Source organism: Spermophilus citellus (assembly GCF_964194105.1).
Source record: "Spermophilus citellus genome assembly, chromosome: 6".
Taxonomy (NCBI): Eukaryota; Metazoa; Chordata; class Mammalia; order Rodentia; family Sciuridae; genus Spermophilus; species Spermophilus citellus.
The window spans coordinates 22,322,482-22,450,248 of record NC_138187.1 but is presented as its reverse complement, the minus strand read 5'-3'; the positions used below and the strand labels follow the sequence as shown (position 1 = coordinate 22,450,248).

The window sequence follows — 127,767 nt, the reverse complement described above, 5'->3', positions numbered from 1 at the left end:
AGGCTGACTTGAGGCGAATTCTAACCAGAGAAAAACCAAAGTAAGATAGCTCACTTTTGCCAAGGACAACTTCGGATCATTCAAGTGCAGAACACAAAGTGTTCTTAATATAACCCATCCATTTTACAGATGAGAGCAGTGAGGCTCCTGCCAGGACCTTAGGGTATTGCAACTTACAGCCTTATTTCAGTGCATCATGACTGTGACATTTCCTTTCCAAAGGGCAGGAACTGAGGGGATGGCATAAGCAGAAAGGGGCAGAGGTGCTCACGCCCATCTCCTCAGCCCAGTGAGACTATGAGTCAGCCAAAGCCAGCTCTCTCCGTCTGGCACCCCTGTGTGCGCAGAGCCCAGGCCAAACCTGTGGCAAGAGATCAAAGCCACACAGAGGGTACGGGGAGAGTTTGGCATTCCCTACTCAATAATTTTCTGCTACATCCTTGAGCTCAGAGGTGCTGAAGAAGGTTCCAGCAGGGTGAAAGGCAGGAAGGGCTTCATCTGATCTGGCATATATGTGGCATAGTGTAAAGGGTGGAGAAACCACATCAGAAGCAGAAGCTTCTTATTTGGTAAGTCTCCCGGGGAGATTCTTTGGGGTGGGGAGATAGAGTATTTTGATGTGCCAAGTTTTGGGGTAGGGACTGTAGGCTTTCTCCAAAGTAGGTTCTGTGTCCAAATTAATTCATGTCTCTGTTTTATCTGCTGCCTACTGGGTGGGAAAAAGAGAACAGAAACCTTATGGGAAGAAGCCCTAGGGTTGGATTTCTCAGTCCGTTTCCATCTTATGCTGACCACGCAGCCTGACTGGACCCACCCTACAATTGCTATCCTTCCTCTTGCCACATGCAATCTGTCTTTGAAGGAAAAAACGCTGTCTAGCCCAGGATTTTCTTTAAAAAGAATTTATTTTAATTCTATCTATAGAGTAGAAACATACACATACATAGGAACTCACAAAGAGGATCCTTTCCAAAAGCACCTGGTTCTTCCTGCACTCCTGGGCATAGAATTCTGGAGGGATGCTTTAGGAGTGCTAGAGGACTTTAGCCAATGGTTAGAAAGCTTGGACCATGAAAGGGAGAAGCAAGCATAGGGTAATAACATCTCAATGGCAGAACAAAGGAGCTGTCATAATACTTAACATTTATATCACTCTCCACTTTCTATATTACTCTATCTCCCCACCCCCAAGAATCTCCCCGGGGAGACTTACCAAATAAGAATTCTCACAGTAGTCCTATGAGAATTTTTTTAATTTTTTTTAAATTTTTTTTAAATTTTTTTTATTTTTTTAAATATTTATTTTTTAGTTCTCGGCGGACACAACATCTTTGTTTGTATGTGGTGCTGAGGATCGAACCCGGGCCACACGCATGGCAGGCAAGCGCACTACCGCTTGAGCCACATACCCAGCACCCTATGAGAATTTTTAAAAATGTTTTAAATTGGCACAATTTCACTTCTCCTATGAAAGAGTCTACCATCCCCATACCACAGATGCAGAACGGAAGCCCAGAGAAGTTGAGTCCTTTTCCTTGGGTCACCTGGCTAGTACAAGCCAAGGACTTGAGTCCTTTTCCTTGGGTCACCTGGCTAGTACAAGCCAAGGACAGAATTTAAGGTGCTGAAGTCTTAACCACAGACTGCTAATGATTTTACTTTCTGCTCTCTACACAACTTCACTCATTCATCCATCACACACACACACACACAAACACACACACACACACACACACACTGATCACAAGACCCAAGCTCTCGGCCATCTAGTATGGGAAACAAGGCAAACATAAAAGGGATTGCACCCTAGAAGATGACATCTTGGAAGTTTTATTAAGTAGCAGAATGACCCAAAAGAGGAAGTAGTTATCTCTTATTTGGTAAGTCTCCCGGGGAGATTCTTGGGGGGTGGAGAGATGGAATATTTTGATGTGCCAAGTGTTGGGGTAGGGACTATAGGCTTTCTCCATTGTTCTGTGTCGTAAACCTTCTATCTACCCCCAGCTCTCAGCACAGTGTTTGACACATAAGAGGCACACAGTTAAACCTTGGTGCATGAATGAATTTCATGAATGACAGAATGTTACTCAGGAAAAGGAATAGGACACACACACACACACAGGGGATTTAATAATTCCTGTCTCTTCACTTTTGCAGCTCAGTTATGTGTATTTGCTACTATTTGTTGTGGCGATTGATATAACCCAATCTTATTTTTTAAAATTTTTTAATTTTTAAAAATGTTTTAAATTGGCACAAAAGTTTGTTTATGGGCAACCATGTGATATTTTTCCATGTGTACATTGTGTCATGTTCAAGTTAGGGAAAATATATCTATCTCAAATATTTATCATTTTTGTAGAGTGAAAACATTCAAAATCCTTTCTTCTAGCTTTTAAAAAATATACCATCATCATTATCTATGGTCACCCTGTTGCAGGATAGAACACCAGAACCTATTCCGCCTGTCTAAGGAGAAGGTAGTACCTGTTGTTCAACCTTCCCCATTCCTCCCTATCCCCTTCCCTCTCCAGCCTCTGCGAACCACCGTATCTCAACTTCTATGAGATAATGTTCTTTGGATTCCATGAACCATGAGACCATGAGACCATGCAGTACACATCTTTCTGTGTCTGTCTTATTTCACCTAAAATAATAATCTCCAATTTTATCCAAACTGTCACAAATGACAGGACTTCATCCTTTTATGGCTGTCCATTATGCACACATAACACATTTTCTTCATCCATTCTTCAGTTGATGAACACTCAGGTGGCTTCATTTCTTGGCTACTGTGAATAGTGCTATAATTAACATGAGAGAGCAGATGTCTCTTCAACATACCAATTTCATTTCCTTTGGATATATTCCCAGTAATGGAATTGCTGGATCATATGGTAATTCTAATTTCTTTTTGCTTTAAGAGAGAGAGAGAATTTTAATATTTATGTTTTAGTTTTCGGCAGACACAACATCTTTGTATGTGGTGCTGAGGATGGAACCCCGGCCCCGCGCGCATGCCAGGCGAGCGCGCTACCGCTTGAGCCACATCCCCAGCCCTCATATGGTAATTCTATTTTTAATTTTTTAGGAACAATAATACTATTTTGAATTGTTGTCCTGATTTTTATCCACACCAACTGTGTTTCCTTTTCTCCATATTCTCACCAACAATTGTTATCTTTTGTCTTTGACAACAACCATTTTAACTGGAGTGAGGGTGATATTTCATTGTGGTTTTTATTAGCATTTCCCTGATAATAATGATGATGATCATTTTTATATACCTCTTGGCCATTTTTATATCTTCTTTTAAGAAATATCAATTTGGCTCTGTTGTCCAAATAGATTTACTTATTAATCAGATTGAGTTCTTTGTCCATTCTGGCAATTAACTCTTTGTCAGGATGGACATTTCATAGATTGTATCTTCACTCTGTTCACTATTTCCTTTGTTGTACAGAATTTTTTAGTTTGAAGTAATCCCTTTAGTTTATTTTTTATTTTATTTTATATGCTTCTGAGGTCTTATCAAAAAAAAAATCCTTGCCTATCTCAATGTCCTGAAGGTTTTCACATATGTTTTCTTCTAGTAGTTGTATAGTTTCAGGGCTTATATTAATGTTTTATATATAGAGAGAGAGAGTTGATATGTGTGTGTGGTAAGAGAGGGAGATCTAGTTTAATTCTTCTGCATATGCATATCCACTTTTTCCAACTGCACTTATTGAAGATACTGTCCTCCATTGCATGTTCTTAGCGCCTCTATTGAAGATCAGTTGGCTACAGATGTGTGGGTTCATTTCTAATCTCTCTAGATCATATAATGCCTCCTGCTTTGTTCTTGTTCAAGATTGCTTTGGTTTTCATGAGTTTTGTGGTTTCTTATTAACCATATCACATCTCTAATTTCTTTGAGTAGTATGGACATTTTAAGAATATTAATTCTTCCAAACTTTTTATGTCATTTTCAATTCATCAATGCCTTATATACTTTTCCTTGTAGAAATCTTTTTGTCTTTGGTTAAATTTATTCCTAAGTTTTTGTTTTGTTTTGTAGCTATGGTAAATGGGATTGCCTTCTTGATTTCTTTTCCAGATAATCTTGTATGTCTTTTAATTGGAGAATTTAGTGGATTTACATTTAGGTAATTATCAAGTGGTAAGGTCTCAGTACTGCCATTCTGTTGCTTGTTTTCTACCTTTATTGTAGTTCCTTTCTTTTTCTTCTTCTCTTACAGTATTCCTTTGTGATTAAGTGATTTTTCCTAGTAACATGTTTTGATTCCTTGTTTACTTTTTTGCTTATTATTTGAAGATTTTTGCTTCATGATTCCCATGAGGCTTACAAAATAAGTCTTTTGATTATAACAAGCTTTTTTGAAATAATAGCACCTTAACATTGCTAATAAAGATAGAAAAATAAAAAACATTTAGCCTTTGGTTTTATAGGATTGGCTTATTTCGCTTAGCATGATATTCTCCATCTCTATCCATTTACCTGAAAATTCCATGATTTCATTCTTCTTTAAGGCTGAATAATATTCTACTGTGTGTATGTACCACAGTTTCTTTATCCATTCATCCATTGAAGGGCATCCAGGTTGATTTCATAGTTTAGCTACTGTGAATTGAGCTGCTATAAACATGGATGTGGCTGTGTCACTATCATATGCTGATTTTAAGTCCTTTTGGTGTAAACCAAGGAGTGGGATAGCTGGGTGAAATGATGGATCCATTCCAAGCTTTCTGAGGTATCTCAATACTGCATTCTATAGTGGTTGCACCAATTTGTAGTCCCACCAACAATGTAGGAGTGTTCCTTTTCCCCCATATCCTTGCCAACTATTATTATTGCTTGTATTCTTGATAATTGCCATTCTAACTGGAGTGAGATGAAATCTTAGAGTACTTTTGATTTGCATTTCTCTAATTGCTAGAGATGATGAACATTTTTGTCATTTTTTAAATTTTATTTTATTTATTTATATGTGGTACTGAGAATTGAACCCAGTGCCTCATACATGATAGGCAAGCACTCTGCCACTGAGCCACAATCCCAGCCCCCTTTTTTTCATATGTTTGTTGATCAATTATATTTCTTCTTCTGTGAAGTCTCTGTTCAGTTCCTTAGCTCATTTATTGATCCGGGTTATTTGGGTTTTTTTGGTGTTAAGTTTTTGAGCTCTTTATATATCCTGGAGATTAGTGCTTTATCTGAGGTATATATATGGTAAAGATTTTTTCCCATTCTGTAGGCTCTCTCATCACATTACTGATTGATTCCTTTGCTGAGAAGAAGCTTTAAATTTAAACTAAAATCCATCCCATTTGTTGATTTTTTATTTTACTTCTTGTGCTTTAGCAGTCTTGCTAAGGAAGTCAGGTTCTAAGCCAACATGATAAATATTTGGGCCTACTTTTTCTTCTGTTAGGTGCAGGGTCTCTATTCTACTGTCTAAGTATTTGATCCACTTTGAGTTGATTTGGTGCAGGGTGAGAAATAGAGGTTTAATTTCAATTTGCTATATATGGATTTCCAGTCTTCTCGACACTATTTGTTGAATAGACCATCTTTTCTACAATATATGTTTTTGGCACCTTTTTCTAGTATAAGATAATTGTATTTATGTGGGTTTGTCTCTGTTTCTTCTATTTTGTACCATTGGTCTACGTGTCTATTTTAGTATCCATACCATTACCATTTTTGTTACTATTGCTCTGTGATATAATTTAAGGTTTGGTATTCTGATGCCTCCTGCTTTACTCTTCTTACGAGGATTGCTTTGGCTATTCTGGGTTTCTTATTTTTACAAATGAATTTCATGATTGCTTTTTCTAGTTCTGTGAAGAATGTCATTGGGATTTTAATAGGAATTGCATTAAATCTGTATAACATTTTGGTAGTATGACCTTTTGTCTATATTAATTCTGCCTATCCAAGAGCATGGGAGATCTTTCCATCTTCTTCAATTTCTTTCTTTAGTTTTCTGTAGTTTTCATTTAGAGGTCTTTCACCTATTTTGCTAGATTGATTCCCAAGTATTTTTTTTGAGGATATTGTGAATGGGGTAGTTTTCCTAATTTCTCTTTCAGTGGATTTATTGCTTATGTACAGAAATGCATTTGATTTATGGGTGTTGATTTTATATCCTGCTACTTTGATGAATTAATTTATTCTAGAATTTTTCTGGAGGAATTTTTTGGATCTTCTAAATATAGAATCATGTCATTGCAAATAGTGATAGTCTGAATTCTTCTTTTCCTATGTGTATTCCTTTAATTTCCTTTGTCTGTCTGATTGCTCTGGCTAGTTTCAAGGACTATGTTGAATAGAAGTGGTTAAAGAGGACATTGCCATCTTGGTCCAGTTTTAGAGGGAATGCTTTCAATTTTTCTCTATTTAGAATGATGCTGGCCTTGGGTTTAGCATAGATAGCTTTTACAATGTTGAGGTATATTCCTACTATCCCTAGTTTTTCTAGTGTTTTGAACAAGAAGAGGTGCTGTATTTTGTCAAATACATTTTTCTGCGTTGATAGAGATAATCATATGAATCTTGTCTTTAACTCTATGGATGTGATGACTTATGTTTATTGATTTCCATATGGTGAACCAACCTTGCATCCCTGGAACGAGCCCCATTTGATTGTGGTGCACTATATTTTTAATATGCTTTAGTATGCAATTTGCCAGAATTTTATTGCAAATTTTTGCATCTATGTTTATCAGAGATATTGGTCTGAAATTTTCTTTCTTTGATGTGTCTTTGTCTGGTTTTGGAATCTAGGTGATACTAGCCTCATAGAATGAGTTTGGTAGGGTTTGCTCCTTTTCTATTTCATAGAATAATTTGAGGAGTAATTGGTATTAGTTCTTCTCTGAATATCTTGTAGAACTCCAATGAGAATTCATTGGCTGGGCTTTTCTTGGTTGATTTGCTTTTGATGGCACCTTCTGTTTCCTTGCTTGAAATTGATCTGTTTAAATTGTGTATATCCTCCTGATTCTATTTGGGTAGATCATATGTCTCTAGAAATTTGTCAGTGTCTTTGAGATTTTCTATTTTATTGAAGCATAAATTTTCCAAGTAGTTTCTAATTATCTTCTATATTTCAATAGTGTCTGTGATGATATTTCCTTTTTCATCACAAATTTTTAGTAATTTGAGTTTTCTCTCTCCTTCTCTTTGTTAGCATGGCTAAGGGTTTATCAATTTTATTTATTTTTTCAAAGAACCAACTTTTCGTTTTTGTCAATTTTTTCAATTGTTTCTTTTGTTTCAATTTCATTGATTTCAGTCCTGATTTTAATTATTTCCTGTCTTCTACTACTTTTGGTGTTGGTTTGTTCTTCTTTTTCTAGGGCTTTGAGATGTAATGTTAGGTTATTTATTTGTTGACCTTTTTATTCTCTCAATGAATGAGCTTAATGCAATGAACTTTCCTCTTTGCACTGCCTTCATAATGTTCCAGAGATTTTGATATGTTGTGTTGATGTTCTTATTTACCTTTAAGAATTTTTTATCTCCTTCCTGATATCTTCTGCCATTCATTGTTCATTCAATAGCATATTATTTAGTGTCCAGTGTTGGAGTAACTTCTATTTTTTATTTTATCATTGATTTCTAATTTCGTTCCATGATGCTCTGATAGAATGCAGGGTAGTATCTTCTATCTTTTTATATTTTCTGAGAGTTACTTTGTGGTATAACATATGGTCTATGATAGAGAAGGATCCATGTGCTGCTGAGAAGAAGGTATATTTGCTCGATGATGGATGAAATACTTTATATATGTCCATTAAGTCTAAATCATCGATTGTATTATTTAGCTCTATAGTTTCTTTGTTTAGTTTTTGTTTGGAAGATCTATTCAGTGGTGAGAGAGGTATGTTAAAGTCACCCAGTCTTACAGAAAATAAATAAATAAATAAAATTATATATATTTATTATATATACATACATATGTATATATTTATTGTTTTTTTAAAAAGTAAAAATATAAGGATACACAACAAAACTGTAATATACTATTCAGGCACCTCATTCCTCAATAAATTGATGTATGAAAAGTATTTGGATTCACAGATGGTAGAGATGTGAGAGAGAGGGCAATGGATAAAGAAAAAAAAGGGAAAGTCTCAATGAAAAGTTGAATGATAGCTTTAGTTGGCTTTCAAAAATTTTCTCAGCTGGGGCTATAGTTCAGTGATAGAGCACTTGCCTCACATGTGTGAGGCACTGGGTTTGATTCTCAGTGATTGATATAGATATATTTTTTTTCTTCAGCTTACCTTCTCCACCAGTAGGTAGGGTTGTCTAAAGATTGATGGTAGCTCCAGGTGGATAAGCCAATAGCAAAAACTCTCATACCTTCTTCCAGTCTTCCTACTCATTGTAGCCAGCCTCTTCAATCCCCATGCATTTCAGGACTCACTGAGCTGGAGAGAGCCATATTTTCTCCAGTTTCTTCAACCTGAGCTCCCCCTAAGGAATTGTCCTAGTCTCTGGGGGTTCCACAGGCTTTCTAGACCCAGCGTGGCACACACAAGCCCAACAGCAATCTGACAGACAAGTGATCTGTGCTCAAATGGTGGACGATATGCTGGTAGATTACAGGGATCACCTTCAATGGATTAAAGGGTAAACAGCAGAGAGTCAGTGGGCAGCAACTGCTGCCTTGCAAAGAAACAGTATTCCCTCTGCTTGAATCCCAAGTCACAGAGTATTGAGGAATGTAGCCTCCCTCCAGTCTGCCATCTTGGATCTCCCTGCACTAGAGTGAGATGAAATTGTAGTTTTGATTGGCATTTCTCTAGTTGCTAGAGATGTTGAACATTTTTTCATATATTTGTTGCTCAGTGGTATATCTTCTTCTGTGGAGTGTCTCTTCAGTTCCTTATCCCATTTATTGATTGGGTTATTTGGTTTTTTGCTGCTAAGTTTGAGTTCTTTATATAATTTGGAGATTAGTTCATCTGATGTGCATGTGGTCTCCCATTCTGTAGACGCTCTCTTCACATTATTGTTTCTTTTGCTGAGAAGAAGCTTTTTAGTTTGAATCCATCCAATTTATTGATTCTTGATTTTATTTCTTGTGCTGTTGGAGTCATATTAAGGAAGTCAGGTTCTAAGCCAACATGATGAAAATTTGGGCCTACTTTTTCTTCTATTAGGGTTTCTGGTCTAATTCCTAGGACCTTGATCCACTTTGAGTTGAGTTTTATTCATGATGAGAGATAGAGGTTTAATTTCATTTTGCTACATATGGATCTCCTGTTCTCTCAGTTCCATTTGTTGAATAGGTTATCTTTTCTCCAATGTATGTTTTTGGTGACTTTGTCTAGTATGCAATAACTGTATTTATCTGGGTTTGTCTTTGTGTCTTATATTTTGTACCATTGGTCTTCATGTCTATTTTGATACCAATACCATGCTGGTTTTGTTGCTATAGCTCTGTAGTACAGCCCTGGTATTGTGATGCCTCCTGCTTCACTCTTCTTGCTGAAGATTGCTTTGGCTATTCTAGGTCTCTTATTTTTTCAAATTAATTTCATGATTGCATTTTCTATTTCTATGAAAAATGTCATTGGGATTTTAATAGGAATTGCATTAAATCTGTATAAGGCTTTTGGTAGTATGGCCATTTTGACAATAGAATATCATGCTAAGCAAAATAAGCCAATCCCCAAATGTTTTCTCTGATATATGGATACTGATCCATAATTGGTGAGATCCAGGGAAGAATGCAGGAACTTTGGAGTGGGCAGAGGGGAGTGAGGGGAGGGGAGGAGGTATGAAGGTGGGAAAGATGGTGAAATGTGCATGTATATACCCTATGTACATGTATGATTGCACAAATGGTGTGACTCTGCATCATATACAGCCAGAGAAATGAGAAGTTGTGTTCCATTTGTGTACAATGAGTTGAAATGCATTCTGCTTCATGTATAACTAATTAGAACAAATCGAAAAACAAAATTAGATGGTCAAAGTAAGTTTAATAGTATCAATAAATAACAATAATTGCAAGAGGTTTATATTTGCTTTTAAAATACAGAGCTTAACTGACTAAAAAAAATCCATTCTGCTTTTAAGAGAGACACCTATTTTTAAAACTCAGAGGTTTGCTAATGTATTACAAAAGAAACTCTATGCAAAATGTAAAGCTAGCTCTTTAAAATATGTCTGTTTGGCATTCTAGTATGGAAATGTGCCACAAGACATTTAATCATCCCTCTATTTATGGTTGTTTTTCATTTTTTACTCTTACAAAGAATACTTATAATGATAAAGAAATTAAAGCAAGTTTCAACAAGATATATAATGTCTAACATAATTTATATTATTTAAAATATGAAGAAATTGTATATATTTTATGGATGCAAATGTAATAATCCCATGCATATATGCACAGGAATAATAAATACCAAATTCTGAATGATGGGGGTTTTTTGGAGGGGGGTTTGCAGAGAGTAAAGTATCATAGAGGAGGTATACTAGGTAACTCAATTCTACCTGCATTATCTAATCTTTTTAAAAACATTTTTAGCAAATATGGAAAGCATTAGTATCTGATTAAACTGTATTGAGAATACAGGTATTTCTTTTGTGAACATTTCTACATTTTCTGTACACTTAAAATATTTTATATTAAAGAATTTTATGTGAAAAAAGAAAAGAATACTAATTTATAAAACTTTACACTTGTATTACATTTCTCCCCACATTTTGATATTTTTTTCTTTTGCAGTACTGGGAATTGAACCCAGGGGTGCTCTGCCACTGACCTACATCATCAGCCCTTTTTATTTCTATTTTGAGACAAAGCCTCACTAACTTTCCTAGTCTGGCTTCAAACTTGTGATTTCTCTGCCTCTACCTTCCAAGTAGCTGGGAATACTGGTTGTGTACCACCACGCCCAGTAATATCTTGAATTTTTGATATCCCAAACATTTCCATTTTTCTACACTGCCTCTTTTTAAATATTTTTTAGTTGTTGTTGGACTTTTATTTTATTCAGTTATTTATATGTGGTGCTGGGAATCAAACCCAGTGCCTCACAAATGTGAGGCAAGCACTGTACCACTGAGCCACAACCCCAGCCCTATGGAAATTGCTTTACTCATTTATTTTTCACAGTTGTTGGACCAAAGGACTGTGCAAACAAAGACCAACCAAATGAGAACAGGCAAAGGCAATTCTGACACCATCACTTCCTTCTTAAAAAGAAGGAAGAGGAGTAGGAAAGATTAATAGTAGGAAAAAAAGAAAGGTTTATATGTGCTCTGATCAGAAGCTGTAAGCAGGCAGCTAAAAGCAGACATCCTATGAGATTAGATAAGTGTACATATTTGATTTTCTCTGATTGGTCATGAATTGGAAGCAAGGACAAAAATTAAGTAAGTTTTCAATTATTAATCAAGACTTGGACATGAGGCCAATTGTTAAAACCATTAGATTTCATGGTCTGGTAGTTAGAGATAGTGATCGGACTTCCTGTGAGGCTGACTTCCTGGGCTGGTTTTTGTAGCTAATGTGTTGATTGCTGCAGATGGGGGTCAGAGGCCTAATTTTACATATAGTCTGGCCATTCATTTTCCTTAGTATATTCAGTCTCTTAGGATATAGAGAACATGAAGCAGCTCAGTTGGATACTATATCATTGTGAAGAAATTTGTTGGGATGAGGGAAATAGATTTTTGAGAGCATTTTCTGTTAGTAGAAAGCACAAAAGAACAGGGATCTGGGGAAACACAAGTCTTTTCATTCACAGATTCATTTACTCAACACATATACTCAGCAATTATTTATTACATGTTCCAGATATTGTTCTAGAGTCTGGGGATGCAATAGGGGTCCTGTCCTTGAGGAATGTATACTTTTCAGAGGAATAAACTCAGGTTATTATGGCAGCATGTGAGAAGTAGGGCTTCTCTCAACTAGAAAGTCAAGAGGATCTGGAGGAAGTAACATTTAAACTAAGACAAGTGTCAGGTGATAGAGAAAGGAACTGAGTTCTGGGAAAAAAAAAAAAAAAGTAGAACATAGGCAATAGTTGAAAAGGGGTATGGGTAGGGGAACAAAACACATTCTGATCTGTCCCAGACAGGCCTAGCATCTGAGTGCAATGACTAATCACAGTACCTTTCACTTTCAGAAGGATTCTGGATGGTCACCCAAGTATGGTAAATTTGAGAACTGGGAGCTTGAGAGGGAGGAGCAGGATCAGAAGGGGACTGCAGAGGTACTCAGGGCCTCAAATAACTGATCCTGGCCTCAGAGACCAGAGTGCGATGCAGAGAGGGAGGACTGGATATCCACACCACGACTAACATCACATTTCTAGTACCTTCTCCCACTTCTACAGTGCACACAAGTCAGTTAATTTCTCTATCAGGTCATTCTGTCACCAGGTAGGAAAGGATAAAGGGGTAGGACCTTTCCCATGGTGCTCTCAGAGATTGAGGATAAACCTTTGGAGTCAAAACCAAGAAGTCCTACCCAGCAGGGCATGGTGGGAGGCTAAGGCAGGAGAATCACAAGTTCAAAGCCAGTACCAGCAACTTAGTAAGCCCTAAACAACTTAGCAAAACCCTGTCTCTAAATATTTTTTAAAAGTCTGGGGACATGGCTTAGTGGTTAAGCACTCCTGGGTTCAATCCCCAGTACAAAAAAAATTCTACCCAAGAAGAAAATGAGACTATAGCCCATGACCATCCCAGAATGGACATGGGTATTGTCCATATCATGATAAGTGATAGAGGAAGGGGACTGAAATGCTAGGAGATAGGGCATCAGTAAAGAGCCTTCAAATTTTGTCACAAGTTCAGTTTCTTGGAACAAAGAGGAAAATGATCTTTGGGAAAGTAGTGATATTAGTTACCATAAAGGAGCAGCTGCAATATCAGAGGCTCAAAATAACAATGTCTTCAAAAGACAAATTAAAACAAATTTAAATATCTTAACTGGTTTTCATTTACAATTTTAGAACCAGGCAACCCTCAGAACCAGAACTGTTTCAAGAATTCTGGCCTGCAACATGGCCAGGCAATGTGCATGGATAGCAAACTGAAGTGCGCTTAAGTAGCCTTGAAGAAATCATCTGGATGCCTGTCATTGACTGCAGCTCAGCCTGTATTCAGCCAGATTCAGCTGTGTGTTACAAAAGTGGACTCCTGAGTTAGACTTTTCATTCAGTCATGTACTAAGTCAGGCTACGATTCATTATATAATGAGTCAAATGTGGAAACATCTTCAGACCAAATTTGGTGTGTCTACCTTCAACAGTGTCAATGTTCCTTCTCTCTTATATATATCAGTATAAAAATATGGAGTACAAGGCTAACATGGTAGTTCTTCAGAGTCAATATTCAGGTTCCTTCTGTCTCTGGCATTCTCTGGTGTTGCCCTCATCTGCAAGGTCCAAAAGTGGCACACCATGATGTTTACTCTTCATCCCTTGGAAAGATGGTAATGCCACAGAGAGCTGGGATTAAATGCCAGCTTCATTCCATTCTTATCAGTGTGACCTCAGGCCATTGGTATGCTCTAAGCCAGGGGAATGGTTACTGCAGTCACAGAAGTGTAGGAGATGGCAGGTGGGCTTCTGACAGAGAAGGGAGGCCCCCTGAAAATAGCTATCAAAACTTTACCTGCACTTGATAGCCAGTGCTGCTGGTACCCCCACTCATATCCCCATGGGATTGCAAGGAGATGTATTCTTCTCTCAGATTCAACTGGCAGCACTTACATCTCTTTCTCTGGCCATCAGAGTCTACTCTTCCCACATTCAGGGCAAACCAGAAGTGCTACAGGATTGACACCCTGTCCCCACCAAGAGTGACCCTCAGCCAATAACTATTGGTGTTCTCTACCCACTGCTCCCCTTGGCTGGGATAATACTAATGCACAAGTTCTTCATTGTCTCACAGTGGAATTGTCTTTCCAGTGGAATTAAGCTCCAGGGGTTCATATCTTTGTTGGCAATAACACCAGCTAATGCCTTCCCTTTCCCAGCTTACTTCCCCACCGAAGGCTATTTCATGGAAACACTTCTTAAATAAACTCTGTCACTCAAATTTTTGTCTTGGATTTGTTTGGGGGGAACTCAAACTTCTAGGAATATATTCTATAAATTATCCTTACACATATGTGAAAATGGCACATCCAATTTATTAATTCAGCATTGCTTATAATAGTGAGAAGTTAGAAATAAAATATCCAAAGGAGACTGGTTCACTACATTATTACACAATCACACAATAGAATACTCTGCAGCTGTATAAAAGAATGAAAAAGTAATTTATCTTGGCATGAAACAATCTGAGCTATTAATGGAAAAGTAAGATACAGAACAGTACAAAGTATGCTACCATTTGTGTAAAAGAAAAAAAAGGCTTGTATGTATGTGTATTTGTGTGTGCGTTTGCACATGCCTAGAATTTTGAAGATATATAACCCTGACTGCCCCCCAAGGAGGGAAGAGAGACTTTTCACCATTCACTCTTGAATGTCTTTCAATTTTTGTATGATGGACAGGCTTATCAATTCAAAAAGAAAAGTAACTTTGAAATAATAAACGAATAAATAAAGGGAGGGTTATCATTCCTCGTTGAACATCTTTATTGGGCCCACTGACTCTAGTATGAAATGGATTTGGACAGAATCCTGCCAGCTCACAAGCTCCTGGTTCCTTCCACGGCTTCTCTGTGTACTTTAAGTTCTGGCTTCACAGGCTCCAGGGGTCTGCTCATTTGCCCACGCAGGAAAGTCTCACTTCCTTTGTCAAAGAGTGGAGCTCCTGCTTCATTTCCCTTTATTTTCGCCCACAAGGGCTGCTGCCATCACCTTTCTCAGAAGAAGGCGCAACAGCTTCTTTACCCACACACAAGGAAGCCCAGCCAATTACATTATTATTTTATTATTATTATTATTAAATAATAATAATAATAAGGATATTGTCTGGGCTTATAAATATTATTTAGTTGTAGTTGGACACATACCTTTATTTCATTTATTTTTACGTGGTGCTGAGGATTGAATCCAGGGCCTCACATGTGCTAGGAAAGTGTTCTACCATTGAGCCATAACCCCAGGTCCCCCGGCCAATTACCTTCTGACCAAGAGGTGCTGAAAACACCTGAATCATATACACAATTTATGCATACACACAAATGGAAGCCCAAGCAAGTCTTCATGAGACATAAATATACCAGTTTCCTAAAGGTCATGTCTGTCCAGCACCCTAGGGACTTGCATGTTAGTCTGACTCAAGTCCTGCTTGCTGTCAAAGAGGCCATGCATTGGAGAAGGAGCTGTTATTGGGGTGGTGCCTCTTGGGGACCAGTTTCATTCATCATGTCCTTGTACTGTCGCTTGAAGAAGCCAAGCTGTTGGGGCAGAGACAGAGGAGTAAGGACCACAGAAGCCAGTGGGAAGGCAAGGGTCATGCAAAACAAGAGTGGGTACAAAAGAATAAAGAGCAGTACAAAATAATGGGGCAGAGAGTAGAAGGGAACTGGGGAAAATGAGGCAGGAAAGGAAATCCCATCAATGTTGGAACCAGGAAAGAAATATAAAATAAAACAAGGAGAATTACTCCCTCTATGACAGTCCTTCAGTACCAGGGGTCATTCTAGTTGCTCTACATATATTAACCCAATTTCCTTCACAAAAAGGGTATTGATAACTGTTTTACAGCTGAAGAAACTGAGGCACAGAGAGGCCCTAATCTGCCCAAGATCGCCCAGCTAGCAGCAATGCTAGGAGTCAAACCTCTGCACACAAAGGGATGGGAGGAGGGTTAGGAAGAGGGCCAACCAGGGGATACCTTGTACAGTCCAGCAGTGATGAGGGCCAGGAGCACCAGGCCCCCAATGGAGCTACCCACAATGAGTGGCACAGGGTTGTGAATTTCATATGGTTCCACTTTGGTCTCTGTCTGGGGAAGGAAGAGGAGAAAAGAGGTGCATCAGAGTAGACAGATGCCAAATTTCTGGAGGTTTCCCCAATCAGGCCTGTACTCCCCCTAAACCCAATGGCTGTTCCCTTCCCATCTCTCCCAGTATCCCAGCCCTCACTCTTGAGTCCCCACCTGTTTCTTTTTCTCCCTCCCTGACCAGAAATGATCTTGATAAACCCGGTTTCCCCTCCTCCCTCCAACAGTCCTCTGTGTCTGAGCCAGTTACCTGGGACCTCACAAACATCCCCTGTCCAGGGAGTAGAGCAAACATGGCATCGTTAAACAATATCTCTGCTGTGCTCACAAGCAGGAGGTGGTTATGTGAAGTCTGTGGAAAACAGCAGAGCAATAGCCAGGTCTGGGGTCCTGAAGTATCACATTTGTGCCCCACAAAGTCTCAGGATCCCACATACCTTGATATACCAGTCAAATGAGAGGTTGCCTTTGAGGACAACATTGAAGTCTTCCTGGATGCCAAAGAATGGAATTTCACACTGGATTATCTGACAGACAGCAATGGAGCAGTTCTAGGGGGGGAAAGGAGAAGAGAGAAATGGATAAGGATGCTGATGCAGGATCATCACTTGGTGCTCAGCCCTCTCAGTCAAGAGACCATATTGAGCTCCAATGAGGGGACCACCAAGGGTCTACATGTATTCCTGAGGCTACTCACCACCACTGGGGTCTTCTTAAGTACAGCCTGGAAGTCAGAGTGGGTAGGGAGTCTCTTATCAGTATGGCAAGCACTTGAGACATTCTAAGGAAAGAAAGACACCATGAGAAGAGAAAGGAATGGGAGGATGAGACAGCCTGGATCCAGGAGAGGGTCAGAAAGCCTCCAAAGTCCAGTGCAGGAAACAAATTTTAGGAAAGATCAAGACTATGGAGAGAGGAACCAGACCCACTTCTCAGGCCCAGCCAGACTCACCTGGGAGAAGATGACCTCAAGGTGGTCCCAGACTGTCACATGGTTCAGCTGGACAGGGACCCAGAAGGTCACATTGATGGGGAGGCTCCTCTGGCCCAGATTGTTGAACTACACCAGGGGAAGAATGAGAGATCAGGCATCTGGACTTGTACTCCACCAACTCTTGGACTCAGCCTCCCTGTTTCCTAGAGCCCAGTACACCTAAATAAGGCCCAAGTGTCCTTTCCCTTTCTGGGAGGGAGAGAGTAGCCATTAAACATACACTTGAGAGCCAGACAGGCATGTCCTAAATCCTGGCTAGTCTACTTATTAGTTGAGAGGCATTGGACAGGGTTTTTTTGTTATTGTTGTTTTGTATTGTTATTTTGGTATCAGGGATTGAACTCAGGGGCACTCAATCACTGAGCCACATCCCTAGCCCTATTTTGTATTTTTCATTTAGAGACAGGGTCTCACTAAGATGCTTAATGCCTTGCTTTTGCTGAGGCTGGCTTTGAACTCATGATCCTCCTGCCTCAGCCTCCTGAGCCACTGGGATTATAGACATGTACCACTGTGCCTGGCACTTGGACAGGTTTTGTTAACCTCTCTGAGCCCCAGTTTCTTCATCTGTAAACTGAGGGTAGCAATAGTGCCTCAGAGAGTCTTTATGAAGACAAAATGAGTTCATCATGTAGGTATGTGTGCACATACCGATATGCATGCTTGTGTGTGTGTGCAGAGTGAGATCTTCCTTGGACCTGTGTCTGGCACACACATTTCCCATCTCCATCATTGTTTATATATTTTCTTCACATAAATTTCCCTCTTAGGACCCAGACATTCCCTGTGCTCACCTGATATTGATGCTGTATAACATGACTAGTCTTCTCTGAGGCCGTGAAGTTGAGATATTTGGTAGAAACCTCAGTACTAAAGGAAGAAAGAAAGAATAGGAAGTGACAGAAATGAGGGGTGCCCTTGAAGGGACTCACAGGCTAAGTGTGTAAGGAGTAAGCAGGCACATAGATAATGCAGCCCTGAGAAGGCAAGAGCAGGGCGATGCATGTCAGAGACACAGTGGGTGCCAGTTAGGCCACTCACACAGAAGCAACACGTGCACACATACACACCATACATGCACACACACACACACACACACACAAGCACAGATTCATGAACACAACTGACTGTGTCCAGCCAATGGAGAAGGCTCAGCTAGGTCGCTGGGGGCCTGCACCTGGTGACTACCGTGATGACAGCATATTTCACAGGCAGCTGCAGTTGGAACTCAGTTTTGTTGGTCCTGGGCATATTGTTCTCACTGAAGGGAAAGAGAGAGCTTAGTCAGCACTTAAGAACTGAGAATCAGCCTTTTCTTCTCCTTCTCCTTCATCTCCTAACTCCAGTCAGTCACCAAGTCCTATTATCTCTGCATCCTAAAACTGACTATTTTCTAACTCCCTTCTGCCCCTACATAGCCCAGGCCCGTGGCTAAAACAGACTTCTAACTAGACCTCTGAATTTAAAACTGTTTCCAATCCAATTCCCAGCCCTGTTGAAAAGTGACCTTTCTAACATGCAAATATAATCATGTCACTCTGATAAGTTAAACTGCAAATTCCCTTAAACCACTTATGGAACATTTTGTGACATGGCCATAACCAGTGCCTTAAGTCCTATATCATGTGCTCATGCCATTCTTAAACACATCTTGATCTTTCCAGGCTTTAGGCTTTGCCTGGTAGGTGCTTCTTTCTGTCTGTCTTTCTGCCCACCTTCAGTTCCTGCCTTTAAGTGATTGACTCACAGACTAAATATATTTTCTTCAGGAATCTTCTCTGAACACCAAGCTCCCAAGAACACTGGACATCCCCCATCTAGTCATTCATTTCATACTGTATTATGACTGCCAGTTTTCTTGTCTATCTGTGCCACATAACCTCTGTGTCATAACCTCTGTGAGGATAGGAACCACAGTTGTCCTATCTGCCACTGTCCCACAAGCCTTCAACACAACTGTGAGTGCTCAGTAAGTATTTGTTGAATGAACAAATGATCTGAATGGAGAATCAGGAAAGGGGAAAGGTTCACTATGGACAAGGGACTGGGGCCTCAAAGGAGAGGGTGCGTAGGAGAGGCAGGGACAGTGCACCTGGTCACATTAGCCTTGAGGAGTAGCTGGTTTCCAAGGAAAGCATCAGGCTCCACATTAAATGTGACATTAAAGGTGACCTGGAAGTAGAGAAAGGAGACACAGTGATAAGAATGGGAGAGAAGAAACAACACAAATGTCTATCAACTGTTGAATGAATAAATAAAATGTGATCCACCCATACAATGGAAATACTATTCAGCAATAAAAGGAAATGAAGTACTGATAGGTGAATGATTCTTGAACATACAATGTTAATTCAAATAAATTGATTCCAAAGAACCACATGCTGTATGTTTCCATTTCGATGAAATATCCAGGATAAGCAAATCTACAGAGATAAGTAAATCAGTGGTTATCAGTGGCTGGGAGAGGTGGAAAGCTGATAACAAGGTCTCTAAATCTGATCATGACAATGGATGCACAACTCTGAGTATACTGAAAGCCACTGAACTTTCTACTTTAAATGGATGAGTTTATAGTATGTGAATTATATCTCAGCAAAGCCGTATGATGCCAGGCGCAATGGCACATGCCTGCAATTCCAAGCAGTTCAGGAGGATGAGGTAGGGGGATGGCGAGTTCAAAGCCAGCCTCAGCAACAGCACGGCACTAAGCAATTCAGTGAGACCCTGTCTTTAAATAAAATTCCAAAAAAGGGCTGGGGATGTGGCTCAGTCATTGAGTGCCCCTGAGTTCAATCACCAATAGCAAAACAATTTTTAAGATGAGAAGGAGGAGGAGGAAAAAGGAGAGGGGATAAGGAAGAGAAGGAGGAAGAAGAGGAGGAGGAGGAGAATTCCAGATGAAGACAATGGATAAAAGGAGAGGAAGAGCTGGTAGCTCAGACCTCTGAGTTGCCTGGGAAAATGGGGTGGTTTATGATGCAGCTGGTGCTCTTCAAAGCCACAGGCCCCTCAGTGGAAGAACCAGAGTCACAGGACAGACGCCAGTATCGCTGTGAGCGCTGGTTCTGGAAGGCAAAGGAGGCAGAAAGGGGTATTAATAACCAGCAGCCATGAAGATGGGGAAAGCAAAGGTCAGATTGGGCCCAAGAAGGACCTGGCTACCTGGGCCGCTGACACCTTCCGAAAGAACAAGCCAGATGGGTGGTAGAAGGTAACCTGAGTCCCATAGGAATCCTCACCCTCATTTCTCACAGTCAAAGTCACAATGAAGTCCTGGGGATCACCCACCACCAAGGTGTCCAGGCTGTAGGGACAACAAAACATGCCAGGAGGTTCTTGAGGGCTTCCCTGTGGGAAGGCTGTTTGAGTGGAAAGGGAGTGAGTGCAGCACTTAGAGACGTTTCAGACAGAGTAGCCACTAGGGACCTTGCAGCACACAGACACCTCCAATAGAGCTATCTGTTCTCCGAAGGCTCCCTTAGGAGCCAGGAGAAGAAAAGGGTTCTACATCATGCACAGGTTCAAAGGAGGCAATGAGGAAAAGAAACTCACTTCATGAAATTGAATGTGAGGCTTAGGTCATCCTGGCAAATGTTGTCATCACCACAATTCTTCTCAAAGGGAAACTGTAAAAAAAAAAAAAATAGAATAGAATAAAACGAAAGGAAAGAAAATAATGAAGTGAAACAATTAAACAAAATATTGAAATAAAATTATGTAAAATAAGTTTCAACATAAGACCCCATAATAAATGTGACATTAAAGGTGACCTGGAGGTAGAAGAAGGAGACACAGTGATAAGAATAGGAGAGAAGAAACATCACCAAGTCCATCAAGTGATGAATGAATAAATAAAATGTGATCCACCCATATAACAGAAATATTAGTCAGAAATAAAATGAAATGAAATACTGATGTTTTCCATGACCCTGTAGAGCCCCAACTTAATGACTCACCAAGGCTGTGAACAGTCTCTGAGCATCCACAGCCAGAACTGGCCGAAGGTTTCCAAAAGAGGATGAGGGCATCCCCACCAGAGTGTAGTTGAGGCGCAGGGCAATGGGGCTCACTGAGTCCTCCACACAAACCTGAGAGATAGTGGGAATTTGGGAATCTGTCCTCCTCAGCTTCCCAAGACCACCCATTCTCAGCCCAGGGATCTGGCCACTCTCCTGCTCACCGGTAATGATAGCTTCAGGGTCTCACATTTCTGCCTCAGGCCAAAGGTCTGAGTCTGTCTGCGTGTGCTGTTCTTTGTCTCAACAAAAATGGCACGGGAGCGTGGGCGGCCAGGGTCCAGAGCCAGGTCATAAGTTATAGTGCTCTGGATTTCTCCTGAAGGAACAGGACAGCATCGTGGTGAGGAGCCTGGGCTGTAGATCAGGCAGAGAGGAGTCTGAGGCCCAGCTCCTCTGCTCCCCAGCTGTGTGACTTGGGCCATGTTATCTGACCTCTTTTGAGTCTCAGATCTTTATTTTCAAAATCAGGATAATAATCATACCTTTCCAATGGTAAAAAATGAAATAAAATTGTGACCATAAAGTAATTGCTCAAAAAAAGTAGCTATTCTATTATATATTAGAAAATTGATTGTATTTTTCTGGCTTCATTCAAGATTTTTTGTTCTCTTTGTCTTTTGTAATCAGCAATATGACTATAATGTACTTTGGTATGGCTTCCTTTATATTTATCCTGCTTTGGTTTTTTTTTAAATAATCTTGATCTTTCAAGATTCTTAACACTGTTTATTGCTTCTTCTGATTATCCCCCATACTCTTTTTCTCTCTCTATCTCCATTCCTTCCTCCCTCCCTCTCTCCTTCCCTCTGTCTCTAATTACATTGTTAGATTTTTCACCATATCCTATATGTCTCTTACAATTTTGTCTGTATTTATCATCCTTTTCTCTTTGTGTGTTAATCTGAATACTTTGAATTAACTTATCTCTAGTTCAATAATTCTGTGTTCTGCTTCTAAGCTGCTATTAAATCTTTTGAATTCTTAATTTCAGTCATTGAATAATTCGGTGTCAAAATTTCAATTTGACTCTATCTTATGAATTCCAGGTCTTCCCTGAAGTTTCCCATCCTTTCCTTTTTTTCTTGAATATATTACTTGTAGGGGGATTTTATTTTTTGTTTCTGTCTGATCACTCTGATTTCTAAATCACCCATGGGTCTATTTCTATTACCTATTATTTCCCTTGGTTACTGTTCATTGTCTTAATGGAAAGACCAAGGCATTTACCAAGGCCCCTCTTAAATCTGACTCCTCAGCACTGGGAAGGTGTTTAATTCTCTGCTCAGCTCTTTAGGTTTTCAGCTGCTATTTTCTACTAGATTGCCTGGAGTATTGACCTGGGCATTTGTGGCTTATGAGTCAGCCAATGACTTAAGAGAAATTTCTATGTAGATTTTGGGGTGCCTTTTACATAACTCCTTACTCTCCAAAACTTTTCTTTCAATTTCAATCCATGTTGGCTGCCCCAATCTCTGTTTATTATCTCCTCAAGCCAGTAAGACTGCTGCTAGAAGGATGATTTTTTTTTCTCCTCCTCTCACTTCTTTCAAGTACTGTCATTACTCTTCCCCAACCAGAGGCACAATTCTATTCTTTCAGAATAGGGACAAGGGGAGATTTCAGGTTGCTAATGAGTTGCTACATCAATTCTACCTCACCAAATGAGTTCTCTCACAATTTAAGAAAAATGAACCTAATCTGTTCACAGGAATGGGGCCCTTAGTTCTCTGGAGAATGAAGAGTGTAAGGGGGTGATACATGTTCGCTTCTCTGGTGAGTTTTGCTGGGCTTCTCACCAGGCTTGGAAAAGTCTATCAGAGCCCATCATAAGTTTTCTCTGGATTACCAGAGGCTGGGCAGACTGAAATGAGCCACCTATCTATGCCCTTAGCCATTTAACCTTTTGAGACCTACCCACCAAGCCTCACCGTCATTTAGCCGATCCCGTGTGCTCTTTCGGACAAGGAGGCAGACTCTGACCTCCCCAGCAGCCTTGCTTGTCACCACCTGTTCATGACACTCAAATACATCCCTTGCCACTTCCTTGGGTGTGAACTCCATGGTCACCACAACTCTTAGCACTGGCTGGGATCTACAGGGACACCAAAGGACCATCAGAAAACCTCATACAGCAAGGAAACTTCTTCAAGGGTAGAGTGCACCAAATTCTCACCTGAGCAGCAGTATATGTCCGTGGGCCCCTACAGCCAGGTCTGCCAATCCATCCATTGTGAGGTCCTGACCGCCACTCAGTGACTGACCAAAATACTGGAGCTGGGGGGAAAGCTGGGAGCCTGTAATCCGCTGCGGGTAAAAAAATAGATGAGAAAGGGAAAAGGAAGGTCCAAGTAGAGATTCTCCAGGCTGTACTCAACTCTCATCCCCCACAAATTTTCAGGGAATTAGGGCAATTCAAACTTTTCAAGGAATTATTTACCTTTAAACCACAACCTCAAGATGATACCCAAAATTCCCATTAATTACTTAGGCTTTCTAGAGAAAACAAGAAGTTTTATAGGAAAGAAGCAAAAGCATATTTTGCGCCCCTTTGAATCTCACTTACATGGGCAGAATAATGCAAACACTGAATATTAATCTAATCAAAATTATCATATAATTGCAAGGAGGGAAGAGGGTAGAGAATGTGTTCAGGAGTGGCAAGAGGGAAACCAAAAGAGAACACAATCTTCACTTTTCATACTAGGAAATCTATGTTAAAACAAAAATCAAGAAATAGGAAACATTTTTGGAGTGGAGGGTATGATAATTGAACTCAGGGACACTCAACCACTGAGCAACATCCATCCCCAGCCCCTATTTTGTATTTTATTCAGAGACAGGGTCTCACTAAGTTGCTTAGCGCCTCACTAAATCACTGAGGCTGGCTTTGAACTTGCAATATTCCTGCCTCAGCCTCCTGAGCTACTGGGATACAGGAGTGTGCCACCACGCCCAGCTAGGAAACTTTTCTTTATGCATTCATGCATAGATGACTCCATATCTTAGCTATTGTAAATAGTATTGCAATTAACGTGAGAATGCAGGTATCTTGTCAATAAAATGATTTCGTTTCCTTTGGATATATATACAGTAGTGAGATCACTGGATTATATGGTAATTCTATGTCTAACTTTTTGAGGAAACTCTATACCATTTTCCAGAGTGAATATACTAATTTACATTCCCATAAACAGTAGATGAGAGTTGCCTTTTATTGACATCCTTACCAGTATTTGTTTTTATTTTTTTATAGTAGCCATTCTAACTGGGGGTGAATGCTATCTCATTATGGTTTTAATTTGCATTTCCCTTATGATTAGTGATATTTAATACTTTTCATATATCAATCATTTGTAGGTCTTCTTTTGAAAAATATCTCTTTAAGCTCATTTGTTCATTTTTAATGTGCAATGGAATATTAGTAATCCATAAAAAGAATGAAATCCTATTGTTTGTGGCAATGTGGATCAAACAAGGAGGATCCTGTGTTAAGTAAAACAATCCAGGCCCAGAAAGACAAATACTTCATGCTCTCATTCATTTGAGGAAGGTAAAAAAAAATGATTGCATAGAAAAGAGTGGAATAGTGGTCACTAGAAACTGAGAAAGAATGGGGAAAGGAGAGGAGAGAAGAGAGGAGAGGAGAGGAGAGGGGAGGGGATGGGAGGGGAGGGGAGGGGAGGGGAGAGGAGAGGAGAGGAGAGGAGAGGTGAGGTAGTGGCTACCAAAATACAGTTACATAGAAGAAATTAGTTTTGGTATTCTATAGCATAGTGGAGTAATTATAGTCTACAATAATTTATGATAAACTTCAAAATAACAAGAAGAGTCTGAAGGTTCCCGACACATAGAATTGATCAAGTTGGAGGAAACAGAAATGCTAATTGCTCTGATTTGATTATTACACATTGTATATAGAAATGCTAATTGCTCGATTTGATTATTACACATTGTATATAGAAATGCTAATTGCTCTGATTTGATTATTACACATTGTATATAGAAATGCTAATTGCTCTGATTTGATTATTACACATTGTATACATGTATCAAATTATTGTACCATACCTCATAAATATGTGCAAATATTTTGAGTCTATTAATTTAAACATGTTTAAAAAGAAGTAGGAAAAATTATGTTATTTAGACATATAGAAAATAATTGGAGGGGCTGGGGATGTGGCTCAAGCGGTAGCGCGCTCGCCTGGCATGCGTGCGGCCCGGGTTCGATCCTCAGCACCACATACCAACAAAGATGTTGTGTCCGCCGAGAACTAAAAAATAAATATTAAAAAAAAAAATTCTCTCTCTCTCTCTCTCTCTCTCTCTCTCTCTCTCTCTCTCTCTCTCTCTCTTTAAAAAAAAAAAAAAGAAAAAAAAAGAAAATAATTGGAAAGGGGCTGGGGTTGTAGCTCAGTGGTAGAGTGCACACCTGGCAAGTGTGAGGCACTGGGTTTGATCCTCAGCACCACATAAAATAAATTAAAGTAAGGGTATTGTGTCCATCTACAACTAAAAAAAAATTTCTTTAAAGAAAATACTTGGAGGAACTGAAATAGGTGTCTTCAGAGGGGAATAAAGCAGAAATCATAGTGTGTATGGAAACTGGTTTTTGTGATAAGCCTATTTTTACTTTTCAATCTGTTTACAAGAATAATATTTTAAAAACTAAATAATAAACTTTTAAAATTTTTTAAATGATTTTATTATGTACTTAATGCCAGTGAACTGTGCACTTAAAATGATTAAGATAATAAATATTATGTCGTATTTTACCACATTTTTAAGTGATTTTTGTCAGGGCTGGGAGTGTATGTAGCTCATTGGTAAAGCATGGGCTTACCAAGTGCAAAGGCCTAGGTTGATTCCCAGCACCACAAAAGAAAAAAACTGATTTTTTTCAGCTGCAAAGAAGGATGAGGAAACATAAGATGCTAGAAATTTTTGACATATTAATCTAGGTGGTGGTTACTTGGGCTTACTAATATACAAAAAGTCATCTTCAAGATTTGTGTGTTTAGTGTATAGTTTATACCTCACATTTGTTTGAGAACTATATATACTATTCTCTTGGGAGGATGCTTTGTTTTGAACTGATGTATAACAAGGCAGTTTGGAGATCCATAGCATGTTTGCTTGTCTGAACACTGACCATTTCCAGTTTCAATCACTAGGGAAAAAGAAGTTAAAAAATTTAAATAGAAAAATAACAAAATAGTATAACTCTTTTTGGTTTTGCTCTTAATCCAAAAGTGTGTATATGTGTGTGTGTGTGTGTGTGTGTGTGTGTGTGTGTGTGTGTATGTGCATGGGGGCGTGCACGCGCACACACGCACAGGCATTTAAAGTACCCTCCTCTCAACAAATGTTTTCTCTGATATAAGGAGGCTGACTCAGTGGGTTAGGGAGGGGGAACTTGGAAGGAATAGATGAATTCTAGATAGGGCAGAGGGGTGGGAGGGAAAGGAAGAGGGCAGGGGATTAGCAAGGATGGTGGAATGTGATAGACATTATCATCCAAAGTACATATAAGAAGACACAAATTGGTGTCAACATACTTTATATACAACCATAGATATGAAAAAATGTGCTGTATACATGTAATAAGAATTGTAATGCATTCCACTGTCATTTTTAAAAATCAATTTAAAAAATAAAGTACCCTCCTCTAAGCCTCATTTTCTTTGGAAGGGTGTTATGGAGAGTACAGTGAGGGAACTAGCACTTTCATTGTTTATTTTAGAATTATATATTTGCATGACAGCATATAAATCTTTTATACTAAAAATTTTTAAAAACCAAAACCTTCAAATCCTATTTATGTAGAGAAACAACAGGCACCAATGAAAAGAAGCATTATTGCCAGATTCAGTGGCACAGACCTGTGATCCCAGCTACCCAGGAAGCTGAGGCAGGAGGATCACAAGTTTGAGGCCACCCTGGGCAACTTAGCAAGACACTGTCTCAAAATAAAATAAAAAAGGGCTGTGTGGGGAGGAAGAGCAGGAAGAAAAGATTAACATTAAACAGAGACATGAGGTGGGAGGGAAAGGGAGAAAAAAAGGGAAATTGCATGGAAATGGAGGGAGACCCTCATTGTTATACAAAATTACATATAAGAGGTTATGAGGGGAATGGGATAACAAACATGGAGGGAAATGAATTACAGTAGATGGGGTAGAGAGAGAATATGGGAGGGGAGGGGAGGGGGGATAGTAGAGGATAGGAAAGGTAGCAGAATACAACAGTCACTAATATGGCAGTATGTAAAAATGTGATGTGTAACCGATGTGATTCTGCAATCTGTATTTGGGGTAAAAATGGGAGTTCATAACCCACTTGATTCTAATGTATGAAATATGATATGTCAAGAGCTTTGTAATGTTGTGAACAACCAATAAAAAAAATAATAATTTTAAAAAAAAGGGCTGTGTGTATAGCTCAGAGACAGAATGTCTGCCTAGCATGTGCAAGGTCCTGGGTTCAATCTCCAGTACTATAACAAAGTAAAAACAAAGAAAGAAGGAAGAAGGAAGGAAAAAAAATGTTTAAATATTGTACAATTGTGGAAAGAGGCTTCTCCATGCAGTGAGAAGTTAGTAAGGCAATGGTTCTCATCCCTGGCTGCACCTAACAAGCTTATAAAATATACTTGGGCCTATGTAGTGTATTATTCCATAGTGTATTAATCCATTCATATGAAGTTATAAAATTGGTAAAACTAATCTATGTTAGAAAATAATCAGAACCTTGGTTGTTCCTGGGAAAAGAGGGGAGGGGTTCTGTTAATAGATGGTAGAAGGGAGGGTGATCATGATCAAAGAAAAATATATGCATGAATGGAAATATCACAATGAAACCCATAAACTTGTACAATTAATATGTGTTAATAATTATAATTTTAAATTTTCCATGAAGAGAGAAAAAGAACTTTTCCATAAACAGAGAAATAGAACTTTCTCTTTTGGGTTAGTAATAATATTTTGTATCATGATAAGAGTTTGTCAAAATTCACTGAATAAAGATTTGTTCATTTCCTGTCTGAAAGTTTCATTTTTAAAATAACTGTGAACAAATATTTAATTTTAATTAATAATATACATGCTGAAGCACTTGGAGTCAAAGTGGACTGAGTTCCAATGCAACAAAAAATAAGGTCAGTGACACCAACAACATGGTGGAATAGGAGTTCTTCAACTTCACTGTTCCCACCACAGAAATCCAATCAGCAACTCTTCGCAGGCAAGAATACTGTCATGAATACTCCAGAACTCAGGAATGAGGCTGAGACACCCCCACTGAACCAGAGAACTCTGTCTGAAAAGTCACAACTGAAAGATAATAGGAATGATTCTCTTTGAACACCCCAAGCCACACAGAGAATTCCCAGAGGCCCAAAGTTTCTACAGTGGTAAAAGTGTTGAAGATAGGTATTCAGATTTCCCACCATTCTGGGACCCTTCTGTAGAAGGCTCATCCTAAGGGAAACAGAAACAAAGAATGTGGGTGGGCTCATAGCAGCCAGTATGCAGATCTCTACTTTCTGGCCAACTGAGAGGCCACACTAGAAAAACTAGCCAGCAGCCTTGTACTGCAAAACACACAGTCCACAGGTCTTCTAGACTTCAACCCCTGGCCAGCTTCCTCACACAGCCTGAGGGCTCTCATCAAGTCTTCCCTAGAAAGTAACTGCAGGTTGGTGATTACCAGCAGAGGGAGCATCTGGCCTTGCCAACCCCAGGCTGGGCAATATTTATTCTACTAAACCTCATTCTCTGCTTTAAGCCTACCCTAGGCCAGGAGGCAAGCCCAAGTCCACATATATCTGTGGAGCAAGACTATGGCTCTGCCCATCTCATACAGATGAACAGCAATTCCAGAGACTTCACCTAATCCTAGAGACATCATGGGGCCCTGCCTGACTACAAATACTTCCATAGTATATCAATCCATTTATATTAATCCAAACAATCCAATTGCCCAGTCTAGGAAGTCAATCTTAACTCTGCCTGATCATAAATTATCACAGAGCACAGGCAGCAACCCCATCTGCTGCAGAGACTAGTCAGTGGTCTCTCCAGATCCCAGAGCATAGACATCTAATCTCAGAGCACAGGAAGTTAACTGAACACAATTAGAGAATCCAAAAAATGACAAAGAACCTAGAAATTAATACACATATTTACAATCAATTGGTTTTGGCAAACAATGCAAAAGAATGAAATTAGAACCTTATCTGACACACATGAAAAAAATCAACTCAATGGATTAAAGATTTAAACATAAGATATGAAACTATAGAACTACTAGAAGAAAACATGGGGGAAAGCACCACATTAGTCTGGGCCATGATTTTTTTAAATATGCTCCCAAAAGCACAGGCAACAAAAGCACTAATAGACAGATGGGATTTTAAACCAAAAGCATTCTGCCTAGCACAGGACACAATCAACAGAGTGAAAAGACAACCTGCAGGATGGGAGAAATTATTTTCAAACCAACGTCTGGTAAGGGGTCAATATCCAAAATATATAAGGAATTCAAACAACTTGATAGCAAGAAAACAAATAACTCAATTTTTTAAATAAAAAAGAAGGTATATGAAAAATGCCTACAGGTATATGGAGGGAACTGCTCAATGTAAATAATCATCAGGGGGAGGAAATTTTAAAAACACAAAGAAATATAATTTCACTCCAGATAGAATGGCTATTATCAAAAAAACAAAAAATAATAATGGTAAGGATGCAAAAAAAGGAAACCCTTACACACTATTAGTGGGAATTTAAATTCATGCAATTATTATGGTAAAATAGAATGAAAGTTCCTTAAAAAAATAAAAATAGAATCACCATATGATCCGGCAACCCCCTGTCTACATATCTAGAGGAAATGAAGTCAGAATGACAAAAAACTATCTATGTTCTCATGTTCTTTGCAACACCATTTAAAAATTGGCAAAAGGACCTTCCTCATCTCTTTTATGTTGCTATAACAAAATACCCAAGGCTGAGAAATTATACAAAAAAATAGGTTTGTTTGGTTTACAGATTTGGAGATTTAAGAGCATGATGCCAGCATCTACCTGGCTCTGGTGAGGGCCTTCTGGCTACATCATAACATGGCAAGTTGGCCTCATGAGAGAAGCCAATGGGAGAGGGAGAGATCGCATGATGAGTCAGGAAGCAAAAGAAAAAGCCAAGGAAACCAATCGCACTTTATAACACTCCATTATTATAAGAACTAATCCACTTCTCCAGACAAGCATTAGTCCTTCCTAAGGATGGGGTGATGCCCCCATGAACTAATTATCTTCCACTAGGCCCCACTTCTTAAAGTTTCTACCACCTCAACAGTGGAGATCAACTTTCCAGCACATAACCCACAGTGGAACACAGTCAGATGGTCTCCAAACCATAGCAGACCTAAATAGACATTCTTCAAAGAAGGTATATGAGGGGCTGGGACTGTAGCTCAGTGACAGAACACTTGCCTAGCATGTATGAGGCACTGGATTCAATTCTCTGCACCACATATAAATAAATAAATAAATAAATATCCATCAACAACTAAAAAAAGAACAATTAGAGGATAGAAAAAAAAATTTTAAACAGGAATATGAAAAAATGCCAACAGGTATATGGGGGAAATGCTCAATGTAAATAATCCTCAGGGGAAAAAATTTTTAAAAAAACACAAAGAAATATCATTTCACTCCTGATAGAATGGCTATTATCAAAAAGACAAAAAATAATAATGGTAAGGATGCAAAAAAAAAAAAGGAAACCCTTACACACTATTAGTGGGAATTTAAATTAATGCAACTATTATGGGAAAATAGTTTGAAAGTTCCTCAGGACACTAAAAATAGAATCACCATATGATCCGGCGACACCATGTACATATCTAGAGGAAATGAAGTCAGTATGACAAAGAACTATCTATGTTCTTGTGTTCTTTGCAACACCATTCACAATATGCAAGATATAGAATCAAGCAACCACGAGTACATCAACTGATGAATGACAAAGAAAATGTGAAGTAATTACACACTATTCCGCTATTAAAAAGAAGAAAATCCTTCATTTGTGACTAAAAAAATTTTAAAACAAAGTGAAAAAACAACCTCTGTACTGAGAGAAAGTATTTGCAAACCATACCTCTAATAAAGTATTAATATCCAAAGCATGAAAGGAAAGCAAACAACTCAATAGCAAGAACACAACCCAATTAAAAATTGAGCAAAGGACTTGAACAGATATTTCCCAAAAGATAACATACAAATGCCCAGAAGTACATGAAAAAAAAATCAATATCATTAATCATCAAGGAAATGAAAATCAAAACACAGATTATTATTACCTCACTTCTGTTGGAATGACTATTATTGAAATGACAGAAAGTAGCAAGCGTTCACAAGGATGTGGAGAAAGTAGAACCCTTGCAGAACTCTTGGTGGCCACATGAATTACTGTAGCCATTATGGAGAACAGTATGAAGTTTCCTCAAAAAATTAAAAATACAACTATTAGATAATCCAGCAATCCCACTTATGGTGTGTATCGAGAGGAAACCAGTCTGGTAAAGAGACATATGTACTCCCTTGGGCACTACAGCATCACACAGAATAGCCACCATATGGAATCAATCTAAGTGTCTATAAACAGATGAACAAATAATGAAAATGTTGATTATGTAGACACATATACTATTCAGCCTTTAGAATGAAGGAAATACTATCATTTGCAACAACATGGATAGACCTGGAGGACAATATTTTAAGTGAAATAGGCCAGGCACAGAAAAACAAACACTGTACAATCTCACTTAATGTTAAATCTACAAAAAAGCTGAACTTATGTGAATGAAGCATAGAATAGGGATTGCCTGAAGCTTGGGGAGACCTGGGGAATGGGGAGACGCTATTTACAGGGTACAATAATAAATAGTATACTGTATATTTCAAACTGCAAAAATAATGGGTTTTAAATGTTCTTATGCTTAAAAAATAAGTATGTGTGGTGATAAGGATGTTAATTCATTTGACATAATCATTTTATGTATAGATACTGATATCAAGTTGTGTGTGTGTGTGTGTGTGTGTATATATAACAATTAAAAATAAAATTTTTAAAATCCACTGTGCTTCTACGCACTAATAATGTGATATCTAAAAAGGAAATATGTAAAATAATCCCTTTTATTTTTTCTTATTTATATTACATGGAGGGTAACTGGGAATGAAACCCAGGAGTGCTATACCCCCGTGCTACATTTCCAGCACCCCCACCTTTTTTTTTTTAAACAGAATCTCACTAGGTTGCTTAGGGCCTTGCTAAGTTGCCCAGGCTGCCCTCAAACTTGTGATCCTCCTGCCTCAGCTTCCCAAATCACTGGGATTACAGGTGTACACCACCATACCTGGTTAACAATTCCTTTTATAATAGCGTGGAAAAATAATTTAGGAATAAAGCTAAATATAATTAAGGAATTGAAGGTCTCATACACCGAAAACTACAAAACATTGCTAACAAAATTATAAAAGACAAAATCGGAATGGAAAGACATTCTATTTTAGATGGGAAGACTTAATACTGTTAAAATATCAATACAATCAAAGTAATCCTCAGAGTCAGTGCAATCCCTATCAAAATCCCAATGGTGTTTTTTACAAAATAAAAGAAAAAATACTAAAACCTATGGTCTTTGGACCACATATAACCTAATCAGTTTTGAGAAAAAAGAACAAAACTAGAGGTTTTACACTTCTTAATTTAAAACTATTTTACAGATCTGGGCATAGGGGCACACACCAATAATAGAAACTCAGTAAGCTGAGAAAGTTACCAAGACCCTGTCTCAAAAAGTAAAAAAGGCTGAAGATGTCCTCAGTGGTAGGGCACCCTTGGGTTCCATCTCTAGCACTTCAAGAGGTAAAAACTATATTACAAAGCTATAGTAATTAAAATAGCATGGTACAAGTATAAAGACTGAAATAGAGACAAATGGAACACAATATAAATAAACCCAGAAATAAACCCTTGCATATAGGGTAAACTGATCTTCCAAAAGAACACCAAAAATACAGAATGGGGAAAAGATAGCCTCGCTAACAAATGGTGTTGGAAAAACTGCATATCTACTTGCAAAAGAATGCCAATTAGAGCCAGAAGCTGTGGTGCACACCTTTAATCCCGTGGCTCAGGAGACTGCAGCAGGAGGATCACAAGTTCAAAAGCCAGGCTCAGCAACAGCAAGGCACTGAGCAACTCAGTGAGATCCTGTCTCTAAATAAAATACAGAATAGGGCTGGGGATGTGGTTCAGTGGTCAGGTACCCCTGAGTTCACTCCCTAGTACCAAAAAAAAAAAAAAAAAAAAAAGAATGCAATTGGACCCTCATCTTATACCATGCACACACACACACACACAAAAAAAAAAAAAAAAAAAACTTAAATTGGATTAAAGACAAACATAAGACCTGAAAATGTAAAATTCCTACAAGAAAACAGGGAAAGATTCTTGACATCTGTATAGGTAGTAATTTCATTGGATATAACAAGAAAAAGCACAAGCAATAAAAATAAAAATAATTAAATGAGACTACATCAAACTAAAAATTTCTACATTGCAAAGAAAACAATGGAATGAAAAAGTGGAGAAAATATGTGCAAACTATTTGTCTGATCATGAGTTAATCCCTAAAATATATAGAGATTTCCTACAATTCAATAGTAAAAAAGATGACTAATAATATAAATTTTAAAAATAGAATTATCATATGATTTAGCAATCTCATTTCTGGATATTTATCCAAAAGTATTGAAATAAGGACCTTCAAGAGATACTGGTAACTACATCCACATTCATTGCATTACTATTCACAAGAGCCAAGAAATAGGAACAATCTAAACGCCCACTGAAAGATGATGAATTACCAAAAAAAAAAAAAAAAATATGTGGTAATACATACACAAATATAATTCAGCCTTTAAAAAGAAGGACATTCTGTCATTTGTGACAATAGCAGTGAAACTAGTAGACATTATTCTAAGTGAAATAAGCTACACACAAGAGGACAAATAATTCCATTTATATAAGTTATCTAAAATACACAAAATCATAAAAGCAAAGACTAGAATAGTGGTTTCCATAGACAGTGGGTGGGAGGGGAAACAAAGAACTGCTAATCAAAGAGTACAAAATTCTAGTTATACCAGATGAATAAGCTCTAGAGATCTGGGGTACAACATTGTGCCAATGGATCACAATACTACACTGTAGATTTAAAATCTGTAAAGAGGGTATATCCTATGTTAAGCCTTCTAGCCACAACAATTTTCTAAAGAAAGAAAAATGTGAAGTTGGGAAAGAGTTAAAGAGCAGACACCAGAAGATCAGATGGCCTTAGCTAGCTACAATGGCATTTATAAGGTGGAGCAAGACTGTGAGGGTCCCTCCAGACAGTAAGCCCCATGTGACAGAAAACAAAAAAACTATCCTAGAGGGAACAATAGTTGTAGGGGCCCAGATTTAGGGTGAACAATCATCAGGATGGGTTACTTAATTTCAAGATCCAGTGTAAATAAAAATACAGTGTTCAGAAATTATTAATAATTCCAGTGTATATTAATAGCAGAGTATTAAACCAAACACACGGCCCTTTGAAAAGAAGCCCACCAAACAGTGCTAAAAAATGGGATAGATTCAGGAAACCCAGGACTCTTGGTCACCCTGCCAGGACCAAGATTCAGAAGGCATGAATCCCCACATCCCAATACTTCCAGATTGCTATTTACTATCTCTGGGCCTGGATGTCCTTATCTGTAAACTTGGAGTGAGGACATACCCAATCACCTCCTATCATTACAGAAATAATTAATCTAGCATTGAGATCCTTTATGGTTTCTGTGAAGTGTGTGTTATTATTTTTGAAGGTTCTAAAAGGAGTACAGGGAGACTCTTGAATTAGAAGGGAATAGATCCAGCAAAGAGGTTACTGATACAATAAGGACAGTAAGTGACCTGGACTTACCTGGCTGTGGGAGGAGCTGATGCCAAATACTGATATTCCATGAAAAATGTAAACAGCACCCCGATTCTCCTGTTCTCCTGGGGCTCCAATAGCCACGTCTGTCAGCTTGTCCCCATTCACATCTCCCAGCACTGTCAGAGCTGCCCCAAAGCGGCCCCAGGGATGGCCCTGCTCACCGTGGAGAACAGCCTCACACCGCCACCGAGCCCTCTGCTAAACAATAACAGTTCAGGCCTTAATCAGATAACCTCTCCATCCCACACACAGACCCCATCCAGCCCAGGTCCATCAGCCACTCAACTCACCCCCTTAGGCAAGGGACACACGGACACCTGGCCCCCTCGGGTCTGCTCATAGAAATGGGGTGCCCCAATGAGGACCAGGTTGGTGTTTCCATCACCATCCATGTCCACCGAGCAGAGGGAAGCCCCAAAGTAGGAGCCAATCTGAAAGAGATGGATCCAGTATTACATATCTCTTCCCACCTAAAGCAGAGTGAAGAAAAATCTTTTTAAAACAAAAAGAAAGAAAAATCATGCCTGCTGGTGAAAGCCCTTTGGAGAGGATGTGATTTTTCTATATGATTCATGATAAATTCTTATTTGAATGTGCTGCCAGTTATAGAAGTACATTGTAAAGTGAATCAGCAGAGGTTTGGATTTGGGGTATCAAATGGTATTCTAGAGAGATTATTAAGGCAACAAAGAAGAAGTTAGATTGGAAAATCCAGATAGAAAAGCCTAAAAGAATAGACAGGATACCCTTTCAATATATTGGGAGTCTTTGAGTGGGGTGATGAAAAATCGAAGTAGGCAGTCTAACTAATTAAGAATCAATCTGGGAGCTGGGGATGAGGCTCAGGTGGTAGTGCACTTGCCTGGCATGCATGAGGCACTGGGTTCAATCCTCAGCACCACATAAAAATAAAATAAAGATATTGTGTCCACCTAAAACTAAAAAATAAATTTAAAAAAAAAGAATCAATCTGTTTGGATTAAAATTAACAATTGCTACCCAAAATTTTTTTGCAATAGTGAAAAATAATGTCAACCTACCAGCATAAAAGATTTTTAAATATGTTCAATGTCAATATAGAGAATTCATCTCTAGAATTTTCCATTTAATTATTCATTCATTCACTTATTCTCTCTCTCTCTCTCTCTCTCTCTCTCTCTCTCTCTCTCTCTCACACACACACACACACACACACACACATCAATTTAAAACTGGGATACATTCTAGATCTAGAAAGAAAAAATGACCTCTGCCCCACACCATTGAGGAAGACCTCACTGATAACGCAATAAAGGCATTTAAGCTTCATCCTGAAGTCAATAGGAGTACAAATTTTTTAGGTCAGGTTTATTGGTGTATAATGCACATGCAACAAACCCAGTCTTTTTATTATATAATTTTCGAATTTTGACAAACATTTAAAGTCATGTAATCATCACTACGGTCAACATATAGAATTTTGACAAACATTTTAAAGTCATGTAATCATCACTACAGTCAACTTATAGAAGAATTTCATCATCCCCAAAACATACCCTCATGCACCATCATAATCAACCTCTCCCTACAATCACCCTAGCAACCACTGATTTGTTTCCTGTCCCTATAGTTTTGTCTTTTCCAGAATGTTATTTGAATAGAATTAAATATTTTACAGTCTGTGGGGACTGGCAACTGTTTCTAGGTTGGGACAATTCATACTATAGCCACTGCAGACTTGCACACAGGTCTTCACATAGACATCTGCTTTTATTTCTCGTGAGTAATAAAAGTAATACAATTTCTTGAGTAAATGCTTAGGACTGGGATTGCTCATTAAACTTCTCTGCTAATGAAGCGAAGGAAAGAGAAAACTCAAATTACTAAAATTCGTGATGAAAAAGGATATATCCCAACAGACACTATTAAAATACAGAAGATAATTAGAAACTATTTTGAAAATTTATACTCCAATAAAATAGAAATCTCGAAGACACTGACAAATTTCTAGAGGTAAATGATCTACCCAAACAGAATCAAGAGTATATACACAATTTAAACAGATCAATTTCAAGCAGGAAAATAGAAGACACCATCAAAAGCATACCAACCAAGAAAAACCCAGCCAGATGAATTCTCAGTAGAGTTCTACAAGACCTTCAGAGAAGAACTAATACCAATACTCCTCAATTTGTTCCATGAAATAGAAAAGGAGGGAACCCTACAAACTCATTCTATAAGGCTAGTATAACCTAGACTCCAAAACCAGACAAAGATACACCAAAGAAAGAAAGATTCAGACCAATATCCCTGATGAACATAGATGCAAAAACTCTCAATAAAATTCTGGCAAATCACATATAAAAACATATTAAAAAGATAGTGCACCACAATCAAGTGGGGTTCATCCCAGGGATGAAAGGTTGGTTCACCACACAGAAATCAATATACATAAGTCATCACATCCATAGACTTAAAGACAAGATTCATATGATTATCAAAATAAATGCAGAAAAATGTATTTGACAAAATACAGCACCTCTTCATGATCAAAACTCTAGAAAAACTAGGGATAGTAGGAATATACCTCAACATTGTAAAAGCTATCTATGCTAAACCCAAGGCCAGCATCATTCTAAATAGAGAAAAATTGAAAGCATTCTCTCTAAAACTAGACCAAGATGGCAATGTCCTCTTTCACCACTTCTATTCAACATAGTCCTTGAAACTCTAACTAGAGCAATCAGACAGACGAAAGAAATTAAAGGAATATTCATAGGGAAAGAAGAATTCAAACTATCATTATTTGCAATGACATGATTCTATATTTAGAAGATCCAAAAAATTCCACCAGAAAACCTCTAGAACTAATAAATGAATTCAGCGAAGTAGCAGGATATGAAATCAATACCCATAAATCAAATGCATTTCTGTACATAAGGGATGAATCCACTGCAAGAGAAATTAGGAAAACTACCCCATTCACAATAGCCTAAAAAAATAAAATACTTGGGAATAAATCTAGCAAAAGAAGTGAAAGCCCTTTAAAATGAAAACTACAGAGCACTAAAGAAAGAAATTGAAAAAGACCTTAGAAGATGGAAAGATCTCACATGTTCTTGGATAGGCAGAATTAATATACTTAAAATGGCCATACTACCAAAAACGTTATACAGATTTAATGCAATTCCTATGAAAAGCCCAATGACATTCTTCATGGAACTAGAAAAAGCATTGGAATTCATTTGGAAAAATAAGAAACCCAGAATAGCCAAAGCAATCCTCAGCAAGAAGAGTGAAGCAGGAGGCATCACAATACCAGACCTTAAACTATACTACAGAGCAATAGTAACAAAAATGGCATGGTATTGGTACCAAAATAGATATGTAGACCAGTGGTACAAAATAGAAGACACAGAGACAAACCCTCATAAATATGGTTATCTCATACTAGACAGAGGTGTCAAAAACATACATTGGAGAAAAGATAGTCTAGTCAACAAATGGTGCTGGGAAAACTGGAAATCCATATGTAGTAAAATGAAATTGAATATCTATCTCTCACCCTGCACAAAAATTAACTCAAAGTGGATCAAAGACTTAGACACTAGAATAGAGACACTGCAACTAATAAAAGAAAAAGTAGCCCAAATTTTCATCATGTCAGCTTAGAACCTGACTTCCTACTAAATACTGAATAAAGAAAAGCTTCTGATCCCAAGTTTGCTTCCCATTTCCTGCCTTCATCATGTGTTATTTGTCCTAACAGTTCCCTGAACAGGAGTAAGGTAAAATTAACCCTTTGCTGTCCCCCCTGAACACTTCCTCTTTCCCTATAGTTAAGTCAAACAATTGATGGGATCAGGGGAAGTGACTGTTGAGTGTCCAGCATCCCCAAGGATCTCTGAGGTTAGGGAAACAAACCCCCAGCCACAGCTCATGCAGCTAGGGCCAAGTCCCTAAACTGATTGCATTTCCTGACCCCACAGAACATAGGCCTTCCACACCCTCTACTGTCTACTTTCTGCAAAAAATTAAAAATTTTTAAAAAATCATGCATAAAATGGGAGAACTCAAAGCAACTCCCTAGTGTTACACCAAGGCTTTAAATCTAAAATCTGACTCCTCAACAGCCAACAGGGATACCAGATATCAACCACCTGCTAAACTTGTGTGGCTTTATACCCCATGGACAGTAAAGGGATTTGTACCAAACCCTTTGTTAATGTTAAAGGAGGCTTACTTCTACTTCCCACCCCCAAACCTTCCCTTCCCTTGCACAATCAACAAACCTCTGGACCAGGGACCTTGCCATTTTGCTTCTATACCCAGCACCAGCCTTCTTGTCTTCTCATCTCTTTGGAGAGATAAGACCCCATTCATTATTCATTTAATCTCTGCTGAACAGCAATTCCACCCTTAGGATAACTGGGACCACGTCCCTTACCACTTGGATTGAGGGAAAGATGTTTTCCCAACTCCTAGTGGGGAAAGTCCAGTCCAGGACTGGCAGATTGATGGCATAAAGAGTGTAAGGTATACCTTGCCCTCTGTTGTCACCTTCTGTAGTCAAGCTTCTCCAAGGCTGAAAACTACACAATCAGCTTCCAGAGATACCCCCTAGGTTGTCTCTGAACCCATTTTAAGACCCTCTACTCCCAAGCTGACCACAAAATTAATGCTTCATTAGCCTTAGCACTCAAACTGGCCATAATACAAATTAGATTATCTGCACCAATGGTGCAAATATGAAACCTTTGATCAAAAAATTCTCCAAAATTAAAAAATTATCTACTATAGATTGGAAAAATTGTCTCAAATTACAGAATGGCAAGTTTGTCTGAGGTTTTCTGCCTCCAAGCTTTCTTTTACCTTCACTCAATTACCAAATATATCACCCTAGACCTTCATACTCCTGCTGGTACTCTCTTTCCCCCATCCAATTTTTCATCAGTTCTACACTTGATACCCATAAAAACTTAAAAGAGAGAAGGGCACCAAAGCTTCCCAGAAACAACTTATATATGCTGCTTTCAAGAACTTTAATAACAGGGAAGACAAGGCCAAACAGGAGAAAGAAAAGCATCAGCTCCTAGCCTCAGCCATCCATAGGCCTAAAAAAGGCCATTGCTGCTCATGGCCCCACCAGGCCTTCTAATAAATCTCCTGGGCCCTGTTTCAATGTGGAAACCTTTAGCAAAAGCCTGCCTAACCAGAAGCCCACCCACCAATCCCTGCACCAAGTGTAAACAAAAGTGACACTGGACTAGAGAATTGTCCCCAAGGCAAAACACCCCTCCCCTCCATGCAGCCATCTTCCCAAGTCCCATACACTAAGCTTCTGGAGGGAGAGGACCCAAATCCCACAGCCCTGGTCAATCCTCAGCACCATATAAAATAAACAAACAAAATAAAGATATTGTGTCCATGTATAACTAAAAAATATTTTTAAAAAAGAAAAGATAATACATCTTAGGAACCCCAAGTTATAAGGATGATGAATGACCAAGCAGCAGGCAAATATTCTACTTCTGAAGAGATTTTAAGGGCACAATTAGCTAGTAAATGTCTCCCCTTAACTTAAAATAATTATCAAAAGATTAAATAGTATCCTCATTTTTGAGTGAGATCCCAACCCAAAGTCATATGAACAGGAGACTTATTCCAAGCCCCTACCCTACCCTCAATTTACCTATGGAGCACCAATTTAATCTGTTTGTCACTGAGAGGAAAAATACTTAACACCCTCAGTCTCAAAAGTAATGGGAAAGGATTGGGGTTGGCCCAGTGGTAGAGTGCTTGCTAGCATGTGTGAGGCACTGTGTTCAATTTTCAGCACCGCATATAAATAAATTAAATAAAGGACAACTAAAAAATATTTTTAAAAAGTTATGGGAGGGGCTGGGGATGTGGCTCAAGCGGTAGCGTGCTCGCCTGGCATGCTTGCAGCCCGGGTTCGATCCTCAGCAGCACATACAAACAAAGATGTTGTGTCCGCCAAAAACTAAAAAATAAATATTAAAAAATTCTCTCTCTCGATCTCTCTCTCTCCTCTCTCTCTCTTTAAAAAAAAAAGTTATGGGAAATAGGGATGGGATTGTGGCTCAGTGGTAGAGCACTTGCCTAGCACAGGCGGGACCCAGGTTCCATCCTCAGCACCACATAAAAATAAAGGCATTGTGTTGTGTCCATCTACACCTAAAAAATAAATATTAAAAAAAAGTTATGGGAAATAATGTTTCATAATTTTATACATCCAAACCTGACCTGATTATTACCAACCAGGGAAAAAAGGGTTAAAAAACTCTAGGCAAGAGATTTCCCTAGTCTGGCTACACTGAAGCTTACACTGGAATGCAAACAACAGACTCAATAGAGGCTCTAAGACTAAACAGAAGGAGGAGGAGGAGGAGAAAAGTGTGTGTATATATTTTGCAGTTTACATGATTGCATTATACATACTACACACAGACATACACACACACACACACACACACACACACACACACACATATGTATAATGAATATACTATCTAGCCTTTAAAAAGAAGGAAATTCCAGCCAGACATTGTGGCACATACCCATAATCCTAGCAACTTGGGAGGCTGACGCAGGAGGATCGTGTGTTCAAAACCAGCCTCAGCAATTTAGGCTGTAGGTAACTTAGCAAGACCCTGTCTCAAAATATACAATAAAAAGGGTTGGAGATGTAGCTCAATGGTTAAGTACCCCTAGGTTCAATTCCCAGAGAAGAAGAAGGAGAAGGGAGGAGAAGGAGGAGAAGAGAAGAAGATTCTGTCATTGAAACAGCATGAAACCAGGGGATATCATGCTAAGTGAAATAAGCCAGGAACAGAAAGACAAATACTGCATGATTTCACTTATATGTAGAATCTTAAAAGTCAGATGCATCACAGCAGAGATTAGAATGGTGGTTGCCAAGGGACAGGGCTTGGGAAGGAACAGCAGAGATGTTGGTCAAAGGGCACTACTACATTTCAGTTAGAATGAATAAGTTCTGTTGATCTCTGTTGTAGCATATAGAGACCATAACTAATAATAATACATCATGTACTTAAAAATTACTAAAGGAGTAGATTTTAAATGTTCTCACACTCCAAAACAAGATAAACATCTAAGGCAATAGATATATTAATTTAGATTGGTTTAATAATTTCACAATGTATACATATATTAAAACATCACATTTTACATGGGAAATACATACTACTTTCATTTGTAAATTATACCTCAGTAAAGAGGGAACAAAACTTTATAAAAAGAAAATCAGTTGACTATGTATGTGTCTATTTCAGGGCTATTCTGTTCCATTGATCTTCATGTCCTTCTTTGGCAATACCAAAATGTCCTGATTACTATAACTTAAATTGTTAAGTCCTGAAATTCAGTGATATGTGAGTTCTCCAGTAAATACTAATGATATTTATCTAAATTCTTTGCAAATTTTTTTCAGATATTCTATTTTCTTTTATTTCCCATATAAATTTTAGAATTATCTTCATCAATTCCACAAAACATACTTCTAGAATTTTTATTACATTGAGTGTAACAATCAACTTGGGGAAAATCAACATCTTAACTATACTGAGTCTTCTATCTGAGGATAGAACATCTGGCCATTTATTTATGTCTTTGATGTCTCTCATTAATATTTTATAGTTTTCAGCATATAAATATTGCACAGATTCTATGAGATGTATTCCTAAGCATTTCTTGGTCTTGGTTTGCTATTGTAAATGGTACTTTTTTCGTATTCATTTCCAATTGTTAAATTATACTACAGAAAAAGAATTAATTTTTATAAATTGATCTTGTATCCTGAGAACTTACTAAAATAACTTATTAGTTACAGGAGCTTTTTTGTAGATTCTTTGAGATTTTCCATGCAAATATGTTATGTGCAAACACAGACAGTTTTATATCTTCCTTGCAGCTCCATGTACTGACAACAGGGTATCACTAAGTTTCCCCCTTGCTTTGTTGAACCAGCTAGGTCTTCCAATATGATGTTGAATAGAAATAGTAAGAATGAATATTCTTGCTTTGTTTCCAATTATAGCAGAAAAGCATTCTCTTGCACTTTTGACGTCAATTGCAGATTTTTTGTAATTTTTTTCCAAGTTGAGGAAGTTCTCTTTAGTTCCTATTTCACTGAGGTTTTTAATCATGAAAGAATTCTATTTTTTGTCAATTACTGTTTCTGTGTCTACTAAAATAATTACTTTTTTATTCTCTAATTTCTTATTATGGTGGATTACATTGTTTTCAAAATAGCTATTTTTTATTAAGATAAAATTTATATAACATAAATTCACCATTTTATTTTTTTTAAAGAGAGAGTGAGAGAGGGGAGAGAGAGAGAGAGAGAGAGAGAGAGAGAGAGAATTTTTAATATTTATTTTTTAGTTCTTGGCGGACACAACATCTTTGTTTGTACGTGGTGCTGAGGATGGAACCCGGGCCGCACGCATGCCAGGCGAGCACGCTACCGCTGGAGCCACATCCCCAGCCCATAAATTCACCATTTTAAAGTATAAAATTCAGTGGTTTTTAGTATAGACATAATGTTATGTAACCATCATCACTAATTCAAGATTGTTGTCTCCCCAGAAATAAACTTAGGGTCTCCTAGTCATCATTCCCAATCCCTTAGCCACCCCCATTCCTTGACAACCACTAATCTACTTTCTGGCTCTATTGATTTGTAAAGTTTAAGTGTGAGGCTTCCAACTTTGTTCTACTTTTTCAAGCTTGTTTTGGCTATTCTGGGTCCCTTGCATTTCCATATGAACTTTTTAAAATATTTTTAGTTGTAGATGGACACAATACCTCACATGTGCTAGGCAAGCACTCTACCACTAAGCTACAACCCCAGCCCTCTATATAAACTTTAAGAACAGTTTGTCCTCTTGGGGAATCTCAAAGACACAGCCATTTGTCAACTGATATGGAATTATTAAATTATGTGGCTATATTGGTTATGTTACTAGTTAAATATCAGCTCTGGATGCAGTTAAACTCATAAAGAGCTCTGCACAGGTCAAAAATTATTATTTATTATTGTTAGAAAACTAAGAACACAGCATTCTCAAATGCAGAACTGATCCTGTGACTCCCCAACTTAAAGCCCTCTGAAGGCTCCTTTTCAAGTCTCTACCATACATGGCATCTGGCAATGCCCACCCTGGAATCTCTCAGTCCCCAGGGTGCCTCTGCACATTCACGCTTTATACTCTGCTCTTACCTGGTTGCCCTTTATAATAGTGTTGGTCTCCCAGGCACCAGCATTCTGTCTGAACATCACCACCAGGCCAATGTGTTGATATCGAGGTGCACCCAGAACCAGGCTTTGCACCCGGTTCCTCAAGATGACTGCAGATGCATAACCTGAAGATGGTAGTCTAATAGGCAAAGTGCTTTCCCTCACAGGCCCTGCCCTCCTTTTCACTTTGCAAGTCATACTTGAGTGGGGGCAATGGGGCAGCCCCATGCTTGGCAGATTGGGGTAACAGCACTATACTATATTCCTCTTTGTGAACATAATTAAAATTAAATTTTGAAATTTATGTCTTTGCACATATCCCAAGAGCCTGTGAAAGATCCAATGGCAGTTACACTAACTGAGTTACATGAAATCCTGATCCTCTCTTAGGGGACCCCTGCTATCCCCACTTACCCAAGTAAGCATCATTCATATCTGAGTCCACCCTGGTTGTGTTGATGAAGGTGATTTCATTCTTTGACCTATGCAAAAAGGCTCCACCAGCCCAGTCAAAGCTCCCCACAGAGCCCAACAAAGGACCATTCTGGAAAAAGAGGTCGAACAGGATCGATGAGGGAAGAAGAGACCATTTCTGCCAATTAAAGAGTTACCTCACTACAAGAGTCCATCACAGGAAGAGCCCCCAGACCCTTGGACTTCTTCTCTCTTTTCTTCTTGCCCTACCTCCACCCCCAATTTAATGAAGGGCCACTTACAGAGGTGATGGCAGCACTGAAGCCTTCCTGAGACATCTCATGCTCAAAGGAGCTGGTACTTCCTGTCTGAGTGCCTGTGAGGAGGAGAACTTTCTATATCAAAGAAAGCAGAAGAGCATAGAATAGTGCTGGAAACTCAAATGCTATTGTAGCCAGACAAAGGGAGGCTCCAATGGGATCTGTGTTGAACTCTAAAGTGTGTGCCCTTCTTTTGGCAGCTAATCACAATAGCTACTTTCTGTCAGATGAGAATGTGGTCCTCAAGAAGTCTAATTCCTTTATTCAATATGCATTTATTGACCATCTTCTATGTACCAGGTAATATTACAGGTGAAGAGTAACAGAATATTGAATACATGTCAGCAACACATCTGAATTTTAGGGAAAATGCTGTATGGAATTTGACTTCTCCACACTTGGATTTATCAACCTATAGCCAAGACTGGCAAAATTAGAGATGAAAATAAAGATTCTTCGATTTCAAAGGAATTGACCTGGTGAGGCCCAAGTGGTAGGGAAGAGTTGAGGTCAAGATACCAGGAATTAGGAAGGTCTAGTCTGCATCTTGAGCTCTTCTGGGAACACAGATGCCCAGCTCACCTTCAATTGCAAAGATCTTTTCCTGAAGCTGGTTTTGAATGGTCTTTAGAGCTTCAAAGTTATTCACCCGGAACACATGATCACGAGCTGGCTTAGAGGCAATGGTATTAAGCTCTTCACGGGATCTGTCATTGTTGAAGGCACCTCCCACCTGGTTGCCAAGAAACAAAGGTCAAAGCAGACAGTGTCTGTAGGTAGCAGTATCATCTAGCAAAAATTTCTTAGGAAAAGTATCAGGAACATTGTCAAATAAGAGAATGCAGCAGAAGGCCTCTGAGACACTGCCAAGTGTAGTTGGGCAGAGTGTACATTGTACAGGCAGCAGCTGGGGGATTTTTTTTTTTTTTTTTTTTTTTTTTTTTTGGCACTGGGGATTGAACTCAAGGCCACTTTACCAGTGAGCTATATTCCCAGCACTTTTTATTTTTTACTTTGAGACAGGGTATCACTAAGTTGCTAAGGCTGACCTTGAACCTGCAGTCTTCCTGCCTTAGCCTCTGGAGTTGCTGGAATTATAAGCATCTGCCACCACATCCAGATTCAAACACAATTTTTAATGTATTTTCTCTGCCATGCTTCATGGCTTCCCTCCTCTCAGAGAAAAGGGAGAGATTTTTTCTTTATATGAAGGTCTTACATGGTAATCCATGCACTCAGAATGATACTTTTTCTATGTCACACAAGTACTGTGGTAGTTTGATTATACTGATGATCCTCTTCCTTGTATCCAAGCCCTTTCCCCATAAACTTTCCTGTGCCCTTTACTCTTAGGGGAGTAATCTGCACCACTCATTGTCTCTGGGCTCAGCCATGTACCTTGGTTTAGCCCATGGATGTTATCAAACTTGATGCAAACAAAGATCTGAAAAAAATGTCTGCAATATTTCCACTTTCTCGCTTGTTCCTCTGCCTTCACCAAAAGGACATGTCAAGGCCAGCCCACTGTAGAATGAGACCCAGGGAGCAGAAGGGCCAAATCACCCAGTTGTTCCAACCAAGGTCATCTGTCCAGCAGACAAACTAGCTTGCAATCCTCAGAAATGGAGAAAGCTGAACAGGATGTAAGCAGGAGAATTAAAAGTTCAAGGCCACACTGGGCAACTTAGTGAGACTCTGTCTCAAAATAAAAAATAAACAGGACTAGAGATGTATCTCAGTGGTAGAGTACCCCTGAGTTAAATCCCCAGTGCTAGAAGGAAGAAAAGAAGGAAGGGGGAGGGGGAGAGGAGGGGAGATGGCCTGACAACGTGTAGCTGATTACAAATGTGTGAGTGAGCCCATCTGAGACCAGAAAAACTATGCAGCTGATCTACAGGCTTACTTATTATTTTTAGCCATTGAATTTGTAGATCATTTGTTACACAGCATTATTGTGACAATAGATAACTGATGCACAGGTCTGTCTGGGTTAGCAGGAACCCTTGCCTCACTGATTTCACCAGTATTTGCAAGTTGAAGGGAGGGTATGTCCAAGTAGAAATCCACAACAAAAGCATCAGGCCCAAAGACACATTTCCTACCCCAATGACATAGCGAATGACCCCCTTTCTGTCGGCCTCAGGGATGACATCCTCATAATTCAGGGGATCTTGATATTTTTCTCCATCTGTGATGACAACTAGGATCTTAACAGCATTTTCCCGGGCTCCATTGGCACTCTGAAACAGTTCTCTTCTGTTCACAGAAGAGGAAGGACAAAGTCAAATGCAAATAAAGAGGCTATTAATGTGTTGGGAGGAAATGTCAGCAGAGTCACAGACACAGAAGCAGCTGGGCTCTGTCTAGGAAGGGGCTCTCTCTCTCTCCTGAGATAGAAAGGCAGCGGGGGAAGGGAGAAGAGGGAGAAGAATGGGGAAAAAGTAAGCCTTTACCCTTATATATGCTTTTGTATGTTTTGACATTTTAAACTGAATATTATTCTTTTAAGTTTAGAAAATTTAAAAAAAAAAAAAAAGAAATAGACAATTTGGCCTTCATCACATCTCTCCTAGAGTACTACTACAGCTCTCCAGCTCATCTTCCTGCACTTCTGTCCCAACCCCACCCTTGCTGTTACACACACACACAATCAGAATATTTCCAAAACATAATAGGATATCTTCCTACTGCTTAAGATCATCAATGGATCCTCAGTGGCTACAAATTTGCCTTTGGTTACCGAAATTAATCAATTTTTCTGGCCTCCCTCCAGCCACCTTTCCCTCACTCACTTTTTTTTTTTGTTTGTTTTTGGTGGCGATGGTAGGTACCATGGATTGAACTCAGGGACATTCAAAATGGCACCACATCCCCGGTCCTTTTTTTTTTTTTTTTTTTTTTTGTATTTTTAGAGAGAGGGTCTCACTGAGTTGATTAGTGCCTCATTTTTTCGAAGGCTGGCTTTGAACTCGACATCCTCCTGCCTCAGCCTCCCAAACCACTGGGATTACTGGTATGCATCACCCCACCCAGCTTTCACTTCCTCTCTTTACTTCCACATTTATGCATAATTTTTTCATTAACATATTAGAGAAAGGAGACCCAGGAGAAGAAGGAGGGCAAGAGAAGGTGAGGTACTAGAGAATGAGATTGATCAAATTATATTATGTGCTTATACGAAAATATCTCAATGAATCTCACTATTAAGCATAATTATAATGCACCAATAGAAAAAAAAATACTACATACAGACCTCCTTCAAACCTTTGCCCCATTCTTGTCTGAACAATTCCCACATCCTTCAAATCCCAGTTAAAATCATCTCCTCCTTCCATCCTAAGCAAAGAAGGAAGAACTTACACTACTTTGCGGATTCCTGTAGCAGTGTATGTTGTCCCATGCAGTTGTCTTATTTGGTTTACCAGCAATCTTGGGTTAGGATTTGTCTTGAAATAATTGAAGGTAAAATGAGTCTGGAATTCATTTGAGTACTGCATCAAAGAGAACTGGAAACAGGGCAGTGGCATTAGACTGAAGAAGGTGCTCCTCATCTCCAGCAAGCCTTACATAAACCTTGCAACACTCCAATTTCCAAATTTCTTCTCCACAGCTCCCACCCACTTTCAATACTAGAATTCTACAAGAAGTGACATGTGGGTTTCATCTCCCATGCCACCCCTATTTGTCGAGCTGCCTACTTGAAAGAATGCTTATGGTGCATCCAAGCAGATCAAAAAATAGAATCATAAAACAACATAACCATCAGATGTCCATTTTGCCATGTCTGCTATTGCAGTAGTGGGGAACAGTGGCAATCTGGCTGCCATGTATTTGCCACCCTGGTATGAGCCCTTACCAAGGTTTTAGACTTTTTGAATTGGTCCATCACTGTTGACACAAAGTCCTTCATCTTCCTAAAGTCGTTTTCATTGATGCTGCCAGAGCCATCAATCAAAAAGGCAATGTCGCTCTCCTGCTGAGGACATGCTAGGGAAGAGGAAAAAGAGTACGAATTGATTAAGTAATTAGAGACTTGTTATCAGGTAAACAAGATTCCACCTATGTTCTGGGCTGAATTTTAAAAATGGAAGACTCCTTGGACATCAGCAAAATGACTGCTAGAAGTCATTAGTGCTCAATAATCCACAAAGACAGCCAGAACAAGAAACAACCAAATAACTTTTGATGAAAATAAAATAACTAAAGGAGAGTACCAGAGTATATCAACCCCAGGATGGCCTCAGGGAATGGAAGGAAATTCCTGGCCTCCATCCCCCATCTCCCAGCAGATGTCAGCTTGGAACCAGGAGGGATTTCCTCCCAAGGTGGTAAAAGTAAGCAAGAGAACTCAGCAGCTATCACCAACATGTTGGGCACTTACATTCCTCACCACTGGGGTCTACAGTTGTCCTACAGAGTTTCAGCTGTGTGACCGGCCTAGAGTACACACAGCTGTACTCCCTCAAGAGAAGGAGGCAACACTGAGCCCCAGCCCCTGTGGCCTATGCAGCTGAGGCCATCTTGGAACCAGAGCCACTGCTGGAGTGTGTCCTGTTCCAGGGATAAGAGGTCATGGCACCTTTCCACCCCTGAAGTGTAGCCAGCTGGTGGCTGTGCCCTTCTCCTTGGGGGCAAGCTGCCATAAAGCCACTTCATCTACCCTTCCCAGTCACTGCGACCTATCCAGTCCTTCCTGAGCTGAACCAGTGCACTAGCTCTACAGAAAATAGTACTTGAGCCAGGCGCAGTGGTGCATGCCTATAATCCCGGCAGCTCAGGAGGCTGAGGCAAGAGGATCGCAAGTTCAAAGCCAGCCTCAGCAACAGTGAGGCATTAAGCAACTCGGTGAGACCCTGTCTCTAAATAAAATACAAAATAGGGCTGAAGTTATGGCTCAGTGGTTGAGTACTCCTGAGTTCAATCCCTGGTACCAAAAAAAAATAGTACTCAGGGTCATTGCAGTTCCCTTTTGCCTAAGTTGAAGCGACACTCTGCATACCAGGCTTTCCAGAAAAGTGGCTTGCTGCTCAGAGAAGTCATGCTCCCTGAGGCTGAGCTGAAGTAGTGCATCATCTCCTGGGAAATTAGTGTCTTGGCTGACCAAGCAGCCATGCATCCCAGGACTGAGGTGAAGCAGTACCCCCATTTGCATTATGGAAAGTAAGAGACAAACATGGGGACAGAGAGCTTATTTAATGAAAAAAAAAAAGTTAAAAGCATTCCAATTCTTAGAAGAGGTATGGATATCCAGATATATGAAACTGAAAATTCCAAAAGCAGATTCAATCCCAAGTGGTCTTCACTGCAAAGCACAATAAATTAACTGTCAAAAGTCAGACAAGGAATTTAAAAGCAGCAAAAGAAAAGCAGCCAGTCACTATAAGAGAGTCCTTGTTAGACAACTGAGTTCTCAGCAGAAACTCGTAGGACAACATAAAAGGGAATGATATATTTGATGTGTTGAAAGAAAAAACAGTCAACCAAGAATACTATATCCAAGAATACAATCTCTTTCAGAAAAATGCAGGAAAAATAAAACCTTTCTTAGACAAGCAAAATTGAGGGAATTCATCACCAAAAGACTTGTCTTACAAGAAATGATTAAGGGAATTCTTCAAGTAGAAATGAAAGGACACTAATTACTAATACAAAAATATATTAGAGTATAAAATTCACAGGTAAAGGTAGATATATAATCAAATCCAGAATACCACACTATTGATATTGTGCTCTGTAAATCACATATATCTCTAGTATGAAGGTTAAAACTCAAAATGATAATAAATAAATAAATAACAATAGGGGCTGGGGTTGTGGCTCAGTGGTACAGCACTTGCTTAGCATGTGTGAGGCACTGGGTTCAATTCTCAGCATCATATATAAATAAATAAAGTTCATTGACAACTAAGAAAATATTTTTCAAAAAATAACAATAGCTTCAATAAGCTTTTAAGAAATATATAATATAAAAATGTCAAATGTGACATCAAAAATAGAAATTGGGGGCTGGGGGTGCAGCTCAAGTAGTAGAGTGTTTGTCTAATATGCACCAAGTCCTGGTTTCAATTCTCAGCACTGCAAAAACAAGTGAAAAAAAGATAAAAGGGAGAAATACACACACACACACACACACACACACACACACACACACACACACGCATGCCTTCTGGGGAGAGATTTAAAGTCTATAGAGTTCTGGGCTGGGAATGTTTCCCAGTGGTAGAGCACCTGCCTAGCATGTGTGGGACCTGAAGTTCAAACCCCAGCACTGCAAAAAATGACTAGAAGTTAACTGAAGTTAAGGTGTCATCAGTGCAAAATAGACTACCGTAACTATAAAATATTGCACATAAGCCTATGGTAGCAAGGAAAAAAAAAAAAAACTAGAGAAGACACACAGATGATAAAGAGAAAGGAAATAAAATAGAGCACTAAAGAAAATCACCAAATCACAGAGAGAACAACAACAGAGAAAGATAGGAACAAAGGTCTACAAACAATGAGAAAATAGCAACAAAATGGTATAATAACTGTTTACCTATCAATAATTGCTTTGAATGTGAATGTATTAAGATCTCCAATCAAAAATCACAGTGGTTGAAAGAATTGAAAAACAAGATCCAACTATATCCAGCCTGGTAGATTAGTCTTAAGGAGAAACATAGGCTAAAAGTGAAGAGAGAAAATAAGGTATCTCATGCAAATATTATCCTAAAGAGAGCAAGTGCAGCTATTCTTATATCAGATAAAATAGGCTTCAAGTTTAAAACTGTTACAAGAAGAATTGGGGGGCTTAGCTCAATGGTAGAGTACCGGCTGGGTTCAATCCTCAGCACAGAAAAAAATCTGCTACAAGATACAAAGAAAGTCATTATTTAATGATACAGGGCTCAATTTATCAAAAAGATGGCTAGCCAATATCAGAGCACCTAAGTATATAAAGAAAATATTAATGGACATAAAAGGACAACTAGATAGAGATGAGAGTGAGACAATAAAATTAGGAGACTTCACTATCCCGTTTTCAACAAATTAATCAGACAGAAAAATTAACATGGAAATACTGAAATTTAACTGCACTTTAGACAAACTAGATCTAAGAACATTATACATAACCTTCCAGCTTACAGTTGTAGAATACATATTCTTCTCAATTGCACACAGAACGTTCTCCAAGAATGACCATTTAGTAGGCCACAAAACAAGCTTTATCAAATATTTTAAAAATTTGAAATATATCAAGAATTGTTTCCAACAACAATGATACAAAATTAGAAATCAATTATAGGAGGAACTTTAGAAACCATAAAAATGCATATCCTGTCATTTGAGACATCATAAATGAACCTAGAGAAATTATACTGAATGACATATGTGAAGCATAGAAAGATAATTACAGTATGTTCTCATTTGTGGACTCTAAAAAAATACTAGAATTCATGGAGAGTAGAGTGGTGATCACCAGAGGAATGGGGTGGGGCTGGGGGATTTGTAAAATGTTGGTGAATGGATACAGAATTTCAGTTAAGGAGGAATAAGTTCCAAGACTGTAAAACATGGAGTCTCTAGTTAATAAAAAATACTGTATTCTTGAGAAATGCTATTAATTTCAAATGTTTTAACTATGAAAAAATGTGAGGAATTCCATAATGCATATAATATATCAAAATAGCATGATGTACTCCATAAATATATACATTTTTGTTAATTACACAGTAAGTGAAGAAAAGAAAAATATAGGTTTTTATTTCAGACTATTACAATATACTTTCCCTCAACTTGTTGTGTCACTGTTAATTAAATCAGTGGTCAAAATGTAATTTTAAATATTTCCCAATGTTATAGACATTGAAATAATAACTTTGTAGAGTTCCAAAAATGTTTACAGTGATTATTGTTATTCTACTTCAGTTGAGTTTATATAACTTATGGGTGATAAGAAATTTATCTTCATTGTATTCATGGTAATGGTAGCCCCTGACATTTGAACTTTTTAGTTTCTAAAATGCTAACGTAAGCTTAATCAAAAATTCTTTCATACTATTTAATAAATCTGATTTTTCTTGTGCCTTTTTTAAAAAAAACGACCCTAACGTTTAAACATTAAAGTCATCTCTAATGAAAAAAAAAAAAAAATATATATATATATATATGGAAACTAAACAACATTCCAGAGCTAGGGCTGCAGCTCAGTGGCAGAGCATTGCCTAGCATGTGTGAAGCTCTGACTTTGATCACAAGCCCTGAAAAAAAGAAGGGGGAAAAAATTCTCCTAAACAACCAATGAGCCACTGGAGAAATTAAAAGGAATATTTTAAAAATCTCCACAGACAAATGAAAATGTAAACACAACATACCAAAAATTATGAAAGCAAATGCAGCATTCAGAGGGAAATTTATAGCAATAAATGCCTACATCAAAACATAGGAAAGTTCTCAGACTAGGGTTGTGGCTCAGTGGTAGAGTGCTTGCCTAGCATGCGTAAGGCCCTGGGTTCGATCCTCAGCACTACATAAAAATACATAAAATAAAGGTATTGTGCCCAACTATAACTAAAAAATAAATATTAAAAAAAAAAACATGGGCTGGGATGTGGCTCAATCGGTAGCATGCTCGCCTTGCATGCCTGCAGCCCGGGTTCGATACTCAGCACCACATACAAACAAAGATGTTGTGTCCGCCGAAAAACTAAAATAAATAAATAAATACTTTAAAAAAAAAAAAAAAACATAAGAGGAGCTGGGGTTGTGGCTCAGTGATAGAGTGTTTGCCTAGCATGCACGAGACACTGGGTTCGATCTTCAACACCACATAAATGTAAAATAAAGATATTAAAAAAAAAAACAGGAAAGTTCTCAAAAAAAAATCTAATACTTTACCTCATAAAAAATAACAAAATAACAAACCAAACTCTGAGAAGAATAAATAATAAAGATCAGAGCAGAAATAAACAACAGAGAGATTTAAAATACAATGTAAAAGATAAATGAAATAAACAGTTGGTTTTTTCAAAGGATAAACAACATCCACAGGCTTTTAATCAGGTTAATAAAGAAATAACTGAGAAGAATCAAACATAGAAATGATAAAGCACACATTAAACTGATGTGACGGAAATACAAAAGACAAAAATACAAAAGAGTATTATGAACAACTATATACCAACAAATTTGAAAACTACAAGAAATGGATAAATTCCTAGATACATGCAACCTATAGAGATTGTGCCACCATGAAATGGAAAATCTGAATAGAATAATGAGTAAGGAGAGTGAATCAGCAATAAAAAGACTTCTTGCAAAGAAAAGCCAGGAACTAGATAACTTCACTGCTGAATTCAACCAAACATTTAAAGAATTAATACCAATTCTTCTCAAACTATTTCATAAAATTGAGAAAGAGGAAAATCTTCCAGATTCATTCCGTGAAGTCAGCATTACCCTGATATCAAGGTCAGACAAAGACAAACAAAGAAAAATAAAATTACTAATATACCTAGTAAAGATACATGTAAAAATCCTCAACAAAATTCAAGGGAATTGAATTCAACAGCAGATCAAAAGTATCACTCACTATGATCAAGTAGGATTCATCCCAGGAATACAAGGATAGTTTGACATACACAAAATTTGATTCGTCACATTTACAAAGTGAAGAATCAAAACCATATGATTATTTCAGTAGGTACAAAAATACATTGGACAAAACTTAACATCCCTTCATGAAAAAAACTCTCTAGCCAGGCATGGTGGCACACGCCTATAATCCCAGCAGCTTGGGAGGCTGAGACAGGAGGATCGGAGTTCAAAGCCAGCCTCAGCAATAGTGAGGCATTAAGCAACTCATTGAGACCCTATCTCTAAATAAAATACAAAAAAGGGAAGTACCCCCCCCAAAAAAATAAAAACTCTCAACAGATTAGGCATAAAATGTACCTATTTCAGCACAGTGAGGCCATACATGACAAACTCACAGTCTACGTCATACTGAATGGAAAAAAGCTGAAATCATTTCCTCTAGAATCAGGAACAAGACAAGGAAGGCCCTCTTAATCACTCTTATTTAACAAAGTACAAGAAGTCCTAGTCAGAGCAATTAGGCAAGAGTAAAAAATAAAGGACATCCAAGTTGGAAAGAAGTCAAATTGTCTCTATTTGCAGATGATATAATATTATATTTAGAAAAACCTAAAGACTCCAAAAAAAAAAAAAAAACTATTAGAACTAACAAATGAGTTCAGTAAAGTGTCAGGAAACAAACATGTGAAAATCTCCAGTGTTTCTATATGATAATAGTAAGCTACCAAAAAATGAAGAAAACAATCCCACTTAAGAAATAAGAGGGCTGGGGCTGTAGCTCAGTGGTAGAGCACTTGCCTAGCACATGTGAGGCACTGGGTTTGATCCTTCACACCACATAAAAATAAATAAATAAAATAAAGGTCCATAAACAACTAAAAAATAAAAAATAAATAATATACCTAGGAAAAATTCAGGAAGTTTAAATATCTCTAAACTGAAAATCATAAGACTGTTGAAAGAAACTAAAGAGGTCATAATTAAGTGAAAACACATCTAGTATTCATGTATTGAGAGAATTAATATTGTTAAAAGTTTCACATTACGTAAGTGATCTACAGATTCACTGCAATCTCTATAAAAATACCAATGACATTCTTCAAAGAAATAGAAAAAACAATTCTAAAATTCATATAAAACCATCAAAGACCCCATAGATTCAAGGTAATCTTGAGCATAAAGAACAAAGCTGGTAACATCCAAGAAGAAGTGGGGGTAGAATAGAAGTGCTGTGAATTAGACAAAGAGGAATGAAGGGAAGAAAGGGAGATAGGAATAGGAAAGACAGTGGAATAAATCTGACATAACTTTCCTATATACACGTATGAATACACCACAGCAAATCTCAATATCCTGTACATCCACAAGACTGGGATCCTAGTTAGAACAAGATACACTCCATGCTTGTATAAATATGTCAAAACAGACTCTACTTGGGACTGGGGTTGTGGCTCAGTGGCAGAGTGCTTGCCTAGCATGTGTGAGGCACTGGGTTTGATTTTCAGCACCACATATAAATGAATAAAACAAAGGTCCATCAACAACTAAAAAAAATAAATAATTTTTTTAAAAAATAGACTCTACTGTTATGTATAACTAAAAAGAACAAATAAAAAAGTAAACTACCTTCACTAATACTACTGAAAACTCAGAGTTTCAATATATCATTTTATGTAGCAATAACAATTTCAAAATGACCTATAAAGTGATTTATTGTGTAAGGGAAATATCTGAATATATTTGTGTATTTGTTTTTTTTTTGTTTTTTTTTTTTTTAAGAGAGAGAGAGGAGAGAGGAGAGAGAGAGAGAGAATTTTTAATGTTTATTTTTTAGTTCTCAGCGGACACAACATCTTTGTTGGTATGTGGTGCTGAGGATCGAACCCGGGCCGCACGCATGCCAGGCGAGCGCGCTACCGCTTGAGCCACATCCCCAGCCCTATTTGTGTATTTGTGTTTGTATTTCTTTTATTAAATTGTCATTAAAAAGGGGCTGGGGTTGTGGCTCAGAGGTAGAGCGTTTGCCTAGCAAGAATGAGGCACTGTGTTCGATCCTCAGCACCATATAAAAATAAAGATATTGTGTATACCTATAAGAAAATAAATATTTTTTTTTAAATTGACATAAAAAAGAGTCATCAAAATGTTAGTGCTTTGGGGCTGGGCTGTAGCTCAGTGATAGAGCACTTGGCGTCGCACGTGTGAGGTGTTAGGTTCAGTTCTCAGCCCCACAAAATAAATAAAGATATTGTGTCCATATACAACTAAAGAAAACGTTTTTAAAATAGTGTCAGTGCTAGGAGGGGCAGTGACAGGACCACTGTGGCACCCAGAGCAGCGACCTGGAGGGATGATGCTGGCTATGGAACCCGGTGACAGCGTGAGAGGTACTTAGTTTTGACAAATTTCCATCATGCTAGTCGTTCTTGGCTCAGGAGGGGTTGGAAAGTCTGCTCTGACTGTACAGTTTGTTCAAGGAATTTTTGTTGACCAATCTAATGTTACAACTACTTTGAGGTGGCCAAATGTAAACTAAAAACCTTAATTAAGTGGTACAATTTTTCACCGGCAGCCAAAGTTGGTAAAAAGGAGCTCAACTCCAACCACGACAGGGCCTCAGAAAAAGAACAACAAGAAGCAATTGAACATATCGATGAAGTACAAGATGAAATAGAAAGACTTAATGAACAAGCCAATGAGGAGATATTGAAAGTAAAACAGAAATATAACAAACTCCGCCAACCATTTTTTCAAAAGAGGTCAGAATTGATCTCCAAAATCCCAAATTTTGGGGTAACAACATTTGTCAGCTATCCACAAGTGTCTGCACTGCTGGGGGAGAAAGATGAAGAGGCCAGAGTTGAAGTGACAGAATTTGAAGATATCAAATCAGGTTACAGAATAAAGATTTTTATTTTGATGAAAATCCTTACTTTGAAAATAAAGTTCTCTCCAAAGAATTTCATCTGAATGAGAGTGGTTATCCATCTTCAAAGTCCACTGAAATCAAATAGAAATCTGGAAAGGATTTGATGAAACGTTCAAGTCAAACGCAGAATAAAGCCAGCAGGAAGAGGCTGCATGAAGAACCAGAGAGCTTCTCTACCTGGTTTACTGACCATTCTGCTGCAGGTGCAGATGAGTTAGGAGAGGTCATCAAAGATGATATTTGGCCAAATCCATTGCAGTACTACTTGGTTTCTGATATGGATGATGAAGAAGGGGAAGGAGGAGAAGAAGACAATGATGATGATGATGATGATGAAGGATTGGAAGATATTGATGAAGAAGGGGATGAGGATGAAGGTGAAGAAGATGAACATGATGATGAAGGGGAGGAAGGAGAGGAGGATAAAGGAGAAGATGAGTAATTAAACACTGATGGATTCCAAACTTTTTTCTTTCTTTTGTTTTTTGTTTTTTTCTTTTGTTTTTTGATTTTTTCTTTTGTTTTTTGTTTTTTTCTTTTGTTTTTTGTTTTTTTAGTTCAGTCTCTGGGAGCAAGTTGCAGTCTTTCTCCCCCTCTCCCCCCCCCACCCCCTTATGCTCAGTCACCCTGTTCTTGAGGTCTCTTTTCTCAAACCATGTTTCTCAACTTCTTTTGGGGGGAAATACCTTGAGAAGAGTACAATGGGAAAAGAATATCTACACCCTTCTGTTCTAAATTCATTTTTAATCCCTTCCTGTCTCAAAACAAAAAAACTGTAAGGAATCAACATATCGTTCTCTGTGGGGAAAAAAGGGACCTTCTGCTCCCTTCACTCTGCTAGAAGCTGGAGGGTGCTAGGCCCCTGTGTAGTAGTGCATAGAATTCTAGCTTTTTTCCTCCTTTCTCTGTATATTGGGCTCAGAGATTATACTATATCTCTATGTTAATATGGACAGTTAGCATTTACCAACATGTATCTGTCTACTTTTTCTTGTTTAAAAAAAGAAAAAAAAACTTTAAAAAATAAGGTTATAGAAGGTCAGCAAAGGATGGGTTTGAGATGTTTGGGTGGGTTAAGTGGGCATTTTGACAAATGGCTTTTCCTTTGGCATGTTTAATTGTGATGTTTAACAGACATCCTTACAGTTTAAGATGACACTTTTAAAATAAAATTATCTCCTAATGAAAAAAAAAGTGAGACAAAATGAGAGGAAATATTGGCAAATGATGCATCTGACGAAGGATTAAAATTCAGAATATATAAGAAATTCAAACAACTCAAAAACAACAAAAAGTAATTTGATTTAAAAATGAACAAAAGATCTGAATTGAGCACTAATATCTAGGGAATATAAAGAACTCAAAAAGGTAAGCATCGAAAAAACAAATAACCCAATCGACAAATGGGCCAAGGACCTGAACAGACACTTCTCAGAAGAGAATATACAATCAATCAACAAATATATGAAAAAATGTTCATCATCTCTAGCAATTAGAGAAATGCAAATCAAAACTACTCTAAGATATCATCTCACTCCAGTCAAATGGCAGCTATTATGAAGACAAACAACAATAAGTGTTGGCAAGGATGTGGGGAAAAAAGACACACTCGCACATTGCTGGAGGGACTGCAAATTGGTGTGAAAATATGTATAACCAGTGACTTGAAAAATTGTGCTCTATATGTGTAATATGAAATTAATTGCATTCTGCCATCATGTATACCAAATTAGAATAAATAAATAATTTAATTTTTAAAAAAAGGAAAGATTAGCATGGAGTTTATAAAACTCTATTCATGATCGCCAAACATTTTACAACTCAAACATCCTTTGGTGTTAACAAATGGACTGATGAATGGGGCTATGGTAAATCCATGCAAAGGAATATCACTCATTGGTATAAAAAGAATGATACATACAACAAAATGGATACACATGGAAATAAGAGATCTGGAGAAGAGCATGCCTAGCTAAAGGAATAGCAAGCGCAAAGGCTCTGAGGCAAGGACAGGTTGATGTGATTCCTGAAGAAGAAAGTCAGCTAGAGTGGCTGAAGCAGTGACATAGGTAGAAGGCATGGGGGGGGAGTAGGAGAGGTAAGCAGGGGCTGTACCATCTAGAACATCAAAGGCAGGAGAACAGGCACTTACTCTAAGGACAATGATTGGGACCTCTATGAAGTCAGGTGGCCTGATCCCCTTGCAGAGGTAAGTAACTATATCAGGACTTTCCTTAAAGTGAGTCTCTCCTACCCCGTCCCCACCACCAATTCTTTTTAGTGGAATGGCTTCCCCATCCTTCTACACCTAGACCTCTAAGTTATCCCCTAGACCACAAGCTCAGTCCTACCCTCTATCCTCCAGTCTCTACCAAAAGGCACATACCTCTGAGGGCCTCTGGAAACCTCTGGGGCTGCTGCAGTAGGTTGGATCCAAATAGGAAGCAGAAGCCATTCACATATGTGTTCTCTTTGCACGTTTGGTGCACGGTGGGGCCACAGGCCTGAGGGACAGGGTACCAATGGAAGGAGCTGCTCTGCTCCCTGTCCTTTCATAGCAGCACCTCCACCTCCCACAAGACCCCAGCCCCAATAGCCTCAGGTCCCCATTCCTCCCCTCAAGACCCTCCTGTGACCCAGAGTAACTCACCAGCAGCTGTGAGGGGTTGATGGCAGTCGCCAGGGAGAGGCCCAAGGACATATTCACAGCCTCCATGGGGACTGCAGAGATAGAATGCACATGGTCACTCTCAAGGGGATGAAAGGAGCTGTGAAACAGCTAGGCAGGGATCACTTCAAATTGGAGACACAGATGTGTGCCAGGTCAAGGGAACACCTAGATCATGGGAAAGTAACAGAGAGAGGCCACCTGAGAGTATCTGAGGTAGAGTTTTCAGATTGAGCAGAAACTGGAGAGCCAGACTCCCTCTGTCCCCCAGTGTAGATCCCCCAGAACATGGGGATTCCTGGAAAGTACAGGGGAGTCACAGATGGAATCCAGCATTACCAGGGACCCAAATGGGGGCCAGTGACTCACCCTGAAAGTAGATGGGCTCACACTTGCGGGTGTTGATTTCACATTGATAGAGGCCTCCTGTTTGGTTGTCAGCTTTTATCTCCTGGGGGGCTCCAACCACAATCCTGGGGAGAATAGAGAAAACTCTGATGTGCAGGAAAAGAAGGAGATCATGGAAGAGTTCTACCACCCAAGGGAAAAGTAGGGACTCTCATGTGGATTCTTGAATTTCCATAAATAGGAAGAATAATTTGCCTAGGAAGAAATGGAAAAATATTAAGTCTCAATGAGAAGGGCCTGAGAATGACATGCAACTCAGAGGGCATTTTCAAAATGGATAAGTTCATCCACAGAGTAATTTTAAATAAATTTCTGCATATGAAAACTAGTTCATGCAAAGACAAAAGATAAATAATAAATTGTAAGAAAGGATATTAGCAACTTATAACTCAGACTACCTTCAATATAGTCAGTTCCTACAAACCAGTAAGAGAAATAAAAGAATAGAAAATGGTGCAAAAGATTTTTTAAAAGAATTTGCAAAAAAAAAAAATTTAAAAAGAACTACATGTCTGGTAAAAAAAAAACAAGAAAGAAAGAAAGCAATTTAAAACTAAATTTACTCATCTACTCACTTTTACAAAGATCAATAAGTTTGATAACAAATTGAATTGGCAAGTGGATGGGGAAATAAATGTTCCCACAAATTTCTGGTGCAAGTGTAATTTGCTGCCATGCTTTACAGAGGGCTTTACATGCTTTACAGAGGGCAATCTGGAAAATTTTATTGCAATCACATATGCACACACAGAAGTGCACCCCTGTAATTCCAGCAGCTGGGGAGGCTGAGACAGGATTGCAAGTTCGGGGTCAGCCTAAGCAACTTAGGGAGACCCTATCTCAAAGTAAGTAAGTAAATATAAGGCTAGGTGTGCAGTTTTATAGTAGAGCTTGCCTAACCGCCCTGCATTCAATTCCCAGTACCACAAAAATTTAAAATTGTATACGCATTTTTGATCCAGCACTACCAGTTCTGGGAATTTACTTCCAAATATACTTGCACATGTGCAAAAGGACAGTATAGTCCATATAAAAGTTTGGAAATGATCTAAATGTGCCTTAAGAGATTTAAACCCCTGCCCATGCAAAGAGTACAGATGCATCTCTTGCAAGGGGGGGGGGGAGGAGGAGGAGGAGGAGGAGGAGGGGAGATGAGGAGGAAGAGGAGGGGAGAGGAGGGGAGGAGGAGGGGAGATGAGGAGGAAGAGGAGGGGAGAGGAGGGGGAGGAGGAGGGGAGATGAGGAGGAAGAGGAGGGGAGAGGAGGGGGAGGAGGAGGGGAGATGAGGAGGAAGAGGAGGGGAGAGGAGGGGGAGGAGAAGGGAAGGGGAGGGGGAGGGGGAGGAGGAGGGGAGGGGAGGGGAGGGGGAGGGGGAGGGGGAGGGGATGAGGAGGGCAAAGCAAAGCAGAGCTGCTGCTCCTATGCCAAGTGTACCCAGGGTTGTGTCTACAAAGGGGCAGAGGACAAGTGCAGCTGCTGCACCTGATGTGGGAAGAGCCCTGCCCCCAACTGTACACCGAGCAGACTTGCATTTCTTGTCCTAGTCCCCAAACCCATTTGAAGCCTTCCTTTTCCTTTGAACTATGTGAATAATAATACAACTGTTGACAACTTTCTTGGGGGAAAAAAAGAAGAGATTTAATGAAATATAAAAGTAAATTCTAGTATCTCCTAATAACAGAATATGATGCAAACAGAAGACAGAATGAGTATGCTTTTTATGTACTTAATCTGGTAAAATCAGATTAATGTACAAAATCAGCAAAATGTAGCAGAAAGTAGAGGTAAACACATTTTTCTGAAAAAGTTATAATAGTTCCACAAATATTTCTGGTAAATATTTTAGTCTTTATGAACAATACAGTCTCTGTCACAGATATTTTATTTTACCAGCATAACTCAAAAGAAGTCATAAACAATAAGTGGCAAATGGGCAGAGTTGTGTTCAATAAAATTTATTTACAAAAATAATTGGCAAGCCAGATGCAGTGGTGCACACCTATAATCCCAGCGACTCTGGAGTCTGAGGCAGGAGGATCACAAGCTCAAGGCCAGCCTCAGCAACTTCACCAGCTCCTAAGCAACTTTACAAGGGCTAGGGATGTGGCTCAGTGGTTAAGTGCCCTCGGGTTCAATCTCTGGTACCAAAAAAAGTACAGGCAACAGCCATAGATTAAGTATAATGTGTGGTATAAATTGAGTATGGAGTAGAAACTAGGGAGGTAGATATAAACATAAAGATATAAATATATAGATAAAAATCTCTGAAAGAACTCACAAAGAAATTATTTGTCAATGTGCCTCTTGGAAAGGGAAGTGGGGGAAGGGTTGCGGAAGAGCTTTTTATTCTCACACACTTTTGCATCTTTTGAATTTGGAAACTTGTCCTGGTTCCAAATTTGCTACCTACTCAAAAATCAATCAAGGAAACAGCTTACTGTTTTCCAACAATTTAGGGAAGCACATGAGACAGAGGATGCCCCACTGGTGCTCTTACCGGGATCCCTCAAACTGGACCACACTCTGCCCAAACCCCCTTGCGTTCTCTTGGAAGGTCATTGGATTTTCAGTGTCCAGGTTGAATGCATGACACAAGGCGAAGGCTGGAAGGAGAATAAGGTGTTTAGGGTCAGGAGAGGAACCTCTACAGTTAAGGAAGGAGCACACCTTCCTGCACCACATACCGTCCTGTCCAGATTCACCCTAACCCATCATCAGGATGTCTGCCTCCAGGGTCTAGTTCTGACTGCCTAGGGCAGGGGTCAGCACATTTTTTCTATAGAGAGGCTGATATTTCAAGCTTTGCAGGCCAAGAGTCTAATAGAATACATATGTACAAATATAACAGGAAAAAAATTCACTTCCACAAATTTTTCATCAAGGAAATTCAAAATATAATTATTAATTACAATTTTTGTAATATAAGTTTAATAATGAGGCAAATGAAGTTCTCTGTAGGGAGATGACATTTCACCTCACTGGATTCCAAATTTCTATTCCCTGTCATCAAATTGGTTATAAATGTTATCTTCAACCTCTGGATTGCAGATTATAGCCAACAATAGGTGGTGAGCCACATTTGACACATTTACTACCATCAGAGGATGCAGTCAGTCCATCTCTGAGCTCCACCCTCCCTTCTGAGCACAAAAATGTCCTCTTCATCAAATGATTTGCCCAACAATCCTATAGACAATGCTATTTGCCCAAGTTCCTATAGACTCAGTTAGATAATTTCCTTCCCATGCAAGCTTCCTTCTCAAGCATTTCCTTCCCTTCTTGGCTCATTCTCCACAAAATATAGGCATAAAAGGAAACACACTCAAAAACATTTTAATTCATCAGTCATTCAACAAACACTTACACCTGATCCTTGTTAAATAGAACTGCAGGCAAAGTGGAGGCCATAAGGTAGAATCCAAGAGGAAGCCCTCTCTGACAAGAGTCTAACACCTGCTGTGCATCCTCAGGCATATCACTTCATCTCTCTGGGCCTCAGTTTTCTCATTTGTGAAGTGACTGGATGCCAAAGAGCCTTGCACAGTCTATGAATTTAGTCATTCATCCACGCTTTGTGGCCATCTCATCTTTTTTTTTCTTTTTTTTTTTTATTGGTTGTTCACAAAATTACAAAGCTCTTGACATATTTCATACATTAGATTGAAGTGGGTTATGAACCCCCAATTTTACCCCAAGCCATCTCATCTTTGATCTTACTCTACTCTCTGCTTCTTCTTTGAATCTTTCATCCTTTCCCCCAAACCCCTCTACCTCTCCCCAGCCTAACTCCTACATATTCTGTGTCCTTTCTCTCCATTCACAGACCCAAAAGTTCCCCCTCCTCCCTACCCTGAGGGCCCCCCCAAGTCCCTGGTGTACCTGTTAACAGAAGAACTCTACAAGTCATGGCTGAAAGGAGCAGGAACCTGGAAGAAGCATGAACTGTGGGGTTGCAAGCCTCACTGAGCCACTTCAAGTAAGCCACCAAAGCCAGGAAGGGAGAAAAAGAGAAGTAGGAGGGCTAAAACTATTAAGGAAGAGGAGGGAGGCTCACTGAGCACCCAGCCCTGCTTGACCTTCCTGGGACTGCACACAGCCTGATCTCCTGCCCTGCCCAATTTCCTGACCCAAACCATAAAAGTCACTCTCCAAAAGATGTCATTTGTCACCTAGGTTTGGCCAAAGCATTATGGAAAGCAAGCAAAATAGCTTTTGAGCCTGCCTTCTGCAATGTGTGTTCTGAACATTAATACAGATCAAATGAGTATAGGAGCTTCAACCCTGCTTCTCCCTAAAAACCCTTTGCCAAAAAATGGCCCTCCTCTAACCCCTAGAAACAGGAGCACCCTTCACCAGAGCTGTTTGTTATAGCCATCAACAAGGACAACCCGATACAGAGAAAGATGATGTTTTATAATATTTTGCTTTTAAAAAAGCCTCAGGGAACTGGGGTTGTGACTCAGTGGTAGAGCACTTGCCTAGCATGTGGGAGGCGCTGGGTTTGATCCTCAGCACCACATAAAAATAAATAAATAAAATAAGGGTATTGTGTCCAACTACAACTAAAAATATATATATACATGTTGAAAAAAAAAAGCTTCAGACCCATTATCCAAAATTTTCACCTCCAAGAATTTGTCTTAGGAAATAGCTAAAAGCTGGACCTAATGGCTCCTGTTTGTAGTCCCAGTTACATGGGAGGCTACAGCAGGAAGTTCAGGGCCAGCATAGTGAGATCCTGTCTCTTTAAAAAAAAATGAAGAAGAAGAAAAGTATAAAAATGTCACTAAGAAGTACAAAGAGATACATACAAGATCATTCATTGCAGCATTGTTTTTTTGTTGTTTTTATTGTTGCTTGTGGTGCTGGGGATTGAACCCAGGGCCTGTACATGTGAGGCAAGCACTCTACCAACTGAGCTATATCCCCAGCCTACAGCATTGTTTTTAATAATGAAAAACTAGAACAATCTGATATCCAACAGAAAAATGTTTAAATGATATCTTACTCTGTAATCTATCCTTATATTTCCTTGTGTATGGTAATCTCTAATTCAAAAATGCAGGAAAATACTTTCATCAAATACATAGACCATCAAACTATATCTTATATGTGACTGCTAATGTGATTTCCAATCCAATGATTTTCTTCACTTTCTCAACACATTTTCCTTTGTTCCTAGTGCCACTTTCCTAATAATCAAATGAAAATAATGTTTACCAGCCGAAAAAAATTCTGCACATTTTGTTTAAAATTATGTTTAAATATATACGTGTGGTTGAGCAACATGGGGCACACCTGTAATCCCAGCAGCCCAAAGGCTAAGGCGGAGAATGCAAGTTAAGGCCAGCCTGGGCAACTTAGAAAGGTCCTATGTCAAAATTTAAAACATTTTTAAAGGACTAGGAGAGCTGAGCACAGTGGCACATGCCTGTAATCCCAGCAACTCAGGAGCCTGAGGCAGGAGAATCACAAATTCAAGGCCAACCTCAGCAGCTTATCAAGATCCTGTCTCAATAAATAAATTATATGCTACAGTCAAGTATAGTTAATTAGAACAAATAAAATACTTTTAATTAATTAATTAATTAATAGAAGGGCTGGGGAGGTCAGTCAGTGGTAGGGCACCTCTGGGTTCAATTCCCAGTGCCAGAAAGGAAGGAAGGAAGGAAGGAAGGAAGGAAGGAAGGAAGGAAGGAAGGAAGGAAGACCAAGGGTGTAGCTCAGTGGTAGAGTGCTCATTCAAGTGGTAGAGTGCATGTTCAAGGTATCCTCAGTACCAAAACATATGTGTGTGTATGTGTGTGTGTGTATATATATATATATATATATATATATATATATATTCAGGAAAACAAAAATGTTAATAGTGGTTAGCTCCAATATGCTAGGGTTACAGATATATCCCAGTTATCTATTACTTCATTGCAATCCACTTCAAAATTTAGTGACTTAAAACAGCAACACATTATTATCTGTCATGGTTCTATGAAAAGCCTGGCCTCAGCAGTTCCCACTGAAGTATCTCACATGATCACAGTCATATCATCCTCATGGGCTGGACTTCTAAAATGGGTCATTCACATTAGTGCTGGCTGTAGACAAGGAGCTCAATTAGGGTTGTCAACTGCAACACCTACATGTACCCTCTCCATATGACTTGGGATTCTTCCAGCATGGTGGCTAGTTTTCAAGGGAAAGTGTTCCAAGAGACAAGAAGTAGAGGTTTGTTGGAAACCTCTTTAAGGACTAGAAACTGGCATAGATTTACTTCCACCATTTTCTGTTCATTAAGCAGACACAAAAACCCATTCATATTCCAGGAGAAAAGACACAGATCTCACTTCTCATAGTCCTGTCCAAAGAACAGTGGCTACCTTTAATCTGCCACAGAGTGATTTCAATTTTTTTGTATTTAAAACTTTATGCAAAAAAGAATGAGTTTTTAAATCAGAAAAATTATACCAGTAGATAATTTAAAACAAAATGCCTATATCATTTAAAAGGCTGAGGAAAGGAGGAACCATGGGCCCAAGATGAGAAGATCTTTACCAGGATGTGGGGGAGTGCTTTCATAGATAAGATGAGTTTGTTTTGGCCAGGCCTGGTGGCAACGGGCCTATAATCCCAGCAATTTTTAGGCTGAAACTTGTATTGCAAGTTTGAGGTCAGTTTGGGCAACTTAGTGAGACTCTGTCTCAAAATATAAGTTGTTTTAAAAAGGGCTAAGAGTGTGGCTCAGTGATAAAGCACCCCTGGTTCAATTCCCAGTACCAAAAAAAAGATAAGGTTGTTTTAGTAAAAGCTTTCACATTCTAACCTCCACAAGGGGCTACTCTAACTCAGATGTTGAAGCCCTCCTTGTCTAAACAGTGACCAAAGTTCCACTGTCTGTAAAGATAAAGCAAAGTCTCAGAATGACTGTCCAATATGCAGAGCTTTTCTCAATGGCCCACCAATGGGGTGTGTCCCTCACTTAGAGACTGAAGGGAAGTACATATTTACAAGCTGTCAATCTTTCCCTCCCACTTGTCCCCCACCCCCACATTTGATTAGCTTGAAGCTGAGCACAGTAACTTCTTGTAAAACCAGCAACTCAGGAGGCTGAGGCAGGAAGATCCTAAATTCCAGGCCAGCTTTGGCAACTTAAGGAAGCTCTGTCTCAAATTTTACAAATAATAATAATAAGAAGAAGTGTAGTGGCATTCCCTTTTTCAACAGAAAAGTCTTAACTGGGCTTCTCCAGAAATCTTCACCATGGCTGATTTTGGGACTGTCAACAAAAGAGTCTCTGTAAAAGAGTTTAATGTAGTTAAACTTCCTATTTTCATGTTGCCCTGTTTTACTTGGCCACTGGCCAGGAAGATACCAACACTTCAGGTGCTGGACATACCCTTACTAGTTTCCAATATAATAGTTTATAGAAATGAGCAAACAAGGCTTCTGCCCTTGAGCTGGGCTTCACAGAGACGTCTATATTTCTAAGATAAGAGAAGATAACAATTGGGCTCCATGGTAACAGCTGGCATGTGGAAGGAAAGAAAGGGGAGAAGCCGCTCTCCCCTTCTCAGGTGCTGTCCTTGAAGGGTTAACTTGCCCAAAACAGTGAAAGAAAAAGCTTCTACAGACTGTGAACTTCTGAGCCCCTCCCCTTACATACTGGGTATAAAATTCTGAAACTACCTGAGCTCAGGGTTCAAGGGATTGATTAATTACAGCAAAAACTGTGCCCTCTGAACCTGGCTGTAGCCAAATAAAATTGTTTCCTGCTATCTTTGGTGATTTGCCTCGTCTGTCTACAACAGAAGGACTGGGGATGAAGCTCAATGGTAGAGCACCCCTGGATTCAATCCCCAGTACCAAAATAAAATTAACTTTTGTTCCTCTGTACATGGACCCTGAGACAAGGATTCAAGTACAGGTAATGTATTTGGAAGACCATCTGGGAAACACTAGTGGAAAATGCAGAAAGAAGGAGTTCATAAAAGGTATGTAATGAAAAAACTGAAGACTATGGACAACTAATGCTCAATACACTGAGGAACTTTGGAAGTCATTTTAGAACAGGCCTCACAGTTTTCTTGCCCTGGGGAAAAGAGAACTAGATTCTTATTTACAATTCATAACAGCTATTGGTTGAGTGGTTTTTTCTGGGGAAGCCTGAATTCTCTGGTGCATCCAGCCTGCCCTTCACCCATGCAGAAAAGCTTCCAAGAGCCAAAAAAAAAAAAAAAAACCTCAGGCAAGGCCGGGCATGGTGGTACACACCTGTGTGCAGCTTGGGAGGCTTGGGAAACTAAGACAGGAGGATTTCGAGAGGCACTAAGCAACTCAGTGAGACCCTGTCTCTAAATAAAATACAAAATAGGCCTGGGGATGTGGTCCAGTGGTCGAGTGCCCCTGAGTTCAATCCCCAGTACCAAAAAGAAAAAAGAAAATCCTCAGGCAAGTATTTGTGGGTGTTGCAAGCAGGAAATCAGGCCAGCTTACATAAGAATGTAAATGCCAACAGAACATGAATGGGGCAACTACAGCATCCGTTACAGACACTCAAAAAATTTCTTTATGTGTGTGGTACTGGGGATCCTTCTGTATTCTTTTCTCACAGATTTGAAGAATAAAATCCACAGACAATAATGAAAAGTAAGAGTGAACAGAGTAGGATTTATTTTATTTTAAGTAAAAAGGGAGAAAACTCCCATATATGGAAGGGGACTGAGAGTGTTTCAGGGCTGGAGCCTTCCAGAAAACTGAGGCAGCATGAAGACACCCCCCAAATACACACTTCAAATCCAATTCTTGTGATCAAGTCAGAAGGATCTCAGACATGTCATTCAGAGAAACAGGCATGAATTTATTGAAGGAATAAGCTAAGGAAAATGGGACACTCTCAAAGGAGAAAGTGGGTCATGAGAGCAAAGCTTTTAAGGACTAGGCATTCAAAAGTAATGCATTAAATAAGACCAAAAAATAACAACAAACCCTAGGAAAGGGGAAGAATCTGATTTCCAGAATTATCACATTATTATTTTAAAAATTCAGTTTTAGACAACAACAAAATAAAGCATAAGTCATACAAAGGAAATGGAAAATATGTCCTATTCAAAGGAAAAAAATAAACCAGTAGAAGCCATCCAGGAAACTTAGACAAAACTTTAAAATATCTATTTTAAAGATGATCAAAGTTGGCATAAACCTAGAAGACTTAAAATCAGCATACTATAGTAATACAGCCACATTAATGTTTACAGAAGTGTAGTGGCACCTCCTTTCTCCACAGAAAAGTCTTAACTGGGCTTCTCCAGAAATCTCCACCATGGCTGATTTTAGGACTATCAACAAAAGAGTCTTTGCAAAAGAGTTCAATGTAGATAAACTTCCTATTTTCATGTTTCCCTGTTTTATTTGGCCACTGGCCGAGAAGATACTAGCACTCCAGGTGCTGGATACCCCCTTATTAGTTTTTCACAAACATATCCAGTATAGTAGTTTGTAGAAATGTGTAGACAAGGCCTCCGGCCTTGAGCTGGGGCTTCACAGAGATGTAGACATTTTTTAGCTAATTTACCAATTGGGCAATGGTAATAGGTGGCAGGGGGAGGAAAGAGAGGGAAGAAGAAGCTCTCCTCTTCTCAGGTGTTATCCTTGAAGGGTTAATCTGCCCAAAACTGTGAAAGAAAAAGCTACTTTTATGTGAACTTCTGCAGACTGTGAACTTCTGAGCCCCTCCCCTTACATGCTGGGTATAAAACTCTGAAACTACCTGAAGTCGGACTTCAGAGGATTAAATGATTACAGCAAAAGCTGTGCCCTCTGAACCTGGCTACAGCCAAATAAAACAGTTTCCTCCTATCTTTGGTGCCTTGCCTCGTCTGTCCCTACAACAGAAGCTCAATTCACAATAGCTAAGCTATGGAACCAACCTAGATGCCCTTCAACAGATGAATGGATAAAGAAAATGTGGTACATATACGCAATGGAATATTACTCAGCCATAAATAAGAATGAAATTATGGCGTTTGCTGGTAAATGGATCCAAGTGGAGACTGTCATGCTCAGTAAAATAAGCCAATCCCCCCCCAAAAAAAATGCCATATGTTCTCTCTGATAAGTGTACACTAACTCACAATGGTCAGTGGGGAGGGTTACCAGATTGGACAGAGAGGAGTGGGGGGAAGGAATGGGGAAAGGAAGTAGAATGAATCAGACATTACTTTCCTATGTTCTTATATTAAATCAAGACCAGTGTAACTCCACATCATGTACAACCTCAATAGTGGGAAGTTATACTCCATATATGTATAATATGTCAAAATATATTCTACTGCCATGTATAAAACAAAATTTAAAATAATATTATTATATTATTATTATAGTGAAATATTATTATATTATTACATATAGTAAAAAAATGCTCAAAGAACAAAAATAAGATATATAGAAAGTCAAAAAAACAATGCATGAACAAAATAGAAATATCAACAAGGAGATTAAAAAAACTAAAAAGAAACCACAAACAAGTTCTGCAGATGAAAGATACAACAACTAAAATGAAAAAATTCACTAGAGAGATTCAAAGGAAGATTTGAGAAAGTAGATGAAAGAATAAGCAAATCTAAAGATAGGAGAATGGAAATTATTGAGTCCAAAGAACAGAAAGAAAAATTATATTGAAGAAAAGTGAACAGTGTAAGAAAATAACAGAATGAAGGAAATAAAGAGAGAGGAGAGGTGGCTCAATAGTAACACAGATTTATTCAAGACAAACTTGTGGTGGGGGGGGACAAGGGAGACTGAGACACATCTCCCACTTACAGCCTCAGGTAGATAGATGTAAGAGAGCGAGGGAGGCGGGAATTTTGCAGTCAGGGGATGTCAGAAGAAGGGTCTTTTGTTGAACCAGGTGTTTTTTAGGATTTCAGTCCCAGATAACAATTTCCTTTCTTTGCATGATGATGGAGTATTTTCTAGGGTTTAGCTCAGGTTGAGTAAGAGTGACCATAAGGTGACTCTTGTTCTAAGATGAAAGATATGTTTTAAAATGGCGATGCCTATGTCAAGTTCTTCCTAACAGACAGAGCCTAAAGAACCTGTAGAACACCATCACAGGGATTCAAATATGCCCTATAGGAGTCCCAGAAGAAGAAAAAGAAAGGGGTATTTGATGAAATAATGGTCAAAAACTTCCCATATTTGATGAAAGTCATAAATCCAAGAATAACAAACTCCAAGTTGGATGAATTCAAAGAGACCCATATTAAGGCACATTCAAAAGATGAAGAATTTTGAAAACAACAAAATGGAAGTGACTTGTCATGTTCAAGAGATCCTCAATAAGATTATCAGAAATTTTGGAGGCCAGAAGGCATGGATCTGATAAATCCAAAATTCTACCAGGAAAAAAAAAAAAAACTCACAGCCAAGAATCTTATTTCTGGCAAAACTGTTCTTCAAAAAAGAGAGCCATTTAGTCAAGTGGTGGCACACAACTGTAATCCCAGTGATTCGGGAGGCTGAGGCAAAAGGTATTTGTCACAAGTTCAAGGCCAACCTCAGCAACTTAGTGAGGCCTTCAGCAATTTAGGGAGACCGTCTCAAAATAGAAAGGGTGGAGAATGTGACTCAGTGGTTAGGCACTCCTGACTTCAATCTCTAGTACCAAAAAGAAAAAAAGTAAGGAAGGAAGAAAGGAAGAAGAGGAGGAGGAGGAGGAGGAGGAAGAGAAGGAGGACATTTCTAGATAAACACAAGCCAAGAGAATTCATTGTCACTAGACTGATGCTTCATGAAATGCTAAAGCAATTCCTTCAGATTGAAGTCAAAGGACACTAAATAATATCAAAGTCACATGAAGGGAAAGGATCTCAATAAAGATAAGTACATGGACAGCTATTAAAGCTAATATTTTAACAATGGTGTATAACTCTACATTTTGTTTTCCACATAATTTAAGAAATAAATATTTTTAATTATTATTTTATGTTTTCAGACACAACATAAAGAAATATTAAGATTAGGGCAGAGATAAACTAATGAGACTAGAAAAATGATAGAGAAAATCAAGAAAAATAAAAAGTTGGTTCTTTTCAAAAGATAAAGTATTAATCAGCCTTAAAAAGGAAAGAAATTCTAGGGCTGGGGCTGAGGTTCAGTGGTAGAGCACTTGCCTAGCAAGTGTGAGGTACTGGGTTCAATCCTAGCACCACATAAAAATAAATAAATTAATTAAAGGTATTGTGTCTATCTACAACTAAAAAGAAATTTTTAAAAGGAATGAAATTCTGACATAGTCTACAACACAGATGAAACATGAGGACATTATGCTAAGCAAAACAAGTCATCTACCTAAAGGCAAATATTATATGATTTCAATTATCTGAGGTCTCTATGTAAGCGCATAGATACAGACAAAAAGTAGAATGCTTGTTGCCAGGGAATGGGAGGAGGAGAGAGTGAGTATAGAGCTTTAGTTTTGCAAAATGAAGAGTTCTGGAACTACATGATGTTGACTTCCAGCAACAATATCAATGTACTTAATACCGACTGCACTTAAAAATGGTTAAGATTGTCAATTGTGTGTTACATATTTTATCACAATAAAATTTGGGGGAAATACTGAGTGAATGAATGAGTTTTGATCTGGACTAAAAATATGAACTACACCCATTCAGGCATCCTCCCCTAGGAATTTAGATTAAGAACTAAAACCTACTGAAAGGAGGACATTTGGTTGGCAGTGGGAACTGAGGCTGAAAGTTCAGGGTGCAGATCTTACTTATAAAATTATAAGGAGAGCAATTTGCAGAGAGGTAGAGATAGCCTGAGTGAGAAACAGCACAGTCCCCAGAAGAAAGAAAAAGAAAAGCACTCTAGAGATGTCTCTGATTGACATTAGTTTTCAATCCAGATTATGAATTTCTTCATCAGTAAAGATAGGTGAAGTTTTGTTGCAGTAATAAACAGTACCAACATCTCAGTTCCTAATATGAAAGTTTATTCTCATTTATCCAAATATCACTGTGGTTTAAGAACCTCTTCTAACCAGCTATCCTACATGTGTTATCTCAGTATTCTAGCCTTTTTGATTACATTAAAATTCCCTGTTAACATGTGACTCTATGACGTGAAGAACCACACACAGGCTCATAAATATTTCTATCTGAAAGTGATATACATCACTCTGCTCACATTTCATTGAGCATTAAATAAGTCATATGTCCATACTCAACTTTAGGAGCACACAAGTGCAGTCATCTCCTGTGCCTGAAGTAGTAGTGATGTCTATCATGGAATCTTAATGACAAAATACCCCAAACTTGAAATAATTTAAGTGAGTCATATTCAAAGCATCAAATCAACATAAATAGAACATAAGGCATCCTGGGGGGGATGCAAAAGTGAAAGTAATCACTGTTTACCTAGTGCTTTAGAATTCACTTTTCTAGACATAATTCTGATACTCAAGCCGGAACTATAAATTAGATCCTGTTATTAATTATTATTGTCATTTTTCTTGGGCAGTTCTCAGGGATAGCAAAATTCATTAATCTCCAAGGCCCTGGATTCAATCCTTACCAACACCAAAAAAAAGTATTCACCAATATATTCTTGCCAACTTGTTTTGTTTCCATTATTTAAGCTATTATTTTCTGCAGAGGTAATCTTTGTGTGTGTGATGTGAAATAAGAAATTCAATTTCATTTTTGTCCATATGAATAAATAATTTCCTAGGCCCACATATTGAATTTTATTCTTTGAAAATAAACTGTTAAGGCTAAGGGTGTAGGTCTGTGGCTGAGCACTTGCATAGCATACATAAGGCGCTAGCTTTAATCCCCAGGATTGTAAAAAGTAAAATAAGAAATAGAAAATTTTAGTTCCCTATATCTCTCAAACTTTTATTTTACTGCATATTTAGCCTCTACCCAAGTCAATATAAAAGAAGATTCCAGTGTTATTTTTCCTTTGAGTGTGAACAAATATAGATGCCCACAAACCAACTCTATGAGCATATATTTAGGAAACCACTTCAAAAAAGAATTGTTCAGACCCATTTATTGCCTCTTCAAATGCAATAATGATGAGCAGTGGAAACATCCAAACATAACACTATTTCCTACCCTCAGTCTTAAATTGAATTCCCTACTTCATATCACACACACAAGGATTTCCCACATGAGGTAAGTTAATTTAAAAAAAAAAAAAAAGGTCATCATTTGCAGAGGGTCTGAGAATCCAAGACCACAAGTTGACAACTTGTTACAAGATAAATCTATGAAAGTCTAATCCATTTCTTATTCAGTAGTATAACTAAATAGAAATATAATAGGAAAAACACCATGTAATTTTTTTTTTTTTTTTTTTTTTTGTGTGTGTGTGTGTGTATGTGGTGCTAGGGATTGTACATGCAAGACAGGCACTCTACCAACTGAAGTATATCCCCAGCCTGGAAAAACACCATTTATAACAAAAAAAAAAATCTATAAAACACCTAGACACAAATCTAACAAAAAATATGTAAGAGCAGGGCTGGGCTTGTGGCTCAGTGGTAGAGAGCTTGCCTAGCATGTGTGAAGCACTAGGTTTGATTCTCAGCACGAATAAAGATATTGTGTCCATCTACAGCTAAAATTTTTTTTTTAAATATGTAAGGCTGGGCAGGTTGCACACACCTGTAATCCCAGCAGCTAGGGAAGATGAGCCTGGAGGATTGCAAGTTCAAAGCCAGCCTCAGCTATTGGCAAGGCACTAAGCAACTCAGTGAGATTGTCTTTATATAAAATACAAAATAGGGCTGGGGTGTGGCTCAGTGGTTGAGTGCCCCTGAGTTCAATCCTTGGTAACCCCCCAAAAAAAATCCTAGCTCTGTAAGTATCTGACCTTAAGTAAGTTACTCTCTGGACCTTATTGTCCTCATATGGAAAATGGGGATAGTAATACTATGAATATCAGGGAGTTGTTGTGACAATTAAATGATATAATAGATGTCAATGTACATGTAATGAATGTTCAGTCCACAATAGCTGTATCTATTCTATTCTTGAATTCATGTATATGTGGCTCAGTGGTGAGCCTGAGTTCAAGGCCCCTGAGTTCAATCCCCAGAACAAAAAAAAAAAAAAAAATGTAAGAACATATATTTTTAAAATCATTGAGTTTTCCTGAAGGAAATAAAAGAATAGAGATATATTACATGAATGACAAGACTTAATATCATAATGATGATAGTTCTCCATTACTCAGTTATTTAGTATAATGTCAACAGAATTTTTTTGGGGGGAGTGATGCTGGGGATTGAACCCAGGGCCTTGTGCATGCGAGGCAAGCACTCTACCAATTGAGTTATATCCCCAGACCCTATTTCTTTAATATATAAGCAGTCCTTAGGTAGACTCATGGCTACAAATATCATCTGCATGCTGATGATTCTGTCTCCATCCCAGACCTCTCTCTTGATTTCCAGACTCAGATACTCAACTGCCCACTAGATGTATAACTAGTATCTCAGATCAAGTATGTCTAAAACTGAACTCCTGATCACTCTCAATCTTGCCTTACCTCAGCTTGCCCAACCTATATATCAAGCCCATAAGACAAAGCCAGGCCAGCCAAAGCCTGAATGATTTGACCAGTAAAGATGCAATGGACCATTCTTAGGTTCCAATAGTTTATTACCTACATAGACAGCAAAAGTAAAAGTAGCTAAAATTCATTATAGTTCTTGTCCAGCACATCAGGAAGGATGATACCAAAAAAGGCAAGCAGCTGTTGTCAGATGTTTAGGGGGAGGCCAAGGCAAAAAGCCTCATACTTTTTCAAACCTGAGAAATGACAAAAAATTGCCTCCTGCCTCCCTCCTAAGGGAGGTAGGAAGATGAGCAAGAGAATACCCCCAGAGCAGTCACTGACAGGCCTCCTACCCTCTATTCAGAGGGGATTACAAAGTGTTTCATCATGACTGAGATTATCTGTGATCCAAGCCTTGGCTTATGTGACCTGTGTAGACGCACACAACATCACTAAGGCACCATGTTGGAGCTTTTCCCCTACATTCATTCTATTCAGCATCTTTCCAGTTACAGACCAAAGTCATCAGGAACTCCCATGGTTCTTCTCATCCACTCCCCTATTACCAAAATCATGGAATCCATCCTCATCCTGCCTAGACAGTGAGACCCTGTTTCTAAATAAAATACAAAATCGGGCCAGGGATGTGGTTCTGTAGTTGAGTGCCCCTGAGTTCAATTCCCAGTACCAAAAAAAAAAAAAAAAAAAAAAAAAAAAACAACCTACAATTTACAGAAGCCTCTTTCTGTGCCATAATGCTTGTACACTAACCTCCTTCCAAAGTCAGTTTTTAATACAACAGCCAGAGGAATCCTTTTAAAATACAAGCCATCTCATTCTGTTCCTCTGCTCCACACCTTGCCAAGTCTCCTCAACTCACTAGAAGTAAAAGCCAGTCCTGTTATTCATGGTGGTACATGCCTATACCCTGGCTACTCGAGGCCGAGGCAGGAGGATTCCAAGTTCAAGGCCAGCCTCAGCAACTAAGCAAGGCCCTAAGCAACTTAGCAAGACTCTGTCTCAAAATAAAAAATACAAGAGCTAGGGATGTGGCTCAGTGGTTAAGCTCCCCTAGGTTCAACCCCTGGTACCATAAATAAATAAATAAATAAATAAATAAATAGGCCAGTTATTTCTAAAACCTATAAGGATATGTGTGGTCTGTCATTTCATGCCTCTGCCCCTACCACTCTGTGCTCATGTCCTTTTCTCTATCCCTTGCTCCTTCTACTACCCTGGTTCTTTTTCAAGCATGCCAGACACACCTCCATCCTAAGGCCAACCACACTGGCCATTCCTTCTGACCAGACCATTTTTCCCCCAGGTATCTGACTCACTCCCTCCCCACCTTCCAATAAGTGAGTTTGACATCACATGACTCTCTATCCTCAACTTCAAAGATCATCTTTTCATGTTTCTTATCTCAATTTTTTTTTCAGCTTTGCTCTTAAGGGAATGAAGGCATCATGGTCTCCTTCATCTCCCATTGCCCCATGTGGCTCCCAGGATTATGGCTTCTCTTTTCCCAGCAAAATCTCCAAAACCCACCTTCCCTTGCCCACATGGACAAATTATCTCTATCAAACCTCCTCCAGCCAGGTACAGTGGCACAAGCCTATAATCCCAGCAGCTTGAGAGGCTGAGACAGGAGGATTGAGAGTTCAAAGCCAGCCTTAGCAATGGTGAGGTGCTAAGCAACTCAGTGAGACCCTGTCTCTAAATAAAATACAAAATCGGGCCGGGGATGTGGTTCTGTAGTTGAGTGCCCCTGAGTTCAATTCCCAGTACCAAAAAAAAAAAAAAAAAAAAAAAAAAAAAAACCTCCAATTTACATGACTCACCACATTCAAAAGAACTTGCCACATAGAATCCACTCTCTGGAGGAGGTTCTGGGAAGCACTAATAACAACATATTGGTTTTCCATTGACCCTGGATGGTCACTAACATTTGATTAAGAGTGGCACCATCTCAGGGCTGGGAATGTGGCTCGGGCAGTAGCGCACTCGTCTGGCATGCGTGCGGCCCGGGTTCGATCCTCAGCACCACATACCAACAAAGATGTTGTGTCTGCCGAGAACTAAGAAATAAATATTAAAAAATTCTCTCTCTCTCTCTCTCTCTCTCTAAAAAAAAAAAAAAAAAGAGTTGCACCATCTCATATTCCCTTGACCATCTGGTTAAGCCGTTGGGACATGAGGACAAATATAGGGTTAAAATTCTAGCTGTGTGGTACATGCCTGTAATCTCAGCATCTCAGGAGGCTGAGGCAGGAGGATTGCAAGTTCAAAGCCAGCCTCAACAAAAGCAAGGTGCTAAGCAACTCAGTGAGACCCTGTCTCTAAATAAAATACAAAATAGTACTGGGGATGTGGCTCAGTGGTCAACTGCTCCTGAGTTCAATTCCCCTTACCTAAAAAAATTTTTAAATCCTTGCTCTGTAAGTACATGACCTTAAATAAGTTACTCTTTAGATCTTACTGTCCTCATCTGGAAAATGGGGGTCGTAATACTATGACTATCTTGGGGTTGTTATGACAATTAAATGATATAATAGATGTCAATGTATATGTAATGAATGCTCAGTCCACATTATTCTACTAACTCTTGAATTCATGTACATGTATGGCTAACATAGCCTCCAAAACACAGGAAATATATATTGGCTCAAAGTTTTCAGGTGCTCAGGAGGAAGCATTCTACACATTCTTGTCCCCAGTGGGTACTCCACTGCTTCCTCAATTGTCCAATCAGGGAACTGAATGTCAGGCGAAGAAAAAGTTCTACCACAGGTTTTGTGGAAATTTCAGGGGTTTCTACTAAAGTCACACTAAGAACATGGTTGGCTAGAGTTCACTTTGGGGACAGAGGAAGTTATTTCACCATCCTTAAAACAGTTCCTCCTGCTTCCTACTCTTGAAAGCAGAAATAGCTCAGGGCCTGACCTGAACAAGGTAGGGGAATAAAACCAATTTTATTGGTAGTACAAGAAGGAAGTTTTACTAGTTGGGGAGAACTACAAAGTCCTTGCTTCTAGAGGTAAAAGGATGAATACAAATATCAAAGGGCAACAATCTCTTCCTAACTCCACAGGGCAAGTCTTTTCTGAAGAATGAGTCAGATATGTCCTAAGATACCTGACCCTGTTCAACCTCTGAGAAGTTGAGCCAGACCCAAGAAGCCATTGTAATTCTATTTTTCTCCCAATTATATTGACTATGCAAACAACAAGATGGCAATATTTTAAAGAATAAAAAAGACAAATACATAGTCCCACCACCATATCAGCTTTTCTGCACTAACTCCCAGGCAGATACAGTTTACCAGCTTGTCATGATGGGATAGGTTTAATTCTGTACTATGGTTTTGCCATATAATATTTTAACACAAACATATCTCATGTAGCTTTTATAAGAATCATGATTATAATTTTAATGAGCATAAAATATTCCCTTGAGAATTTTTAGCATTTTACCATTTTAGACAATGCTGTATTAAATTATTTTATATATTATACCATTATACTTCTTTGGAATTTTCCCTCCAGAGGTTATTTTTAAATTAAATGACTGGAGCCAGGCATATTGGCCATTTCCTATAGTTCCAGCAGCTTGGCTGGAAGATTACAAGTTCAAAGCCAACCTCAGCAATCTAACAAGGCCCTAAGCAATTTAGCAAGATTTTGTCTCAACAAAATAAAAAGGGCTGCAGATATAGCTCAGTGGTTAAGCACCCCAGAACCAAAAAATAAAATAAAATAAAATGACTAGGGGCAAATTAAATGCACCTGTGGGACCTTCCATGCCTACTGCCAAACGACCTTCAAAATGGGTTGTACAGCATACATTTTATTTTTAAGCCAACATTTACAGAGTGTGTTGTAGTTTTGAATTATTTCATAAGTTGCATCTCAACTAAGATGGCAGGTTGACATGACTTCTGCTTCCTAGGGCAGACACTTCAATGGGTTAACTCCAAGCCTCTCTCTAACAGATAGACTGGAAAAGCTACTTACAGGCTTCTCAGCCAGCTTGCAGCTGAGAGTGGCCATGTAGCCACACTCTGACCCATAAGAAAAAGTCTACAAGGCTTCTGGGAAAGTGCAAATGGAGAAGCTGACTCCTCCCCTCCTTGCACTTCCTGCCTAGAATGTGGAAATGATGCTTGAGGCAAACCAAGTTATGAAAGAACAGAGATACCAGGAAGAGAATGTAGTCTACTCACAGAATAGATCAGAGAGACCATGAGGGAGCCACACAGCCTCTGAGACAGAGGTGAAGAGTGAGATGGGAGCAGCCTGATCTCTGGATGCTTTCCAACTTTAGTTCAGCCCACACACAACCTCATGCCTGAGCCCCAACAGACCTTCACACCATGCCCCCATTTTCTTGTAGAAATTTGAGACAAGTCTCTATTCCTATCAACAATCAAATCTGCAGGGATTACAGTTGTTCTCACAATTTCTGTTTCATGCTGGTAGACTCAAAGGATCAAGACCAGTTAGGAATTTTGTTCTTTCCATACCACACAGGGAGAGGAGTCTGTGCACACATGAGAGGTCACTTGATTGCTATCTGAAACATCCAGGCCTTGCAGAACAGTGTAAGGTCAAGCAGCCTGTAAAGGTGTCAAATTGGTCCTTGTCCCCAGTGGGTGCCAGGAAGGGTCTCCCATACACTATTTCTTTCTGGACTTAATTTAATCCTGCTTCTAGCAGATACTCTAGTTGAAGGGAGCAATTGGTAATATCTTATTGCACTGCAGTTGGGTTTTCTGGCATAATAGAGCCACCATCTTTTTAAGTATGATTTATCTTTTCTGTTTTCCATATAGAGTGGAGTCTCCAGGATGTGTATGACTTCATCAGATAGCCTACGTTTTGCTCACTTTTTGGGTCACTTTTGCAATGAAAGATGGCCTGTTGTCACTTTGCATGAAGGAATGGAATCAGCTCCTTCAAAGGGGCTTTAATTTTTTTGAAGCTTTTTCTATTCTGGAGGGATATCAAAGGAGGTATCTACAAGTATAATCAAATGTTTGAATTTTCCTGTGGCACAGAGCATTTGAGTAAAATCTGTTTGTCAATCATCAAATGTCTGCATTTATATACATTGTTTTCCTTTTACAGTAGGCTGCCTTCCCATCTTAAGAGGGTTTCAGACACAATTTTGAGTCATCTACTGAACAGTCAGTTGGAGGTGTGGCTCTCACAAGTGGGGCTTGATGAAATTCACCAAGGCATTCTTCCCATATTCAGCACTTTCCTGTAGGTGTTCAATCCAGATCAGACCAGTGCTTCAGGCAGGAGGATGAGCTCATGGGAATTTCCTCTCCACTTGGCAGCTATCCCAGGAGTTAAAATTCCATTCACTGGCCTGTTTCTCATCCTCCTCAGTATAAAACAGTTTGTACTGGTCCAATTCAAACTGAGGTATTAAGTCCCTAATAAACAGTTTGCTCTTTGTGGTCATTTTGGCTGCCCTATCAGATATCCCATTTCTCCAGGCCACATAAGTATGGATGGGACAGTGCATGAATACCCTCTACTTTCGTTTGGCCATAGCTTATATTAATGCCAATATTTCAAGGGCATGTTTAATGTCTTTGTTCTTAGCTGTGAGGAGCCCTCTATCTTTCCAGATAGCTCCTCATGTATATATCTCATGGAAGCATGTCTTGAGTCAGACAGTTTGAGAGTTCTTGTCAGAGCTATTAGTTCAACTTTCTGAGCTAATGTTTTCAGCAGTAAAGCCTTGGCTTCTAGCACCTGTTGTTCCCCGACCATGACATATTCATTCATCTATATGCCTTTGTCCACAAGGCTGATCCCATCAATGAAGAGGTCCCAGTAAGGCTCTGTGATAGGCTGATCAAGCAAATCCAACCTGCTAGAGTAAACAATCTCTAAGATCTCTGAGCAGTCATGTTGTATTGGTACATTATCATCTGCTGGCAACAGAGTTGCTGGATTTAACATAGACACAGTTCCAAGGTTGGCATTTGTCTAACAAATATTTTAATGTCAAAAAATACTTTAAAATGGTTGAAAAAAGCAATTAGTGACAAATACCAATACTTATTCAACATGGTTGGATAAAAGGCACTGCATAGTACCATACAAAGTCAGTCAGTCCTTTCAATGCCAGTGCATGAGAGAGACAAAATTTAAAAGCAAAAATACAACTAAAAAGCCACTTTCTGTTTTTTATGCTGATTACAAAGGTCCCAGGTTAAAACCTCCTCTCCCACTGTCCTTTTTTTCTTCTTCACAGTCTGACTTACTCATATTCACCCAATAGTTCAATGTCCCTCTGTCGATGACAAGCAGGTATTGAAACCACCACCACACAAGGCTATATGCTGGAAAGCATGCATCACCCACATCCGTACAGGCGATGGATTCAAGGTCACTCCACGCGAATTGGGCTAGCAACGAAAAAAAAAAAAACACAAAAACACAGAAATACCTTTTGCAGGATCAGGGACAGCTCTGAAACCTCGGGTGTCAGTTCCCATGCTGGAGAGCAAGAGGAGCAAGAGAGGCAAGGGAGCAAGTGCACTCCAAACCCCTGTACTTATTAGGGGAAAGATATTTGATAGGATATTCCACTCAAATAAGGCAAGAGATTGTGTTACAACAAACAGAGAGGTGTAGCCCAGTCCCAATAGGTGACACGCAATCCCAGAGCTGCACTTCCTTGCTGAGCCAAGGTAAGGCCCACTTGCTTCTCACTGCATGCATGCCAGTTCAATACCCCCATTTCTTAAGGATTGGGGCCATGTGCAGTTCCTGTTCAGGGTGCCCCCCCCCGACAAGCACGGTTAAACCAAGGTACACCTTATTGAAATCAATATTTTCACAGGCAAAAAAATGAAGGTGTTTGCAAAAAATGAAGGTTATGTGAAGTCTACCAACAATGTGGCAAAGAATCGTTATGACCAGAGCAGGTTTTCTCTTCCTTAAACAAAATCTCATTTGGGATAATATTGATCACCTTTCCCAGGTTCCCTTCAGCCCATACAGCCTTACTTACTTTTTTAGTAGATCCCTAGAAAACAGGCTCAGTTTCCTTTTCCTGGATGGCCAGTGAAAGATGGAACCAGAGCATTTTCTGGTGGTACTTGCAAATGAAGTTGTTGCTTTTTAGGTGAAAATGTTATCCATGTATTTAACAACAAAAAAAAAAAATCATCCAAGAAGAGAGATCAGAAAATCTGGCATATACAAAAAACTATGCCTTAATTTTCATTTGCTCAAGTTGCATTCAAGGGGTTGCACAAAGGATGGGATTGAGCCTGACCTGTCACTTTTATCAATATCACAATGTCATCAACTTTGAGCTACCCACTGTCAGTTGTACCTGCGGGCTCCTGATGGGCCTTTTTCTTACAATAAGAATATTGATTCTTTTAATATATTTTTTTAGTTGTAGATGGACCTTTATTTTATTCATTTATTTATATGTGGTGCTGGGAATCAAACCCAGTGCCTCACACGTGCTAGGCAAGCCATCTACCACTGTGCCACAACCCTAGCCTGGCATACTGATTTTTGATGGAGGGAGGCCCTTCCTATCCTTTTCTTTGAGCTTCCTTGAAGATTCCTTTGCAGGAGATGTCAACAAAACATGAGTTGGCTTTAGTTTCTGTTCCTCTGGGTATTAAATTACTAAAAGGCAACTGTGAGGGATTCATGCCAGTGTCCCCTCCACTCACTAAAGCTTTTTTCTTGTGACAGGCACTCTTTCAGATGAAGGTCACTTTCACCATATGGAGATTTTCAAAGGCCTCTCTCTGTAGAAACCAGAAGAGCCAAAACGCAGGTGCCTACACACATGGGGACTCCAGATGGCCCTTGTTTCTACTTAGCAATGCAGACAGCAGGCAGAGCTCCACCCAGAAGTGTCCACTGGCAGGAAAAACAGCTCAGTAGTGGGCTGAGGTTGTGGCTCAGCGGTAGAGCACTTGCCTGGCAAGTGCAAGCCCTAGGTTCAATCCTCAGCACCACATAAAAATAAATAAATAAAATAAAGGTATTGTGTCCAACTACAACTAAAAAATAAAATATATTTTAAAAAAAATCTCAGTGGTTTGGGGCACACAAGGTGGGGGAGCATGCATGGGGGCCTTTCTTCTCCCTGACTACCTCCACCTACCTCAGAGAGCAGCCATTGCCTGGGAGCTTTGTCCCATATGCCGAGTCTCCTCTTTCTCTTCACCTGAAGGCAGTCCCTGATGCTTATGGTACAGATACAGCACAGCCCAAGCAATCCAGGGCTATTAGCTTTTTTGAGCTGGACCTTAGAACCCTTAGGTTGTTCAACTCATCTGCTGTTTTTACCCAGTGCCAAAGAGGCTGCAGTTTTTTCCTCTATTCTAACTATCCATTTTAAAGCCAGAGCTGGGCTTTTTTTCTTCTTCTTCTTCTTCTTCTTGTATGCAGTTATTTATCCTTCCAATCCTCCTGTGCCTTTATGTTGAGAGGGTGCTGTCAGAGCAAGAATTGGTCTGCTCCAGTAATGGGTGTCCCCTAGAAAAATGGAGGTATCCTGTTTGATCTTAAAAGGGGAAAACATTCCTTTTTTTAATATTTATTTTTTAGTTAGAGATGGACACAATATCTTTTTTGTATTTTTTTTTAATGTGGTGCTGAGGATTGAACTCAGTTCCTCACACAGGCTTGGTGACCGCTGTACTTCCGAGCCATAACCCCAGCCTGGAAAACCATTCTTAATCTATGACCCAAGCCATAATCTAGCAGTGCTGACACCCATTGCTATGTCTTTTCTCTCTCACACACACACACTTAAGCAAAGTAGGCTAGAAGGCAGGACAGAGGTCAAACCATTTTTATTCATTTTTCTAAAGCTCATGCAACTTTTCTGGGATTTTTTTACCCCCAACCCAAGAATAGTGTCCCTGACCCACAGTAGGATGATTTGCAACTGCTTGGGGCCAGACTGAGAAGCCATGCCAAGCCTGCCAGCACTGGTTGAAAATATTTAGATCTTTTTTTAACCTTTTCTTCTGGTGTCCTGCTATCCTTGCACACCAGAGGAGATGCTATTTTGTTGTTGTTGTTGTTGTTATTTTTGTTTGATTGGTAGGTTGGTTGGTTTTGCACCATCAACTTAGTTCCTGGATGTTCAGACTCCTTATCATGCAATTGCATAAATGCCTGCACATAAAAAATTTCTTCTATTTGTTTGACCTCTGATAAACAAACTCTGACTGCTGCAAGAATGTATAATTATTCAGAGTATCCTTATGATCAGATCATGTTACAGTAAAATATTATCCTTTTTTTAGTCATAGGCTTATATTATATGTGACCCTTTCAGCCAAGATCTTTCCCAAGAGACTACCATGGGGATCAACATAGCATTGCCCATGTTTTAAAAAGCCAGTAACAGATAAAAATTTTAAAAAAACAGAGACAGACAACAGGAGGGGAATCCCAAAACCAGAGTGAAAGATGGGAGCAATTAAAATAGAAAAGATTGGGAGTATTGTGAAATCCTCCAGCTTCCCTATTCCCCCTTATCTGTGCCTCCTACACCATACTGCCACAGATGTCCCACAAAGAAAGACTAGGTATTCCCATGAAAGAAAACCAGATGTCCTCACAAAGGTAGACCAGATATGTGAAATCAAGGGTCTTGGCATACACACTGGGGGAGTTTACCAGATAGCATTTAGTGCCTTTTTTCTCAGAGTAGACCAATTGGTGGAACAACCTATATCATTCAGGAAAAGAAAAAAGGAGTTCTGTAGTGGCATCCCCTCTTCCACAGAAAATATTAACTAAGCTTCTCCAGAAACCTTTACCATAATTGATTTTAGGACTGTCACCAAGAGAGTCTCTACAAAAGAATTCAATGTAGTTAATCTTCCTATTTTCCTGTTGCTCTATTTTACTTGGCCACTCGCCTAGAAGAAATCAGCACTCCAGGTGCTGAACGCCCTTTACTAGTTTTTTCACTAACATTTATCCAGAATAATAGTTTGTAGAAGTGTGTTTGCAAATGCAAAATGTGATTTAAAAAAAAAAAGAAAGAAAGATAAATCCTTTAACAAGACCTCTGGCCTTAGGGCTGGGGATATAGCTCAGTCGGTAGAGCGCTTGCCTCGCATGCACAAGGCCCTGGGTTCAATCCCCAGCACCACAAAAAAAAAAAAAAAGACCTCTGAGCTGGGGCTTCACAGAGATGTCTACATTTCTAAGAGAAGTTACCAATTGGGCTCCATGGTAACAGCTTGCAGGAAGACGAAAGAAAGAAGCAGCTCTCCCCTTCTCAGGTGTTGTCATTAAAAGATTAACTTGCCCAAAACAGTGAAAGAAAAGGTACTTTTATGTGAACTTCTGCAGACAGTGAATTTCTGAGCCCTTCTGAAACTACCTGAACTCAGGGTTCAGGGAATTAATTGATTACAGCAAAAGCTGTGCCCTCTGAACCTGGCTGCAGCCAAATAAAACTATTTCCTGCTATCTTTGGTGCCCTGCCTCGTCTGCCCCCTACAACAGTTCCTCAAAGCAAAAGGAGACTTAGCAGTTGTTAGGACTCCCCATCAGCTCCCGCCTTTATTCACAGGAGGATCTCTTCCAGGTAAACCCAAAGTAAATTCACCTCTTTATGTTAAGAGGATGCTGTCAGAGCAAGAATTGATCTGCCCCAGACATGGCAATTCTACAGTGTCTCCTAATTCTACAGTGGTCATTCTCAACAAACTCATCAGTCACCTCACATCCTCAGCATGAAAATTGGGGGCAAGGAATCACTTAGAGTGCCAGACTGCCCCCAGAAAGGTGGAGAGGGGTATTCTTAGGGTCTAGTTGGCTCAAATTTTATACTGAAAGTTCAGTTCTTGTTCCCAGTGCTGATCCAATAACAAGGACAAGTTTTTAAGGGGGGGAAATAAGTATAAAGGAATTTTATTGCTTTGCTAGCAAAGGAGAAACTCTTGGACCTCTTGTCCCAGAGGCTGTGACTCTAACTGCCAGGAGAACCATGAGGTTTTTAAAAGGAGATACAAAACAGAGGCTACACTCCAGCTGTGCTCTGTCCAGAGTCATAATTCACTTGTAGCCTTGAGAGATAGCTATTTCTTAGTTCCACAGGTACCAATGTCAAAGTCCAGAGTCCTTTATTCCTGTGGTCCATGAACCAAAGGACAGATAACTCAGTCTAGGACCAGAAGGTTAACCTTCCTTCCCCTGTGGTTAGGAAAAGGGAGAGGAAGAAGAGAAGGGAAAAAAATTACAGTTTTAAAGTAAATCACAGGGGGGCTGGGGATGTGGCTCAAGCGGTAGCGTGCTCGTCTGGAGTGCGTGCGGCCCGGGTTCGATCCTCAGCACCACATACAAACAACGATGTTGTGTCCGCCAATAACTAAAAAATAAATATTAAAAAAAAAATTCTCTCTCTCTCTCTCTCTCTCTCTTTAAAAAATAAATAAATAAATAAAGTAAATCACAGTGGCAGAGCAGCAAGGATTATATTCAAAGAAGTGGACCTGATAAAATGTCCCTGATTTTCCAAAAATTTCAACTTCAAATATTTTGTTCGGTTGTCAAAGTATGTCCCACATTTGTGGCCAAATAAGGCCAAGAATCAACAGGAAAAAAAGTTTCCATTAGACTTATCTTTATACTCTCTTAGAAGCAGCATCCGTTGATAGAAAGCTCATTGGGTACAGAACCATTATGTGGAGATTCAAACATAAACATGGCTGGACTGAGTTAGCCACAGGAAACCACACAACATTGTGGTTTAGAGCAGGGTAGTAGATTGGGGACATAGCTCAGTTGATAGAGTGCTTGCCTCACATGCACAAAGCACTGAATTCTATCCTCAGCCACACTAAAAAGAGAGAGAGAGAGAGAGAGAGAGAGAGAGAGAGAGAACGCAGGTCCAGGGTTCCTTCACTGACTTTGCATGACTTTGAACAGGTCAACTGACCTCTCTGAGCCTCATTTCCCTTGTCATATAATCAAATATATTTCTTACCCATAATGGACATATGTCATTTTTAGGCCACTCAGCATCATTTCCTTCCTTCTTCTACTAATAGTACCAAATTTCCTTTGGTCATTTCCCTCTCTATCATTATATGTCATCTAATTAAGGGGCCTTCCCCTTGACCCAAGAGAGGGCCATAACACTTTTTACATTTTTATTTCTATTTTGAGCACAGTAATACAGTATACTAACATTTTATCTTTGCTGGTAGGAACTCCAAAGCTGAGGTGTCTTGTTCGCATTGAGTCTGCATCTTCCACTCTCCCTCCCATCCTGTGAACCACCCTATTTCCTTCCAATAAATTCTATTTTTCACTTGGTACCCATAATCTGCTTCTATTTTTTGCCCAAAAGGCCCTAACTACATATGGTTTTTGTCAGGGATAAATTAAGTAGTGTATATGAAAAGCCTAGCACAGTACCTGGTATATGGGCTGTATTCAACATGGCAATATATATTAGTTGGGACTGAGGTTCAACTGCTGTAATGAGACCCCAAATTATATAGGGTTAAACCATTCTGTCCTGTTGACAGTCCAAACATAAGCAAACCATGAAGTTTATAAAGAATTTAGTGCTGGAAATCCAAGTTCCCTTTAACATATTGCTTAACATGAGGGTTTTGTCCTCATCCTCCTCATGAGGGTTTTCTCCTCATCCAAAGATGGTGCACCACCCTCTCTAGCTGGCAGGAAGAATAAAGAGAGGAAGTGGTGGGCATGCCTCCTTTCTTTAATAGTTAGACTTAAAATGTCCATATCATTTTCCCTCACACATCATTAACCAGAATTGAGTCACATGACCACACAGAACTGCAATGAAGGCTGGGAAATGCAATCTTTATTCTAAGTAATTATGTGCCTCAATGAAATTGGGGATTTGTTCTTTGCCACCTGCACCTCAGAGCATTAATCTCCAGGATATATAAAGAACTCAAAAAACTCAACACCAAAAAAAAATCAATAATGGGCAAAGAAACTGAAGAGGCACTAGTTAGTATACTGTATTACTGTGCACTTCAAAGAACAAGAAATATGAATGATCAACAAATATAAAAAAAAAATGTTCAACATCTCTAGCAAACTAAATGCAAATTAACACTACACTGAGCTTTCATCTCACTCCAGTCAGAATGGTGATTACCAAGAATGCAAGCAACATTGCCTTGCATGCATAAGGTCCTGGGTTCAATCCCCAGCACCACAAAAAAAAAAAAAAAAATGCAAGCAACAATAAATGTTGGTGAGGATGTGAGGAAAAGGATACATTCATATATTGCTGTAGAACTGCAAATTGGTGCAACCAGTATGGAAATACCTCAAAAAACTAGGAATGGACCCACCATATGACCCAGTTATACCATCCTCTATATATACCCAAAGGACTTAAAATCAGTATACTATAGTGACATAACCACATCAATGTTTATAGCAGCTCAATTCACAGTAGCCAAGCTATGAAACCAACTAGGATTCCTTAAAGAGATGAATTGATAAAGAAAATGTAGGGCTGGTGTTTTAGTTCAGTGGTAGAGCACTTGCCTAGCACATGTAAAACACTCACTGTGTTTGATCCTCAGCACTACATAAAAATAAATAAATAAAATAAAGTTATTGTGTCCATATACAACTAAAAATATATTTTTTAAAGAAAGAAAATGTGATTTATATATATATATATATATATATATATATATGTATGTATACACACACACACACACACACACACACACACACAAGGGAATATTAGCAGCCATTATAAAGAATGACTTTATGACTTTTTCCAGTAAGTGGATGGATATGGAGACTATCATGCTAAAAGAAATGTCAATCCCAAAATACAAAAGGTTGAATGTTCTCCCTGATAAGCAGATGCTAATGCACAAGAAGGAGGAGAGAAGGAGAATAGAAGTTCAGTGGATTAGACAAAGGGAAATGAAGGAAATGGGGGGAATGGGAATAGAAAAAAGACAGTGAAATTAATCAGACATAACTTTTCTATGTTCAAATATGAATACACCACATATCATTTACACTCATAAGAATGGGATTCAAGGGCTGGAAATATAGCTCAGCTGGTAGAGTGCTTCCCTCATATGCACAGGGCTCTGGATTCAATCCCTAGCACCACCATTAAACAAAAAAAAAAAAAAAAAAAAAAAAGGATCCTAGCTGGGTGTGGTGGCACATGACCATAATCCCTGTGGCTCAGGAGGCTGAGGATTAAGAGTTCAAAGCCAGCCTCACCACCAGCAAGGTGCTAAGAAACTCAAAGGCCCTGTCTCTAAATAAAATACAAAATAGGGCTGGGGAATGTGGCTCAGTGGTCAAGTGCCCCTGGGTTCAATCCCTCAAGAAAGAAAGAAAGAAAGAAAGAGAGAGAGAGAGAGAGAGAGAGAGAGAGAGAGAGAGAGGGAGGGAGGGAGGGAGGGGGAGGGAGAGGGAGGGAGGGAAGGAAGGAGGAAGGAAGAGAAGGGAAGGAGGAAAGAAAGAAAGAAAGAGAGAGAGAGAGAGAGAGAGAGAGAGAGAGAGAGAGAGAAGGGAAGAGAGAAGGGAAGGAGGAAAGAGGAGGAGGGGAAAGGACCTGAGAAAGAAGGGAAAGCAAGTAAGTAAGCAAGCTGGAAGATCTCACTGTAAAACTGGTCCAGCTCCTAGTTCTTGAGTTTACACTGAAAACTCCTTTTCTTGATCATAAAAATACCAATGAAACCCATGTAAGCTATAGTGGGTGGTGCCATAGTATCTTTTGTCCTCAAAAAATTTGTCCTCAGATAGGAAAATATAAGAACTGCTACAACAAAGATCAATAGTATGGGCCAAGGCTGAGTTTCAGGGCCATGATGGGAGGAAGGAGGCTGGCTCTCTGTAGCATCTAGAAAGGAGGAACATAAGGTTTGAGACACTTCCTGTTCACACAGCAAGAGGAAGTGTGGCTTAGTAAGGGACCTGCCACTGAAGCTAGCAAAGCCAACGCTTGGGGATCCTTTTCCAGAATCTTGACGGTGAAAGTTATTTTTGAATTAGAAAACAGGAAGTTCTCAGAAATAAATCTAGAAACAAACAAATTTCAGAAAAGGCATTCTAACCATTTAGATGATGTCTAGTTATAATGTAAGAAGGAGAGGTAAATTTTAGAAAGATTTCCAAAGAAGAAAAGGGAGTAAAACTTCAGATTTTATTATAGATAAGGTAGTTTAACTGGTTTATCTGAACAACACTAATAAGATAACATTAATAGATATATGTAGAAGACTAACTTTCAGAAATAGTTCTTTCAGATTCACCACTGAAGCCTATTTTACAAAACATTCCAATTTTACACTACAGAAGGACAGAAATCATACATGCCAAGTTCTCTGACCATGGTACATTAACGTAAAACGGAAAATATAACTGACAACCTAATTCTCAGAAACTGAAAACATTAAGAACATAAAATAAATAATACAGTATAATAAATAATAGTATAATAAGTAGTAGTATAATAGGATAATAAATAATATACTAAATAGTATAATAATATACCAGTTTTTTTATTTGTTTTGTTTTGTTGGGGTTTTTTGGTACCTGGGGATTGAACCCAGGGACACTTTACCACTAAGCCACGTCCCCAGCCCTTTTTTTTATTTTTGAGACATAGCCTTACTAAGTTGCTGAGGCTGAGTTTGAACTTAAGATCCTCCTGTCTCAGCCTCCTGAGCCACTGGAATTACAGGCATGTACCAGAAGGCCCACATTTCAAAATTTTCTGGCCAACAGGTTAAAAGGAGACCCCAGAACAGCATGATTCAGAAACTCAGTGGCATATTTAAGGATCCAGTAATTTCAATTCATATCACTCAAATTTCACAATTAGGCTTGAACTGAACTGTTGTCAAGTTCTTCTATACTACTATAAAATTTCTCCTTACTTCCCCTAGTTCACATTAAAGTGAGGCTCCCTTAACTTAAGTGTTTAGCTTCCCCAATATCTACTACAATAATTTATTTAATCACTTGCCAGATCTTTACAATTGAATTAGTGAATTCCTCACTCATTTATTTATTCACCAAAATAATATCTATTAAGCAATTACTATATGACAAGCACTAGAAGTAAACAAAACACACAAGGTCCCTACCCTCAGGACCTTATATTTTATCTTGGGAGTGTAGTAGACACCATCAACTTCCTGTCCTCAATGCTTCAGATCCTAACATCCCTCAGACCCTATCTGTCAACTTCTGGACATCTTCAATGCCCGCATCCCATTGAGCCAATAGTGCAGAAGAATTAACACCCAGTCCAACCCAGCACCAAATCAGCTCTCACTCACATTGAGAAATTAGCATATAAATACTTCGGCTCCCACACACCTTATGTGGGATAACTCTGAGGTGTTTTTCATTTTTCCTGGTTCCTCAATGGATTAAGGACCAACCACCCGGCTGAGATAGATGACTTAATAAGGGCCCTTTTCACTAGGCCTGGTAATGCATATCTGTAATCCTAGAAACTCAGGAGACTGAGACAGGCAGGTCCCATGTTGGAGGCCAGCCTTAACAACTTAGAGAGACTCTGTCTCAAATAAAAAGTTAAAATAGCTGCAGATGTGGTTAGTGATAGAGTGCCCCTCGGTTCAATACCCAGTGCCCTTTATTAGTCCCTTTCCCATTCCTGTTTCTTTACCACTGGTCCCTGGACTACCACCCCCTCCCCATAAATGAGCTATTTGTACTTGAATCCTTTGTCTCAGGATCTGCTTCTGAGAGGACTGAAACCTAAACAGAGAGACAGATGAAAACAAGAGTGAGAAAACTACTTTGAGATGCTGCTGATAAGAACAAAAAAAGTGTCCATTGTATTTATCCACACAAAAAGGACCTTGAGAAAGACAATTGCAGAGGTGTAGGGATGTGGCAACAGCCCACTGTAGCTTGAAGAATAAGCAGGTGTGGCTTTTGCACCAGAAGGAAGGAAGGGCAATGGCCTTGGGCCTGAGGCCACACCAGACCAGAAGTCAGTGAGGTAAAATGCACCGTTCCACACTGGGTGGAAGATCTGATGTTGAAGATCTGACATTGAAAGAAGCTTTAGATGCTTGGCAGAGAGGTTGATGACAAAATTAGTAATTACTATGACTAAGCAACCAGAAAATAAGGCAATTATTAACTATAAGAGAAAACAAAAAGTTACACAAAAGGGGAAAGAAATCAGAACTTATTACATGATTTCATAGTAAAAGGCATTTACATTAATTTAATCAAAAATATTTAGCCAGGGCCGGGGTTGTGGCACAGTGGTAGAGCGTTTGCCTAGCATGTATGAGGCACTGGGTTCAATCCCTGGCACACATAAAAATAAAAAATAAATAAATAAAGGTATTGTGTCCATCTACAACTAAAAAAAATATTTAGCCAGGCATGACACATGCCTGTAATCCTGGTGACTCAGAAGGCAAAGGCAGGAGGATCTCAAGATCAAGGTCAACCTCAGTAACATAACTGGGATTAAGGTTCAGTAGTAAAGCACCTCTGGGTTCAATCACCAGTAGAAAGAAAGAGGGGACGGGGAGAGGAAGGAAGGTAGGTAGGAAAGGAGGGAGGAAGGAAGGAAGGGAGGGAGGGAGGGAGGAAGGAAGGAAGGAAGGCAGGGAGGGAGGGAAATTTTAACTCTATTGGCATGATGGAGAGAAGGGAGAGGGAATAGATAAACAAGAACAAAATCCCATCTCCCATAATAGGAAGGTCTAGTAAATAATGTCTAAGAAGTAGTATTATAGGTGTGTTGGATTTATGGAAGTAAATACCAAAATCATCAGCTAAACAAGTTGAAATAAACTGTCTCTGTTGTTGGAGAATGGAGGGAGAATGACTCAGGTACTAAATCTTATATAAATATTTGACTTTTCGAGCCAATGTTCTTCACACTTTTCTGAATATAACCAAGTTGGAAAAATAAATTTTACTTCCATACATTCATCTAAGAAGTATTGGAGATGCTGTGGACCACTGGGATCACTGGCTAATGTGAAAACTGACAGAAGCACTTTTTGAAAAACAAATACATAGCACTTTTTTAAATTGCACGGTACCTAGCAATTTCACTTTTAGATCTGTGTCAAAAGAAATTTCAGCACATATACACCAGGAAAAACATGCAGGATATTCATATCAGCACTGTCCATAATGGTTAAAATCTAGAAACAGCCCAATGTCCATCAATGAGATAATGGACAGATACAGTGGATAAATAGTATATTATACAGCAAAATGGAACTTCAGAGATGGATCTTAGTAATACAATATTAAGCCTTATTTGTAAGCACGAAATGATGGGTGCAGACCTCAACAGATTTCAGGGAAGCCATTTATTGTTCTTCTCAGTCTTGGGTGGATGGGGACTCATTTTCTGGATGCAAAAACGGCCATCTGTGTTACAGAGGGGATTTTGGTTTTATAGGGTACAATTAGGGTGGTTTCATCATTGAAACTTGTAGGTGTACCACTCAGATAGTCAGGGGCTAGTTATATAGGTTAAAACTTTAACTCAGGAGGGCAGCTGTAAAAGGTTGAAATTCATTGTTACTTGGAGAGATAGGAGTCCAGATTGTGAGGGATGGGTATTTCTTTTTCTGGAACTTATTGACTCCCAGAGTTTCAGTATTCATTTCCTTCCTTCAGAGCCCATTGTTCAGTATTACTGTGTGTTGTTTTAGGACTAATTTGCAATGGGGGAAGGTCAAAGTCCAGAGCCTAACATTCACCCAATGTAATCAGGAAAGGATTTACTAAGGAAGGTTAACACTTGGCTAGTTTCTCCTTCCTTCCCCTTCCCCCAGCTTCATTTCTCTCTGTTTTTCTTTGGGGATTGTTTCGGAAGATTCTCACTTTCCATAACTCTTCAGTATGGTGTAGGATGTTGCTCAGGAATTATTGATAGTGTTAAGTGTGACAGTTGGATTATGACTATGTCAGAAGATGCCAACAATTTTTAAAATGAATGTTAATTTATGTATAAGTAAAATAAGGTGTAGGACTTGCTTTTGAGTATTCCAGGAAAATAAAAACTTAATAGATGAGGCAAATTCTTGCTTATTGTTGAACCGGAATGATGAGAACCATTGGGTATGTGGGAAACTCCTCACTGAAGTTAAGTCACAAGAAAGTCACCTAATCCCTTACCCCTCCCCCTCCTCTCTGAAGGGTGCCAAGCCAAGTTTTCTCAAAAGTTTTCTCCACCAATCCCCTCAGGACACAGTGTCCACTCTCTCTGCTCTCCTCCTCTCCTCTCTGCCTCTCCTTTTCTTCCCCTTCAGACAGCTCCCCAATAAAATCTCTTGGTTGAATCTCTGTCTCCATTGAGTCACTCGCCTTTCAAGAAGGAAGACATTAATGATGTGAATCTGAAATTTCATAATGAAACCCCTCCCCAGGGATTGAACCTGAGGATATAGAAAATAAGTCCAAGGACATTTTCCCTATGCTTTTGTCATTTAAAATCCCAGGCCTCAGCCAGAACAGAGAAACACAAAAGAAAATGGCACCTGACCCCCTAACACTAATGGGTCACCTGACCCCAATACAATAAGCCCCAGGAAATTCCCTATTCACATTTCTGTCCTACCCCAATGAATCAGGGGGATCCCAATACAATGAACCCCAGGAATTGCCTTCCTGTTTCACCCTAACTGAAGCCTATATAACTCAGACCCTTGCTTCAGCCCACCGCCATTTTCTGCCCTGAAAATGAGCTGCACCAGGGTTCCACCAATTGACTCCACTGTTAAATACTGAATAAAGAAAAGCTTGCTGATCCTAGGTTTGCTTCCCATTTCCTGCCTTCATCATGTGTGTGTTATTTGTCCTAACAGTTCCCTGAACAGGAGTAAGGTAAAATTAACCCTTCGCTGTCCCCCCTGAACACTTCCTCTTTCCCTGTAGTTAAGTCAAACAATTGATGGGATCAGGGGAAGTGACTGTTGAGTGTCCAGCATCCCCAAGGATCTCTGAGGTTAGGGAAACAAACCCCCAGCCACAGCTCATGCAGCTAGGGCCAAGTCCCTAAACTGATTGCATTTCCTGACCCCACAGAACATAGGCCTTCCACACCCTCTACTGTCTACTTTCTGCAAAAAATTAAAAATTTTAAAAAAAAGTCATGCATAAAATGGGAGAACTCAAAGCAACTCCCTAGTGTTACACCAAGGCTTTAAATCTAAAATCTGACTCCTCAACAGCCAACAGGGATACCAGATATCAACCACCTGCTAAACTTGTGTGGCTTTATACCCCATGGACAGTAAAGGGATTTGTACCAAACCCTTTGTTAATGTTAAAGGAGGCTTACTTCTACTTCCCACCCCCAAACCTTCCCTTCCCTTGCACAATCAACAAACCTCTGGACCAGGGACCTTGCCATTTTGCTTCTAAACCCAGCACCAGCCTTCTTGTCTTCTCATCTCTTTGGAGAGATAAGACCCCATTCATTATTCATTTCATCTCTGCTGAACAGCAATTCCACCCTTAGGATAACTGGGACCACGTCCCTTACCACTTGGATTGAGGGAAAGATGTTTTCCCAACTCCTAGTGGGGAAAGTCCAGTCCAGGACTGGCAGATTGATGGCATAAAGAGTGTAAGGTACACCTTGCCCTCTGTTGTCACCTTCTGTAGTCAAGCTTCTCCAAGGCTGAAAACTACACAATCAGTTTCCAGAGATACCCCCTAGGCTGTCTCTCTACCCATTTTAAGACCCTCTACTCCTAATGACCTCAAAATTAATGCTTAATTAGCCTTATAACTCAAACTTGGCCACAAAACAAATTAGATAATTTGCACCAACGGTGCAAATATAAAATATTTGATCAAGAAATTCTCCAAAATTCAAAAATTACCTATTATAGATTGGAAAATTTGTCTAAAATTTACAGAACGGCAAGTTTGTCTGAGGTTTTCTACCTCCAAGTTTTTTTCTCCTTCACTCAATTACCAAATATATCACCCCAGACCTTCATACTCCTGCTGGTACTCTCTTTCCCCCATCCAATTTTTCATAGGTTCTACACTTGATATCCATAAAAACTTAAAACAGTTCCCAGAAGCAACTTCTATATACTGCTTTCAAGACCTTTAATAATAGGGAAGACAAGGCCAAATAGAAGAAAGAAAAGCATCAGCTCCTAGCCTCAGCCATCCATAGGCCTAAAAAAGGCCATTGCTGCTCATGGCCCCACCAGACCTTCTAATAAATCTCCTGGGCCCTGTTTCAATGTGGAAACTTTGAGCAAAAGCCTGCCTAACCTGAGGCCCCCACCAAGCCCTGCACCAAGTGTAAACAAAAGTGACACTGGACTGAAGAATTGTCCCCAGGGCAAAACACCCCTCCTCTCCTTGCAGCCATCTTCCCAGGTCCCATACACTAAGCTTTTGGAGGGAGAGGACCAAATCCCACAGCCATGATGGATCCTCAGCACCACATAAAATAAATAAACAAAATAAAGATATTGTGTCCATGGAAAACTAAAAAATATTTTAAAAAAAGAAAAGATAATACATCTTAGGAACCCCAAGTTATAGGGATGATGAATGACCAAGCAGCAGGCAAATATTCTCCTTCTGAAGAGATTTTAAGGGCACAACGAGCTAGTAAATGTCTCCCCTTAACTTAAAATAATTATCAAGGGTTAATTAGTATCTTCATTTTTTAGTGAGATCCCAACCCAAAGTCATATGAACAGGAGACTTATTCTAAGCCCTTACCCTCAATTTACCTATGGAGCAACAATTTAATCTGTTTGTCACCGAGAGGAAAAATACTTAACACCCTCAGTCTCAAAAGTAATGGGAAAGGATTGGGGTTGGCTCAGTGGTAGAGTGCTTGCTAGTATGTGTGAGGTGCTGTGTTCGATTCTCAGCATCGCATATAAATAAATTAAATAAAGGTCCATTGACAACTAAAAAATATTTTTTAAAAGTTATGGGAAATAATGTTTCATAATTTTATACATCCAAACCTAACCTGATTATTACCAACCAGGGAAAAAAGGGTTAAAAAGCTCTATGCAGGGCTGGGGATGTGGCTCAAGCGGTATCTTGCTCGCCTGGCATGCATGCAGGCGCCACATACCAACAAAAATGTTGTGTCCGCTGAGAACTAAAAAATAAATATTAAAAAAATTCTCTCTCTCTCTCTCTCTCTCCTCTCTCACTCTCTTTAAAAAAAAAAAAAAAAAAAAAAAAAAAAAAAAAAGCTCTAGGCAGAGATTTCCCTAGTTTGGCTGCACTGAAGCTTACATTGGAATGCCAACAACAGTCTCAATAAGGGGTCTAAGACTAAAAAGGAGGAGGAGCAGGAGGAGGAGAAAAGTATGTCCTTTTTAACTTTTCCCCAGGTTGCAAGACAAAAAATTGACTTCAGTCCGCCCCCACCCTTCTTATTCTCTCATGCTGCTTGACTGTAATAAGTAAATATGGTTTTGGTTTTTTGTTTTTGTTTTGGTACCAGTGATTGAACTCAGGGACACTGGACCACTGAGCCAACAGCCCCAGCCCTATTTTGTATTTTACTTAGAGGCAGGTCTCACTGAGTTGCTTAGCATGTTGCTTTTGCTGAGGCTGGCTTGAATCCACAGTCCTCCTGCCTCAGCCTCCCAAACTGCTGGGATTACAGGAATGTGCCACCATGCCCCACCAGCTAATTAAATGTTTTAGGATGGAAAATTATAAAAGTTTCCGGATGAGAAAGTATTTTGTCTGGTAAAGTAATATTCTTGGGCTAAATTCCGAAATGAAAGAGGACAAAACTAAAGATATGAAGTTGTGAATGTCAAAGTAGATTGCAGGTTTATGGAAGATAAATCTCAAAAAGTCTGTGATTAAATTGGCTACAATTAGCAGTCAGATGAGGCTACTTTAACCTTAATGTACTGATATAAAGCAAAATCTAAAACATTGATCTGCTCTTATCTACTTGAGGAAAATAAGTCTTAAGGGAAGTGAGATTACACTTGTTTTCAAATGCAATGATTACTTTGTAACTGGTTTTAAAAAAAACTCTTATTTAGGTTATAACAATATTGTTGACACCCTAAATATATGCAACTAGGAATACATATGTATCTTTCTAAGCCTTGTCTCAGTGTTATATAAAAGTTTATCAAATGAAAGTTTATGTAAATTTACTGGCAAATTAACCAATAAGTGCTCTCTTTTATATATAGTATCTGACATAGAAGGGCCACACTGGGCTGGGGTGTGGCTCAGTGGCAGAGCACTTGCCTGGCATGTATGAGGCACTGGGTTCTATCCTTAGCATAATGTATAATTAAATAAAGGCATTCTGTCCATCTACAATTAAAAAAAAATTTTTTTTAAAAAGCCACACTTCATTTGAAGACCTGTCTCATCTGCCTCATATCTGTTAGCTCTAAGTCAATTTCTTTCTTTCTTTCTTTCTTTTTTTTTTTTTTTTTTTTTTTTTTGGTACCATGGATTGAACTCAGGGGTACTTGACCACTGAGTTACATCCCCAGCCCTGTTTTGTATTTTATTTAGAGACAGGGTCTCACTGAGTTGCTTAGCGCCTCACAGTTGCTGAGGCTGGCTTTGGTCTCAGCCTCCCAAACCTCTGGGATTCCAGGCATGCACCACGGCCCAGTTAAGTCAATTTCTGATGATTAACACTGTTTCCTAAATGTATAAGAGATTTAAGGCTATCTTTTGATTTTTGTTAATACATGCAGACCTGTGATTATTGTTTGCATACATTCTGGATTCTAAATTGTGCATTAAAATTTCAACTTAGTTAAATGTGAAACAGGAAAGCATTTTACCAAGTTGCTGTTCTCTAAATTAAAATTATATATAACAAAAGTCTCCACTTTGTATAAAAATAACAAATTTGGATAAAGTAACTTGTTGTCAATAAGTTGTATATACAAGTTTGTGTTACTTTTTAAGTTTTTTTTTAATATTTATTTTTTAGTTTTAGGTGGACACGATATTTTTATTTTATTTTTATGTGGTGCTGAGGATCAAACCCAGTGCTTCACACATGCTAGGCAAGCGCTAGACCTCTGAGCCACAGCCACAGCCCCAAGTTTGTGTTACTTTTCACACTGGAATTAGAATGTCAATGTATTTTTGGAAGGTATTAAGGAGAACCTGATCTGTTTAAAGGTAACATTGTAAAACACGGAAGCATTCTGCCACTTTTTCCCCAAAAAAGAAAGTTAAAAGCTCTCTTAGCCTATCTTTGGTTCAGGTGTTATGACTTGAGGCAAACAAGCGACAAGGAACCAGTCGGGGTCGGGTGAGGGTGAGGGTCCAGTGTTCATCCCACCTTACAGCTAACATTTGTTCAGCGTGCTCCGCAACTAACAACCGTGATCTTAAATGGGGCATATAATCCATAACTCAGCAAAATTCAAGATAGCTATTACACAAACTGAATGTGTTTTTTCTCTTGTTAATTTCATTTTGTATTTTCTTTGTATAATTCTATGGCTGTTGCCTGTTAATGTTTTGCAGAAGTACTTCTTCAAGAACAAACATAATAATAAGCCATCACCTACAGGACAGGATATAAAGCTAACTTTTAGGAGTAATACAGACCCTAATTAAATAACAGCGGTAAATGACTATAAGGTTATAGACATTAAAGTTAAAGCCCAGTTCTCTTACCTTAAGACTGGTGAGATTGGCTTGTTGAATGTTTAAGGCCAAGGCTTAAAGATTCAGGCTTTTTTAGAAAAGAAAACAATATTTGGCTCCTGCCCTCTGAGTCAGCCTAAACCCAGAGAATAAGAGAACTTCTCTAAGGTGCTTTACAACTCTGGGCCTCAGGACTTCCCAATCAGGGAGATTAATGAGACTGCTGGAGAACTAAAAGTCAATCGGTACACCTGCTGCAAAGAGGAGGGTCATTGAACAAAGGAGACATCCCTGATGTTCCAAGGGAAGCCACATCATCAAGGAGACCCTACCTTTTTAGATGGCACTAAAAAGAGCTAAGAAGCTTCTCTCAAGTTCCCCAAGAGTGACTCCAATGGGAACTCATCTGACTCGTTAGCAGATGGAAACAAGGTCAATTTGGTTAGCTTGGTCTTGAGCACCTAGCAAAAACAGTTATAACCAAAATAAGCCCTACCTTGGCATTTAAAAATGAAAGCAATCATTCTTCTAAATAGAACTTACGATGTACACTTGTGTCATTCTCACAGCCCTGATGCCTTTCCAAATTCTGACGTAAGAAAGCCCCCTAATTTTTACCTAACGCATAGGACTAAAAACATCACCAGGATTAGCACAGGAGCAGCAGGATCAGGAACCTCTATTCACTATAAAAATTGTCAGCACAGGTCATTGCAGATATCCAACAGATCACCAATTTGTATTGACTTTACAAAATCAATTGGACTCTCTGGCAACTGTCATCCTGCAAAATCAGTCAGGAAAGAGTGCCATTTCTATGTAAACCAACTGGGAATAATAAGAGACAAAGTTAAATGGCTCCAGGACCATCTAGAATATAAAAAATAGATCTGATTCAGGATCCTTTGTGAATCTGGAATATAATAAGCTTAAAAATGTCACCCATCTTAATATTTCTTTCATTGGGAATTCTATTTCACAATATATGTGGTTTTTTGGTTTTGTTTTGTTTATTTATTTATTTGTTGGTTGGTTGGTTTGATGGTTTCTGTTTATTTGTTTTGTTTTTTGTTTTGGTACTGGGGATTGAACTCTGGGGTACTCAACCACTGAGCCAAATCCCCAGCCCTATTTTGTATTTTATTTAGGATAAAGTAACTATTTAGGATAAAGTAACTTTATCCAAATTTATTTAGGATCTCACTGAGTTGTCCAGTGCCTCGCATTTGCTGGGCTGGTTCGATACCTGGCACCACATAAAAATAAACAAATAAAATAAAGGTATTGTGTCCATTTACAACTAAAAGAAGCAAATGTGCTCTTTATTCTGCCTTTAACTTTCCATATTGCTCTGGAAACTAATTCCTGGGGCTGGCTCAGTTTCCTCACCAACAAAATGAGCCATTTTGGCCAAATAGTTGCTGAAGCTCCTCTTAAGGAGGACAACTGAATCCTGACCAACCAATACACAATAGGTGTTTCTGGCAAAATCCTTCTAGTCCCTCCCAATTGCTGGGAGTCCTAGCCCCCAGCCCACCTGTGCCCTTCATTCATCCCATCCTTTCCCAGGGCCCCATCTCTCAATCCCTATCTATTTCTCCTTCCAGGACCCTGGATTTGGCCCCCACCTTATTTTTGCAGAATTTGTGCTGACCTAACCTCTACCCAAGGTCTCCCCTCTTTCCCAATTGTCATCCCATTCAGACATCCAGAGATCCTAGCCCCTAAACATTCTCAGGAAATCTGTCCTGGATTAGGTCCCTGAAGATCTAGTGTTAAGACCTAAAGGTCCATGAAACTACCACATTCCCCTCCATGTCTGCAATGTTGCTCCTGAACACAAAGTTTGTAGGCAGATCCAGGTCTCAGCAACTCCAGTCCAGAGAGTGTAACTTGATTCTGGCAGCAGAGGTGACTCAGCACAGCTAAGGACATCATCAGAGCCTGCTTTGCTGCCATGCCCCTCCCGAGTCAGTCCCATTTGTTCCCCTGCCTCTCCCCTTTTGTCCTGCCCCTGTGCAGTGGCTGAGGATCTCTGAAAGCCCTCCTGTCACATCCACTCTGATCTCAGGAAGCTGAGACTCAGACTTCAAACAAGAGTTGGAACATGTGACTGACATCATCATGGGTCCGTCCCCCCACCCCCCAGGTTTTGCACTTCTGTGTGTTCTGGGGACTTCCAACCACTGTAGTTGCTTCTTCCTGCCTAGAGGCTTTCTCCAAGCTTCAGAAAGTGACCCTACCCTTGTAAAGAGCAAGATAGACATGCAGGGGAGTGAACCCCTTGAAGCAGCCCTTCCCAGTGACTGACAGGGGTCAGTGTGTAAGTGTCTCAGGTGAGATGAAACAAGTATTTTCTCACCATTTCCCAGTGGGATGAAGTTCCAACTCCCATAATACTAACCTGCTTCATTGGCTCCTGTCTCACATCCCCACTCTCCATGAATGTATGAATGTTTCTTTTATTTTTTTTTTGGGGGGGGGGTACTAGGGATTGAACCCAGGGGTGCTTAACCACTGAGCCATATCCCCCAGCTCTTTTTTTTTTTTTTAAGAGAGAGTGACAGAGGAGAGAGAGAGAATTTTTAATATTTATTTTTTAGTTCTCGGCGGACACAACATCTTTGTTGGTATGTGGTGCTGAGGATCGAACCCGGGCCGCACGCATGCCAGGCGAGCGCGCTACCGCTTGAGCCACATCCCCAGCCCCCCCAGCTCTTTTTTTTAATTATTTTTTTTTAGTTGTAGATGAACACAATACCTTTATTTTGCTTATTTATTTATTTTTATATGGTGCCGAGGATCAACCCAGTGCCTCACACGCGTGAGGCAAGCGCTCTACCACTTGAGCCACAACCCCAGCGCCACCACCACCACCCCCAGTCTTTTTGTATTTTTTTACTTTGAAACAGGGTCTCAAAAGGGTGGCTTTGACTTGGTATCCTCTTGCCTCAGCCTCCCGAGCCACTGGGATTACAGGCATGAGCCACCATGCCTGGCCCCATGCCTGGCCCCATGCATGGTTCTTGAACCATGCCACTAAGCCCTTTTTTTTTTTTTTTTTAGGAACAGCGGCCCATGCATGGAATTTATTGTATGCTACTGTTTATAAAATACTCGGATAGTCCTGCACATGCATAATATTTCCAACTTAGACAAGAGACCATACAGGGTGCACTTTCTGGCAAACAAAACAATAGATGGTTCCGCTGCTTGGAGCTCTGAGTTGTATTCCAGGGCATGAGGGAAGCAGGCCACAAAGTAAAGGGAAATACCAAACTACAGTGGCAATCAATACATGTCAATAATTGTGTAAAATTAGCACATGGTTCCATTTAGTTTAACCAAGCAGTTCTGTAACTATCAAAAGAAAAAATTCAACATGCAGTCTTGACTTATGCTTCCACTAACATCTGAAGGACTGAACAGAACCACTGCTTCTAGGCTGCATTGCTTAATCAAAAACATTTCCAGAACATTTTAAAATTTCCTTTGCATTAAAACATAAAAATGATAGAAAGCCAGCAGCAAATCACCCTGGTGGCTATTTAAGCAACTGGAATACTCACAATAAACTAAAATTTCTCATAACATCTAAATAACCTATACTACATGTTGTACCTGTACATCATAGGTCTATATATTAAATATTTGCAAAAGGAAAACATGCATACACAAAATATGTCAAGTTTTACAGACATGGTTTGAATTAAAATATACTTTTGACAATGTACAAACTTCTTTTAAAGTACCTTAAATGAGTAATTCTGTAATTCTTCATAATTTTGAAATTTAGGTTTTCTTCTTAAATCTCTGGGGTGTAAAGCTCAAAAGATCTGGGCAAAAAAGATTCTAAATTAGTTTTAGATTTTAGTTCAAGAAAGTCTTTCTAGAAATAATTTATGCATTCATACTTGAAAAATATTGACTTTGTTACAGAATTAGCCACATTTAAGAACAACACACCTGAGGTCAGCATTTTTGTATAAACGCCAACTGGGTTTCTTAGCAATTTGCCTACAATTCAAAATACAGCTAGTAACCTCAGAAATATATTTTAAGACCATGCTAATTCATTCTTTAAAGACATTTCATTGGAAGAAAAAAAAAAAGGCTACATTAACTCTTAGGATTGCATTTGAAGTCATGGTTGAAAAAAATCTAATTCTACGGAGGGGAAAAAAAAATCTCATTGTAAACTTAAATATGTGAACCACAAGCATAAATGGAGGTGTAGATGCCCTCCACTGGAAATTGCCCCAAGCCCCATGTTCACTGCTCTCCACCTTGGCAGCGATGACCCAATCTTATCAGACAGCAAGCACAACACGTCCCAGGGCCCTCAAGACTCCATCCAGGAAGGGGGCTGGGGTCTCAAAAAGCACAATGGTTTCTTCAGAGGGACTGTGAGTTTTATAGTCCACTTGGCCACCCTTCCAGCTCCTCGGGTGATCTGTCCATTTGGGGCCCAAGATGTGAGAGTCCCTGAGAAGCCGCTGGTCACTGGGCACTATGGTTGCCAGTCCCGTGGTTCTCAGTGGCATGTGCGGTGTTCAGAGAATTAAAACCATCTTGCTGTACAGCATCTTTCCGGGGTGGCATTCTCTCATTGATCCTATCCAAACCCTTTGCCTCTTCAAAACTGCAGATTCTATGTGGTGGAGAGAATCCTCGTATTGCACTTTGCAGGGTCTGCCGTCCTCCAGCCAACACTCCACTAGGCAACATCCCTGTGGGAGTCAGGCCCTTGAGTGTCAGCACGCTTTCACTCTCCTCCCTGAGAACAGAGAAGACTCTTGCCATCTTTCCAATAGCTCGAATTTTCTTTCTTATGATTTCTTTCCGGGCTGCAGCTGAACCATCAAACTGGTCTTCACCTTCAGTCATTAATTCATCATCAGAGCAAATACTCAGAACATTTACCAACATTTCTGTCACTTTTTCTCCAACAAAAGGTAAAGACCATGTGAAGACATCCATAAAATTGGGCAACCAGTAAGGATGTGGAGAACAGTTGAACTGCCGAATATTCATCACATTATTTTCATACTTTAATACAGCAGATAACAAATTATTGTTTTGCAAAAATTCACACACTGCTGGATAGTTATAAAAATAAGAACATCCTCGAACTGTATTGTGACTAAAATGTTCCTGTGATTTTTCATTTCCAAAATCTTCAGAAGGATCAGACCATAGCAAGTCACACATTGGTCCAAATGCAGGTGGCTCTTTGAATCTATCTAATCTTCTAATATCATCCAGTGTGTGTATTTCTGGTGAAAGTCCACCATGAACACAAAGGAACTGTTGATTTAAAAGTGCAGCAAGAGGCAGGCTATCAAAAGCTTCCATACAAGCTTCATAAACTCTTTCTGAATATTTAATTTTACATTCCTGCTTAAAGGTAAAATATTCAGTAAGGTGTCTGCATTCATGGTTGCCTCTCAGAAGAAATAATGTACTTGGGTATAGAATCTTCAAAACCCATAAATATAAGACACACTCTATACTAAAATAACCTCTGTCCACATAATCACCAAGAAAAAGGTATCGTGTATTAGCAGGTGATCCTCCTACTTCAAAAAGTTTCATCAGATCAAAAAATTGGCCATGGATGTCACCACACACTGTAATTGGGGCTTCTACTTCTATCATTGTTTTCTCTCTCCGAAGGATGGCAGCACCCTCATTGATAATTCTAAGTGCAATTTCTTCATCTACCCGACCTTCCTTTACTAGGTGGTTTTTCAGAACATCAACCCTGGGTATCCCATCCATATCAAATACTTCTTCAGATGTCAAGCGATGTGTTGGGGGGAAAGGGACAGCTTTGACGACGCGGTCAGCCCCCGGAGGGGGCGGTGGGGGCGGGGGTGGGGGCGGTGCAGCCCGGGCCGGCTCCGGGGCGGCCATGCTGGGCCCGGGGCTCGGCTAGGCGCTGGGCGGGGCGGGGCTGGGGGCGGGGGCGGCGGCTACCAGAGCCAAGCGGCGGCGCCGCCGGGAACATGGCCGCCACTAAGCCCTTTTTCACTGGAATTTTTGTCATAAGATCTGCTTCTGGGAGAACCCAACTACAGTGTGATGTCAGAGAATATGTAGGCCAACTGCTCCCCGCTCCAGATAAGGAAACTGAGGCACAGGGAAGAGAGATATCTGTCCTTTCTGAAACCTGGTCATCACCATGAAATAGCCCATGTGGCCTTCTTTCAGTAGTGTTTCCCAGACTCTTCATGCAATCTACCAACAGCCCCAATTTTCCCCATGATCCATGTACATTTTTCATATCTGTGATAACCACATTACACCTACAGTATTTAGCTAATATAGTTTAATAGACTTTTATATTAAATTTATGGTTCGGGGGGTGCTAGGGATTGAACCCAGGAGCACTTTACCACTGCGCTATATCCTTAGTCTTTTTTATTTATTTACTTATTTTTATTTTGAGACAGGGTCCCATTAAATTGCCCAGACTGAAATCAAACTCACAATCCTCCTCCTCACTCAGCTTCCCAAGTTGTTGGGATTACAGGTGGGCGCTAGTGCCTCAAGCATCTTTTTTTCTTGTTAATTTAAAGTTATATATCAATAGATAATATATTCATATGATTCAAAATTCAAAAGGTTCAATAATGTTCATAACGAAGTCTTCCTCCCTTTTCTACCACTGGCTCTCAGTTCCATAGTCCCAGTTTCTTGTATATCTTTCCCAAAATAATCTCTTACTATATATATTTAATATATGTATTTAAAAGTTAATGTTATTCAAAAATCATAAGTAAAAGCCAGAATCGCTTGTTTTTGAATAGATGGTAATAATAAAAATAAATACATGAATATAAAGGAAAATAAAATTTCTAGGAACATGAGCTTGACAAAGGCTTGGATCTGAGATTTGTTCTCTCTCTGTTGCAAACATGAATACTGGTGTATAGTACTGAGGATTTAAAAGTCCCATCAGAGACTTTCCCCCTATATGAATCAGCAAGCTTACGGGAGTCCTGAAAAGTGAACAACATTCTGTTAAGTATGTCACTGATAACTGCAAAGGCTGAGTCCCACAAAACCATCAACTTATCATTGGTAGTGCATCCCATCCAGAGACAGACCGCATTTGACAGCCTTGAGCTGTAAACTAGCTCTGAGTCAGAATTGGCTTTGCCACTTCCTACTTGTGTTAAGCATTAATATTCTCACTGACTTGAAAAAGAAAATAGCATTGATAATCTCTGATTTACAGCATTCCTAGGCATGTGTCCCATGAGACCTCTCTCTCTCCCTCCCTCTCTAGCTCTCATTCTGTCATCACATGGACACTCAGATGGCACTTACTCCCTACCAAAAATGAGGAGACAGAGAGAAATATAAAAAAGAAATCCCATTGGTGGCATATGTTGGCATTTGTTTTATCTTTTTTTTCCAGAGAATTTATTTTCATAACTGCAACCATAGTGGATTTACAGTTTGAAATGTTTGCTGTACTCTCTTATAACATGAGTATTTCATTAAAAATAGTTTGGCTGGGCATGGTGGCACACACCTGTAATCCCAGCAGCTCAGGAAGCTGAGGCAAAATGATCAAAGTTCAAGGCCAGCCTCAGCAACTTTGCAAGATCCTGTCTCAAAATAAAAAATAAAAAGGACTGGGGATGTGGCTCAGTGGTTAAGAACTCCTAGTTCAATTTCCAGTACAGGAGGAAAAAAAAAAACTGTTTGACATTATATCTCATACTATTTGGTTCATAACATTCCGTGGCGGTTTGAAGGAAAATAAGGTTACACAGTTAGAGCTGTCTCTATCTATTCATCTGGACTGAACAGGGTATGTTTCCTAGCCTCATTGAGTTTCCTCAGTTGAGTCCTTTCTTGATACACCCACCTCCATCCCAGTCTTGCTAAATTCTCTGCTTAGCCTATACTGGGACCAAAGTTGGAAAACAGTATCAATAATTTAGATTGGCCATGATTACCACCAATTTTACTAACATAAGCCATCCCTCGAAGGATCTCAGAATACCTGTCAAACTTAGGATGGGGGTTAAATAATAACTGTGTGGAAAAGATTTGAGCTGCCAAAAACTGACTTCATCATTTAGTCTCCTGTGAGAACTACTGAGAGCCTCAGCTATCTCCAAAAGAATGGAGATGTAATTCTCACATTCTGCAAGAGGGTTGAAATGAGTTTATGAATTTGAAAACATTCTATAAAATCCTAGAGCAATACCTACATAAAATGTGATTGCATTGAAATTAGGATATTATGAGTTAGGGTTCAAGTTTCAAGCTCCAGTTTAAAATAGTCTAGAAACAAGCCAGGTATGATAGCACACACCTGTAATCATAGCTACTCAGGAAGCTGAGACATGAGTACCACAAGTTAGAGGCCAGCTTTGGCAACTTAGTGAGACCCTGTCTCAAAATAAAATAAAAAGGACTGGAGATATAGCTCACTGGCAGAGCACTTGCCTAGCATGCAGGGAGCCCAGTGTTCAATCCTCAGTATCACAAAAAGAAAAAGAGAAAGAAAAAATATTTTAGAAACAATGAATTTTCCTACAATGTGCTGGTATCAATACAAAGAGCACATGCTCAGGATTCAGAAGTCCTGGTCCACTGGCAGGAGCTCACAGTGCAAAGACAAGCATGTGTCATCACTCAAGCACTTTGAGGTCACAAAAATACCCCATGCAGATGGCACTTAGGACAGAACTTTTCAAATTTTTTCTCCAAAAGCCACAAGGAAAAGAACTCCATAAAAAAGGACAAGGTGTCAAATTAGGAGAAAATACTTACAACACACATATATAATAGACAAGGATAACTATATGTAGTATATAAAGAACCACTATAATTCATCAAGAAAAAGGAGCAAAGTGATAGAGCATGTGCCCCTGGGTTCAATACCTAGTACTAGAAAAAGGAAAAGAAGCCGGGCACGGTGGTACACTCTTATAATCCCAGAAGCTTGGGAGGCTGAGTGAGACAGGAGGATCATGTGTTCAAAGCCAGCCTCAGCAACTAAGTGAAGCCCTTAAGCAACTCAGAGACCCTGTCTCTAAATAAAATACAAAATAGAGCTGGGGATGTGGCTCAGTAGTCAAGTTTCCCTGAGTTTAATCTCTGGTACCAAAAAAAAGAAAAATAAAAATGAACAAGTAATATATTTATATATAATTTTATATGTATACATATATATGTATATGTGTATACATATATATTTTTCAAGCTTTATTTATTCATATATATATTTCAAGCAATATTTAGAAGAGGATTTATAACTGATCAATAAATGCATGCAATGATTTTGAGGTAATGAGTAGGCCAATTTTTAATTATTACACAATGTATACATGTGTTGAGATGTCACACTGTACCCCCATAAATATGTACAATTATATGTAGTAATTAAAAATAAAAATATAATTTTTAAAATACATGCATGGAGTTGGAAGCATAGTTCAGTTGTGGAGCACTTGCCTACCACAGGTGAGGCCTTGGGTTTGCTCCCTAGCACTACACACACACACACACCAAAAAAAAAAAAAAAAAAAAAAATACATGCAATGAGAAATGTCTGAATTAAAACTGAAACCATGTTATACCATCTGTTTATTTATTTATTTCCTATCATGTCTGCAAAAAGAAAAATAAACTTTGAATTTGATAATATTGAATGTGCTGGAGAAGATTTGGAGAAACTATTCTCATGTGGTGTCGTTTGGCGGGTAAATTAATAGAATCTTTCTTAAAACTCCAAAGTTGTGCCAGGGGTGTGGCTCAGTGGTAGATCATTTGCCTAGCGTGCATTAGGCTCTGGGTTTGATCCCCAGCACCAAACAGCCTTTTTTTTTTTTTTTTAACACAGGGTCTAAGTTGTCCAGACTGTCCTCAAACTTCTACTCTTCCTGCTTCAGCCTCCCAAGTCACTGGGATTATTGGCATGAACCACCACACCAAGCTGAAAGCCCCACATTTAAATAGGGTTACATGGGCTGGGGTTGTGGGGCTGGGGTTGTGGCTCAGAGGTAGAGTGCTCGCCTAGCATGCGTGAGGCACTGGGTTCAATCCTTAACACCACATAAAGTAAAATAAAGACATTGTGTCCACCTATAATTAAACAATAAATATTTTATTTATTTATTTATTTTTTTTTTTTTAAAGAGAGAGTGAGAGAGGAGAGAGAGAGAGAAGAGAATTCTTAATATTTATTTTTTAGTTCTCGGCGGACACAACATCTTTGTTGGTATGTGGTGCTGAGGATCGAACCCGGGCCGCACGCATGCCAGGCGAGCGCGTTACGGCTTGAGCCACATCCCCAGCCCAACAATAAATATTTTAAAATAAATAAATAGGGTTACAGACACACCCTTCAAGATTTCCCTGCCTAGAGAAAAAGCAGGTCCAGACCTGCAAAGGTTCTACTCTCGTAAACTTCCTCAATGAAACAGAGTTGTAGCTTTTCCCCTCATATCCCTACAGGGAATGCCCATACATCCAAGCAAGCAAGGAAGTTGCTCCAAAAGAACTCCTTGTGGAGACTAGTGATACCCCTCCTGGACTGCAGGAACTGGACAGCCTGGATAAAGCTGGGTTAAGTTCTTAGGAAAACTTATGAGAGTAGGAGATAGAAATGTGTTAGTCAGACAGGATTAAGGACTGTCCCCCCCATCCCATGCAGGAGTTTACAAATAGGGTAGACAGCTCTTGACCAGTAACTCCACTGAAGCCTGAAGTTCTTCATCAGAACCCTAAGCCAGTCCCTGAGGCAAAGCAGCTCACGATCAACATACTGATTGGACAGGGGACTCATGAACACCAGGTGCCCTAGTGGACTCAAAGATGAACTGTTTTTAAAATTCTAGCCTATGGGGCTGGGGATGTGGCTCAAGCGGTAGCGCGCTCGCCTGGCATGCGTGCGGCCCGGGTTCGATCCTCAGCACCACATACCAACAAAGATGTTGTGTCCACCGAAAACTGAAAAATAAATATTGAAAATTCTCTCTAAAAAAAAAAAAAAAATTCTAGCCTATGGTCTTCAAATCCAACTTATCCCCCCCTCTAACCTTTTCATATAAACCCATAGACAACAGATATCTGTGAGCAACTCACCCCCTGCAGAAGCTCTGCTTTCTATTATTTTTTTTAAAATAGTTATTTTTTAGTTTTAATTGGACACAATACCCTTATTTTTTTAATATTTATTTTTTTGTAGTTGTACACAATAACTTTATTTTATTTATTTATTTTTATGTGGTGCTGAGGATCGAACCCAGGGCCTTGCACATGCAAGCCGAGAACTCTACCACTGAGCCACAACCCAAGCCCCTCTATTACTTTAATAAATTCCTGCTACTTTGCTCTCACCCTTCATGTCTATGGATCTCATTCTCAGAATTCAGGAGACAAAAAGTACCACACAGATCCTTGCCTCTCACCTATTCCTTGTCCTCAGGGTTTAGAGTCCTAAATGAGCAAAGAGACTAGTGTTGGCTTCTTTTTTTTTTTTTTTTTTTTTTATAATATCTTTTTTTTTTTAAGAGAGAGAGAGAGAGAGAGAGAGAGAAAAAAAATTTTTTTAATATTTATTTTTTAGTTCTCGGCAGACACAACATCTTTGTATGTGGTGCCGAGGATTGAACCTGGGCCGCATGCATGCCAGGCAAGCGCACTACCGCTTAAGCCACATCCCCAGCCCTAGTGTTGGCTTCTAACCTGGAGGATTCCACAGGAGGGATATATATAGCTGGGAGCAGCTCAAGGTGGTCAGACAAGAAGAGAAATAAGAGCATGTCCTTTTGGCTGGGCAAAATATGTAGAACACCCTAGAGATCAAGTGAGTGCTGACAAAAGTAGCAGGCTAGAGGTTTTGTGATAGGCCCCTACACAAGATAGCTGACCGCCTTGGCAAAGGGAGAGGATGCAGGAAATGCAACCCAGGGAGGAGTGGGAACAGGGCAAAAAAGGGTTGTTAAAGAAGACTGGGGATTTAGCTTGGTGGAGTGCTTTCCTAGCTTGTGCAATCTAGATTCAATACACAGCACTGCAAAAAAAATAAATAAGGGAAGAAAGAAAGGCCCAGGTCAATCAGAGTGTCCTCCTATATCATCTTTCAGGAACCCAACACCTCCCATGGGGAGGATCTCAGACTACAGGCATACCAATCATGCGTCACCCTGCCCTTTTTCCTCATATCAACCCTAACTTTTAAAGAGTCAGCAGAACAATAGAAAGGAGGATTGTGGGGAAGGCTGTGGATCAAGAAGAGAGTACAGCCCTGTGCCGTGGTGCAGCTTGTAATCCCAGAGACCCAGGAGAGACTGAAGTTCAAGGCAAACCTTGGTAACTTAACAAGACCCTGACTCAAAATGAAAAATACAAAGGGCTACAAGCTCAGTGGTAGAGGGACCCATGGATTCAATCCTGATATAGAAAAAAAATTAGAAAAAAAATCCAATTAATGGAGATACGGTAAAATAAGCAATGGCATATCCATACAATGGAATACTATGCAGAAAATATACTTGGTGGGGGCAGCTGGTAGGAATTGAACCCAGGACCTCACACATGCTAGTCAAGTGCTCTACCACTGAACCATACCCTCAGCCCAGTGTAGTAACATGAACAGATCTCCTGACAGTATGGTTCAATGAAAAGAGCATGCACAAAATTACACATAGAATAATGTCATACTCATGTAGATTGTCATGTATATAGAAAGAAAACACAATATATTTTCTATGGGATATTATATACACACACACTATTGTTCTGGGGAACAACAGTAGGAAAAACAACTCCAAATGCAGTCTCTCCCACTATATATTCAGCATGCTTCTGACGCCAGGGGTGGGAGGTGGGTTTCCTACACATCAAGCAAGTAATGTTGTAGTAACAGACACCAGCTAGGTGCCTTCAAATCTACCTGGGGAAAGGATCAGATCCCACAAGTTGAGGGATCAGTGCCCTGCTGCCCTGATTCAGATGCCAACTACAGGTCACCTGTGCTTTTGACTAACCAGTTATAAATCAGGTGTCAGGTTCCTAAGACCCCTCCTTGAATTTCATTAATTTACTAAAGAGACCTACAGAACTCGGGGAAATACCTACTTATATTTACAGGTTTACTATAAAAGATATTACAAAAGACACAGATGAAGAGATGCATAAGGCGAGGCCTGTAGGAAGGAGTGCAGAACTTCTTTGCCCTCTCTAGGGATACCACCCTCCAGAAACTTCCATCTGTTCAGATACCCTAAAATTCTCCAAGCCCTGGCCTTTGGGGATTTAAGGAAGTTTTATTTTCTTAAATGTAGGTGTGATTGATTATACCATTGGCCCTCAGTGATCAATTAACCTTCAGCCTCACTCTCCTCCCTGGAGGACACTTGGCAGATGGGGCTGAAAGTCCTAACCCTCTAATTCTGCCTTGGCCTTTCCAGTGACCAGTCCCTAACCTGCAGCTCTCCAGGGGCTGCCAGTCATCAGTAAACTCAAGTCAAGCAAAATAACATCACTTTAGAAATTCCAAGGATATTAGGAATTATATGCCAGAAAAATGGGATGAAAAATCAAATATATATTACTGGCCAAATTGGCAACAAAGGAGGAAGAGGAAGGACAAGAAGAAATCAGGAGTAGGGACCCATGCCTGTAATCCCAGTGGCTCAGGAGGCTGAAGCAGGAGGCTCAAGAGTTTAAAGCCAGTCTCAGCAACTTAGTGAGGCCTTAACAACTTATTAAGACTCTGTCTCTGAATATAAAAAGAAATGGGGATGTGGCTCAGTGATTAAGTAAGTGTCCCTAGGTCCAATCCCTGGTACCAAAATTAAAAAAAAAAATCAGGATTGGAAGATGTAGTTGACAAAAATTGTATCCTTATGTGTAAGATATTAATTACATTCCCTCATTATTTATATTGTTTAAAATAATTTTTAAATCTTATATTGCTGAGAGTCTGGAGTCTAAAATACAAATAACCAGCACCAGTGCAAAACTTCATAGACATCTCTTGTTTAATCTTGAAAACTCATGCAAACTCTGCATTCTGCTTTATAATATGTTTATTTAAATACAAACAGTATGTTTAATTTGTGCTTATGGTTAGATTACACACTCTTCTCACTGCCATCACTGTCAAGAATAATAATAAGGGCTATGGGTGTGGCTCAGTGGTAGAGCTCCTTGCCTGGCTCTAAAGCCCTGAGTTCAATCCCACCACTGTAAAATTAAAAAAGAAAAAAAAAGAGAGAATATTTCAAGATGCACCATACACCTGTAGAGTCAAGTCCTTCAAGGTGATCCTGAAATAGAGCCACTTTTATATTAAAAGTAAACTCCCTGATAACTGGTTTTCCACAGCCGGAGTTTCCAAGGAAGTTGAAACTATGACACTTTCTCTGATTAGCACAGCCTAGTTAAATCTAAATATGTGTATTTCCTGGCTTTTGTTTCTATAATTTTTTTAGGGAGGCCATACTGAGGATTGAACTCAGGGGCACTGGACCACTGAGCCACACCTTCAGCCCTATTTTGTTTTTTATTTAGAGACAGGGTTGCTTAGTGCTTTGCTTTTGCTGAGGTTGGCTTTGAACTCGTGATCATCCTGCCTCAGCACCCCAAGTCACTGGGATTACAGGCATGCACCAATGTACCAGGCTTGTTTCTATAATTTTTAAAATATTTGTTTAGTTGTAAATTGTCCTTTATTTTATTTATTTATTTTTATGTGGTGGTAAAGATCAAACCCAGTGCCTCAAGTATGCTAGGCAAGCACTCTACCTCTGAGCCACAACCCCAGCCCTGTTTCTATAAATTTTAAATGCTTCTACAGTTCCAGCAGAGAAACAACCTAACTGCTTATCTCCAGTATGATCAAGCTGCTTTAAATTCTTTTTTTTTTTACATCATTTGCTTATTTCTTATGGGCAAGTGACCAATTCCATCAAGCTAGGATAGCCAGGAAACAAGCGTTTCCCTGCCTTTACTGCCAGTAACATCTTCATGCACCCCAGGATACCAAAACTGCAGTGTAAAGAGCCACAGAGCTCTAGTAGTTGCAAGGCCTAGAGATGTGAAGATAAATGAGATATGGAGTACCAAATCACTGAGGACATCAGAAGGCACAGGAAATGTCTTAGCAGTTTCTCTAGGTTCCCAGGTCCCCCAAAGCAGATGGGGGAGTATTTGTCTTAGTTCATTTACTGTGGCCATGATAAAATGCCTGAGACGCAGTAATTTACAAAAAGAGGTTTCTTTACATCACAGTCCTGGAAGTCCAAGAGCATGGCACCAGCATCTGTTCAGCTTCTGGTAAAAGTCACATGCTGCTCCATGTATAGGAGAAAAACAAAAGTAAGGTGTGTGCAGAAGAGAGGATCATGTGGTAAGAGAGGAAGTAAGAGAAAGCCAAGGAAGCCAAACTCACTGTATAACAACTCACTCTCCCCAAAACTCACCCACTCTCAAGGGAATTACTTTAATACCTTAATGAGGGTAAATCTTTTTTTAAAAAATATTTTTTATTTTTTTAGGTGGACACAATATCTTTATTTTTATGTGGTGCTAAGGATTGAACCCGGTGCCTCATGCATGCTAGGCAAGCACTCTACCACTGAGCCACAATCCCAGCCCATGGGGTAAATCTTGCATGACTCAAAATACCTCTGCTTTCCCGTTTCTCAATGTCACTATACTGGCCAGGTATGGTGACACACACCTGTAATCCCAGCAGCTCAGGAGGTTGTCATGAGGATCACGAGTTCAAAGGCAGCCTCAGCAATTAATAAGGCCCTAAGTAACTTAGCGAGACCCTGTCTCAAAATAAAATCTAGAATCTGGGGATGTGGCTCAGTGGTTAAATGTCCCTGGGTTCAATCCCTGATACCAAAAAAAAAAAAAAAAAAGCGGGGCTGGAATTGTGGCTCAAGAGATAGCACGCTCGCCTGGCATACGCAAGGCACTAGGTTCAATCCTCAGCACCACATAAAAATAAAATAAAGATATTGTGTCCACCCCAAAAAAAACTAAAAAATAAATATTTAAAAGAAAGAAAGAGGGGCTGGGGATGTGGCTCAAGCGGTAGCGCGCTCACCTGGCATGCGTGCAGGCCGGGTTCGATCCTCAGCACCACATACCAACAAAGATGTTGTGTCCGCCGAGAACTAAAAAATAAATATTAAAAATTCTCTCTCTCTCTCTCCTCTCTCACTAAAAAAAAAAAAAAAAAAGAAAGAAAGAAAGAAAGAAAGAAAGACCATCATTACACTGGGAGCAAGCGTCAATTTTGGTGTAGACAAACGATATTCACACCATAATAGTACTAAAAGAGGAGATACTGTCCTCTAGGACACAAATGCTGAAAGGATCCACTTCTTTGTTTACATTTCATCATCTTACATCCCAAGGGAGATTGACTGGGTCAGACCACTCAACAAGGAACTCTCTCTCTAGGAGTTGCCCACAAACTCCATCTCTCACCCAGTCAGCCATGGCAGACATGGGATCATTCCCATCAATGCACACAGCTCAAGTCGGGGCAACTCTATACAGCAAGAACATGTGGCCACTGTGAAAAGAAAGTTCCCTGACATAATTCCAACCAAAGGGAACATAAATGACAGAGGTCAGACTTTGACTAAACATAGCAGAGAGACAAAGACAAGGATAGTACCTGGAAGACACAGGACTCCTCGGATAGTTGGCTTTGGCTGCAGGAGTCCCCAAAACAGTCAAAGATGCTTCTCTCCTTCCAATCTTCTCTCCTTCACTCAGGGTAGGATTTCATCACAATCTGATGGCCCTCCCCATTTTCTCTCACACAGGTATCTGCCCTTATAAAGTTCTTGAATATTTAATTTTGGTACCTCCTTCTCAAGTACCCACTTCCTGAGAAAGAGACTAGGGACTCTTGGATACCAGCATCTCTCCTCAGCCACCCATATAGAAAGTTCAATGCCATGGATGTACATTAGGAAGAAGGTGCTTGAGAGATCCAGAATGGACAGTAACTCTGGAGGCTTAGACAGTCAAGACAGGAAAATAAATTGTAGTGTTTGGAGTGTCTTGAAGGCATTCCTAGAGAGAGAGTTCCAAGATGTAGGGAGTGTAGGGACCCCAAGAATTCTACAGGGCCCAAGTGTAGAAATACATGGGACAGTGATAGAGGGTGAGCATGGAGAATGACTGGGCACCTCAAATGCAGAGCCAAAGACTTAGGGCTTGATCCTGTAGGCAACAGGGAGTTGTTGAAAGTTTTGAGCAACTAAAACATCTGACCACATTTGTAGGTTGTTGTGGGAGTCATTTGCTTGTTTTTTGTTTTTGTTTTTGTTTTTATTTTCCAATGCTGGGGATGGAACTTTTTTTTTTTTTTAGAAAGATCATCTAAAGGCAAAGAGGGCAATTCGAAGGCTACTGTCTAAAAACAGGTCATTTATCTCTTCACACAGATTTAATGAGGAAGCTCGATTATAATAGTTTTTATTAATGGTGCTGGATTCTACAACCAAGTAATCCTTTTAACTTTATTGCTTTACTTTCTAGCATGAAAGAACTTCTTAAATTAATCCTCCATGTCTCCCAAAGCCAAGGCCTCCCTCTGAGAGACACACTCAAATGTATTCCCCCTTTAAGTCTTTCTTATCCCACCCACAATCTCCTTTTACCTTCTCAGTCCCATAATCAGCCCCCAACAAGAAAATCCCCACACAGATTCAGGAGCCAGGGGACCCCAGGCTCTGTCTGTCACACAGCAGTAGTGACAGATCTAGCCTGTGAAAGTGAATGATCAGGGCCATCACCTTCCCTTTGGATAAATGGTAGAGCAGCCTCCAATCCTACCTGCTCAAATCCCCAAAGGCCTCTCCCTCCAGCAAACTCACCTTGAGCCTTAATGGTTACTCTGGAGCAGCCTCTGAGATAAAACTAAAGGTGTGAACCAAGAAGTAAGTAGTGAGAGGCCAATTCTGTAAACCCTAGTGGGAATCTTTTATTTTCCACAAGCAGCAGGGCCCAAAGAGGGTTTAGCATCAGGTTTTTTTCTCTTGGTGGGCAACCTGGGGGATTTCCTCGGTGTCTAAGACATTCCAGAAGCAAAGGGAAATAAGTTGAAGTTTGACTTATTTACCCACCAAGGCTCTGGCAGTTTTTAAATGCCTATAGAATGGAGAATATATTTTGGACTTATGACTTGATCTAACTAATGGCTGGCTAAAGAGGCAGGGTGTGCTTCTAAGTGTGATCCCACTGTGACCAGCAGCATCAGGATCCCCAGTGAACTTATTAAAAGTGATCATTTCTTGTTGCCTCAGACCTACTGCATCAGAAAATCAACTATCTATGTTTTAACTAGTCACTACTCCATGATTTGAAAAAGACCATCTGAAACAAGCACTAAGTAAAAGGTCTTCAGGTTTGGGGAGTCTAGAGCTCCTGCCCCAGGGCCTTATAGAGGAGTGAGATGTGAGGCTCCAGGCACCCCTTCTACAGATTTCTCAAACTTCTCACCTCAATCTTCACCAAATCTAACCCGCATTCCCTCTTCTCCCTCAACCTCAGTTTCTTCCTGGAACTCTGGGCCTCCTGGTCCCCAGAGAAAGATTACCTAACTGACCTGACTTTGGATCTCCCTTCCTTATGGGTCCCATTCATAAGGACACCCTAATCCCTCTCAGTTGTTCCCGTTTATGCCAACTCCCATACTTTTCAGAACTTTTGGAGACACCCCAGTATCCAGCCCCTCTGCCCTGTCTTCAGCCCTGGCCACCCGCACCCCACCCAAGTCCCTCTAGGCCTGACAAAGGAGACTAAGCCTCCTATGATCAGGACCCCAGCACCCCTCTCCCACCCAGACAGGTGGCTCAGGCCTCCTCCCCATCAGGCCCCACGAGCAGTAGCGGCTGGGTGTTCTTGCCCTTGTCATGCCAGCACACGTCAAAGAAGGGATACACCGGCCCAGGCAGGCGCTCGTGGAAGGCAAAGAGCAGCTCGAGCGCGTCGGAATTACTAGCATCATAGAAAGAGAGGACACCATCACAGAAGCTTAGGTAGAGGCCCACCCGTGAAGGCCGCCTGTCAGAGTTTCGCAGAGCACGTGGCTCCTTGGCCTCCACGTGCGCCTCCAGGATCTTGCCATCGCGCAGCCCCAGCAGCCAAAGGCCCTGTGAGGGTACTGCATGCAGTCGGCCACGTCGGGTGGCATCCGCTGCCATCACGCCAAGAGCCCAGCGAGGCTTGTCGCCCACCTCTACCTCCCAGTAGTGCTCGCCATCGGAGAGCAGCTGGTGCGCCACCACCGCCACGGCCTTGTCGAACTGGTGAGTATCCTCGCCCGCTGGCGGCGCTTTCTGCTCTGAGCATTCCACACGGCGGCCAGAGGGAGACACCACCAGACTGGGGTGCGCTGAGCTTGGGTCAAAAGTCAGCTCCTCTAGCGCTGCCAGAGAGACAGTAGTCAGGCCCTTGCCTCCTTGAGCCTCCTCTCTACCAGCGTAGGGCCAGCTTGTTTCCTCTAATCCTCTCAATATCTCTGGATGTGGGCCCCTCTCTGCTTTCTAGCTAGGGCCAAAAACACACCACAACTTCAGTTTGCTCAGCTGTAAAATGAGGCCATGATTACCTCTCTAGGTGGTGGGGAGCAAGACTAAGTTGATATAAGGAATACACTGACTATCTGAGTGAGGCCCAGGGTCACAGAGCAAGAAATAAAACAGTTCACATTCTAGCTTGACCTATCCTCTGGGCCATAGTTGTCTCTTAAATATGCTGGGGGCACCTCCAATCCACCCCAACCCCCAGAGGCAGTAAGGGCGGCACCAGGCATAAGTGTTTGTATGGAGCTCTGTAACCTATAGCACTCAGAGGTGCTCTAGCTCATTGGAATGGAGGCTGAATTCTTGGACCTCCCCAAATATAGGCCATTAATATAAGTGTCTCACCTAGGCCAGAGTCCTCAAGGTTCCAAGAATTCTGCAGATCCTCAGCCCCCAATTAGCAGAAATCATCAACTCCATACCCAGAGAAGGGCTGGGACTGGCCAAGGATCATACAGGGAATCAATGGTTCAAACCCAGGCCCCAGCCTCCCATCTGCTGCAGCAACAAAACCCGAGATTAGCTGCATTCTTTCCTTGTCAGTAACCCACTGTCAACCCCATGCCCTTAAAGGTCCTCCTCCAAGTACAAGTTATAGGGCTGCAGAGGTAAAAGGGCAATGGGCACCTTCCAAGCTGGGGTTGGCAGGCCTCTCTACATGTGGCTTGGGTCTGCTATCAACACCCGGTGGCACCCCATTACACAAACCCTGAGTCAGCCCCTCCCAGTACCTGGCATCAGAGCCCGGAACATCTTCTTCCACACCTGAAACTTGAAGTCATCTGAGATCACAGGCAGTTGGATATCCAGACGTGCAGGTGGTGGTGACTCTGACAGGATCTTCTGCAGTCTGGAGGTGGAGAGATGAGAGAGAAGTGATTGTGTGCAAAAGAGTAAGAGAAAGTGCCCAAGGACAGAAAGACAGAAGCTATGGGAGAGGAAGCTCCAGGATCTCCCCACATCACACTCCTGCTTAAAACTCTTCTACTGGAGTTTCAGTTTGGGAATGTAAAAAAAAAAGAAAGAAAAAAAATCCTGGAAATGGGAAATGGATGGAGATAGTTGTTGCACAACATGAATATACTTAATGCCACTGAACAAAAACTGTGCATTTAAAATGGCCAAATTTTTGTTATATACATTCAACCACAATGTGGGCAGGGGACCTTCTGTTGAAACAAAGTCCAAGCTTCTCATCCCTTTCAGTTCTTGCACTTGCTCTTCACTCTGTCCCCCACTGGCCACCCCTTTCCCTCTCCAACAGCATCAAGCACACAATGATGCCTCTGTCCCTGCCCATGTCTACCCTAAAGTCCTCAAAGATAAGGACCAGGTCTGGTTCATGTCTATGTTCAATACAAAGTTCAGGGACACAGCAGTGGGTGAATAGGGGTTTGCAGATTTATTGTGAGTAGAGGGTAAGCCAGCTAGTGACCCTAGAATACTAGTACAAGTTGGGCAAAGGAGTAGAGCCAAGTTGATCTCACCTGCTGGTCACCAGGCAGTATTTCTGGAAAGAGAGAGAAAAAAAAAATAATGGAAGTAAAGCACACAGGAAGGACTCTAGGGATTTCTGAGGATAGGATAGACAAACACAAATGCTTAGTATAAGATCAGGAAAAATCAGAGAAGTTAAGATACACACGCTCAAGGCCATCCCAGTCTTTTACCTTTATGTAAATTTTTTAAAAAAGTGCCCCCTCACCAAGAAACTTGAATTTACCTGTTAAATATTTATACTAATAATGAATAAATAAATAATTATTATTTTAGTAAAAAAAAGAAAGAAAATTGTGCTACTAATTATGCAAACCTATAATGTCTGTGATATGGATGGTACCCACTTAAAGATAGTATTCTTCTGCAATGTCCAGCCTAAATTACAGTCCTGAAGCCTACTCCCTGAATATGTGACCCTGGTTCATCCCTGACCCTCTCTGGGCCTCAGGGTCCCCATTTGACAATGGGATGAAGCCTGAGCCAGGGGACTTGGGAGAGGAAGTCATTCAATACTCACCATGAGAAATTCAGTCTGTGGCTTGTCAGCTACCTCCTCCAGCACCTTCTCCATCTGCCGCAGCTGCTCCAGGTAAGAGTTCAAACCTGCCAGCTCCCGCCGCAAAGCAACTCCTGCCTCACCCCGAACTTTTTCTGCCTCACGGTCTAAAGAACCCTCCAGCGCAGCCAGGAACACCCGCATCTTGCCCAGCTGCTCCCCAACAGCACTCCGGAACTGACGCACTGTCTCCTGGGGGAAATGGGAGAGAAGCAAAAGCATTTGGCTGGGAACTCCTAGCCTGGACCACCAGCAGGCTCTGCCATGCTAGCCCCTCACCTCCACTTCCATCAACTGATGCTCCAGCACAGCCACACTCTTCTCCTTGCGCATACAGGCCTCCTGCAGCTGCAGCTTCTGCTGTGGGAGTTGTGTCTGGGAAGCAGGGCAAAAGAGGGAATTTGTGCTGCCCACTCCAAGCCCACACCTTCCCCCTAAACTCATCCTCTGTAGCTCAACTTCAAAGCCAGCTCTACTTCCAGCCACATCCTCAACCCCAAACACATTTGCATGCCTTAAGGCCCTGGTCATTCAATTTTGTTAACTCCTCTCTGGCCTTACCTTCCACTGACCCTACCCTCTCATGCTGTTTGGACTCCCCCCTTCCACCCCCAGACAAGGAAGTACAGTACTTGGCACACAACTGGCTTTCAGGGTGAATAAAGGATGTGGAAAAGAAGAAATGTAATCTCTCCCGATTCCTGACTTCACACCTTACTTAAAAGCAGAACATCAGCCTAATTTCCAGCCAGGCTTCCTGCACACCCTGGGCTCTGGGAGCAGGCAATTTAGTACATATGATCCCTGCACGGACCAAGTAAACACAGCTGGATCCTACCCAAGACCTGTTAGTTTGTGAAATGAGAGTATAGGGAAACTCCTAATTGCTCCTGCCAAAGCCACTTCTTGCTGCAAGGTCCTAGAATCACCCATGCCTTACTGCCTACATGGCTTTCAACCTCGATTTTTTTCCTCTGCAGAATGGGAGCAGCCATGCCCACCTCAACAAATTGGAACCTTCTATTCTCTCAGGGGGAACCTGGGGGCCCATTAGGTGTTTGCGGAGTCCCCGCCCAGCAGGAGCCAGCCTCCTCCTGGGCCGGCTGCCAGATCAGTCTCCTCCCTAAGACGTCCTCTCAGGCGTCGTCCCCAACTGGTGCGGGACAGACAGGTCTGGAGGCTCAAGGAGCTGGCTTTCGGAGGTTCAGAGGTTGCAGAGCTGAGCCATGGGGAAGAAACGCGACGCCATCCTGGAGGCATTGGAGAACCTGACCACGGATGAGCTCAAGAAGTTCAAGCTGAAAGTGGGGGCGGTGCAGCTGCGCGAGGGCTGTCGGAACATCCCGCGGGGGGCGCTCCTGCCACTCGACGCAGTGGACCTCACCGACAAGCTGGTGGCCTTCTACCGTGAGGACTACGCAGCAGAACTCACTGCAGCCGTGCTGCTGGACATGGGCATGCAGGAAGAGGCGACGAGACTTAAGGGGGTTGCATGAGTCTCCAGCACCGAGGATTCCATTCATTCTGTATGAGTCTGGTACGGGGGCACGGGACCCAACCCCTCTTGCTCGCAGGGCTCCAGGTGTCCAGTTCTGCCCCAGAGTCTTCCTGACCCCTCCTCCTTCAGGTTCCCTCTTAAGCTCCCCTTCAGACCTCTGGCCAACCCCTCCCTGTAGTTTAGCGCTGGGCTGATGTGGATCCTGGATGATTGGGTCCCTGGAGCCCATCGAGGTTCCTGGGTCGCCTAACACCCTGTTCCATTTAATGGGTTTTGTTCTATCTTCACAGATAAAAGATGGGCGAGTTTGGGAGTTCTGGAGTCATTAGCAGAGGTGAGAGCATAGACTGGGCAGGCCCCTGGGAGGAGGCTCCTGCCATGGGCTAGGAGACCACCAACCAGGACTGGACTGACTGCAGAAAAGCAGAAGTGGGAGGGGCTGTTAGGCTACTCCCCTGGGGAAGTCTAGAGGCCTCAAATACCAGCATAAAAACGGTTATCTACCCTCTCTAGGAGACTGGGGGCTAAGAAGAGGAGCAACAAAATGCTGATGAAGCACCCACCCCCACCCCGGCCCAGCATACACAACAGTAGGGGAAGACAATGACTTTGTCCCCTCAGCAGAAATCAATCTAGGAATCCGCCCTTGCCTCCAGACTCCGCTTCCCCCAAACCTGCACCTGTCCTTTATAACCCAATAAATACTTCAAAACAGACCTTCCTGGACCCTTTGGATCTTTTGGCAGCTACATGCATGTGATTTGCATTCATATAATATGCGCAAGCTAATGTGTGCCATTGTCTCCATTCCTCAATGTTTGTATCTTTCCTGGGTGCCCATGAGGTTTGCAAAACTTGGGGCACATACAACTGTGCGTGAGCTGTCGAGGTATTAAGGACTTATAGCTCCTCCAGAAAAGCAACCTGGACTATGCTCTTGGATGCCACCCTAGGCCTGCGCACTGAGGTGCAGGCCTAGGCATGCCTTGTCCTTCCTGCCTCCCTTTCTCCCTTTCTGTTAAGCCCCATGTGGTGACTCTCAGGCATGTGAGTTTGGCAGCTTAAGTTTGTGTTGGGTGCATGGGCCTCAGCCAAGCAGCTGTGCACTACAGGAGAGCATGTGCCCTGCCTCCTGGCCATGCCTCAAATCTCAATCCTCTAGTCTTATGGGATCCCACGCCACACTTACTTGCCAGCCTGACAGGACCACCCGGGTCATCCAATCGCACATGGGCCATCAGGCTTACCCTCAGTTCAGCAGACTCTGCCCCCACAATTCTAGGTTACTCCTGGGACTGCCACTGGGAAATCTAGTTGAGCAGCACTGCTCCCAGCCCGCCCCCCTACACTGGCCACCTTGCCCCATCTGCTTCCCCTAGCAATTCCAGGAGCCCAGGGACCTCTGAAGTCAGATTCAAATCAATGCAGCAACTTCCTGATCCTTCAGGCCCCATGCTATCCAACAACTCCATCCCACCCCAACCCTGCAGGGTCCAGCACCTTGAGGCGTGCATGGGCCTCGGCCGCAGGCAGCAGGCGGTGGCCGCGGTGTGAACCAAGAGAGGCACAAACACCGCACACCAGTGCTCTGTCCTGCTCGCAGTAGATGCTCAGAGGATCTAGGTGTTCCTCGCAGTGGCCTTGTGGCACCTGTGCCAGACCTTCCACCAGGCGAGCCAGCTGCAGGTTGGTGTTAAGCGCCTGCGGCCGTGTGGGTGCCTGACAACAGGGGCAAAGCACTGTGCCATCTGCTGCTGGCTCCCCTGCCACACGGCCCAGGCAGGCGCGGCAGAAACTGTGGCCGCACTCAGCGGTCACAGGAGCGTCGAACAGCTGCAGGCACAAGGGGCAGGACAGCTCCTGGTGCAGGAGACCTGGTGCAGCAGACATGGGGAACCTGGGAGGAGAAAAGGTGGGTCAGGGAGGCCCAAGGGCCTTGGCTGAGTCCTAGTCTGTGTTCAAAGGAAGGAGTTGCAGCCTAAACAGACCTCACATCCCATACTGGAAGGGACTCTGGTTTGGGCCAAGGGGAAAGAGAACTCAGTTTCAGTCACAAAGGCAAATTCAAACATTTCTTCATTAAAAAATATATCTGCCATCCGTGTATGTATAATATGTCAAAATATACTCTATTGTCAGGTATATCTAAAAATAACACATTTTTTAAAATATTAAACACACGCACTCACTCACATATCAGTACCCTTAACAACCCCAGTTCCTAAACACAAAGTCAGGCTCCAAACAGTCTTGCCCACTATTCTTGCCCATCCTTGCCCCAGGCATCAGCCTCTAACTCAGGCCTGGTCAACCCCCAGCCCCAAATCCTCTAGAAATTCACCCCTAACCCTCCTCTCACTCATTTCTTGGATCCCCAGCCCACCCCTCCCCCATATCTCCAGGCCCACAGGACTCACAGGTCTGGTTGGAGATCTTAGAACAAAAGAGACTCCCAGGAGGACCAGTAAGGGTCAACCCTACCGTAGGAGAGTCAGATACACAATAGGCAGACTCAAAGCAAGGACAGCAGGGGCAGCTGGCAGTGGACACCACAGATGATGGGCACATAGTGAACACAAGTCAGACCCTCCCAGATTAAGCCATGGCCCCAGGACTATATTTAGCTGTCCTGCCCATCCCCTCCCATCACTTCTGGAAACTGTTCTAAAAGTGAGGGCTGAGTAGTCAGCAGGCAGGCATCTCATATCAGGGCCACCTGTCCTGGCCCATCAGCTGCTCTCTCCCCAGCCCAGACTGGAGACAGAGCCTTCTACACCACAGAAAAGCCAGAAAACTGGGAGAGCTCTCCCCTTCTTCACGTCCACCTCCACACCCTATGGATTCCTTCCTCCTTGCCTATAACCCCTCCCCAGTTTGCCACACACTCATTTCCCAAGTTTACTGCTCATCAAGTCACAATGATGTTATTATCTTGCAGAAGAGCTTGAAACCCTGAAAGTTTCTTCTGAGCTAAGGGAAAAGGATTTCTTCCCTAATGCCAGCACAAGCCATGAAACAAAGTGAGCTCCCCTAAATGCTTGGAGATTGGAAGTTAAACAGATGAATAAATGAATGGACTGAATCCAGAGCCTGAAGCCCACAACTCAATTCTTCCTTGGGAGCCTCAGGCCTTCCTGTAAGCTTATCTTTCAAGTTTCAGTTTAAATTTCATTCAGAATATAAAACCAAAGTCCTCCTGAGGCCTACCCTACCCCTTTGACCCCTTTCATTGCTCTGATCTGTTTCTCAACTCTCCCTCCCCCTTATTCTTCAGGGACTTTGCACTTGCCACTTCTTGACTGGAAGACTCTCAAACCCAGATATTACAAGACTTCTTCCTTTTCCTCTCAGATCTGTACTCAATGTCACATTTTCCTTGAGACCATTTTTTTTAAAGACAGCATCACACTAAGTAGGCTAGGCTGAGCTCAAACTCAGTATCCTCCTGCCTCAACCTCCCAAGTAGCTTGAACTATAGGAGATAGTACCATACTACCACACCCAGCAACTCCCTGATTTTATAACTCTTATCTCCCCAACACCTCTCCTGCTTATTTTTCTCCATAGCATTTATCTCCATCTGACATGCAATGCATTCTACTTGTTCGTTGGTTTATTGTCTGTCTTCTCCTATCAGAATATATAAATTTTGTTCAATGCTTGACTCCAGCTTAAAATGATGTGTCCCACCATAGGGGCTCAATGAATACTCAAAGAATGTAATAAACACAGACTCAGACTCAGTCCCTCTCATCTGGCCTCAGTCTCAGCTTTGCTCAGCCTTTACCCAGTTTTGCTCATTCCTGCCTTGAACTCTCTC

At 40.2% G+C, this 127,767-nt stretch overlaps 4 protein-coding genes, 1 long non-coding RNA gene and 1 pseudogene across 14 annotated transcripts; 3 read left to right on the top strand and 3 right to left on the bottom strand.

Annotated features, from left to right (window-relative positions):
- Window positions 1-14,157: 14,157 nt before the first annotated feature.
- On the bottom strand, window positions 14,158-82,722 carry ITGAM (integrin subunit alpha M). Of its 7 annotated transcripts, none has more exons than XM_081299534.1 (30): window positions 82,617-82,720; window positions 63,082-63,187; window positions 60,546-60,649; window positions 60,159-60,229; window positions 59,895-60,012; window positions 48,857-48,987; window positions 48,361-48,506; window positions 47,103-47,256; window positions 45,583-45,733; window positions 44,983-45,056; window positions 44,681-44,810; window positions 44,249-44,391; window positions 35,295-35,435; window positions 34,990-35,202; window positions 23,129-23,259; window positions 22,884-23,047; window positions 21,117-21,271; window positions 20,893-21,024; window positions 20,489-20,562; window positions 20,099-20,240; window positions 19,879-20,001; window positions 19,029-19,108; window positions 18,114-18,197; window positions 17,731-17,806; window positions 16,895-17,002; window positions 16,640-16,723; window positions 16,380-16,493; window positions 16,193-16,294; window positions 15,835-15,945; window positions 14,158-15,394 (listed from the first exon to the last, which is right to left on the bottom strand). In XM_081299534.1, the coding sequence occupies exons 1-30, from the start codon at window positions 82,663-82,665 to the stop codon at window positions 15,323-15,325; spliced, it is 3,483 nt and encodes a 1,160-aa protein (XP_081155660.1). In that variant the 5' UTR covers window positions 82,666-82,720; the 3' UTR covers window positions 14,158-15,322. The 7 variants fall into 7 exon arrangements, with proteins under 7 accessions (XP_081155660.1, XP_081155661.1, XP_081155664.1 ...); XM_081299535.1 differs by having other exon boundaries at window positions 34,990-35,199; XM_081299538.1 differs by lacking the exon at window positions 82,617-82,720 and adding an exon at window positions 82,432-82,450.
- On the top strand, window positions 56,930-58,054 carry LOC308652244 (protein SET-like; annotated as a pseudogene). Its single transcript has 2 exons — window positions 56,930-56,959; window positions 57,097-58,054. The product of its transcript is annotated as a protein SET-like (transcript).
- Window positions 82,723-105,039: 22,317 nt separating the features above from the next.
- LOC308651505 (serine/threonine-protein phosphatase 2B catalytic subunit beta isoform-like) lies at window positions 105,040-106,776 on the bottom strand. The gene has a single exon (XM_081298633.1). It carries the CDS (start codon window positions 106,715-106,717, stop codon window positions 105,302-105,304), a length of 1,416 nt encoding a protein of 471 aa, XP_081154759.1. The 5' UTR covers window positions 106,718-106,776; the 3' UTR covers window positions 105,040-105,301.
- A 10,248-nt stretch (window positions 106,777-117,024) lies between these two features.
- On the top strand, window positions 117,025-118,651 carry LOC308651961. The gene is made up of 2 exons (XR_014022697.1): window positions 117,025-118,125; window positions 118,182-118,651. It is a non-coding gene; the product is annotated as an uncharacterized lncRNA (long non-coding RNA).
- Window positions 118,267-126,521, bottom strand: TRIM72 (tripartite motif containing 72). The gene is made up of 7 exons (XM_081299550.1): window positions 126,365-126,521; window positions 125,448-125,844; window positions 122,729-122,824; window positions 122,411-122,641; window positions 121,881-121,903; window positions 121,125-121,243; window positions 118,267-120,236 (listed from the first exon to the last, which is right to left on the bottom strand). Exons 2-7 carry the CDS (start codon window positions 125,835-125,837, stop codon window positions 119,662-119,664), a joined length of 1,434 nt encoding a protein of 477 aa, XP_081155676.1. The 5' UTR covers window positions 125,838-125,844; window positions 126,365-126,521; the 3' UTR covers window positions 118,267-119,661.
- PYDC1 (pyrin domain containing 1) lies at window positions 122,831-124,551 on the top strand. Of its 3 annotated transcripts, XR_014022695.1 has the most exons (3): window positions 122,831-123,986; window positions 124,238-124,281; window positions 124,461-124,551. XR_014022695.1 is itself a non-coding variant. In XM_081299557.1 (2 exons), the coding sequence occupies exon 1, from the start codon at window positions 123,676-123,678 to the stop codon at window positions 123,943-123,945; it is 270 nt and encodes an 89-aa protein (XP_081155683.1). In that variant the 5' UTR covers window positions 122,831-123,675; the 3' UTR covers window positions 123,946-123,986; window positions 124,238-124,551. The 3 variants fall into 3 exon arrangements, 1 of the variants encoding a protein (XP_081155683.1); XR_014022696.1 differs by having other exon boundaries at window positions 122,831-124,281; XM_081299557.1 differs by having other exon boundaries at window positions 124,238-124,551.
- Window positions 126,522-127,767: the final 1,246 nt, after the last annotated feature.

What these genes read in the sequence shown, in the direction of transcription:
- ITGAM (XM_081299534.1), bottom strand. Translation starts at nt 82,665, where the DNA reads ATGGGAACTGACACCCGAGGTTTCAGAGCTGTCCCTGATCCTGCAAAA. An exon ending in TCAGTGCTGCCATCACCTCT is followed by an intron (nt 44,811 to 44,982) that starts GTAAGTGGCCCT and finishes CTCTTTTTCCAG; the next exon opens with AATGGTCCTTTGTTGGGCTC. An exon ending in CATTTGACTGGTATATCAAG is followed by an intron (nt 16,295 to 16,379) that starts GTATGTGGGATC and finishes TGTTTTCCACAG; the next exon opens with ACTTCACATAACCACCTCCT.
- LOC308651505 (XM_081298633.1), bottom strand. Translation starts at nt 106,717, where the DNA reads ATGGCCGCCCCGGAGCCGGCCCGGGCTGCACCGCCCCCACCCCCGCCC.
- PYDC1 (XM_081299557.1), top strand. Translation starts at nt 123,676, where the DNA reads ATGGGGAAGAAACGCGACGCCATCCTGGAGGCATTGGAGAACCTGACC.
- TRIM72 (XM_081299550.1), bottom strand. Translation starts at nt 125,837, where the DNA reads ATGTCTGCTGCACCAGGTCTCCTGCACCAGGAGCTGTCCTGCCCCTTG. An exon ending in CACAGACTGAATTTCTCATG is followed by an intron (nt 121,904 to 122,410) that starts GTGAGTATTGAA and finishes CTCTCTTTCCAG; the next exon opens with AAATACTGCCTGGTGACCAG. An exon ending in GTTCCGGGCTCTGATGCCAG is followed by an intron (nt 120,237 to 121,124) that starts GTACTGGGAGGG and finishes TCTCTCTGGCAG; the next exon opens with CGCTAGAGGAGCTGACTTTT.